General features: G+C 37.9%; 8 protein-coding genes and 2 pseudogenes across 8 annotated transcripts; 6 read left to right on the top strand and 4 right to left on the bottom strand.

Annotated features, from left to right (window-relative positions):
- Nucleotides 1–1625: 1625 nt before the first annotated feature.
- Nucleotides 1626–2273, top strand: LOC143630859 (uncharacterized). The gene has a single exon (XM_077099760.1). The coding sequence runs from the start codon at nucleotides 1626–1628 to the stop codon at nucleotides 2271–2273; it is 648 nt and encodes a 215-aa protein (XP_076955875.1).
- A 28948-nt stretch (nucleotides 2274–31221) lies between these two features.
- LOC143630849 (uncharacterized) lies at nucleotides 31222–32469 on the bottom strand. The gene is made up of 6 exons (XM_077099752.1): nucleotides 32314–32469; nucleotides 32051–32228; nucleotides 31801–31891; nucleotides 31578–31720; nucleotides 31398–31488; nucleotides 31222–31285 (listed from the first exon to the last, which is right to left on the bottom strand). The coding sequence occupies exons 1-6, from the start codon at nucleotides 32467–32469 to the stop codon at nucleotides 31222–31224; spliced, it is 723 nt and encodes a 240-aa protein (XP_076955867.1).
- A 21964-nt stretch (nucleotides 32470–54433) lies between these two features.
- On the top strand, nucleotides 54434–61190 carry LOC143634976 (cyclin-dependent kinase C-2-like). The gene is made up of 11 exons (XM_077102912.1): nucleotides 54434–54658; nucleotides 55414–55495; nucleotides 55575–55695; nucleotides 56278–56387; nucleotides 56472–56544; nucleotides 57553–57673; nucleotides 57771–57888; nucleotides 58589–58728; nucleotides 59352–59409; nucleotides 59779–59849; nucleotides 60589–61190. Exons 1-11 carry the CDS (start codon nucleotides 54549–54551, stop codon nucleotides 61064–61066), a joined length of 1482 nt encoding a protein of 493 aa, XP_076959027.1. The 5' UTR covers nucleotides 54434–54548; the 3' UTR covers nucleotides 61067–61190.
- A 491-nt stretch (nucleotides 61191–61681) lies between these two features.
- LOC143632008 (NDR1/HIN1-like protein 6 pseudogene) lies at nucleotides 61682–62656 on the top strand (annotated as a pseudogene).
- Nucleotides 62657–75091: 12435 nt separating this feature from the next.
- On the bottom strand, nucleotides 75092–97786 carry LOC143634968 (fatty acid amide hydrolase-like). The gene is made up of 20 exons (XM_077102905.1): nucleotides 97686–97786; nucleotides 96415–96521; nucleotides 92968–93028; nucleotides 92676–92854; nucleotides 92383–92458; nucleotides 88217–88297; nucleotides 88042–88119; nucleotides 87438–87585; nucleotides 87246–87358; nucleotides 86585–86660; nucleotides 86439–86510; nucleotides 86165–86273; nucleotides 86001–86081; nucleotides 85798–85901; nucleotides 85359–85451; nucleotides 85041–85109; nucleotides 84838–84902; nucleotides 84711–84772; nucleotides 75343–75438; nucleotides 75092–75271 (listed from the first exon to the last, which is right to left on the bottom strand). The coding sequence occupies exons 1-20, from the start codon at nucleotides 97783–97785 to the stop codon at nucleotides 75209–75211; spliced, it is 1833 nt and encodes a 610-aa protein (XP_076959020.1). The 5' UTR covers nucleotide 97786; the 3' UTR covers nucleotides 75092–75208.
- Nucleotides 97787–100484: 2698 nt separating this feature from the next.
- LOC143630838 (uncharacterized) lies at nucleotides 100485–104351 on the bottom strand. The gene is made up of 10 exons (XM_077099744.1): nucleotides 103956–104351; nucleotides 102998–103095; nucleotides 102843–102888; nucleotides 101878–101960; nucleotides 101701–101765; nucleotides 101445–101506; nucleotides 101236–101295; nucleotides 101092–101124; nucleotides 100740–100805; nucleotides 100485–100652 (listed from the first exon to the last, which is right to left on the bottom strand). Exons 1-10 carry the CDS (start codon nucleotides 104349–104351, stop codon nucleotides 100608–100610), a joined length of 954 nt encoding a protein of 317 aa, XP_076955859.1. The 3' UTR covers nucleotides 100485–100607.
- Nucleotides 104352–106202: 1851 nt separating this feature from the next.
- LOC143630828 (receptor-like protein kinase FERONIA pseudogene) lies at nucleotides 106203–107030 on the top strand (annotated as a pseudogene).
- A 7479-nt stretch (nucleotides 107031–114509) lies between these two features.
- LOC143630817 (protein disulfide-isomerase-like) lies at nucleotides 114510–119146 on the top strand. Its single transcript, XM_077099729.1, has 10 exons — nucleotides 114510–114724; nucleotides 115397–115448; nucleotides 115529–115816; nucleotides 116011–116214; nucleotides 116319–116435; nucleotides 116535–116675; nucleotides 117273–117392; nucleotides 117487–117604; nucleotides 117720–117832; nucleotides 118949–119146. Exons 1-10 carry the CDS (start codon nucleotides 114534–114536, stop codon nucleotides 119144–119146), a joined length of 1542 nt encoding a protein of 513 aa, XP_076955844.1. The 5' UTR covers nucleotides 114510–114533.
- A 5171-nt stretch (nucleotides 119147–124317) lies between these two features.
- LOC143634950 (protein disulfide-isomerase-like) lies at nucleotides 124318–130248 on the top strand. Its single transcript, XM_077102896.1, has 10 exons — nucleotides 124318–124542; nucleotides 125207–125237; nucleotides 125349–125636; nucleotides 126169–126357; nucleotides 126923–127048; nucleotides 127575–127712; nucleotides 127798–127917; nucleotides 128865–128982; nucleotides 129047–129159; nucleotides 129859–130248. The coding sequence occupies exons 1-10, from the start codon at nucleotides 124352–124354 to the stop codon at nucleotides 130084–130086; spliced, it is 1542 nt and encodes a 513-aa protein (XP_076959011.1). The 5' UTR covers nucleotides 124318–124351; the 3' UTR covers nucleotides 130087–130248.
- Nucleotides 130249–142684: 12436 nt separating this feature from the next.
- Nucleotides 142685–143221, bottom strand: LOC143630812 (uncharacterized). Its single transcript, XM_077099722.1, has one exon. It carries the CDS (start codon nucleotides 143219–143221, stop codon nucleotides 142685–142687), a length of 537 nt encoding a protein of 178 aa, XP_076955837.1.
- Between the last annotated feature and the right edge of the window lie 958 nt (nucleotides 143222–144179).

Here is a 144179-nt window from a genome sequence, read left to right as displayed (position 1 = left end):
ATTGTCTAAATACCAAACATGGAAGGGCAAGGAACATGCCCCCTGCACCCTAAGGATGAGCGGATGAAGGACCAACGCAAAAAGAAGAGGGCCAAGGGGGTCCCCTTGCTGCACCCCAGTAAAAGCCCCAATATGAGTATCCCCCACATATAAACGGGCGGGACGTGTATATAAAAACTGGACCCATGGGAAGATGGATGGACATATGCAGCTAACTTCCCTGAGAAGGCTCGTCCGATCCACTTCGTTGAAGGCGTTAGAAAAATCAACAGTGAGCATAGCCAGGGACCCGTCAGAATGAAACGCGCTCAAAAATCTGTTAGCACTATGCAATACAGCTTCTGCCCCATTAGGGATCCCAACCCTGAATTGGAAATCCCCTAGATAAGCAGCCACCTTTTCCCTAATTTACGCATAGCGACTTTCGACACCAATCTTCTCCAAATGGCCCCCACTGCGATGGGTCTAATTCCATTGTCAGGTTTCAACAGGGGGGTCAACGGTGCCGAAGCAATGAACTCCGCTAGAACTTTAGGACAAAGCCCCCCAAGCCACAAGTTGACAACATCAGTGATGGCCTTTAAGAGCCCGGAGGCGGTTGGAGACCCCTGGCCACAGAAAGCGTCTAAAATATGTTGGGCCCGCAAACCATCCCTCCCGCAAGATGTACCTTTCGGGAAGGTTTTAATACATTCCAGCACACAATCCCTCCCGCAAGATGCAATACCGCTTTTGTTTGAAGCTAAAGTTTACCACCATACACCATAGATTGCCACCATAGTTACTAATGCAAAAACCTCACTCGAGGCATGGCAAATTCTCGCCACCACACATGCTTCAACACATGGATTTAGTTGTAACTTTTTTAAGTTATTTATTTATTTATTTTTTGAACGGTGAATGAATCCTCTAAATGAGCTACTGGCTAAATTCATCACATCAGGATATACTCGTCTTTTAATATGGGGAAAGGCCAACGCCCGTGAATGCTCACCTGAAGGCACGACAATTCGATGAGATAAAACACGTGCAGTTAAAGAATCCAACTAGTGAACGTCGCCTACCCGCCTAGTCTCCATCATCACCAGGTGCCACATAAAACATCATGTCCCTCTCCTTTTTATAATCTATATAATTTTGGGTTTTTTTTATTAAACTAGTAGTAATAAACAAAAGCTATAACTAATTAATAAAAAGGATGATTTGCTAATGAAAGGAGGTTTAACTATCCGTCCCATTACATTTTGTTTTTGAGTTGGTTAGTTAAAATTCACTGTTTATTTAACAATGACATGACGTTTTAACTACCATCTCCACGAACACGATTGAATAGTAATATTTGTAAAAATAAATAGATAAAATGATCTATAAGAACAAGAAGCCATTTCAATTTGCTTCGATCAAAAACTATATAAATAGACTTTAATCTGTGAAGTCATCAAAACCTTAACCAAATAAAAGTCTTACGTTTTGTGAAGATATTTTCCGCGTAATAAAGTCGTGGCAAGAACTAAAAAAAACCCTAACCGTTACCCACTTCCATTTAATTCCCACAACTAATTAGTCAACAACCTCTATCCTTATTATTTAATAACGCCTTGAAATTTTACATTACCGAAAAAAAAATGGACGTTGAAAAAAAGGATGAACTCCCACTCACAACCATCCTCGCCGACGACAAATACAACCGGAAACGCAAACGACGAAGATGCATTTGTTTATCCGTAACCGCCGCTATGGTACTTATCATCGTCGCATTAGCCTTAACCATACTCATCCTAGCTCTCACCGTCTTCAAACCCAAGAACCCAATCACCACCATCAACTCCGTCATGGTTAAAGACTTAGACGCCTCGGTTAGCCTCCTTCCGCCTCGTGTCTCGTTAAACGTCTCGCTTGACCTAACCATCACAATTAAAAACCCCAATATGGCCCATGTTAAGTTCCGCAACAGCTCAGCCGCACTCTTGTACAAGGGCCAAGTCGTAGGTGATGTTCCTATACCGTCTGATGAGATCGGGTCAGACGGCACCAAGCAACTCAACCTCACGCTCACTGTTTTTGCTGATCGGTTGTTGACGAATGTTGATGTTTATGGTGATATTATTCGCGGTAACCTGCCGGTTTCTACCTACACGAAGATCTCCGGGAAGGCTCGGGTGCTTAATTTGTTCAACATTCGGATTGTTTCAGTGTCGTCCTGTGATTTGGATATTAGTATTTCCAACCGAAGAGTTTCGAACCAAACTTGTCATTATAGAAACAAAACATAGTGAGGGAGGGAAGATAGATATTATTATGTATCAGTTTATTTAGATCATTTTAGATCTTTCTTGCACTAGCTTGTTGTTTGTTTCATGTTTTGAGCCGTTAATTATACGTGGGCCGGGTTATGTTTATATACAACTGGTATTTTTACTAGGGTCGTCCAAATTGCTCGTCGCTTGTTTGGAAAATATTTGCTTGTTTTTCGCTCGATTATAAACGAGCCACTCTGCTTAGTTCGGTTCAACTAGAATATTTTTAATTTATTTTATATATAATTATATATTAAAAATATATAAATATATAGACAAAACACATAAACATAAGCTCACAATTTTTTAACCCCTTTAAATTTTTCTTTTTCTGGCAATTTTATATTTTTATTTGTTCGCTTCAAGTTTTTAGAATACTAGTAATTTGTTTACATGATCAATTTATCTCACTTCAAAATTACTTTTAATAAAAATTTACAATCTATTACACGTTTGTCTACAAACTACTAATTTATTATAAAATATATAATTTACAACCTACAAATTGTTTCTTATTGAAAATTTTAAAGTGAAAAAGAGATAAATAATGCTCGATTCGGTTTTGGCTCGTGTTGGTTTTCGCTCGGTTTGAATTTCAGCCGTTCGGTTCGGTTGTAACGAACCAAACAACGAGCAAGCATTCGCTCGATTTGGCTTGGCTCGTGAACAACCCTAATTTTGACCCCCAGGGGAGGGGGGGGGGTTGATTTGAATGTGGCGGCAACTTGCAAACTCAACGTACGTCTTATGTATTTGTGCATCGCAATTGAGTTTGTGTTTTACACGGCAAAATTAAAAGATAATATAACCAAAAATTTTGGCCAATCAGTGAAGACCAGAAATGCAAGTTTGTAATCACACCACAAACATATTTTCATCAATTGACATGAAAAAAAGTCAAAAACTACGTATGACCTTCATGACACATGTCGGTTGCCATGTAAAACAAAGACACATGACCACACACAGACAGTTGAAAATCTTCGGATGCATTCATGTCACTATTTCGAATGAAAATCTCATATGAAAATGAAAAGCCAACAAACTATCTATTAGTTATTACTTACTACAAATAAATAACGCCATGCAAAGAGACTCGGAACCAACAACATGACTATCTATTAGCTATTACTTATTACAAATAATAACACCATTCATAGAGACTCGGATTTGTCGTTATAGTTTTTAAATGGTATGACAAACATTGTGACTGATCAAAATTGTAATAAAGCTTTAGAACAAAGGAAAACATAAGGTAAAGCCACATGCATTGGTGGTTATGCAAGTGTTGCCAACTGAACCCTTGCATCGCTACAATATTCAACCATCGCCATCACCATCACAGATTATCCCAAAAAAGGTAATGGTTATGTGACTACATTTGTTGTCAAAATACCTCATTTAACTGCTACTTAGGGAGATCAGCCAAAAATCAACCTTTTAGTAAGCATTCACTTTAACTAAGTTTCACAATGCAGGCCTTAGCCAACCATCACAGCCCACTGCAAATACACCGCATTCTTTACTGCTTCTTAAAAGCTCAGACTAACATCAAAATATTTGAAAACCTCTTATGAAACAACCATTCTCACAAATTTTCATAGTAGAGGGCTCAAGTAGGGGTGAGCAAGATAAGGGTCGGATCCTTGAAACCCGGTTACCCGACTCGCAAAGACCCGGGTATATAATATTGTAAGGCCCCGTTACCGGTAGCCCTACTTTAACGTTGGATTTACTCATAAACGCAGTTCTAAATATCAGAGTTAACAAAAACTTTCGCGGAATAATAAAACTTCAACCATAACATTTTACATAACCATCAATTCATGTCTTACAAAACATTCGTAGTCAATTAAAACAAAACATAGTCTTTAAAACATCACAACATTTCTTCGAGATGCCAGTATCTTCGATTTCCATGCCATGTGTCTCCAGTCACGCGAGCTGCCTCAACCTATTTGCCTGCGTGCATACTAAAAGTCAGCTATGCTGAGTGAGTTCTAGTTAATCACATAACTTACTTTTCATACACATGTACGTGCCCGAAGGTACGCATTACATACATATCAAGATCAGCATTCGTCCATACACATTCATATCCAACCATACATTATAAAAGGCGTGTCACCCTACATACCTCGGATATTATTAGGGTCCGGTACCCTCCATCTTCGGATATTATTAGGGTCCGGTCACCCTTCATCCTCGGATATTATTAGGGTCCGGTCACCCTTCCTCCTCGGATATTATTAGGGTCCGGTCACCCTTCCTCCTCGGACATTATTAGGGTCCGGTACCCCTTTCTTCCATAGCTTCATACTATACCTGTTCTTAAATACTTTTCCTGACAATACGTGCAATCTCCGAAGAGCGTTCACGTACCATTAACATATCGTACGTACATTATGCATACATCATATATATTTATACATGCATCTTATCTTACATCATACATGGCGATCACATCTTTAGCTACCACCTGACGGTACATGCAATATCCGAAGATCGTTCACGCACCGTCAAGCAATCATCATACAAGGCATACACTTACCACTTAGGGTAAGTGTATTAACTATCACATCGAGTATGCACACAGCCCCGAAAACATAACAAGGAAGTGGGGCTAGAAACTCACCTCAATGCGGTTGCGTTCACCGTTTACGGTCATTCCCTTCTTGAGCTGTGCACGACTAACTGTATAATAATTATACGTATCAGTAATGTCAGAACTAGCTAGCGAATCATCTTTAATTCGCCATATTCCTGTAGCGAACTAGGGTTAGGTCAGGAATGTCAGAAAATTCCCTGACATTCCCCCTTATCCTCGTACCACTTTCCGGCGCAGCCTTTCCGGCGCCGCCTTTCCGGCGCCGTCATTGCCGGAAAGCCGCCGGAAAAACGCGATTTCGCCGGAAAAACGGGTTTTAGCTCGTTTTTTTACCGTTTTTCGTCCCGTTCGATCCAGATCTGAGCAAGGGTGACTCCTAAGCTCATCATAGGTTCGGTTTATACCCGAAGCCACCCGGATCTCGTGACTTAAACAGTTTAACGGTGTCAGCTCGTCGTTTCATGATTATATCTAACGGATTTAAGCTCAAACAATAAAAATACTATCATTACCTCGGGTCGATTCTCGGTTTCCTTCTCGATATCGGTTTAGAGAGAGAGAGAGAACTAGAGAGAGAATCTTAAGTGTGTGTTTTGGATGGTGTAAGGGATATGTGTAAATAAATTAAATGAAGGATTAAGGGTATATATATTTTTGATCATGGGCTTAAGCCCATGGTCTTTCCTTCATTCCTCCATAACCCAAGTCCATAACCCATATCCATATACCCAACACAAGTCCATCTCGTATTCTATTCAACTAAACTGATAACGACCCGCTATAAAATAAACGAACTTTATTTTATTAATATAACCGAAAGTAGGATGTTACAAGTCTTCCCTCCTTAAAGAGGTTTCGTCCCCGAAACCTAACTATTACATAAACATATTCGGATAAAACTTGCGCATCTCATCCTCAACTTCCCATGTAGCGTCCAATCCCTTGCGATGCTTCCATATCACTTTCACTAGGGGTATAACCTTGTGACGAAGTTGCTTCTCTTTGCGATCGACAATCCCTATCGGTTGCTCAATGTAGTTCAACTGTTCATCAACCTCAATGTCCATCAATGGCACGTGCGATGTGTCATCAGCTAGACACTTCCTTAGATGAGAAACATGGAAGGTTGAATGAATTCCTTCTAACTCACCGGGTAAATCCAGCTTATAAGCTACTTCCCCCATGCGATCTAAAATCTTAAACGGTCCAATGTACCTCGGACTCAACTTTCCTCTCTTCCTAAAACGAATAATTTCTTTCCAAGGCGATACCTTGAGCATCACATTGTCACCAACATTAAACTCAATTGGCCGTCGCCGCTTATCAGCATACGACTTCTGTCTGTCTTGAGCAGCTTTCATCCTTGCCTTAATCTGATCAAACTTAGAAGAAGTTTCTTGAACAACTTCTAGGCTTCCCATCTCCTTCTGACCAATCTCTCCCCAGCATAATGGAGTTCTACATCGTCTTCCATACAACATCTCGAACGGTGGCATCCCAATACTTGAATAGTAGCTGTTGTTGTAAGAGAACTCTGCCAGATGCAGATGATCGTCCCAACTCCCTCCGAAGTCCAAAACACAAGCACGTAGCATATCCTCAAGGGTTTGGATCGTCCTTTCAGACTGCCCATCTGTTTGAGGATGATACGCCGTACTGATGTTCAATCTTGTTCACATAGCTTCATGGAACTTCTTCCAAAACCTCGAAGTAAAACGAGTATCTCTATCAGACACGATCGATAACGACACTCCATGCTTAGATACAACCTCTTTAATGAACAAGCTTGCCAACGTTTCTGACGAGATAGCCTCTCGTATAGGCAGAAAGTGAGCACTCTTGGTCAAACGGTCCACAATCACCCAGATGGTATCATGATGCTTAGCTGTACGAGGTAGCTTAGTTATGAAATCCATGGTCATGTTAAAAATAACAGGTCAAATACTTATTCATTTTGTTGAGGTAATTACTATTTACATTTCTCTTAACATAGTGTATTACCAGAAAAATTACAGTCATGTAACATTAACAATTCAATTTTAATGTATTTTAGATAATAGGTAATTTTGATAATTAATTTATATTTCATCAATAGGATTCAATATACATATATTACGGATTTAAGTTTAGTATAATTGGTTCTAATATTATATTTCTGAAAATTTATGAAATTCACCTATTGACTCACAAAAATATAAAATTTTACATATATCAACAATTATACTATGCATAATTATTAAGCAAACCTTTAAGAATAAAATAATAAGAACCGTCCACAAATGTCAATTTCGTCATATATACCATTCTGAAAATTTAAATTTAAATTTAAAACCTTTTAAGAACCTAACAAAAGAAAATATTTAATTATGGAATTTCTATATTCTAATTAATTATTAATTATTATTTGATTAACTATTTGACTAAGCATCCATAAGGCTTACTATAAATATGTATGTTGACCGATTGACTTATTCTAAATTTAGCAATTAATGATTTAAATATATGAGGTTGATTTTAAATTTAAATTTTGTCATTGGAGTATTATAAAATGTAATTGATATATACGAGGTTGATATTTGTTTAAATATATATAGTCTAGATTTAAAGATATTAATTTAATTAATTTGTATTTATAATATAATTTAACAACATTGCATTTTAGTAATTCAAAATTTGAAAAATAATTAATCCCCATCCCCTAATTTTTGTCCATACTTCAAGGTAATTAAAATTCCCTAATTTTTGGTTCTTAATTAATTCCGTATATACATTCCTTATTTATTCAAGTCTCCCAAAATTCAAATACTTTACTATTTATGTATCAATACTTCACTTTCACACAAGAATTCTAACACTATCACACCACCACCAAGCAAAAACGATTATCTTTGTTTCTAAGGTTTATATTTTTTCTTGTGTTTATATCGTCCATTTTGTTATTTGGTTTTTTGGGTTAAAAGTGTTATTGTTCTCATATGGTTTTCTAGGAAAGAGGAAAAACGAAGATTATTTCTAAGTCATGCAGGTTGAATTGTATCAAAGCAACAGACAATAAGGTTAGTTATGATAGTTTAAATGGAGGATTTCAACTCTATTTAGGTTATAATAATATGGAATTTTGATGTTTTACTGTCAGATGATATTATTAAAATTAGTTTTAGATTTATGTAAAATATATTATTAAAATTATTATGAATATTTAACATGATATCATTTTGTTATGTAGCCAATCTTTCAAAAGTACCAATGACTCGAGAAGCAGCATCAATGATTTTGTCTTTGGATTTTGTAAGGCCCCGTTACCGGTAGCCCTACTTTGGTGTTGGATTTACTCATAAACGCAATTCTAAATATCAGAGTTAATTAATACTTTACGCGGAATATAAAACTTCAACCATAACGTATTACATAACCTTCAAATCTTGTCTATAAAACATTCATAGTCATTTAAAACAAAACATAATCTTTAAAACATCACAACATTTCTTCGAGATGCCAGTATCTTCGATTCCATGCCATGTGTCCTCAGTCACGCGAGCTACCTCAACCTATTTGCCTGCGTGCATACTAAAAGTCAGCTACGCTGAGTGAGTTCTAGTTAATCACATAACTTACATTTCATACACATATACGTGCCCGAATGTACGCATTACATACATTTCATGTTCAGCATTCGTCCATACACATTCATATCTAACCATACGTTATAAAGGGCGTTTCACCCTACATACCTCGGATATTATTAGGGTCCGGTACCCTCCATCCTCGGATTTTATTAGGGTCCGGTCACCCTTCATCCTCGGATATTATTAGGGTCCGGTACCCTTCATCCTCGGATATTATTAGGGTCCGGTACCCATCATCCTCGGATATTATTAGGGCCCGGTACCCTTTCTTCCATAGCTTCATACTATACCTATTCTTAGATACTTTTCCTGACAATACGTGCAATCTCCGAAGAGCGTTCACGTACCATTAACATATCATACGTACATTATGCATACATCATATATATTCATACATGCATCTTATCTTACATCATACATGGCAATCACATCTTTAGCTACCACCTGAAGGTACATGCAATATCCGAAGATCGTTCACGCACCGTCAAGCAATCATCATACAAGGCATTCACTTACCACTTAAGGTAAGTGTATTAAGTATCACATCGAGTATGCACACAGCCCCGAAAACATAACAATGAAGTGGGGCTAGAAACTCACCTGAAGTCGGTTACGTTCACCGTTAATTGTTATTCACTTCTTCAGTTGGGCACGGCTAACTGTATAATAATTATACGTTTCAGTAAACTATCACTACACATATCGCCTTTCTAGTTTAATTATTACCCTTAACGAACGGGGGTCGGGGGCAGCGCCCCTGGCAGCGGGGTTCTAGGGGCGGCAGCCCCTAGCGGGGTCCTAACACATTTTCTATTAGGATTTTGAATCATTAAATAATTTGCTAACTCAAAGTTCAAGGGCTCACTTGTAATTAAATCATTCTTTTCTAAGTCCAGGGACCATTCTGTCATTCTGTTAAACTTCTAATTCGATACTGGTTCATAGCGAATTGGATTATCCTAGCGAACTGGTTCTTATAACGAATTGAATCCTTAACGAACTGGACTCCTTAACAAATCAGTCCATATAGCGAACCAGTCCAAGAAGCGAATCGGACCTTCTAATACGTTATTTCTTTTAACGAACTAATCATAACGAATCAAGGGTAATTCGTTACCCTTTTCCTTTAACGAATCAGAGACAAATCATAGGCGAACTAGAGCTAGTTCGCTGTGCTGCCTTATGCGAATCAACTAACGAATCACCTTCAATTCGTTAAGTCCCCATCGCGAACTAGGGTTAGATCAGGGAATGTCAGAACATTCCCTGACATTCCTTATCCTCGTAATACTATTCCGGCGCCGCCTTTGCCGGAAAGCCGCCGGAAAACGCGAACACGTCGGAAAAACGAGTTTTAACTCGTTTTTCACCGTTTTTCGTCCCGTTCGATCCAGATCTGAGCTAGGGTGACCCCTAAGCTCATCATAGGTTCGGTTGATACCCGATTCCACCCGGATCTCGTGACTTAAACGGTTTAACGGTGTCGGCTCGTCGTTTCGTGACCATAACTAACGGATTTAAGCTCATACAACAAAATACTACCATACCTTGGGTCGGGATCCGTTTCTTCTTCTATATTTCGGCTAGAGTGAGAGAGAAACTAGATAGAGAGCTTAAGTGTGTGTTTTGGTGGTGTAAGAGATATGTGTAAATGAAGGATTAAATGGGTAATTAATGATTTATATAATTATTGATAATGGGCTTAAGCCCATGGTCTTTCCTTATTTCTTCCATAACCCAAATCCATAACTCATATCCATTTACCCAACACTAGCCCGACTCATAACAACTCATATTTCTTTTATTAACTGAAATCAGAAAACAGGATGTTACATCTAACATTTTTATCTTTATTTTCATTGTTAACTGATTTTGTTAAAATCAGTTTAGGTTTTAAATCAAAAACGGCGATGAAGCTAATATTTCTACGTATTTACGTTATTCCGGTAAGTTTTCCGTGTATGTGTTATACCTATAACAATGAGTGTTTTATATTTATTAGACGTTTAATAATTTTCCTGTTTTTTTGTTATACATGTTTTTCTTCTAGGTTCTAAATATAAATTAGCATCATCCATATTCAGTATCATTATTTCTTTTTTCCGGTAAGACACTTTTAAATTATTCGGGTATAAATTATAATTATAATATTCCATAATATCAGTGTTATAACAAAACTTTATTATTTCATGTAATCTACCCGATTGATTTACGAAAAATTTGATTTTAGTTTCTTAATAAAAAAACGGAGATACCATGGTTATTATCATTATTTATTATTTTCCGGTAAGACATTTAAATTTTTCGGTTATAAATTAAATATCAGATGTTCCATTACATCAACATTAATATTCTACTTTATGATTTCAGGTGAATGTCACGAGTCATACAACCTAATTTCAATTTAAATTCTATGAAAAAAATCTGAGATACCATGGTCATTCTCACAATTTTGTTTTTCCGGTAACACCTTTAAAATTTTCCGGTTATTAATTATATCAATATTAATATTCGATTTTATTATTTCATGTTGTTGTCCCATTCATATTATTTAATTTCATGGATTGATGATGACTTTATAAGATGTATTTTTTTATATTGATGTATATTTATTTTTTGAATAATCATGTATATTCATGTACATATTTAATTATCCCATTAATACAATTTATTTAGTTTGACTTTCCTTATTTGTTTAAATAACCGAATTAACATGAATATTGTAATTTAAATACTTTAATTATCTCAATCACACTTTAATTAACATCCATATTGAATATTGACTTTCCTTATAAATAATGGTTTATAATAATAATAATGATTTGACTACAATATATATTTTACATAGATTTAAATTTTGACTATATTATAAAACATAACTTATATTACCGTATTTTTATAATTTACAAAACTATTTGATTTCTATTTATATTCTAATTTAAAAAATTTATTATCGTTATAAAATTGATCACCATATATTAGTATATGTAATGGATAATTATAAAATTGATCACGCACTCAAATTTGATCTTACATATTTCAGGTCAATGCTTTAAATATGGTAATTCTAAACAATATTGGTATATAATTAACCATTAATTTATAATTAATGGTCCATAATAGTAATAATGATTTGACTAAAATATATTTTTATATACATTTAAATTTTGACTGTATTGTTACATTTAAACAACTTAATTTTAGAATTAATGATCAATAATTTAAATAATAAGTTGACTAAAATTTTCAAAGATAAGTTATATTAACTTATTTTGATAATCTACAAAACTATCTGATTACTATTTATATTCTAATTTCAAAATTTTATTATCGTTTCTATTTATATTATATCTTACATTGTATATGTAATGGATAGTTATAAAATTAATCACGCACTCAAATTTCACCTTACGTATTTAAGGTCAGTGGAGGTTAATGTTTTGAATATGATAATTCTAAACATTTTTGGTATATGATTAACTATTAATTTATAATTAATGGTCCATATTAATAATAATGATTTAACTAACATATATTATTTTATATACATTTAAACTTTGACTATATTGTTACATTTAAACAACTTAATCTAATTGTGTTTATAAGGGGTTAATAACTTAAGGACCATATATACAATATATACAATATACAATATTGTATATATATATAAAATATCTTTGGTAATTGTATACAATATACAATATTGTATATATACAATATACAATATTGTATATATAAAAATTACAAATTCAAATTAACTTTCTGGTAATTGTATGCATCTTTGGTATATAATTTAGACTTTATTTTATAATAATGATAATGAATAATGATTTGACTGTAATTTTCAACCTTTATATGAACTTTACAAAAATAAGTTATATACTTTAATATTAACAAACCGAAATTCAAAATTATCTTCCAATCTATTTCAATTTTAAATCCAATATTATAATCTCTACAACTACTACGAATTATTTCGTACTTTCGTTTTAAATATTACCCGGGTTTGAAATATATTGTTAGTTCAAATACTATCATTTGGAACAATATTGAAATATATCATTTATTTATAAGTACAACATTTTCATTTGATTTAATTTATATGATGTTACATATATATTATGTTTTAAATATGTTCCATCACGTGTAACATGGGCACTATCCTAAATCAATATTAGAATCTATGTTTCTTTTAAGAGATTTGAATTACTTGAATCTTGCTAATGTTAGAAAAGAAAGGACACATTTTGATTTGGAAAATGAAGTTAGCGAGAAGGTAAAATGGTTGTTAGAGTGTGAGAACTATGAGCCAAATTTTGATGATCTTCTAAACTCTTTGGAATATGAAGATTAAATTTAAGGTAACACTTATTCAATAACTTAGTTATGCATGAATTTGTTGTTTAAATTTATTATGTTTGTTGACATGTTTTTTCACCCGTGTGTAACACGGGCTATACCCTAGTATAAACTAAATCTCAAATGAAACTCCTTTCTTTAGTGTTATGTGCAACATTGCCAGTTAGTGTAACTTCCGCAAGTTCCAAACCCAAATTTAGAAAATCATCCTAGCCCCTAATAAGGACACATTATTTTAAAAAGAATTGAATTATAACATACTTAAATGAGTTGCTCTTGATTAAAACACCATCAACACGGGTTAATGGGCATGTTCTAATATCATGTTCAGAAGAAAGCATTGATTTATCTTTTTATATGTAATGTTTCTTCCAGAACGTCAAACCAGTCGATTTACAAAGATTTCACCCAATAACAAAGTTATGGTTTTTTAGGAACCGTAACCAGTTCCGGGTATGTTCAACAAAAGTGAAGAGTCGGGTCGGGGTAGGAACCAGTCCAGAGTATGGTCACGTATTTTACTACTTTTGTTTGATTTGATTAGGTTGAATACGATAAAGTATATAATTGCCCTTAACTGAGTCACACTGGCAGCGACTGTTTGATAACCAGTGCCGTGTGTAAAGCGATTATTGGTGCCTAAGGTTTTGTCTAGTTGATCATTCTGTAGTTAACCGTTAATGATTAATCTGTTAGGTTGCATGAGATTACTGTTAGTTACATACTTGAAGTCCCGGGTGTGATTTGCTTTTATTAATTGATTGAAACTTGTTTACTTTCTTGCTTGCTTAATTCTTAATTCAAACCATTCGCTTGTGTGATCAGCACTAAAATCTGCTACTTCGTAATATTAAATCTTGCTTACACGATTTTCATTGACCACATACTCCTGATGATACGATACATTACTTACTCTATCTATATAGTTTAATTAGGTTTTTGAATGACTCAAACAACGGTCATCAAAACGACGCCGTTGCCGGAGTCATCAACGCCCATTTCACGAGGCAATGGTTTTACCGACACACTCATTATTTGCTCAATGGCATTATTGTTTATCTCACAAAAGACAGTTTTGCATTTTTGTATGATATTTTATCTAAATTTACTAATGTTTTACTCACTCAATCTTGTGTTGACAAATCATGCTAAATTTTATACGCATATGCATGTTTTCGTTTGACTTGATTGCCAAGATGAAAACTTAGTGATGATTTAAGTTAGAAGAAATTTATCAAGACTTAATTTGAATTTGAATTTATTTTATTTTTATTTTTATTTTAAAGATGATGTACTTTGGGTGTTTGAAATATTTGGATTATTTAATTTAAATAAATAGATATTGTCACCTTTAATATTGCATGATAGTACCTTGTGAGATGTGAACAATCAGTTTGCGTCCCAGCATTTCCGCCTTAGATTATGGTGTGACACGTTAAGTTTTAAATAATTTTTAAAAATTATGTTTGTATTAGAAAAAGCTTTCTACATATCTTAAAATTATAGTAGGACAAATATATAATACAACTATGTAGTAGAATATTCAAATGAGTAGTATTATATATCGGGACATAACTTAGATTGTTTTAAAGCTCAAGACACTAATTAAAAAAGATAATAATTATTAATTCATTTCAATAATTTCAAGTACACATAATCTAAAACAAAACCAAACAAATCATCCAAAACAACATATCTTTTATTAAATAACCTAAAAGTCCAATACTAAGTATTCACTTTTTCCAATTATCCAATAAGGGGGAGTGGGTGGTTACATTTCCAACACCCACCACATCCAATGGTGGTGTGCCATCTCATCCCAACCAAATTCATCACATGTGATGGAATTTAGTATGGGTGGTGGTGTGGTGTGATAAGATTTTTGTTTTGTTTTTTTTTTTGTTTTTTTTTTGCAACTTAAAAAATAAAAACAATATTTTACTAAAACATAGTACAACTTAAAAATTAGAATTAAAAAATAAAAGTTACAATAAACGTCTACTCCTCGTCTGAATTCGCAAATTCCAAACCTAAAGAACCTATAAATTCAACTAGATCACATCTCAACCGATGGTGAATATTTTCATCCCGCAAGTCTAATTGCAAATCATCGGGAACGGGAACTTGAGTAGGAAGATCCGGTACCCAATTTGGAGAAATTGCATGTCCATCTTCTTTTATTAACATATTGTGTAATATGATGCATGCATACACGTAGCTAGAGATCGTGGGATTTTTCATTGCACGAACCGGTCGACTAAGTATGCACCATCTACCCTTTAAAACACTGAAAGCTTCGACATCTTTTCTTGCCGATTCTTGCAACTTCTTGAACGCTTTTTCATTGTCCTCGACAAGAAACGAAAAGGCTTTCACAAATATAGACCATTGCGGGCAGATACCATCGACAAGATAGTAGCCACGTCTGTAATATCTCCCATTGACAAAATACGGACAGAAAGGTGCGGTACCGTCTGTTACGCTCTGAAACAACGGTGATGTGTACAGAACAGTGATGTCGTTGTTTGAGCCGGGAACACCAAAATAAGAATGCCAAAACCATAAATCATTTGACGCAACCGCTTCAAGTGAGATGGTCGGTCGTTTGATATCACCCCTAACATACGCCCCTTGAAACTCCCGTGGACAATTCCTCCATTCGATATGTGTACGATCGATGCTACCGAGCATCCCTGGAAAATGCCATCTAGCCTCATGTGCAGCGTAAAGATGTGTAATGTCGTGTCTTGTTGGTTTTCGTATAAAATCTTTGCCATACAATTTAATAATCGCGTTACAAAAGAATTATAGACATTCACGTAAAGTTCTCTCAAACATTTGTAAGTATTCATCGAATTGGTCGGGTGGGTTACCTGTCGCTAATTGACGAATACCGGATGTGCATTTTTTAAGCACCGTAAAACTTCGTTTGCCCCTCGCGTCGTAAGATTCTTGAAACCATTCTTCGTTTGCTTCGATGTCGGCTGCAATCTTTAAAAATAAAGATTTCGGAAAATGAAAGCGTTCCCTAAACGTCTCGTCATTGTATTTCGGCTCCTCCACAAAATAGTCGTTCATTAGCACTTCGTGGGCATGTATACGATCACGATCCACCATTTTTTTCTTTGGACGGCTCGGGCCTTAAAGTTCGTTATATAACAACGGGAACCATTCGAGAATGTCATCGTCCGAAAACGAAGAGCTATCAGTGTCTAACGAAACCAAGTTGTCCGGAAATTCCATATTTTTTTGTTTTGAATGAAGTGGAAGATTGAGAGTGTTTTGAGTTGGATTTGGTTTTGAGTTGGATTGAAATGGTTGTTTATGTTTTTTTTATATTGTTTAATTCTTTTTATTAAATCACCCCCCCCCCCCTAACGGTCAAAACCCAACGGTAACATTTCTTGGTTTCCACTGCGTGATGGCCATCACGCAAAAACCTCCATCATGCTAGATGGCGGCACCGGCGGCGGTGTTTGTGAGGCCATCACGCTAGATGGGATGCCACCACGCTCCCCCCCCCCCCCGGTCCCCTCTAAGCATTCGTGTAACATGCGTAAAATAATATATTTGTCAACAAAAATAATTGGTGAGCAATTCACAAGATTTGATATATAATAATATATAAAAACACAATTCTCATACGGATGTTGTAATTAAAACATTTAAGAAATATATATCAATTAAAATCCGTTCTACTTAACATAAGCCAAGATACTTGGACAAGGCATATGATCATGCTATGAGGAAGAGGCCAAAACAAACGATAAATAAACACATAGTCATATAAAATTAACATGAGGTTTTTGTACGCGTATTACCCCAAAAAAAATAGGAAAAAAGGGTGTGTAAAACTCACTTTAAAAGTAGGTTAGTAGATAAATGATAACTTGAAGTTTAAACAAGTCGATACGACTGTATCAACCAAACAACCCTAAATAATAAAATATGCTAACTTCAATGAGAAATATTACATATAAAACAATATGGTAAAACATGTTGAGAGTTTTTGTTAGGTTTGGGGTTTTAAACTTGTCTTGTAAAAATATATTTTACACTATAATTCAACATTTTTAAGATTTGTCGTTAAACTAATTGATTTTAAATTACTGAAATCTAGGTTTAATAATTTTTATTAATAAATTATACTAAGAAAATTGATTTGGTCAAGAGTTGGCGAATATAACTAGTTAAAGTGATATAAACAAGTTTAGGCGAGTGTTTGGTTCGAGTACAGTCCGAATACATGTATGAGATCGGATTCGGATCGGACATCAACGTGAGATATTATAAATGATAAAATCACGAAAAGTCATTTTATTTAAGCGAGTCGGTTTGTTAATTTGTTAAAACCCCAAATTGAATTTAACATAAACCCTATAACATGTTGATTGAAATTAGAAAATGAAACACCTCAATCAAATGGCATTGAGAGCACCTCAATCAAATGAGTATTACAGAAAATAAAACGCAATTTAACCGGAGAAGAGTAGAAGATGAAGAATAGTTTAAAGTTTGACTTTTGAAAGTCAAAATGGCTAAGAACAACAAATTCGATGATTAGGTTAAACAAACGGGATGGGCAACGATTGAAGGCATGGGAGCTTTGTTTATATAGCCACAAGTGAGCTTCGTGAACAAGAAAACCGTCATAATTAAAATATAACAACAAAATTCCGGATATAACGAAAAGATAACAAAAATAGAGAAAACTTGTTCCCTACTCCAATATTTCATGGAATACGCTTAGGAATGATACCCATGCATATTCTAATGGTTCTAAGATGAAGATACACGAAATCGGGTTGCCAGAATTGATCAAATCAACAATTCAAGAAATTCGATCTGCACATGCATCGCGCAATTGCCAAGGCCATCGCGTGTTACGACCCAAATTATTCAGGCAGAAACGCTGGAACCGTCGTCTATCGCGACACATAGGGACTAAGTCTCTTGCGTAGCGTGACCGGCCAATTTTCACCAAAAGTTTAGTTTTTAACGCTTTTAGTCCCTGAACTTAGATTGGATGCGTTTTTAACATGAAAATAAGCGATTCGAGGGTTGTTAACAAGCGTACATTAACCAAAATGAATATACACCAACAATTACTAGTAAATGTGCATTTTATTAACAATAAACTATCTGAATTACAAACCCGGTTCGGGTAAACAAATACAAATACAAATCCAAAGTTTGTTTGACGAATGTCACAAATATGTCAAGACAACAACGTGTGTTAGCCTCGCCACAAAGGCAAGGTGTTTCCTTTGTAACCACCGTCAAAACTAAGGGTACATGTTCGTTTTTCTATTGAAAAGTATTTTTTTTAAAACTAGTTAAAAAGAATAGAAATGCAAAGAACTAATACTTCTACGATTGAAACATGGAAACTTAGCCACAATATGTATTAACGTTATTGCCACGTGCAATTCAACAGGTCGAAACATGTTTTTTACAAAATAAAAATATTTATATACATAAATAGTTTAATAACACAAAGTCACAAACGGTACCTTATGTAACCAAAAAATAAGGTTGCAACAAGCCAAAAATATCAACACATATTTTACATTGATGGTTAAAATATCTTGTTCTTGTATATAAATGTACTAACTTTACAACCCGTATGATATAGGGATGATCCAAATAATAGAAATACAAATAAATTTAAACAATAAGTACAAATGTACGTGAAAAATATACTAGCTTTAGAACCTCGTTTGTTACACGTGTGTAACGGTTTGTGAACCCCGATTATGAATCCCGAACAACCTTATACGTGCACCTTAACTTGCCACTACTTTTCACCGGGAGTTTTCACTTGTTATGCTGATCGGATTCTAATGAAGCGCGGGCCCCACATTCTCTCCTGCCTATGTTCTCACCATAGACTAATATATTTGCCTCACAACCAGCAAAAGCAGCCTCTGAAGATGTCATCTTCTCTTTTGACTTTCTAAGTCTATTATACGACTGACCGATTTGACCATTGCCTTTATTCTTGGGCAATGTGTACTGGACCTGAGTTCTGGGCTTATTAGGCCTGTTTCCAAAATAACCTGTTTTTCCATCGGACTTAAGTCTGCGTACACTGAAGCTTTGTGGTTGATGACTCCATCAACACTGACGAGAGCACCTTGACCATGTTGGCTTCCGGCACAAGCCACCCCCAACACAGCCTCATGACTACAAACATCAACATCGATTAGAATGATACCACTGTATACGCTGTATTGTGATGACAGAAGGACTAATACATTTTACAAAGAGAGAAGGGTTGAAGTTTAGTATTTTATTATAAAAGACTATACGCGGTATAGTGACGATGGATGTTAATTAATGCCAACAACAAATGTAGTCCGTTGTTTACATTTTTTATAAATTATTTTATACTATACAATAAACAAGAAACCTATCAAACAATGTTAATACACCGTCATTGTACTATCACTTTTACAGCAATTTTAAAATAACAATACACTATTTAACTTGTTTGTCATCGATTTAATTATACCGTTAAACAACTGATCGTGCAAAATTCTAACGATGAACTTTAAGAATTCATATATGACACAAATAATTTTGCGAAGGAACTTGTCGATCATAATTTTTTCAAAAAAGTAGAAAACAATATTGTTTTTGAACTTAAGCCATTTCGGTTACCACTTTCTATGTAGTTCGGATAGCTTAGATTTTACCTTTTTGAGTCGATAACTTGGAAACTCTATGAACGATCAACATGTATTTCCTCTGAATTGAATAACCAAATCTGCATGTAATGTGAGATGAGTGGATAACATCAAATCAACATTTAAAATGTGCAAAACAAGTAAAAATCCTAAGAACCTAAAAAAATTTAAACATTTCAGTTAGGGGACCAACAAATATATGCTACAATTTTGTTTTTGATTCTGTTGCATGATTTTTAATTTGACTCTCAAACCAAATCGAGTTAGTATGCATCTAGATATACTAACACCAAGCAAATATATGACTTTAAGTCCATAAAAATTACTAAAACAAAATAAATCGTAAACGGCGCATTTGAAAACAAGCATATGAAGCAAATCAGATCAGATCAAATATAATAAATGTGCTTACATCGCCAATAATGAAGAGATGCCATCTTTAGGGTTGAGTTGTGGATCAAATACAATAAAAGCACTTACGGAGCCGATTAGGCGATTAGAAGATCTGTTTATATAGAGAATGTGTAGTTACCCTAATCGTGTTTGCAATAAACACCCTATGGATTTTAAAAACTTTCAGTTAGAAGCCAACTGTTATAATGAATAACATTTTGATATCTCATGATAATTATATTCAAAATTATTTATAGTGGTCTTATGTCTAAAAAATGCAACTAGATTATTCTATGTTAATTTCATATTCATCAAACTAAGTTTCATAGTTAAGGATGACAATGGGTCCGGTTTGGGTCATCCTTAGGTATTCCCAAATTCATACTTGATTATTAAATCCCGTCTCAAACTCGTTCCAAACTCGTCTAGTATTTATTGGATAATTACCCGTCGGGTTTCCGGAATATTCATTGGGTTTCGGATTTCCTATCATGTTTCTCAAATAATGTTAAATAATATTATTAGCTTCAAAACTATGATAATGTTATTATATTATACTTGAACTTTCAAAATTCAAATATAGTCAATACGTTGAATGTAAAAAGTATATGTACAAAAAGAATAAAAACAAAAAAGTTGCAACTAAATAAAAAAGAAACTATATGGTATTAACGGTTGGAAATAATAACAAATAGTGGTTTCTACGATATGGTATTAAACACCAAAGAACGATTTAAAATAAATATACAAAAAAAGTTATGTTGTGTATATAATCGGGTAAATGTTATCGGGTAATCGTGTCGGCTAATCTGGTGCTTTTTTTCAAAACTAATCTCAAACCCGGGAAAATTTTCAAAACTAATCTCAAACCCGTCTTAAACCTAATCAAATGGGTATTACATGTCCCAGTTATATCGGGGTTGGGTTTCACGGCCATCACCATTCATTTACCTATCTTTATATCTTTATAACTATTAATATGTGATCCTTAATTTCCTAAACCCAAATTGAGTGTTAAACAATTTTACTATTTTTTCCCCTAAATCAATCACTATTCGTATGGAAGTGTGTAAGCGCCTATGATTTTTCACTATTTATTGTTTAACCAATTATGTCATTTTGTGAGAGATGCTTGGCAGAATGCGTGAGTTAGTCGTTACCCATAAATCAAACCCACCCGACTCATGTGGGTAGATTGTCAAATTGCAATTTATAGTAAACCTTTGCCATTAAGAATATAAGAATGTTGGAAAACATAAATGTATAATTAATTAATTGGGTTAGGTTATTCTACAAAGGATAACAAAAATTAGAAATATGAGAAGCCATAAGAAATTGACATGTGACAAGTAGAAACCAAAAGAAAAATGGTATAAAAGTAATAGTACACATTTTCTCTCTCCACATACAAGTCATATGTTACTTCCCCAATCATTTTTAAACGCCTATAAATTTTTCATGTGATATTTTTTTTTAAAAAAAAGGGTTCACCATAATAACAAGCGTTTTTTTGTTTTTAATATGAGTATGATTTTGTTATATAAAAATAAAAAAAAGATTACGCTATTGTGTCTTTTTGCTTACCATTGTGTCTTTTTTCGTCATTGTGTCGTTCTGTTTGTTATTGTGTTTTTTCACCATTGTGTCTTTCAACTCATCATTGTGTTTTTTTAAATACTAATAAGACCGCTGTGTAATACTAATATGTAAATGTAATGAAAAATACCAACAAATTATCTAACACTAAACACAATGATGAATACATATTGCACGTTAACGTGAAACGCAAAACACAATAATGGATACATATAACACAATAACCTCAAACATAAGACACAATGGTAAAATACATATAACACGAAGACCTTAAACATAAAACACAATGGAAGCTACATATTACACAATGACTTGAACGTAATACACACTGAACATAACACTATTTTTCTCAAATTAAGTGAATGTTGAAGACAATGACTAAAAGACAATGATAAGTAAAAAGACAAATGTTGAGCACAAAGACACAATGACGTAATCGTTGTTTTAAATTTTATCTTTAATATGAGTAACAATTGAAAAACACAATGACCAAAATCTATAACACAATACATATAAAGTCAATTAAAAAACACAATGAACAACCAAATAACATAATATAACAAAAACCCACCATTTTTATAGATAACAATATGATATTCATATTAAAGATAAAAATGCTTGTTATTACGGTAAAAAATTTTCTAAAGAAAATGACGTGTGAAAAAGTTATAGGCGTTTTAAAATTATGGATGGATTAACATGTGTTTTGCATTTGGAGAGAGAAAATCATCATAAGTGGGTTATTACCTAAATGTCATTTTTATCAATTTTTATTCTTAAATCAATCTCCATCATCCAAATTTAAGATCAATGGATTAAAATTCTTCTCACACTTCTTTTTGTTGTATTTTGTATTTTAACTTTACCCTAATTAATTATTAATATTACATATAAATACCATAACTTTTCACCATTTTATTTACTTAAAGCTTCCATCAATTTTATTCACTCAAACTTCCACCATTTTTATTTACTCAAACTCTCAATGACTAATATCTCAAATGATGATATCGGAATCTCAACCACCGAACGATTCTGATAACGACAATTTTTTTCAAACGATAGTACCAATGTACCATACAATTTTTCAAAATCGAGCAAACCGAAGATGAAGACACAACAACATCATCATTGAGCAAGAATGATCATTTTAGTTTTAATTTTTGTATTTAAATTTTTTGGTTTGAATTTTCGTATTTTATTTTTTCGGTTTTTAGTTATGTTATATTTTTAATTTAACGAAATTTGAATTACATTTAATTGTTTTATTTATTTTAGATTATATAAAACAAAAAACAATAAATGTTATACTTGTGGGTAGGTGTTGTCGGTGATTCTGTGGGTACATAAGAGTTGAAATGAGATGACAGTGCGAGATTGATCAGTGTATAGGTAATACTTATGAATGCCCTTCCCCTCTCATAACTTTAAGTGATTTTAATTTTATGGGTATTATCAATTTTTTTCAAGTCAAATTGGATTTTAATAATTTCACATTTTGATAGTTGGCTTATTTTAATCTTAACTCAAACTTTTTTTTTGCCATGAGTCCCACCTTTAACCATTTTCTTTCTCATTTGATCCATGTTTAAATTTCTTAACAAAAACTTAACTCCCTTAAGGTTTTTTTAAGTTAAAACTGATGTTTTAAGGCTTTTGATCGAAATAAAGATTTAAGTAAATTGATATAAAACTTATTTGAAAACGGTTATATAACATATTTGATAAGTGGTGTACTTTTTATTTATTGTATATTATCAAATAAATATGTTTGTGTGGCTTGGCAAAATTCACAGAAAACAACGTACGTACAAATGTGTTTGTGGCTTGGTAATATTAATTTTGGAATATATGTTTTATCATGGAAAATGGTATAGTAGTCATCTATGAATATTGATAACTAGTTTTAGAACCCGTGTAACATACAGATTATCCAAATTATAAAATTACAATGTAAGAAAATAATTACGTAACGTATATGAAAAAATGTATTACATCTATACTTGTATATATACTATGTGTATATGAAATGATTTTATTTATCCCAAAATGATTTTTTTTAAATGAACTTAATAAAAAAAATGCACATGCAAAAATGTACCCGATAGCGCTCCTTTTATTCTAACTTTCATCGTCAATATCATATATGTATAATTGAAAGAATTCAGGAAGAAGATTTCTCATACAATAGTAGTTATGACCACTCAGCCTAAATACTGAAGGAGTGTTACCTTTATTGATATATTTACCAATTTACCACCCATAGAAGGAAATGAGAACATTAAATTATAACAAAATATGTTCTTCAAAAACTATGTTTTTCTGAGCTAAACCATGATTTGTTTTTGATAAGTTTGACAACATAAAAAATAACATGTTAACTCATTCAATTTTGTGAATATTTTGCTTCATTTAAGCATAGTTTTGCATGACATGCTTCCCACACAATATTCTGATCACCATTGAAGGAAAAATTAATGCTGACCCAAATGTTTCAAATTTGATACAAGTTAAAAGCAGTAATATGTCTGGGGGTGGCATGTCGTAAGTGTTCACTATCTATTCTTAAATTTTAATAGTCGATAGAAAATAGTCAATTTACCAAATCCTGAACCTTTTGATTCCAAAAATGTCCTTGAAATAAATTTGAAACCCAAATCATGTTTAAAATTCTAACTTTCATTCGTTTGACATTTTCAAGTCAACACTTTGAACGCGTAACAAATTTGACGATAAATCTATTTGCATTCTCAAACTTTTAAAAGTAATCAAATTTCTCATTTTTACCCGTAACAGATTTTGAAAATTTGTACCAAACAATCTATTTACCAATTTTTTGACTGTAAAAACTAAATTTAAGTTCCACAAAACCGAAACAATCATTGATAAAAAATCCAAGAAATTAAATATGATAAATTTTGTTATACATGAAAGTGATTTGTATATATTTACTAAATTAACCATAAAAATATATAGTTTACTAAATTAATCAAAAAAACAAACTGATAGATTTAAAGCATATAATTATAATTTATAAATTTAAATGAAAAATTACAATAATAACAATAATAATAATAATAGATAAATGGATTGATTTAAAAAAAATGGCTCAACTATTAAGCATAGATTAATGATTTAATAATCAATAAAATTACTTTGTAAAATATAAGCATGTTCGAGTTTTGTTTTTCTTTATAATATTCAACAATATACATAGTAAAATATGTTAATAATAACATTTTAAATTATATATTCTTTACAATCTTTAACAAACATGATTTGTTGCTAATTTTTTATTTCACCAAGTATTTTGGAATATCAAGTAAAATAATATGTTAATATTTTTATAAAAATGTATAAATATAATATAAATAAAATGTAAAAGGAAAGTGAATATGAACATATATTAGGCTATGCGTAGTGGAGGGGCTACAAATGAAGGCGAATTGTGACACGTGGCGCCCAGTCAGCAAGGAGTGGAAATTTGTTTTTGGGGTGTAATGGTGTAGGGGCTACAAACTGGGCGCACAATATATTTTTTTATTATTTTCTTTTTATAATTAAACTAAATAAATAAAAACCAATTTATTTAAATAATTAAATAAAAATGCATTAAAATTAAAAAGAAATACAAAAAAATACATAACTAAAAAAATACATAACTAAAAAAAACACGTAACTAATAACTAAAAAACATAACTAAAAAAAAAGAATTTGGGTTGGTTTATCAGGTTCATCGGGTTCCATTGTAAGTTCACGTTCGGTTGGTTTTGCGAACCATGGAGTTGACCGAAAGCAGAGAATGAGTGGTTCGGTTGCTTCGGGTTGTTTCTAGGATTCATTTTGCTAATTTTTTTTGTAAGAATTTAAGTATGAATTGTGTATAAAATTGATATAAAATGGAGAAGAATGGTGTATGTTTATATATATATATATATATATATATATATATAATTTTAATTAATTAATTTTTTTTACTTTTGGTCTAATTCATATAATATTATTTATTCTTCTTCCAGGCGATAGAAACACCCCGCCCCCCGCCCCTTTTCGCCCACTTATCACCGGGGGGGGGGGGGGTGTTCGCACCCCTTTGCGCCCAAATTTCGCCCAAATCGGCGCCCACTACACATGGTCTTATGGTCAACTAAGATTTGGAGGGAAAAAGTGGTGAGGTTTAACCATAAACTGACATGTGTCACAATTATTTTACTTTATTAGAATATAGGTAGATCAGCTCAAGCTCGGCAAGTGAATCTCGTACTTATTAAACAAACATATTTTAAGTAAGATTTTGTTTAAGCTCGATTCAGTTCAAAATTTTTAAATAAATAGATATCAAGTAACTCGTAATCAATTTGCCTTTTCTTTTATACTATTACTAGTTTTTATCCCCCGTATTACGGGGGCTGTTTTACATTACTTGTTTTTAATATTTATATACTTTTTTAGGTTTAATTTTATTTATTGTAATGCAATTTATAATATACTTAAAGTTTGATGATAAAAAGGTTTCACAAATAACTAAAATGTTATAACATGGTTTAAAAGTTATTTGGGTTTGGTAAGACCCAAGACCCGCTTACTTTTTTACTATAAAATTGTTTCTTAATTATAAATAATATTTTTTTTAAAAAATCATATAATAATTTTTAGTATATTCTACTTTATAGGATTTTCACATCAATAATTTGGTGATAATAACTTTTAATTTAATGAGATGTTATAACCCGTTTAAGGAATATCTGGGTTTGGTAAGACCCATGCCCATGAATTCGGGTCAAATGCATGAGAAGCCTCCATTTATTAATCAAGCAAATCTGATAACTCCAAAAAAAGGGGAAGCGACTACATCGAGACACGTAGGATTTTTATGTTTTCGTTTATATATATTACTAGTTTTTATCCCCCGTAATGGGGGTTGTTTTATATTGTTTGTTATGATATTTATTTATTTTTTGAATTCGTATTTTTTTATTGTATGAAAGTTAATAATATACTTATGGTTTGATGATAAATTGTTTCACAAATAAATGAGATGTTATAACCCGGTTTAAAAGCTATATGGTTTTGATGAGACCCAAGACCCGTTTATTTTTTTTTTTACTATAAAATTGGTTTTTTTAATTATAAATAATATTTATGAAAGTTAATAATATACTTATAGTTTGATGAGACCCAAGAACCGTTTATTTTTTTTACTATAAATGGCTTTTTTAATTTAAATAATATATATCTTTTTTAAAATAAATAAGATATTATTTTTTAGTATATCCTATTTTATAGGATTTTTACATCAATAATTTAATGAGAATAATTTTTTATTTAATGAGATGTTATAACTCATTTAAGGAATATATGGGTTTGGTAAGACCCATACCCGTGAATTCGGGTCAAATGCATGAGAAGCCTCCATTTAAAAATCAAGCAAATCTGGTGATTCCAAAAAAGAAGGAGCGACCACATCGCGACACGTATGATTTTTATGTTTTCGTTTATATATATTACTAGTTTTTATCCCCCGTATTACGGGGGTTATTTTATAAAAATATGTTTTTAATATTTATTTCTTTATCTTGAATTTTTATTTTTTATTGTATGAAATTTAATAATATACTTATGGTTTAATGATAAATTGTCTCACAAATAAATGAGATTTTATAACCCGGTTTAAAAGCTATATGGGTTTGATGAGACCCAAACCCGTTTATTTTTTTTACTATAAAAATGGTTTTTTAATTATAAATAATATATATCTTTTTTTAAATAAACCAGATATTAATTTAGTACATCTCTACTTTATAGGATTTTTATATCAAATATTTGGTGAGATTAGTTTTTAATTTAATCAGATGTTATAACCTGCTAAAGAATTATCTGGGTTTGGTAAGACCCATACCCGTGAATTCGGGTCAAATGCATGAGAAACCTCCATTTAAAAATTAAGCAAATCTGGTGACTCCAAAAAAAGGGGGAGCGACCACATCACGACACGTATGATTTTTATGTTTTCGTTTATATATATTATAGATAGATGTTTAAAAATAATAATTAAAGTACGCAAGTGATTTCAATGATTATATATGATATTTTCAAATTGGGTTTGATATTTGAAATATTCAAAATTTTAATGTGAATGCATAAAATTTCTCCTTTTAACTCTATAAAGTATAAACTAAATCTCAAATGAAACTCTCTTCTTTAGTGTTATGTGTAACATTGCAGTTAGTTTAACTTCCAAATGTTCCAAACCCAATTTATAAAATTATCCTAAACTCTAAACCTTATAAGGACACATTATTTTTGAGAAATTGAAATTATACTAATTTTCAGTCTTTTTAATATACTATTAATAATTAATAAATATAAGTAAAATAAATAAAAGTAAAAACAGTAATACAAATTATTTTTTAATGATAAAATTATATATTATTTTATAAATAATACTAATTAATATTCTTTTTAAAATATAAAATAAAAGTATTATAAAAAAAATGAAACATTAGGAGTCCTGAGGACATTTGCCATTTCAAATGGCAGATATCTGTCAGAAAGACATTTTGGCTAATAGGGGGTAGGTTATTTTGGGTATCGTGAACCGCTAGTCAAATTGGCATATTAGAAGAAGTCACATCTGTTATTTCAAATGGAATATCACACAAAAAAATGTACCACATTTGTCATTTCAATTGGCGGGACTCCAGCTAGTTGTTCAACTCATCCGACGGTCACTGGCAAACCCTCAGAGATCCGCCATTTGAAATGACGAATCTCTTAAATACCATTACAATTCTTCCTCTCTCCTAGAAACTATTTCAACCTTCTAAATTATCCTATTTTGGAAAATAATTCACATAGAGTAGGGCACATCACATGGATTTAGTTGTAACTTTATAAGCTATTTATTTATTTTTTAAACAGCTAGTGAATCCTCTAAATGAGCTACTGGTTAAATCCATCATATGAGGAGATATTCGTTTTAATATAGGGAAAATCCTCACCTAAGACTAACGTCCGTGAACACTCCCTGAAGGCACATCAGTGCGATAAGATAATACACGTTCAGTTAAAGGATCCAACTAGTAAACGTCGCCTACTCGTCTAGTCTCCCATCATCACCCGGTGTCGCATGAAACATCATGTCTCTCCCTTTTATATTTTATATAACTAGGGTATAGACCCGCGTGACACACGGATGGAATAACATGTGACTAATAAAAATCAATTTAAACATACGTTTAAGTTAACATACTACTTGTTCATATTTGTTACAAAAGTATTATAAAATTACATTAATGTCTTAAGATTCAAACTTCAAAATTACAATTACTTAAATTAAACCAAACCACCAAAAGACATTAACAAAAACACTAACCATGTTCTTTGATATCAAAACATCATCAAAGTCTTCAAAAGTTATACCAACATAAAGTCCCATTTCCTAAACACCTGAAAAGTTATAAAAACAACACAATATTCATTTAAATTAAACCGAACATAACAACATGTATAATAATTAATAAAATCTAAGCATTACAAAGTTGTTATGTCCGACCTACATATGTAAAGTTCATAAATATAGTTATTAGTTGGTATAAAAAGATGTTGACAATATACTGATATTTTAAGTGTATAAACAATATCTAAAACATTAATATATTACCTTCTCCTTCATCATCGGACAAAAAACTTTCGGGATAACCATCATAATCACTTTCATAGTTTGCACATTCGGCTAACCATTTAACCTTCAAACTCACCTCCCTTTCCAACTCAAGATGTGCAATTTTTTTTCTATGATTAGATAACTTCAACATATCTAGCTCTCTCAAAATAACCAAATCATCACATGACAGTAGTTGGTGTTACCGAATCTATAGTTTTGATATCATAGAAATCTAAGCGTAAAAAAATATTTAATAAAAGGCCTATTATAGAAAATGTGCAAAAATGATAATATAACTAAGGTGTTACCGAAAAAGAAACCTAAAAAGCACAAAACTATATATTTTTAGATATCACCCAATCTATACTTTTCATATCATAGAAAGCAAATGTTATTGTAAATAAAAATTAATTTGGAATATAAATTAGGTTTGTGGCACATAGAAAATGCATGACAGTCTCATTATTAATAGATTATATATACAACAAAAAAACAACAATAATGAAAAATAAATCTAAACAGAAATATAACCAAACATTCAAATAAGGATAAATGAAACTAAACAACCAAGTTGCAAAGATATTCACTCCAAAAAACACATGTTTAAAAAACCAAACATAAATTATCCAAAAGTAATAATAATACTTAAGAAGTCAAACCAAACCGAATCAATTTCAAACCAAAGTTTAACCGCTCACTTAGCATCCTTCTCCAACTTAGGCGTTAAAATAGTTGCACCATCACATGCTTCATTGGTCTTCCCAATCTCTTCACAAGTCTTTGGCTTAACCTTAGTGGAAGACATGCTAGGTTGATCGTCAACTTCAAAAACCTCAACCAACTTTCTCTTAAGTTTATCGTCAGAAGACGTTGAAATTCCTTTTTGCTCATTTGCCACATCCTCACCATCAACATTTGAATTTGGAGTCTGGTTATCCCCAATATCTGAAATCTGTTATTAAAAAAGTAATCAACATCAAAAATTCATGTCACAAATGTTAACTCTTACCTATATATATAAGTTTGAAGTATCATATTTAAGAAACATATATACCTTAACGGAAACCGAATCGGATGCTTGAAATTCTGACATAGATGCTCCCAATGAAACATAATTAGAATCGGTTTGCTGAAAATTATAAGGGAAACAAAACTTTGTGTTAATGGAAATAACATTAACTATAAAATGAATCATTAATTAAATAATTACCAAACGACTATGCTGCCTTTTCTGTAATTCAGTGAGAATATTAGTGTCATCAGTAAGCTTGTTTATACCATAATCCTCCACACTGTTTCTGAAATTGAACTTTGCCACATCGACTTTAAAAGCAAATTTCTTTTCTAAAAGACAATTCAACTCAGGAGGGAATCCAACATTTTCAACCTCATTTTATAAAAAAATATAAGTGACAAATATTGTTAGTAATTCAAATTGTGAACAATTATATATAATAATAAAAAATTATAGTAATTGAAAATAAACCTGCTTTTGAGAGTCAATCAATTCAGCTGCAGTTTTGTTGATCAGCATCTTAGCATCTCTATCGAAGAGAGTCAACGACACAACACCAGTAGAATCTTGAACCCTTATCTTTATCTTGAATCTATATAATTTGTAAAATAGGTTAATAGCAAGCAAAACATAATATTGAATATTTTGTAAAAAAAAATTGAATTTGTTTTAAGTAAGTACCTAGGTGTAGGAAGAACACCTAACACATTGCATCTATCTGTTTTGCATTCATATTCAGTTACACCTTCACCAATATTTTCCATTAGTTTACGGCTACAAGTATTACAGCCAATGTAATACCACTATGTATCTGGACATATGGCCTTAATTGTACCAAGGATAATTATATTCTTAGGCTGCAAATAAGTAAAAAACATGTTATGCAATATAATCGTTTAAATAGTTAATTTAATAATTAACTTACAAATATAATAGTACAAATATCACAAATGTTAAACAAATCTGTAGCTTTCAAAAACTCATCATCAACAGAATACGAATAGCGACATCATTGGCAATGAGCAAATCAAACAAACTACATATTAAAAAATTAGACATTTAATAAAAAGTAAAAGGGCTAAAATTTAAATAAAATAAACTAATGTAGTAAACAAAATAAAGAAAATAAAGAAAACAAAATAATATACCAGTTTTTGTATTCTTCTATCTCAAACAAATAGTCGTTAATGAACAAACGGCTAACATTAGATCCAAAAGAATTGGACACATAGACTTTCTCTACAAAAATTGAATATTAACGAGTGATTAATTAGATTAACATGATATACTTATCTTTCAATTAACTTGAAAACAGTAAACATAATTACCTTTACCATCAGAACCGGTGTAATACTTAACCCTACCAAACTGGAGAACAATAACGGCATTTGGTTGATCAAAATGATCAACAACATATTTAGAGAGCTCGGATGCATAATGATCCCATAACGTGAGATACACACAATTTCCACTACAAAAAAATAAGTGTTCAGAATGAAGATGAAATCGTTTATTTAATTTTTTATTAAAATATATAAAAAAAAGTGGTACCTTAAATCACATAACTCCATTGTACGTTTGTTTTTGTCTTTGACATTTGAAGCATTCGTCTTGAAGACATGAACCACATGATCAATTATATCTAAAATAAAGAAATTAAATAAATTAAGTAATAAATCAACTGGAAATCTAAAGAAATTAAATAAATCACCAATCGTGGACTTCAAAGAAATTTCGTTCTTGATTACGGATTCAAATGAAATCATCTTAAATCCAAACAGGCGACCTTCAAACTCATTACATGGATTAACATGAGTGTTTGGTCCAAACACTAAATTATGTGGACAATCAATAATTCTGTAGTTTGATCCATTTAAACCAACGCTCGGATTAACTATAGTAAGAGTTGAGCTTTCCTTGAGGAATCTTTTGAATCGGTAGATATCTTGTTTGTAAACTGTGGCTTGGATACGATTCTCCTGTCAATAAAGAAATAAGAAATTATTGAATAATAAAAACTGCAGAAACTATAACATATATACATATTAATAAATACACACTTACCTCTTCATCCATTAAAACCATTTCGATCAAAAAATCCTCATTCACATTTTTGTTATCTTTTATGCTCCAAAGTCTCAGAACTCTAACTTTAAGAGTTGATGTTGATGTTTTGAGAACATCAATCTGATTCAACATGGTAAAGTTCTGAGCTTCCATTGTCATATGCTTAAAATGAAAATATAAAACTGTTAAATAAAGTGGCCGAAAACTAAACAAAATTATCAAAACTGTTAAAGCTTACATGGCAGAAAATAAGAAAAGGGATATGATTATGAAAAATGAATATGTGTTTAGACATTATATAGTAGAATGTAGAGAATTTTAATTTTGTTAAACGTATTATGATTAGAAAGTTTCTTAAAATAAAATGGAATATAATCAATGGGTTTATATAAATATAATATCCAAAAATAACCTATTATTTATGAAAATATACGGGATATTGAAGCAAATTTGATTATAATCATTTTTGAAATTTTATTGTAAATTATAATTTCAAAAAATAACATAGTGTTTCCTAATTTAATCAACTGATTTCTTGTATTTCTTTTAAATTTCAAATTTCAAATTTCATAAAATTAAAATGGAAGCCTCGACAGATTAGAATTTCTTAAAATTATAATTACTTAAAATAAGTTTTACTATAATAAACCGATTTCTAAAAAAACAACCTTACTAATTAAAACATTTCCTTAAATATAGTCATTTTAGTCAAAACTTTCAATATTGTGAATAATAATTTGAATTGAATTTGAATTTACATTAAAGTCAAAATGTAAACTAATCATGGAAACAGTTAGGTAAATTATTTTTTCTAATAAATCATAGAATAAACTATATTTGGAACATGAATGTTATAATTTAATATGAAATAAATAGTAATTTAATAGTAAATTGGCCTGAAAAAAATAAAAACGCGAACGGAAATGGGTCAAGAAAAAATAAATAAATTACAAAATGGCCGGAAAACAATTAACAGGTCAATTATGAAGAAAATATTTAAATTCCATATTAAATTATAATATAGCCCGGAAATTTTAATTTAACAGTTTGGCCGGATAAAAGTCAATGATGAAAAAATTTAAAAAATGGCCGAAGAATATCATTAAACATAAAATTACGTTTATAACAGTTTGGCAGGATAGATGTCAATTATGATAATCTAGATCTATAAATAACATTTATAAAATCCATTCGAATATTCATCGGATCTTATTTCGGTAAGATCAAGTATCTAAAGGTTAAAAAATCGTATGTTAATTACCTTTATTATGTTGACCGGATAATCGATCTGTTATACGAACCATCAATTGCGAGCAAAAAACCTTATCACATCTCGTATGACAAAAGATGATTTGACCGGAATCGAAACGATTGTAGACCTTTCCACAGATGGAATTGAAGTATAACATGGTCAATAATTGAGAAGTCGGAATATGAAGGCCGGAACTTTAGTGGAAGAGTAGCGGCGGATTAGGTTTGGTATGTTCGTATAGAGAGTAGAGAGAAAAATTATTGCTTGAATGGTTTGTGGGTTCTGGAAAATGGACCGGATTTTTTTTTGGCTTTTGTGGTTCACTTGACACATGGCAGTATAATAGAGAGTGTTAGGAATGGAAATGTGGTGACATGGAATCATAGGTGAACAGCCTAGTAGAAGGACACGTGGAACATTGTATTGATTTAATAGATTAGTAAGATTAAAATAAAAAGATAATTTATAATTAAATAAAAAGGATGATTCGCTAATGAAAGGGGGTTTAACTATCCGTTCCATAACATTTGTTTTTTGAATTAGTTAGTTAAAAACTTAAAATTCACTGTTTATTTGATAATAACATAACGTTTTAACTACCATATCCACATAGACAATTGAATATGTGAAAATAAATAGCAAAATGAGTGATAAGAACAAGAAGCAATTTGCTTCGATCAAAAACTATTATGAATAGATTTTAATCCGTGAGGTCATCAAAATCATGTAACTTTGTTTACATCACCTTTCTATTCTACAGGATTAAAAAAAAGAGTGACGTCACCATCATCTTCCCGGCAATGCCGTGGGCCCACCGTCCATCTCCACCGGCCAGCATCCGGTGGCTGTACGACGGACACGTGGCAGAGGCGCTGCGATTCCATGAACAGCAATCCCGTCGTTACACACAATATTGAAGCTCGTAACCCTCACATTATTAATCCGCATCGGCGTCAACGGACCTCCGCCTCCGCCCACCGTCACAACTAGCTTCTCACCGGCTGACATGTAAGGCCCCGTTACCGGTAGCCCTACTTTCGTGTTGGATTTACTCATAAACGCAGTTCTAAATATCAGAGTTAATTAAAACATTCGCGGAATATAAAAGCTTTCATAAAACATTTCATAACAAACACGTCTTGTCTTAAAACATCATTTTGTCTTTCAAAATAAACGAAACATTAAACTTAAACGTCTTGAGTCTTCCGATGCCAGCTTCTTATTCAGTGCCACGTGTCTCCTCAAGCGAGCTGCCTCATCCTACTCACCTGCGTGCATACTAAAAGTCAGCTACGCTGAGGGAGTTCTAGTTAATCATACACTATACAATACACATAAACTTATATTCTTTCATTCATACTTTCTTACTTTCATACTTTCTTTTGTATTAACTTACTTTCATATCTTACGTTATAAAGAGCATTACGCCCTACATTCCTCGAGTATTATTAGGGCTCGGTACCCTCCTTCCTCGAGTATTATTAGGGCTCGGTCCCTCTTTCCTCGAATATTAGTAGGGTTCGGTTCCCTAGTTCTCGAATATTAGTAGGGTTCGATTCCCTCTTCGTTACCATACAACCATCCTTTCCTTCTTTTATTAACTTTATCACATTCATACACATAAGCATACATATCATACTTACCTTATACTTAGCGTTACAACCTGACAGTACGTGCAATATCCGAAGATCGTTCACGTACCATCAAGCAATCATTTATACATATCACATCATTCACATAAGGCATACACTTATCTCTTAGGATAAGCGTATTAACAAACATATCGAGTATGCATACAGCCCCGAAAACATAACACATAATTGGGGCTAGAAACTCACCTGAACACGGTTACGTTCACCGTTAATCGTAATCCCTTTCCTCAGTTGTGCACGGCTGACTGTATAACAAGTATACATATCAATTAACTATCACTACTTATATCATCTTTCTAGTCTTAATTACTACCCACAACGAACGGGGGTCCGGGGGGCAGCGCCCCTGGCAGCGGGGTCGAGGGGCGGCAGTCCCTAGCAGGGTCCAAGGGGCAGAGCCCCTGGCTGGGGTCGAGCTGCCAGGTCAGCTTGGAAAAATTTTATTTACATTAACTGTCTTAGCACATTTTTCATTAGGTTTTTAATTTATTTTCTAATCGAACTTGACTTTAGGCGAAGTTAAACCTTAGGCGAACTTAGCTTTAGGCGAAGTTAATCTTAGGCGAACTTAGCTTTAGGCGAAGTTGTCATCAGGCGAACTTAGCTTTAGGCGAAGTTAACCTTAGGCGAACTTAGCTTTAGGCGAAGTTGTCATCAGGCGAACTTAGCTTTAGGCGAAGTTAACCTTAGGCGAACTTAGCTTTAGGCGAAGTTGTCATCAGGCGAACTTAGCTTTGCAGGCGAAGTTGTCATCAGGCGAACTTAGCTTTGCAGCGAAGTTGTTATCAGGCGAACTTAGCTTTGCAGGCGAAGTTCATCATGCGAACTTAGCTTGCAGGCGAAGTTGTCCAGCTGCGGTACTGTTCGTTCTTAACTCCCTTAATCATCTTCGTTTCTTAACCAAATAACTCGATTTAGGTATCCACGGAATCGTCTTACCAGCGCCTACAAACCCCAACCATCAAATCGACCTAACGTCGATGTTTAAAGGGTGCGATTTAGGCATATAGGTTACGGGTTCTTTTATCAATCGATTAACCCATCAAATCATAACCATTTTCAGTAAGTTTAGCTTTGTTGGATTCGTTTTTACCATACAAACACAGATCTATCATTTCTATACTAATCCAAACCTAAACGAACAAGTTCTCGATATAAACGTACCGTAAATGAGTCGAACTACGAACACGAGCTGGTCTTGCTGCTTTGGTTCGTCACGACGATCTAGCACCAACAAGCTCGGGTCCTCGTCTATGGATCTTGGTTCGGGTCGTGTGTGTTTTGGAGTGTGTTGGAGAATAAGATGGAAATGAATGATGGTTTAGGGTTTAGGGGATATTTATATCCCTTAAAGCCCATGGACCTAAGGCCCATTCTCATTTAACCCATCTCAATTAATCTAAGTCCATGATCCGTTCTTTACTCGATATTAATTAATTAATAACGGGAAATCACAAAACGTAACTTTCTTTATTCAACATTATAAATTTTAGGATGTTACAAGTCTTCCCTCCTTAAAGAGGTTTCGTCCCCGAAACCTAACTATTACATAAACAGACTAGGGTAAAACTTGCGCATCTCATCCTCGGCCTCCCAAGTAGCATCTGATCCCTTGCGGTGTTTCCATATCACTTTTACCAAAGGTATAATCTTGTGACGAAGCTGCTTCTCCTTGCGGTCAACGATCTCTATCGGTTGCTCGATGTAGTTCAATTGTTCATCAACCTCAATGTCCATCAATGGCACGTGAGACGTGTCATCAGCTAGACACTTCCTCAGATGAGAAACATGGAAGGTTGAATGAATTCCTTCTAACTCATCGGGTAAATTCAGTTTATAAGCTACTTCACCCACACGATCTACAATCTTGAACGGTCCAATGTACCTCGGACTCAACTTTCCGCTTTTCCTAAAATGGATAATCCCCTTCCAAGGCGAGACCTTGAGCATCACATAGTCACCAACGTTAAACTCAATTGGTCGTCGCCGCTTATCTGCATAAGACTTTTGTCTGTCTTGAGCGGCTTTCATTCTTGCTTTGATCTGATCGAACTTTGAAGACGTTTCTTGAACCACTTCTAGGCTTCCCATTTCTTTCTGACCAATCTCACCCCAACACACCGGGGTTCTACATCGTCTACCGTAAAGCATCTCAAACGGTGGCATACCAATACTTGAATGGTAACTGTTGTTATAGGAGAACTCTGCCAGATGCAGATGATCATCCCAACTTCCACCAAAATCTAAAACACAAGCACGTAGCATATCCTCAAGGGTTTGGATCGTCCTTTCAGACTGTCCATCGGTTTGAGGATGATACGCCGTACCGATGTTCAACTTCGTCCCCATAGCTTCATGGAATTTCTTCCAGAACCTAGAAGTAAACCGTGTATCTCTATCAGACACGATTGATAACGGTATTCCATGCTTCGTTACAACTTCTTTGATGAACAAGCTTGCTAACGTTTCTGACGAGATGGCCTCTCGTATGGGCAGAAAGTGAGCACTCTTGGTCAAACGGTCCACAATCACCCAGATGGTATCATGTTGCTTAGCTGCACGAGGTATCTTAGTTATGAAATCCATGGTGATGTGTTCCCATTTCCGCTCAGGTATCTCTAGCGGTTGCATCTTCCCATAGGGCTTTTGGTGCTCGGCTTTGACTCGTAAGCAAGTTAAGCACTTGCTAACATAATCCACTACATCATTCTTCATTCCTGGCCACCAGTAATCTCTTTTCAAGTCTTGGTACATCTTTGTAGCTCCAGGATGGATCGAGTACCTTGACTTATGAGCTTCATCTAAGATTCGACTTCTAAGATCACCATGGCGTGGGATCCACATACGGTCGAACCTAGTCTTAACTCCATGAGTGTTTTCCATCAACTCATCTTGCTGGCCATAAATCCTTTCTTTCTTTACTAACCCTTCATCTACTAACACTTCTGACTACACTTTGATGATTTCTTCAAAAAGACTTGGGTTCATGATCAACTTGTATGACTTCACTGTTGCAAGGACTTCCTCATTCTTACGACTTAAAGCATCAGCGACCACGTTAGCTTTACCGGGGTAATACTTAATCTCACAGTCGTAATCCTTAATCAACTCCAACCATCTTCTCTGCCTCATGTTCAATTCTTTCTGCTCGAAGAAGTACCTTAAACTCTTATGATCTGTATAAATAGTACACTTAGTACCGTACAGATAATGCCTCCATATCTTAAGAGCATGCACTACAGCTGCTAACTCCAATTCATGCGTCGGGTAAGTACTCTCATGGACCTTCAATTGTCTAGACGCGTAAGCTATCACCTTCCCTCGTTGCATCAACACGCAACCTAACCCTTGATGCGAGGCATCAGCACAAACAACGAAATCATCGTCACCATCGGGTAGAGCAAGGATTGGAGCTTGCGTGAGTCTCTTCTTTAATTCTTCAAAGGCTTCTTCTTGAAACTTTCCCCAACTGAATACTATCGACTTTCGGGTCATACCGGTCAGCGGTGCGGCTATCTTGGAGAAACCTTCGATGAATCTCCTATAGTAGCCAGCTAACCCTAGGAAGCTTCGTATATCAGTCGGATTCTGCGGAGTCTTCCAATTCGTTATCGCTTCAATCTTAGCTGGGTCGACGGTGATCCCCTCCGGATTAACCACGTGACCTAAAAATTGCACTTCTCTTAACCAGAACGCGCACTTCGAAAACTTGGCATACAACTTCTCCTTCTTCAGAGTCTCCAATACCTCTCTCAGATGCTCAGCATGGTCAGACTCGCTCTTTGAATAAATCAACATATCATCGATGAAGACGATAACCGTGTACTGGCTAATTCGAAGATGAAACATCGCGTCCGTGAGGAGTCCACGCGCGGCTGACGGCGGCGTAGCGGCGGATCGTTGAGGCGGAAAGGAGAGTGACGTCATGCGTTCGACTTGACAGGAGAGAGGTGAGAGGTGCGTGAGGTAGCCTTGGATGCCGTGGATGATGAAGTGGCTGTTGTCGTTGAAGAGGTCAGGGCGCGTGATCTCGACGCCGCTGACGAAGATAGTGGATGTGTTGGAGGTGGTGAGAGTGAGGCAGAGAGTGTTGGTTGGTGTGGAGGCTAGCGTTTGGATTTTGGTACCGAAGGTTAGGGTTTGGAGGAGGTGGTAAGGGTAAAGGCCCGGGACCGAGTGTTCGAGGAGGAGGAGAGGGAGGGAGCAGTATGGGCACGAGGCGAGGGAGGCGTCGGTGGGGGCGAAGATGGTGGTGGGGGTTGTGGTGGCGACGGTGGAGAGGTCGTGGAAGCCGAGAGTGGAGAGGAGGGTTGAAGAGGTAGGTCCCAGCAGAGCCCAGTTGGACCCGCAAGACTCACCTTGAAGAGGGACGTCTGCGCAAGGACCAACTGGTCCCGCAGGACCCACCATGCTCAGAGATGAAGACCTTACGCGCAGTACGCCAGCTGTTCCCACAGGAAAAGCCTCCCAATGGTGAAGTACCCCGCCTGTTCCCGCAGCTGCGGATACAAGCCATCAGGGAAGGCTACCCGCACTAATAGCAAGGCTACACGCACAAGGCACTAACTCAATAATTCAGTGTCACCTGAAGGAATGAGCAAGGCGGGAATACTCCCGCCCAAATGAGCCAGTCCGTACGCTTCTGGAAGGTCTTTTGTACTATACCTGCCAAGGTATGGACAAAATAGACAAGATCTGACCAGAGCAGCCCATGAACCAATCACAGGGTGACAGCTCATCGACAACAGTACGAGGAGCACGCTCTAGTACAAAATGTCACTATCAGCCGCTGCCTACTCACCAACCCTTGTCGTGGCACGTACATAGCCTGTAGTTGGTGGAAAAGGAACAGTACACAGCTGGCGGAAAAGGAATAGTACATAGCCGGCGGAAAAGGAACAGTACACAGCCGGCCTTGTCACTATCAGCCGCTGCCTACCCACCAACCAGCATGGCACGTGCGTAGCCCACAGTTGGTAGAAAAGGAATATTATACAGCTGGCTGTACCTGCTTGGAAACCTACCTTCGGCTATAAATACTCCAACACCTTGGAACGGTATCATCATCTTACCTTCACTGGCTATTTCTCTCAATATACACTTATATTCAGAGCAATCTAGTCTGATTCTCACGCCGGAGGGTGGTCACAAGGAGGAACCCCCCCTTCTCAGTGACGAGCTCACGGTGTCGGTTTTGCAGGTCATCTGAAGAACATCCATCTTTGCCGGACCTAACCCTCGTGGGAAACATTACTTAGCCCCTAGATTATCCGTAATCTGCCCGGGGTCACCTAGTGTTTCTTCATTGGCGCCATCCGTGCATAAAAGCTAGAACTAATTTTCTCAGTTTTTTCAAAAACTCTGAAAAGATGGTTAACGTTACTCCGGTCCCAAGGCCAGTGAGTGACCAAGAAACCCCGGTAACCACAACCCCAGCTATTGGGGGGAACACCGGCGGTTACACAAATTTTACGAACACTACCCCGGTTACCCAAGCCGGGGCAAGTGCATTAAACAATCTTTCACTGGGATTCACCGATGCCCTGTTGGAGAAACAGACAAGGCTCCCTCGCCAAACACTCGATCAAGTTAAGGCGTGGGCCGAAACACGTCAGAAGGAATTCCAAGCTGAGTTGGATGAACGCTTGCGTTCACTCCAACAGGCTAACGAATTCGGAAGCACTCGACAACAGCTCAACATGAGCAGTGAGTGCGAGTACTCGGACGATGATCGGGAGGAATCCGACACCGACGCAAACCCTCGCCATAGGGCGAAAGGGAAGCGTAAGGAAACGGACTTCCAACCAAGAAGGAATTTCGGAGAAAACTTCAAACCAAGGAAGGCGGGGGGAAACCCACGTGACTTCTCCAAAACCTTTAGACCAACTGCTGCAAATGCGGGAACATCCAAGTTTGCAAGGGACATTGCGGAAGCAATCGCCCCGAGAAGTGCCAAACAGATGTCCAACATCGGCACTTATGATGGTATATCCGACCCAGATGATCAATTGAACAGATTCATAGCGGGGGCAACCGTCAGCAACAGGACGGAACCCACGTGGTGTTATATGTTCCAGATGACGCTGGTTGGAGCGGCCAGAGCGTGGTTTGATCGTTTACCGGTCCACCACATCTATGATTGGGCGGACTTTCAACACAAGTTTAGCCAACACTTCAGTCAACAGAGGAAATACACTGAAGAGCAGTGGACGATCCTCAACTGCGTTAGAGAGGAGGATGAATCTTTACTAGACTTCATCACTCGCTTCAACTCCAAAAAGTTGAGTCTGGGCACAATAAGCGAAGATCTTGTTCGCGCCGCTTTCATCCAGGGCGCTGAATACCCAGAGCTTATCCGCACGTTGACGGGTAAGGACGGCATGCCATCCACATGGGATGCCATCATGACGGCGGCCAAGCGCTTTGCCGAAACGGAGAAGCAACTGGGTAGGGATCTTCCCCAGAATACACACCTCTACACGCAGAGGACTAGAGAAAACAACGTCCGGACCGCCCGGCAAAACAAAAAGAGGAAGTTAGGTATTTGGCAGTCAAGGGTAAACTTTGACACCTCATCCAGCTCTCGCCCTCTAGTAGGCGGAAGGGATAACACGCACCCATCAAGCCGAAAACACCGGTGGACGCCACTCACCAAAAGCGTCACGGAGATATTTGCCACTGAAAAACTCCCATGGCCAAAAGCTCCAGTGATCCGGCAGCGACCTAATGCGGATCAGAGCAAATCCTGTGACTTCCACGGGACAAAGGGTCACAACACTGAGGAGTGTACATCCTTGAAGGATATTGTTGAAACATTCGTCAAGGATGGAAGACTTACACACCTCGTGGCATCAATCAAGAATGGAGGGAGGAATGATAACCGATACAAAGGCAACGGACGAAAGCCCGTTGACATCAGCATCCACATGGTTCATAGTAACATCAGAGGAAGAAAAAGAACGACAGAACCATGCGCGTGGAAGGAAGCTGAGGTGCGCTTCCCGCGAGTGCCAGGAGGACCCAGCATGGAAGGCCCTATCATCATCAAAAGCCAGCTGGGGCACTACATCACTTCCCGCACTCTTGCTGACAACGGTGCCTCGTCAACGGTTATGTACAGGCAGTTCTTCGACAAGCTAGACGACGAAGACAAGGAACGCCTGGAAATGGTCTACGCCTCGATGGAAGGGTTCGACGGCAGCACAAACACCCCCCTGGGTATCCTATCTTTCCCCGTCATTCTCACGGACGGAAAATACTCCCGCACAGAAGACGTGGACTTTGTCGTGATGAAGAAGCCACAGCACACATACGACATTCTCTCCGGGAGAGACGGGATGGCAAGATTCAATGCCGTGGTATCTTCAGTCCACGGCATGATGGGATGGCCAACAGCTGAGGGGTGTAGCGATGATCACCGGTATTCCCCAGGTATGCATCGCATCTGTCTCATCTAAACCCAAACCAAAGATGGCTAAACCAACCATCACCGAACCAGAAAAATGGGCCCTCAATGGCAAATACCCTGACCAGGCTGTTACCATTGGCCCAACAATCACTGATCCTACGCGCACCTTACTCAAACGCTTACTACAGAAAAACGCTGACATCTTCGCGTGGACACCAGCTGACATGACTGGTGTACCTCGAAGTAAAGCAGAGCATAGGCTCAAGTGTGACCCGGCTTTTACGCCAGTCATACAAAAGCGCAGAGTAATGGGGGCGGAACAAGCTAACGCGTGTAGAACCCAAGTCAAGGAACTCCTCGACGCGGGCATCGTCCGCGTTAGTAGATATCAAACATGGGTTGCAAATCCCGTTATGGTACCGAAGGCTAACAAACAATGGCGCATGTGCATAGATTTCAAAGATTTAAACAAAGCATGCCCCAAAGATTGTTACCCGTTACCCGAAATTGACCTCAAAGTGGATTCATTAGCACCGTTTCGCCTTAAGTGCTTCCTTGACGCATATAAGGGGTACCATCAAATCCACATGGCCGTAGATGATCAGGACAAAACCGCATTTCGGACGCCCGATGGCACATTTTGTTATCAAATGATGCCATTCGGACTTAAGAATGCAGGGTCCACATACCAACGCCTGATGGACAAAGAGTTTCATGCCCAAATTGGGAGAAACTTGGAAGTCTACATGGATGACTTGGTCATCAAAAGCCCTGAGCCAGAAGCGATGTTGAAAGACATCGAAGAAACTTTCAACACGCTCAGAAAGATAAACATGAAGCTCAACCCGAGCAAGTGTTCCTTTGGGATGGAAGAAGGGAAGTTCTTAGGAGTCATTGTTACTAAAGATGGCTTCAGAGCGAACCCTGAAAAGGTCGAAGCCATTATCAAAATGGAATCACCTACTACCATCAAGCAAGCTCAGACACTGAATGGACGCCTAGTCGCACTTAACCGCTTTTTGTCAAACCATGCGGATAGGTCGTTCCCATTCGTGTCAACATTGAGAAACTGTTTAAAGAAAACGCACTTCCGCTGGACACCAGAAGCGGAAGCAGCTTTTCAGGAAATTCGGTCACGCTTGATCGAACTCCCAACGCTCACAGCACCAGAAGCGGGGGAGGAATTAATCATATACCTTTCCGCCACAGATAGAGCAACCGGGGCAGTCCTGCTAGTAGAGCGAAAAGGTATCCAGATGCCTATTTACTATGTTAGCCGTGTCCTAACAGACGTAGAAACCCGGTACTCTACCCTGGAAAAATTAGTCTTAGCGCTTGTACAGGCTTCACGCAGGCTAAGACGATATTTCCAAGGTCACCCAATCACCCTTCTCACCAACTTCAAACTTGCAAACGTTCTAGGCAAACCCGAGTTATCGGGACGCCTAGCCAAATGGGCAATTGAGCTGGGAGAATACGCGATAAAATACAAGCCGAGACCAGCCATAAAAGGCCAGGTCTTGGCCGACTTTATTGCAGAAGTCCCCGCTTCGCGGGAGAAAGAGTGCCAGGAGGAGGCTCAACCCTCCCCAGCACAGGACATTAATGATGTCTGGCGACTCTACACTGATGGAGCAGCCAGCAACGAGGGTTCAGGCGCAGGGTTGAAACTAACCAACCCAGCAGGCCAAGAATACACTTACGCTATTCGACTGGATTTTCCAAGTACGAATAACGAAGCAGAGTATGAAGCATTCTTGGCCGGGTTGAGAATTGCGCGTAAGATGGGAGTGAAAAACTTGGAAGCCCACGTGGATTCCATGTTAGTAGCTAACCAAATAAACGAAACGTACACGGCCGTGAACGACACAATGGCCCTGTACCTCGCACAAGTAAAAACCCTTATGCGCGATTTTAATGATTGTAAAGTCATACACGTCAAGCGTAGCGAAAACAAATCTGCGGATGCGTTAAGCAAGCTTGCATCATTAGCCTTCACCCACTTGGGAAAGGACATCCGTATTGAACTCCTTGGAGCACCATCAGTCCCGCACAAGGAAATCTGTGTCATCCAAACTGGTACAGAAACGTGGATGACACCAATAATAAATTACCTTGCTGCGGGTATACTACCAGAGTCAAAAACACAGGCTAGAAAAATACGTTGTAAAGCGCTGAACTATCAACTCATCGATGACACCCTTTACAGACGTAACTTTCTTGGCCCACTCCTAAGATGCGTGGACAACCAAGATGCTTGCTACCTCCTAAGGGAAGTACACGAGGGCATCTGTGGAGTACACGCAGGTCCACGCGCTGTTGTAGCTAAGCTAAACAACGCGGGATACTTTTGGCCGGGGATGCATACGGATGCGCTGGCATACATCAGAAAGTGTAAGTCTTGCCAGCTCTACGCACCCAACACGCATCGCCCGAAGAATGAACTTGTTCCAGTCACCTCTTCATGGCCATTCCAGAAGTGGGCCATAGATGTGACAGGCCCATTTACCACTGCAGCAGGAAACGTTCAATTTCTAGTGGTAGCCATCGATTACTTCACCAAGGGGATAGAAGCAAAACCCTTAGCCCAAACAACCGCAAAACATATTATAAAATTTATTTGGGAATTTATTATTTGTCGTTTTGGACTTCCACAGACTTTGGTGAGTGATAACGGCACCAACTTTGCTGACAAGAAGCTACAAAAGTGGCTGGAAGAACTTCAAATCACCCACACCTTTACCTCAGTGTCACACCCGCAAGGTAACGGTGAGGTGGAAAGAGCAAATAAAAGCATCGTCGAAGGCATAAAGAAAAGACTCTTGGAACACAGATCCGGCTGGGTGGACGAAGTACCACACGTCCTTTGGGCAAACAGAATGCTGAAAAAGGCCAGTACGGGAGAAACCCCGTTCAACCTCACTTATGGCACTGAAGCCATGGTCCCGGTCGAAATTGGTTTACCCTCACCAAGGGTCTTGATTCAGCCAGAAGACAATGATGCGGAAAGACGGTTAGACCTTATGCTAACCGAAGAACGCAGAGACTTAGCCGCAGCGCGTGAAGAGAACTACAAGCGACAAATGCAAAAGTACTACAACACGCGGGTAAAACTCTGCAACTTCAATGTAGGAGACTACATATTGCGTAACAACGAGGCTTCAAACCAAGAGCGCCCAGGAAAGCTGGCACCGGTCTGGGAAGGACCGTACATTATCAAAGAAGTTTTGGGAAAGGGCGCATACCGGCTCGAAAGGCTCGATGGCACTCCCATCCCAAGAACATGGAACGGAGCTCAATTACGCAAATGTTACATGTAGATCAATTCCAAACTTGTAAATAAAAGGCCTAGAGCCACTTCTAATGGAAATGATTCTCCTTTATTACATTGTGTTGATAGCCTTACCTTTATACTTATGAACTTCCCACACTGATATGCCGGTATTCACCGCATAAATATGGGAAGAAGTAAGTCGTTGCGTGTGGAAGGCGGCAAAACCCGCATAAACACATAAAACGGTAAAAATTTTTAAGGAAAAGATAAGGAAAACCTTCACGCAGGTCAGTTATAGGTGAAGTTTGGTCATCCCACTAAATGAAAGTGACGGTCCTACCCGTACAATCATGATAGAGGAAACTAAACATTAACCTATTGACAACCGCGCGTCGAAAGGTTAACTTATTCAAAATACTTAGAAAATTTCTAAGGAAAAGATGAGGAAAACCTCCACGCAGGTCAGATATAGGTAAAGTTTAGCCATCCTACTAAGTGAAAGTGACGGTCTTACCCGCACAATCACGAAAGAGGAAGCAAAACTTTAACTTATTATTTCCTACGTTGAAAAGTCAACTTATCCAAGTACTTAAGAAATTGCTAAGTTAAACCAAAATATGCGTGAAATAAACAAGGCAAGGCATTAACAAATAATCTTTATTCCATCAAAATTCAAATATTATAAGAATTGCCGGGCATATACCCGCATACAAGAGTAAATCTGTGCAAAAATAAAAATCTACTCTAATGGTGGAAAGGGATCTAAAGGATCAAGCTTCAGGACCACTCCCACTTGGACCCGCACCATCAGTAGAGTGTGGCGGTTCAAGGAAAGCCTTGAGGATAGCTAGCCCATCATCAGCAGCAGTAATCTCGTTCACCTTCTCCACCACCGGATGCGGGAAGGCAGCATACTGATTCACTGCTTGGTCATAAGCAGCTTCAGTATCCACATCATAAAGAGGGAAGTTGGAAGGCGGGATGCCTTGTTCAACAAACCCTAGACCAAGCAGGAAGCCAGCCTTTTCCCCATCCTCATGAGAAGCGTTGAGGGCTGCGCTCATCGCATCGTCATATGATGTGTTCGTAAAGACCCGATGCATAACCTACAAAACAGAAGTATATCAAAAACTCTTCTAAGTGTAAGGAAAAGCGTAAAGAAATTGTGAAACTGCGCATACCTGCGACAACGCTTCTCGAAGAAGCCATTCATTGGTAACCAGAGCCTCCTGGAGGGCAGCTTGAGCTTCATTACGGGCGCGTTCGGCTTCGTTCTTTGTAAGGTTGGCAAGCAACACATCTTTGGCTGCAGCCTCTTCGACGCCCTTTAGCTTGCGCTCAGTGTGGTCAAGCACCCCCCTCTGGTCCAAGATCTCTTGGAGCTTCTTGGCATATTCCATGGCCAAGGCATCATGAGCCTGCTGGAGCCTCTCTAATTTGGTTTTAAGTTCCTCATTCTCGATGCGTAGAGGCTCAGCAACAGCTTCAGCCTTGGTGGCCCTCTCGGTTGCGTTCCGTGCAGTTTCCTTGGCCAACCGAAGCTGTTCGTTAACAGCTTGGGCAGCCTTGGAACGGGCCTCGAGCCGGGCCTGAACTTCAACCTCGAGGGCCTTGAAGGCCTTCTCCTTTTCCGCAGCAACGGCGGCAAGCTTCGCATTCTCCTCCCGGATAGCCCGCGCCTGAGCCACTTCAAGGCTACGCGCCGTCTTTAACTTGTCGTTTTCACGACAAAGTAGCTAGACGCGCGGCTGCATCTGGGCGAGGAGGATTCGGAGCTCATTGGACAGCCTACCCTCCTGGTAGCTGGCCATGGCTTCCCCTAGCGCACCGCTTGGGGCGGCGTGGCGCGCCCATTCGACGCACTACTCAGCAGTCCGGAGGGTCGTTCCCCGGCGGATATTCCACCGAGGAGCGTATACCTCGTTGGAATCACGGACTGCAATAAAACAAAAAACAGTTAAGAGAGAGAAATGATAAAAGGGAAATAGGCCAAAATAACCCTACGCACCTGTAGGGTCGACAACAGGCCGATAGCCACCAAACCCATCACCTGAACCTAAGGGATATCCATCCAAAAGGTCAGGGAGACGGGAAGGAGGCGAGGATTGGCTAGACGCCCCAACACCAAACATACCTGAAGGACCGGCCGTAGTCGCCGGCGCCGGAGGAGGCATGGTGGAGGCCGGCGCGGTGGAAACCAACGGAGGTGAACTCACCGGAGGTGAACTCACAACCGTGGCCGTGGCGGCGGAAGAACCCGCAAGAGAAACCACCGCCGACTCAGTGAAGGATTCTGTGAAAATGGCACTGACAGCCGGCGGGGGTGATGTTGCAGTTGGAACAGTTGGCTCAACGGGATGAGCAACTGAACCAATACTGCTAACAGACGTAGCCGCCTGGGTCATCGCCTCGGGTAGGTTGACCAAACCTACCTTCATGGGTCCAGAGCTGCTCCCTCCCGCTCCACTCTGGAATGCGGTAGCATCCACGCCTGCACGAAGACAAGATATATAAGTATAATGGCGGAAAGATATGCAGTTAAGATAAAGGAAGTTTATACTTACGAGTCCTCTTGAGCTTGAAGGTGCGAACAGGCGGGGACGAACCCGATGGAGCCGGCCTCTTCACGCCGGTCACCGTCGCTGTACTGGGCTGCCCGGAGGTGACAGCTGTCTCAACCTCCGGAACAGTGGTCTCACCACCACCAGGGTTCCCCGCCGCCTCTTCACTCTCGGTCTCCGACTCAGACCGGTTCCCCTGATCGGCAGTTGAGGCGACCTTCGCCTTGCCCTTCCCGCCAGCAGCCTTCTTCTTCGCGCAAGGAAAGGACCATCTGCGGATTCCTCATAAGAAGATGACAAGATTAGAGGAATTCCAGCAGAGGTTTGAGCATTGAGAGGGCGAGGGTTGAATAATCTTTTCCTGGTCGCGCGACGCTCAGTATCTCGTGGCCTGGCGGGTAGGCCTCCACAAACCGATCCGCCGTCTGTTCAAGGATGGGCAACTCGTTCTCGTCAAGAGCACGAGTACCCAGCCGAGCGGGACCACCAGCCTCCCGCGGATGCAGGAGCGATCGCAAGTCATTCCCCTCTGAAATAAAAAGAAACAGTTAGAAGAAACCTTAAATCAGCAAAGAAGACGGAGCATACCGTAAGGAATAAAGTTCAAACCGTATTCGAGGACGATGGGAATCTGTGGCGCCTCTGCCCCAGCATCCTTCCACACCCGGCTCATCCCGAGCATCACCATACCGGACTCCGCAAAGCGGTAAACCGGAGTCTGGATCCGGGAAATCTTGGAGAACCATTCCGCCTCCTGGTAGTTGGAGGCGTAAAGGCTGGGGAGTGCTCTCCCGTTCTTGAATGTCATCGCTATGGGGACGACACGGGCAGAGATGTAAAAGAACTCCCGCTTCCAAGACCGAAGACTGCGCTCGGTAGTGCAGATCTTCAAACCCTTGATCCGGGTAACCAGGGTGTACCAGCCTTGGATGCACCTCCAGGAGTAGAAGGTCATCAGGCGGTCGACATGGGGCTCCACGCCAAGAATGAGGCACACCCATTCAAAATGGCGGATCTTGGCGATCGCCATTGGGTGTACCTCCGTCAGGTGTACACCGTGTCTCTCCAAAACACGGTATACAAACTTCATCAATGGGAACCTGAGATTCCCATAGACGAAGAAGGCAGCATATACCCCTATTTTACCCTTGAGGGCATCATACACTGTCTGGTGAGGCTCAGGAAACTCAGGCTCGAACGGCTCGAGCATGAACTTCCTGACGATGTACTGATAAAGCTCGGTGGTAAGAGCGCACTGGCATTCGCCAGCAGTGCTCTTATCATCCTTATCAGACGTAGACGTCGGATTCTCGACGTACACGTCAGACTCCTCGGCGGTAGCTTCTGGATCGTGAGTAGAAGACATGTTTTGGAGGTAAAGAAGAACGATTTCAGGAGAATGCTCGACAGAAAGTTAGAATATTCGCCGAAAATCGTTTAGAAGAAGAAGAGAGAAGTGAAAGTGTGGATTAAGATGAACCCTCTCCTCCTTTATATACTCATCGCAATGAATGCGATGAATTTAATGCGGGGAAGAGAGAAAAATGAAGGTGCAATGAAACTATGACACGTGGAAAAAGCAAGCTGGCAACAGCTGTTGACAGGACGCGCGCCGTAAAATCCGCACCCACGCGCCCGAAAAATCGCGCCCACGCGCCTGAAAAAGCGTTTGGAATGACCATATACTGTCACGTCGGCATAACTTCCTGCACGTCCTGAAACTGTCAGAAGAAACCGTCGGACACTAACGTCCCTTCAACAGTTTGGACTATTCTTATCCATTCACCAACTCTTCGAATTTCAAAGAAATTCAAAAAGATTCAAAGATTCAAAAATAAGAGGGAATACACCCCCTTACCTTGGTATCCAAGAAACCGTAAGACAAGTGCGGGTACAGTGTCAAGGCGAAACCCTTCACATACCTAGCACCTGCAGGGAATTGAAGCCAAGAATACCTTGGAAGTAAAGAAACTATAAGACGAGTGCGGGTACAGTGTCAATGCGAAACCCTTCACATACTTAGCACTTGCAGGGAATTGAAACCAAGAAGGATCTTCTGGACCGTGCTTGCGGAAAGAGAAATAGCACCTCCGCATAGCGGGAACGTTGAGAACTACCTTGTTTGAAACTTCAAGGCGGAATTGGTGGTTTAACATAACTGATCACTATGTCCGAAACTACCAAAATCTCATGAAGAATCTATGCAAGTGAAACTCAACGCTCCCGATGTGCGAAGGGGTTAAACACCTACCCGCATCACAACCAAAGATCAGGCAGAAAAGTCGGGAATTTCTGCGAGTGACATTAGGAAAACCGCGGGAAGAATCCCCACGGAAAACCTTAAAACTAAAAACCATTTTCAAAACCCCTTGCTTAAGTCCAAAAGTTCACCTCACTTATTAACAATTCATGAGAAGAACATTGGACTGGGGGGACTTGAAGAGGTAGGTCCCAGCAGAGCCCAGTTGGACCCGCAAGACTCACCTTGAAGAGGGACGTCTGCGCAAGGACCAACTGGTCCCGCAGGACCCACCATGCTCAGAGATGAAGACCTTACGCGCAGTACGCCAGCTGTTCCCGCAGGAAAAGACTCCCAATGGTGAAGTACCCCGCCTGTTCCCGCAGCTGCGGATACAAGCCATCAGGGAAGGCTACCCGCACTAATAGCAAGGCTACACGCACAAGGCACTAACTCAATAATTCAGTGTCACCTGAAGGAATGAGCAAGGCGGGAATACTCCCGCCCAAATGAGCCAGTCCGTACGCTTCTGGAAAGTCTTTTGTACTATACCTGCCAAGGTATGGACAAAATAGATAAGATCTGACCAGAGCAGCCCATGAACCAATCACAGGGTGACAGCTCATCGACAACAGTACGAGGAGCACACTCTAGTACAAAATGTCACTATCAGCCGCTGCCTACTCACCAACCCTTGTCGTGGCACGTACATAGCTTGCAGTTGGTGGAAAAGGAACAGTACACAGCCGGCGGAAAAGGAATAGTACATAGCCGGCGGAAAAGGAACAGTACACAGCCGGCCTTGTCACTATCAGCCGCTGCCTACCCACCAACCAGCATGGCACGTGCGTCGCCCACAGTTGGTAGAAAAGGAATATTATACAGCTGGCTGTACCTGCTTGGAAACCTACCTTCGGCTATAAATACTCCAACACCTTGGAACGGTATCATCATCTTACCTTCACTGGCTATTTCTCTCAATATACACTTATATTCAGAGCAATCTAGTCTGATTCTCACGCCGGAGGGTGGTCACAAGGAGGAACCCCCCCTTCTCAGTGACGAGCTCACGGTGTCGGTTTTGCAGGTCATCTGAAGAACATCCATATTTGCCGGACCTAACCCTCGTGGGAAACATTACTTAGCCCCTAGATTATCCGTAATCTGCCCGGGGTCACCTAGTGTTTCTTCAAGGGTGGAGAGGTTGTATGGTGGTGGTTGTTCGGGTGCGGCGGCGGTGGTGGTAGGATGGATCATGGTGGTGATTATGATTATGATTAAGATGATGGAGGGAAGAAGAGCCATTGGTGTGATTGTTGGATACGGTTGGTTAGTTAGTTAATTGGCGCCTAAAAGCTATAACCAATTTTCAATTTTCTGTTATGACTTTACCACAGTACTAAAATGGACGTACGCTACTCTTTTATAGCATTTTTCAACTTATTTAAGAATAGATTAAATACTAATGGCTGTGATGTTCAAAGGATAGCAAGCTTTGTTAATTTAGTAAGAAAAAGGTAACATTGCTGATGCAAAATCCCGTCAGATGCTTCGGAAAGAATGAAATACGTATTTGTGTTTTGTTTGTGAGAGTGATAATATAGAGGTAGAAATAAGGTAGACATTCTAACTTTTCTTCTCTAGGTTGTCAATGTATTTAACTACTGCTACATCAGTTTCAGAATTCAAAATTACAAAATTAGAGTCTACCACAAAATCCATCTTGCCAGGCAATATGTTGGTTGGATATGGGTTTAAGATGGACTTGGTGGTGGACTCTAATTTTGTAATTTTGAATTCTGAAACTGATGTAGACGCTCGGGTCCATAAGTGTGTGTGTCTAATGGTTGATAAACTGTTGAAGTGTTATACTGATGTGCTTGTCAATCCACCAAATGTTTCATTAAGTTTGGTGGTTACACATATTTGACATCCACTGGTTTGACAGTTTTTTATGAGGTTTTGTAAGGAAGTTTATGTTAGCCTTAAATGCCTAGACAATATTATCTCTCACAGTCTTGTTCTTGACTTCTTCACTTTATTAACACATAAGTTTTGTATATAATCTAAAAGGAGAATATACTCATACTTGAAAATCACAGCAAAGTTCAAGAAGTAATTCTTAAATTTACTATTTCATCTCGATAACATCTGTTGTGAGGCTGTGTATAATGTATTGGACTACTGGCTATGATCATACTAGTAAACACTTGGACCATATCCTTCGACTCAATACGGGTATAAACTTCGACCATATCCCTTCACCCCCCAGTCCAACATTGCCTGCTAAGGCCGACATGGTGGTGGAGTATTGTTTTGAGGTTTTGAATTTTGAAACTGGTGTGGACATTTCGGGCCCGGATACACACGTGTCTAGTTCATTAAATGCAGAGTGACTGATAAGGCGTTGAAGTGATTGTGATACCGATGTGATTATCAAATCACTAAACGTTTCATCATGTTTAGTGGTTACACGTATTGGACGTCCGCTAGTTTGACATTTTGTCGCAAGGTTTTGTAAAGAATTTTATGTAAGTCCCGAATTTGGATCACTACAATTATGATATCAATAGAACGAGTATTGGTGCGGTATACCAACACTCGGTGATTCAAGAACACGAATAAGCACAAGGAACTACATTTACGCGTTAGTTCTTGTTCACTTCATTTACGCGCAAGTTTTGTGTGTAATCTCAAAAGGAGAAAATTCGAAAGTATATTCCTACTTGAAAATCATATAAAAGTTTTAAATTCACTATTTCATTGACACACACGGGTTGTGAGGCTAACGTTTTATGCTAGCAAGCACTACATTTTATTCACACGTTTTTATGTGGTTGATCTTAATCTTAATGAAATGAATGAGCATTTTACTAAGTTAATCCTAGGTTGCTTACGCACATAGTGTGCTTTTTTCATAAATATCGTAACACCTTGAATATTTCCAACCAATTTTAACTTTGGTAGTTGAGGGACCACTTGATCATTAAGCCAAAGTTGAAGTCCAAAATCAAATATGAAAATATGGATTTTCATATTAAACGAACTGTCAGTAAGATTAGACGGGCCATGTTAGGGTTTGTTTGATTATGGTCAAAATTGTCAAATACAGGATTTGATGGCTCGTCTAATGTAACCCTTAATCACAAAAATGTTAGATTTAATAGACTGTCTCATCTGCCTACTTTTTGAGACGACCATGTATAATGGCTAGCTTTGTCGTATAAATTTGATTAGACAGACTCTCTAATATGCCTACAATTTTTAGACAGTCCGTCTAACATGCTGACTAGCCCATAATGTGTAATTTTCTTGTTAACGCTTATCCAACCATGCTAGGCTATAATAAAAAGAGCATCCAAGCATGTCCATTTCCATCATAAACATTTGAAATCAATCCTCCTACATCAATACTAAGGGTGCTCAAAATCGGATATCCAGAGTTTTAGATATCCAAAACTCGATTATCTAGATAAAATTTCGAATAGTGGATTTCAATATTCGAACGTGTATCCGAAATTTTAGATAATCCATATAGATATTGTTGTTGTTATTATCATTGAGGGTAGTTTGGTCATTTTACAAGAACTTAACTGAAAACTTTAACGACGCTACCTTGTAAAGACCCTGTAGTTAAAAAAACCATGTAATACCTGTATGAAAATAGCACGGGCCAACCAAACAATTAACTTTAATTTGGGCTTATAACAACACTTCCGTTACTTTTAGTTGGTCGGCAAAGAAAGAAAGAAAGAAAGAAAGATCTTCAACAACCAAACAGCCTTCACCGTCACGACTTGTTTACTGAAAACAAACCCTAATAATAATATTATTATTATTTTCCCGATGGCAATAGCGGCACCGGGACAGCTGAACACCACCGAATCCCCAACCTGGGGCTCCCGAAGCGTTGACTGCTTCGAGAAATTGGAGCAGATTGGCGAAGGAACTTACGGGTAATTAAGTTGTTGTTAGCATTCCATTTCACTGACATTATCATCAATTGTTATTTGTCATCTTCAGTTTTATTAATTAATACTTCTGCTGACTGACTGACTGACTGACTACATGTTGTTGTTATGTGTTCCTTGTGTTTTTTTTTTACTTTAAACGTATTATTGTAGACTAGTTTCGGCTTAATTAGGTTTTGACATAAAGTTATTTTGTGTGTTATTTATCATCCATACATACACATAACTACATGATGATCTTCTGATTATTTTTTGTTTCGCTAAAGAGGAGAATAGCCTATTTGTCTTCCTTGACATTGGCTACAAATTAAGCCTGGCAAACTGGGCTCCGGTGACGGCTCAAAAAACCCGTTTCTCAAAAAAGTTTTCAGTTTTATTTGGGTCGAAAAGATTGTTAGCAAAATGAGTACAGGTCAAATGCTCCGTTTTAGAAAGGGTACAATTTGGTTCGGGTTGAATGATATGTTTCTGAAACATGTGCCCAAACTTGCTACAATTTTTTGTGGTGGTGGTTCCGGCTAATAGGTAAACGTAAAACTTGTAATCAGAAGGCTCTCTTAAGGATTAAGTGCTAGTGGGCTACATACTAATTCAACAGGCTAAAATTTAGAAACTTGATATTAACAGGCACTTTGGATGATAATCGTAGTTCAGGAAGCTAAGAAAGAAGAAAATAGAATAACTGATTGTCTAATTTATTAGTTTCTTTTATTTGAACTTACAATTTCTGTCGGTTGCAGTCAAGTGTACATGGCTAGGGAAATCCGAACAGGGGAAATTGTTGCTTTGAAGAAGATAAGGATGGACAATGAGAGAGAGGGGGTAACACACTTACACAATAATATTTCCTCCACACATCTTTTGCTAGGTATTAATAATTAAATCCACTTTATACATACAGTTCCCCATAACAGCCATACGCGAGATCAAAATTTTAAAGAAGCTGCATCACGAGAATGTAATAAAGCTTAAAGAGATTGTTACTTCTCAAGGCCCCGAGAAAGACGAGCCAGGGAGGCCAGGTAAGTGCTTTTAATGATACTTGGTAGGCCGTAGGCCTGTAAACAAACCGAACGTTTAGTGAACTGTTCACGGGAAGTTCAGTTATGTTCGTTTATCTAATAAACGAACGAACATGAACAAATTTTTGTTCATTTAAGACAAACGAATATTAGCACATGTTCGTTCGTTCATTTACGTGTGTGAATGTTCGTTTATGTTCTTTCTTTTATGCCCTTTTGTTTATGCACGTTCGTTTATATTCGTTTAAATATTAATTAAAATTTTTAAATATATAAATATTATGTGTGTGTGTATTGATATTTTTGTTTACGTTATGTTCATTTGTGCTTTCTTACGTTCGTGAACTGTTCGTTTTAGATTTTTGTCGAACGAACATGAACTACCAGGAACATGTTCATTTTATTAAAGAACGAACATGAAAAAAAGTATCCGTTTAATGATTTGTTTGTGCTCGGTTAACGTTAAATGAACGAACATGTACATGCTCCTGTGTGTGTTCGTTCTGTTTATTTACAGGCTCTTATATTCACTTATTCAGTTCTCAAATCTGTTTCAAGGATTGATTTAATTATTTTATTCAGATGGGAACAAATATAAGGGGGGAATTTATATGGTTTTTGAGTACATGGACCATGACCTAACGGGGCTTGCTGATCGCCCTGGGATGAGGTTTTCGGTTCCACAAATTAAGGTACCAATGGTTAATAATTAATTATTAAATTGGTGTTTATTATATTTTGAATACAATGATACTCACATTGTCCTGTTTCTTAAGTGTTATATGAGGCAGCTTTTGACCGGGCTTCATTACTGTCATGTAAATCAAGTACTTCATCGCGATATTAAAGGTATTGTCGTAGCAAGTTCTTTAATTTACAGGTCAATTCATAACCGAAACCGAAAAAACTAGCATACTGAACCGCAATAACTGACCCAAACTAATGACCATCAGTTCTGTTTTATTTTTCTTTTTAAATCAAAAGATACGGTTCGGTTATGCTTGGTTCCAAATCTGAACCGCGATTGAAAAACCCGACAAAACTGAACCGGAATAACAGACCCAAACTAATAACCGATGGTTTGGTTTTGTTTATAAAACAAATGTTTTTGAAACCAAAAAACCGAAACCTTGGTTTTGATTCGGTTTGAGTCCAAAACCAACCCATGCACATCCATACAGTTTTTTTTTTTTTTTAAATATTGACTTAATTTTTGTTATGTATTCTACTTTTGAGTTTAATTCTTTGTACAATGCCCTTTATTTTTTATTTAGTTTTAAGTTTTAGTTATGTGCTGACTGCTGAGAATACTTAAGGAGTTCATTTGGGAGTTTACTGAATGATTCCTGATTACTTTGGTCATTAGTATTTTTCTTAGGGAGAATTTCATATATATCCTTACAAACTTATGAAAGATCATATATATATCCAACTCAAACTTAGAGAACATCATATATGCCCTTACAAAAAAATCAAATGTCGTATTTACCCATTTCATTAAAACAATACCAAAAATGACTATTTTACTCTTGTTTTTCTAAAATTCTAAAGTTTCATTATCACTCACCTTTAACTACTAAATTTATATTTACCTATTGTTCAAAATATGATATTACCCATTTCATTTAAAACAAGTCAGTTTATATATACGTATTGTGTAAATATGAAAACATTAAGTTATAGGAAAACAAGAACAGGCAATATCATGAATTTTTTTTAGTGAAATGGGTAAATATGACATTTTATTAAGTTTTTAAGGGTATATATGATATTTCACGAGGTTGTAAGGTTATATATGAAATCCTCACTTCTTTATAACTTGAAAAGAATAAAATAAAAGCTTAATTGTGGTTGCAGGTTCCAATCTTCTAATAGACAATGAAGGAAACTTAAAGCTAGCAGATTTTGGGCTTGCACGTTCGTTTTCAAACGATCACAACGGGAATCTTACAAACCGTGTGATCACTTTATGGTACAGGTATCTACAAACCCGTGTGATTTAAATCTAGCCATGTTGCTGAAGAAAGATTAATATGATATTTCTTTTAATTCTTGATTCACTATAATCTGAATAGACCACCGGAGTTGCTGCTAGGGAGCACAAAATATGGGCCCGCGGTGGATATGTGGTCGGTTGGGTGTATTTTTGCTGAGCTGCTCCATGGGAAACCTATTTTTCCTGGCAAAGATGAGGCAAGTGATATTATCGTTGCGATTAATACATAACTGGCTAATAGTAAATGCTTAATGGGTAGTGACCTGCTTGTGATCCGCTCAATTCAAACCGAGCTTAAACGAGTCTCTGCCTAAAAAATAGGCTTGTTTTCCTAGCTCGAGCTTCATTTATAGAGCTTGAGCTGGCTTGTGAGCCTAAGCGAGCCTATTATTTATGTAGCTTTTATTTAATATGTTAAATATATGTTTTTATAATAATTATTATATATAAAATTATAATTAAAATAACCAACTAATATATATATATATATATATATATATATATATAATGTTATTTATTTGTTTTAAAAAAATATGGTATTGATAGCATTTTGTCTAAACGCATACAGGCACATACACGATATGCACGAATGCACTCTATGATACTTCAAAATAAAATTAAGAGAGATGAGATAAAATCAAATAAAGAGCAAGGAAAAAAAATAAATCATTTTTCAAAATTATCATTTTGTTGAAGCATTAGTCTCTTATACGGTTCTCGCAGTTCTCCACATAATAATTTATTCTGAAAGCCGCTATATGCTTGTGTGTGTGTGTTTGCAAAGGAATAACCAAGAAGATTATCATGGATATATGCTGGTTACACATATACGAACAATATATGCAGTTGATGGGTATAACACATGTAAATTAATGAAGCTTTATTTGATGTTTCTAGCCGGAGCAAATAAATAAAATCTTTGAACTTTGTGGAGCTCCTGATGAGAATAACTGGCCTGGTGTTACTAAGATTCCTTGGTACAACAACTTCAAGCCCACAAGACCTTTAAAGAGGCGCCTTAGAGAAGCCTTCAGACAGTATGTAAAACAATCTTTATATTTCTTGAATATTTTTGAAATTTACCCTATATGAATATAGAAGAAAATTTCACAAATGGTCTGTGTGGTTTGAGCAAATTGCAAGTTTGGTCCTTAGATCTTTAAAACTACAAACTTAGTTCAAACATTTGCGAGAGGGTTTCATGTTTAGTCCCCATAGTTAGTCCCAGTTAGTTATTAACGGAAAAGTGATGTCATGCTTTATTTGAGGGTAATTGTGTCTTTTCAAACTTGGAATCTTAATAAATACTTCTTCAAACTCCATAACTGCAAACGTCGGTTTCATCACCTTCGGTTTTCGATTTTGCACTGATTGGAAGCGATAAGTCGATGTTATGAGTTCTGAAATTTGAAGGAGTATTTTATTAGGGTTCCAAATTGGAAAAGAGTCAAAAGACACAATTACCCTTACATGAATGGCATCATTTTTCCGTTAAAACCTAACTGGGATCAACAGTAGAGACTAAACGTGCAACCCGCTCTCAAATGTTTAGACTAAAGTTGCAATCTATAAAATTTGGGGGGGGGGGCAAAGTTGCAATATGGTCAAACCACAGGGACCATTTGTGCAACTTTCTCTGAATATAATGAATGTATTGTAGCTTTGATCGCCATGCTTTGGAGTTACTTGAGAAAATGCTCACTCTTGATCCTTCTCAGGTAATTTTACGGTTTTGTTTGGTTCTGTCGTTGTGCACTTCTGTTGAGTTCGATATCAAATAAAGGAGTGTGTTGATGTGCGTTTTAAATGTGATTATGTGAGATTGAATTATCAGATTTAAAAAAATCAACGCTTGTAGAACATGAAAATTTTCCTGCATGTTTACACATTTTAAAGTTGATCAAGGTCAGTTGCCGCATACATAATCAACATTATATATAGGAAAACAGAAAGTGTGTTAGCTAGGAAAACAGAAAATGTAACTAACTCAAGGTGAATAAAGTAAACACACTAATACATTTAGTGAATTATGTGCCTAAAAATATCATGTTGACTGATGCGTTTCTTCTGGCTTGTTCGTTATGAAGAGAATATCAGCGAAGGATGCACTTGATGCGGAATATTTCTGGATTGACCCATTACCTTGTGATCCAAAGAGGTAGGACTGATCTTGTTATACTGCCGATGGCAAAATGGGTGGGCTTCTTAACGGGTCAAAATAGGGCTGAAAGCGAACCGAGCCATGGCGGGTTGGGCCTGGAAAACTGAGCCAAGTCGACTCAGCTTGTTTATTTAACGAGCTGAAACGTTAGGCTCAAGCCGGCCTATGGTTTGTTGAGCCGGCTCAATTATTTTTTAAACTTTTAATAATATTTGTAACATACACATAATGCAGAATTTATTAACTAAAAAAGTAATAATTTGTATAGACATATATATGTGTGTGCGTGCGTAAATTTAGGATTCAATTTAAATGCGCCAACGGGCCAGCTAAGAGCCAGCCATGAGCCGAGCCTGGCTTGGGCTTGACTCGGCTCTACACGTTTACAAACAAGCCGATTCTAAGCAAGACGTGAACTTTTTGAACAGCCCTTGTCAATAACCGGTTACCGGTGTGTAGAATATAGTAAAAAATGTAGTGTAGTTTCAATATTAATCTAATTTAATGAATAATATATTTTAGGAGGCTTGTGCATTGAAAATCCAAGTAGTTGACCTTTTTTTGTCATTGGACCCGTTAGAGACAAATATAGCCTGAAAATCCTGAATAGAACCTGTTTGTATGCGGGTCGCACCTGCCATCTGTATTATGTAGTTAAATATATACATTGCAAATTCATATTAAGGAACGTTCTATTTTTATACGTTTGCCTTTCTTTATATCTTCTTCTTTCTAGTTTACCTAAATACGAGGCGTCACATGAATTCCAAACAAAGAAAAAGCGACAGCAACAACGACAACACGATGAAGCCGCAAAGCGTCAGAAAATACAACACCAACAACAACATTCGCGAATCCCACCACCAATGCAACAGTCGGGTCAAACTCATGGTCAAATGAGGCCAGGACCACCAGTGCAGCTGGCTGCAGGTGGTGGCCCTAGCCACCACTATGGGAAGTCTCGTGGGCCTCCAGCAGGGTCAAGCAGATACCCCCAGCCGTCTGGCGGGTACAGTCACCACCCTAATCGGCCTCCTCCACAAGGTTATGGTCGGGGTGGTGGCAGCAACAGTGGTTATGTGGGTGGCCCACAGAATTATTCTCAAGGGGGAGGTGGCGGCGGTGGCTCATATGGTGGGGCCGGTGGTGGACGTGGCAATGTGATGGGAGGAAATCGTGGCCAGCAATATAGTAATAATAATTGGCAACAGTAGAGAGGTAGGAAAGGTTGTTGGGAGAGAATGAGTTTTTGTGAGACTCTTAATGTTATTATATAAATGTTATGTAAACATATATAGATACTTAAAAACAAGTGTATGAATTAAACAATGAAATTGCTTAAAGTTGATTTGGTAGTTGTGAGGTAATTTATTCGGTTTATTTTATTTTTATAATTGTTATCCAAGTTAAATGTTGAGTATATAACTTGGGTCATCTCGTACGGAGTATTTAGACAATTATATGTTTGTTGGTTGTTAAATAAAGTATAACTTCACTTTGGCAATTGTTTGTTCTTGTTTTGATTTGGCAAGTATTTTTTATTTTTATTTTTTTTTTCACATTTTGGATTCTTTAAAAAATTTATTTACAAATGAAATATGCAATTGTCCTCAAGTAAGCAATTAAGTGAAAAGCATATAGTAAGTTAGATGTTGATTTGGATTTGTTTTTCCCATTCTCTTGAAAATTTAATTTTTCTTAATGATCTCATTGTGTAATAATAATAATAATAATAATAATAGAGTTTTAGACAGATGGAACTAAACATATATTCAATATTCAATGTACAACATACAAAAGCCTAAGTCAATGTTGTGTAAGTTGTAGTTCTAGCTGACCTAACACTAACACTCATACTCCATTACAAATACACATTTCTAGTTGCCAAAACCATAGGGATTTCTCACCCAACCATTCTTTATCATATTCTCACTTGTACACAACCAATGGGAGACCACACAATAAACAAAATTCACCCTGTCGCCGTCGACGGGAACATGAACAAGAGCACCGTCGTACCACCACCTCGTGCATCATCAAGTACTCTCCGCCACCACTTAAGACCGTCATCACTGCCACTACCGCCACCACAAACGAAAACCAAGAGAGGTTTCTCATGGTGCAAATGCTTATGTTGGTCACTATGTACCCTCATCACATTGATCATTATCCTTGGAGCCATCATTGGCATACTATACCTTATATTCAAACCAAAAATACCTCATTACTCGGTTGATCGCTTAACCATAACACAACTATCTCTCAATATTGATTTATCACTCTACGCAAGATTTAACGTCCAGATAACCGCCATCAACCCAAACAAGAAAATCGGCATCCACTACCAAAAAGGAAGTCATATAAGTGTATGGTACAAAAAAACAAACCTATGTCAAGGCTCAATCCCTATCTTTTACCAAGGCCATCAAAACAAAACTGTGCTAAATGTCGCTTTAGCGGGGCAAAATCAATATGGTAGGACGTTACTGGCCGCGTTACAAGAACAACAACAAACGGGACGAATTCCGTTGGACTTAAAAGTGGATGTTCCCGTGAAGATTGAACTTGGAACATTAAAGTTGATGAAAGTAAGGATATTGGGAAATTGCATGTTGATAGTTGATAGTCTATCTACAAATAACAAAGTTAGCATCAAGGCAACCAGTTGCAAGTTTAGGCTGAAATTATAAGATAATTGGGATGTATGCATGGTTGTTTTATTGGGTTATTTTTGCATTATTGGCATCAATTTATATTAATTTATTTTGATTGTGTTCTTGTTTGATTTTTTGTAATTCATTTGATATATATAGTAGATAAATGTTATAACATAATATAGATAATTTTATACACCGTCCAATCAAAGAATACAAACTGAAGACCCCTGTGTTGATATAACAAGAAAATGGTCTTTTTCGAAATGACTTTCTTTCTTTATCGTTTATTGGTATGTTTCGTTTGATTTTTGTCCTTACACTAATGATCATCCATTTTTTCTGTTAAGTCTTTTCATGTGCCATGCACATGAGAGCATTTTTCAACTTATAAAAGTTAGTGTTTGAATATCTATCAACTTGATTACATATTCTTGGATTGAGTGATGCCGACTAGCTATCTAGTTGTAATTAGCGTTAGAATTTGACGCATAAAATCATACCGGCCATAGTTATAAAAAAAAAGATACAAATTTACATTTGTGATTAACTCTTTTATTGCTAAACTCAAAGAAATTACAATAAAGTGATAGGTAAGATTAATAAATTATCAACAACCTATCCCAACTTTTTAATAAAAAATTAACTTCTCTTTTCCACATACACAACCCAACCTAACTCAACTTTTTATTTTTATTCACAACCCAATTCAATCCAGTTATTTTAATACATAATACATACTATCTTATTTATGTTTTAATTTATTCTATAAAATTTATTAAAAAATAGATTTGTTTTTTTAAACATTATTATTTTAAATACTAAAAAAATTACGTTCATTAAACATATTTAATTAAAATGATAATTCAAGTTACAAGCATGACATTATTATATACATTAGACAGAATGACAAATGACATCATTTACGTTTGGACGTTTTTTCAATGGTCGTCCTTCAGCAAAAGAAATGACAGAAAACGTATTTCATGTTTCAAATTCCGTTCACGTTAGATTCTTTGACACTAACCCAGTTAAATTTTTTGGTTAAATATGGTCATATGCTTTGCACACTCATAGTGTGGTAAATTCATATATTTATTAATAATTAAAACTAAAAATTAAATTTAAATAATGCACATACTTATCTATTCTTTACACATGAGAACAAACGTCTCTCTCTCTCTTCTGCAATAATCCACCATCACAATCCACTCCATCTTCATCCAAAACCATAATTTAACACCGCCGCCATCACCAGCTAAACAACCATCTCCGGTCACCTGTTGCCGAACAGCGCCACCACGCATCACTGTAGCCGCCGCCACCACCTGGAAAACCAAATCCCAACAACCCTACATGGAACACCACCACTGATCTGTAACACCACCGCCTCACCATCTACAACTTCTCGGTTGGGATTTGGTGTTCCAGGTCCTCACCGCCTCACCGATCTGTAAAACGCCCCCATATTATTAACCCTAGAAACCATTCAAATAAAAAATCTGTGTTCGTTAACAAAGAACTGTGATTAAATCTTTATGGCTCCTGTTCGGAATTCAAATACGAGTAGGATGGTGTGATTAACTTATAGGCTGATTGAAGAGGTAGGTCCCAGCAGAGCCCAGTTGGACCCGCAAGACTCACCTCAAACAGGGACGTCTGCGCAGAAACCAACTGGATCCGCAGGACCAACCATGCTCAGAGACGTGACGTCCTTACGCGCAGTACGCAAGCTGGTCCCGCAGGAAATGCCTCCCAATGGTGAAGGACTCCGCCTGTCCCCGCAGCCTCGGATACAAGCCATTAGGGAAGGCCACCCGCGCAGCAAGGCTACACGCACAAGGCACTTAGCTCTCAATCGTTCAGTGTCACCTGAAGGAATGAGCGAAGCCGGGAACAATCCCGCACAAGGGCGGGAGGGGGAATACTCCCGCCCAAATAAGCCAGTCCGTACGATACAGGAAGATCTTCTGTACTGTACCTGACGAGGTATGGGAAAAAGATCTGACTAAAGATACGACAGCTTATAGACAACAGTATGGCGAGCAGCATGCTCCTACACTGTATGTCACTATTAGCCGCTGCCTACTCACCAACTCTTGTCATACCACGTGCGTAGCTGACAGTTGGTGGAAAAGGAATAGTATACAGCAGGCCTGGTCGCTGTCAGCCGCTACCTACCCACCAACTACCAGCAGGGCACGTGCGTAGGCTACTGTTGGTGGAACAGGAACACTGTTGCAGCCGGCCATACCTCCTTGGAAACCTACCTTCGGCTATAAATACCACAAATGGTATGACCATCTCATCTTATCATATCTTATCACATTATCATCATATTATACCTGATATCTGCTCTAGCAATCTCTTAATATACTCTTATATTTAAAGAGCAATCTAGTCTGATTCTCACGCCGGAGGGTGGTCACAAGGAGGAACCCCCCCCCCCCTTCTCAGTGACGAGCTCACGGTGTCTGTTTTGCAGGTTATCAGAAGAACCATCTTCCAAGGGTCTAACCCCTCGTGGGAAACATCTATCTAACCCCCAGGTTACCAGTAATCTGCCAGGGGTCCGGTTAGTGTTTCTTCATTGGCGCCATCCGTGCATAAAGCTAGAACTTTATTTTTCTCCAGTTTTTTCAAACTTCTACAAAGATGGTTAGAGAAATTCCGGTAACCACAACCCCAGCTACTGGGGTGAATACCGGTAACACAGTTTTTACAAACACTACCCCGGTTACCCAAGCCGGGGCAAGTGAAGTAAATTTTACGAACACTACCCCAGTTACTCAAGCTGGGGCAAGTGCAGTAAATGATCGCCTACTGGGACCCACTGATACCCAGTTTGAGGAACGAAGACTCCCCCGCCAAACTCTCGATGAAGTTAAGGCATGGGCGGAGGCACGACAAAAGGAATTCCAGGCTGAGTTGGACGAACGCTTGCGTTCCATACAACAGGCAGATGAATTCGAATACTGGGAGGATGACTCGGAGGAATCCGACTCCGACGCGAACCCTCGCCATAGGGCAAAAGGGAAGCGTAAGGAAATGGAATCCCAACCGAAAAGGCATTTTGGACAAGCCTTCAAACCAAAAAGCACAGGTGGAAGTCCACGAGACTTCTCCAAAACGTTCAGACCAAACATTGCAAATGCAGGAACGTCCAAGTTTGCAAGGGACATTGCGGAAGCAATCGCCCCAAAGAGTGCCAAACAAATGCCTAACATAGGCACATATGACGGTATATCTGATCCAGACGATCATTTGAACAGGTTCATAGCGGGGGCAACCGTCAGCAATTGGACGGAACCAACCTGGTGCTACATGTTCCAAATGACGCTTGTTGGGGCTGCTAGAGCTTGGTTTGATCGTCTACCGGTCAACCACATCTACGACTGGGCAGACTTCCAGCAGAAGTTTAGCCAACACTTCAGCCAGCAACGGAAGTATACCGAGGAGCAATGGACAATCCTCAAATGCATACGAGAAGAAGATGAATCTCTGCCAAACTTCATCACTCGCTTCAACTCAAAGAAGCTAAGTTTGGGCAATATCAGCGAAGATCTTGTTCGCGCAGCCTTCATCCAGGGCGCGCATGACCCAGAGCTCATCCGCACCCTAACGGGTAAAGATGGTATGCCATCCACATGGGATGCCATCATGACAGCAGCAAAACGCTATGCAGAAACGGAGAAGCAACTGGGTAGAGATCTCCCACAGAGCACAAACATCTACACTCAGAAGACGAGAGAAGACAATGTCCTCACCGCCCGATTAAACAAAAAGCGGAAGCTAGGCATTTGGCAGTCAAGGGTAAACTTTGACACCTCATCCGGCTTGCAACATCGATTGGGCGGAAGGGATAATGTACAGCCGCACCGAAACTCCAGATGGACGCCACTCACCAAAAGCGTCACTGAGATATTCGCCACTGAAGAGCTCCCGTGGCCAAAGCCTCCAATAATCCGACATCGTCACGATGCTGATCGGAGCAAATACTGTGACTTTCACAACACAAAAGGCCACAACACTGAAGAATGCATAGACGTAAAAGACATGGTCGAAGCATTTGTCAGAGATGGGACGCTCGCGCACCTCGTGGCGCAATAAAGGCTGAGCAGGCGGGTGCGTGTAGAACCCCAGCAGGGGAAAACACGAATAAAAATTCCAGCTTCAATATCGAGACTACATGCTGCGTAAAGAACGAGATCCCGAACCAGGTGCGTATCGGCTCGATGGCACTCCCATCCCAACATGGAAGGGAGCTCATTTACACAGTTTACATGTAAATCAATTCCAATTTGTAAAGAAGGCCAAGAGCCACTTCTAATGGAAATTATTCTCTTTAGAACATCGAAGCTGATGATTTTACTTTTCTGCATTAATATGACGATATTCACATTATGCGAAGTCGTTCCGTGGGAAGGCGGTTCTATCCGCACAAACCCAATAATGTGAAAAAACCTTCAAGCAGGTCAGTTGAAGGGGAAAGGTTCAGCACCCAAAAATGAAAGTGCCGGTCTATCCGCACGAATCATAATGAGGAAACTGAACAATAACCTATCAACAACCGCGCGTCGAACGGTTAAACTATGCAACACTGGTGACGGCATTCACATTACGTGAAGTCGTTGCGTGGGAAGGCGGTCCTATCCGCACAAACCCAATAACAGGAAAAAACCTACACGCAGGTCAGATAAGGGTAAAGTTTTGCCATCCTACTAAGTGCAAGTGACGGTTCTACCCGCACAATCACGAAAGAGGAAGCAAAACTTCACACCTATTATCAACCACGTTCAAAGGTTAACTTATCCTCAAAAGATGAGGAAAACCTACACGCAGGTCAGATAAGGGTAAAGTTTTGCCATCCTACTAAGTGCAAGTGACGGTTCTACCCGCACAATCACGAAAGAGGAAGCAAAACTTCACACCTATTATCAACCACGTTCAAAGGTTAACTTATCCTCAAAAGATGAGGAAAACCTACACGCAGGTCAGATAAAGGTAAAGTTTTGCCATCCTACTAAGTGCAAGTGACGGTTCTACCCGCACAATCACGAAAGAGGAAGCAAAACTTCACACCTATTATCAACCACGTTCAAAGGTTAACTTATCCTCAAAAGATGAGGAAAACCTACACGCAGGTCAGATAAGGGTAAAGTTTTGCCATCCTACTAAGTGCAAGTGACGGTTCTACCCGCACAATCACGAAAGAGGAAGCAAAACTTCACACCTATTATCAACCACGTTCAAAGGTTAACTTATCCTCAAAAGATGAGGAAAACCTACACGCAGGTCAGATAAGGGTAAAGTTTTGCCATCCTACTAAGTGCAAGTGACGGTTCTACCCGCACAATCACGAAAGAGGAAGCAAAACTTCACACCTATTATCAACCACGTTCAAAGGTTAACTTATCCTCAAAAGATGAGGAAAACCTACACGCAGGTCAGATAAAGGTAAAGTTTTGCCATCCTACTAAGTGCAAGTGACGGTTCTACCCGCACAATCACGAAAGAGGAAGCAAAACTTCACCTATTATCAACCACGTTCAACAGGTTAACTTATTCTACACTTGGAAAATTGCTAATTTAAACTAAGTATGCAAGTCATATGTTTATAAAGCAAGAAACCCAAAGAAGGAAATAACAATCTTATACACAAAAAGATTTGTATTTCACGAGAATTATTACAAGAATGGCTGGGTAACTACCCGCCTACGAAAAGAAAATAAATACATCTGTACAAAACTATCCTAGCAGCGGGAAGGGATCTTCAGGATCAGGCTTCAGGGCCACTTCCACTTGGACCAGCCCCATCGGTAGAGCGTGGCAGTTCAAGAAAAGCTTTAAGGATAGCTAACCCATCATCAGCAGCAGCTACTTGGTTCACCTTCTCCACCACTGGATGCGGGAAGGCGGCGTATTGATTTACTGCTTGGTCGTATATGGCTTCAGTGTCAACATTGTACAAAGGGAAGTTGGAAGGCGGGAAGCCTTTCTCAACGAACCCTAGACCAAGCAGGAAGCCGGCCCGTTCCCCATCCTCGTGAGAAGCGTTGAGGGCTGCGCTCATAGCATCATCGTAAGTAGTCTCTGAGAAGACCCGATGCACAACCTACAAAGAAAGTATACAAGTGTCAAACTTTTTCTATGTACAAAGGAAAGCGTGAAGACGTAAAGCTAAAATACCTGAGGCAACGCTTCTCGAAGAAGCCATTCCTTGGCAACCAGAGCTTGGGTGCAGGCGCGTTCGGCTTCGTTCTTAGTAAGATTGGCAAGAAGCACTTCCTTTGCAGCAGCCTCTTCAACGCCCTTAAGCTTCCGCTCGGTGTGGTCAAGCACACCCCTCTGGTCCAGGATCTCTTGGAGCTTCTTGGCATCTTCCATTGCCAAGGCATCATGAGCACGTTGGAGAGCCTCTAATTTGGCCTTGAGCTCTTCGTTCTCCATACGTAAAGGCTCAGCAACGGCTTCAGCCTTGGTGGCCCTCTCAGTTGCGTTCCTCGCAGTCTCCTTAGCCAGCCGAAGCTGTTCGTTAACAGCTTGGGCAGCCTTGGAGCGGGCCTCGAGTCGCGCTTGAACTTCAACCTCGAGGGCCTTGAAGGCCTTCTCCTTCTCCGCAGCAGCTGCGGTCAATCGTTGGTTCTCCTCCCGAAGAGCACGCGCCTGAGATACGTCCTTGGCACGAGCTGCTTTCAACTTGTCGTTTTCACGACAAAGCAGCTCGACGCGCGGCTGCATGCGGGCCTGGAGAACCCGAAGCTCATTGGTTAGCCTACCCTCCTGGTAGCTAGCCATGGCTTCCCCCAACGCACCATGAGGAGCAGCGTGGCGAGCCCATTCCACGCACTCCACAGGGGTACGAAGGGTTGTTCCTCGGCGTATGTTCCATCGCGGAACATACACTTCATTGGAATCCGACACTGCAAAAACAAAAAAGCAGTTAGGAAAAGATGATAAAAAATAAAAGTGAAAAAAGGCCAAAGGAACCCTACGCACCTGTAGGGTCTATAACAGGCCGATAGCCGCCGAACCCATCACCTGAACCCAAAGGAAATCCATCCAAAAGATCAGGCAGATGGGAAGGTGGCAAAGATTGGCGAGTACTCCCATGCGTACCTGATGGGCCGGCCATCGGTGCCGGTGGCGGGGGCATGGTGGCAGCCGCAGCAGTCGCTGCCACAGAATCCGCAGCAATCGTAACCGCCGGCTCGGTGAAGGACGCCGTAAAAATCGCACTCACGGCCGGCGGTGGCGTAAACTCGGCTGGAACAGTCGGCTCAGAGTGAGCAACTGAACCAGCGGGACCAGGCGCAGGCGCCTGGGTCGACGCCTCAGGTAGGCTGACCAAGCCTACCGTCATCGGCGGAAAGGTACTACTCGGTACTTCACCCTGGAATGCGTCAACATCCACGCCTGCACAAGAAGATAAGTGTTAATAAATTTATGAAGTATGATAAATCTACAAAAAGAATGTTTGTACTTACGGGTTTTCTTGAGCCTGAACGTACGGAGGGGCGGGGACAAGCCCGATGGGGCCGGTCTCTTGACGCCGGTCACCGTCGTCGTCATTGGTTCTCTGGAGGTAACAGTCGTAGCCTCCGGAGCAGTGGTCTTCTCACCACCGGGGTTCCCCGCCACCTCTTCACTATCTGACTCGGTGTCAGATAGAAGCACCGGATCAGCCGTGGAGGCCACCTTCTCCTTCCCTTTCCCACCGGCAGCCTTCCTCTTCCGCACCAGCGGAGGACCATCTGCGGATTCCTCAGAAGAAGACAGGATGTAAGGAATTCCAGCAGCGGGTACAGCATTGAGGGGTTGAGGATAGAGTATCGCCTTACCTGGCCGCCGTTGGCTCAGGATCTCGTGGCCCAGCGGATAGACCTCCACAAACCGATCCGCCGTCTGCTCCAGGATGGGCAACTCGTTCTCGTCTAGAGCACGAGTGCCCACCCGCACGGGACCGTCAGCTTCCCGCGGGTACAGGAGCGACTACAAATCGTTCCCCTCTGAAAGAAAAGAAACAGTTAGAAGACACACTAATATCAGCAAGAAAGACAAGACATACCATAAGGAATAGAGTTCAAACCGTATTCAAGAAGGATGGGAAACCGGGACGCATCCTTCCATACCCGGCTCATCCCCAGCATCACCATCCCGGACTCCGCAAACCGGTAAACCGGAGATTGGACCCGGGATATCTTCGCGAACCATTCCGCCTCCTGGTAGCTGGAAGCGTGAAGGCTCGGAAGCGCTTGACCCTTCTTGAACTTCACGTCTCTGAGCATGGTTGGTCCTGCGGATCCAGTTGGTTTCTGCGCAGACGTCCCTGTTTGAGGTGAGTCTTGCGGGTCCAACTGGGCTCTGCTGGGACCTACCTCTTCAAGAAGTACGCAAGCTGGTCCCGCAGGAAATGCCTCCCAATGGTGAAGGACTCCGCCTGTCCCCGCAGCCTCGGATACAAGCCATTAGGGAAGGCCACCCGCGCAGCAAGGCTACACGCACAAGGCACTTAGCTCTCAATCGTTCAGTGTCACCTGAAGGAATGAGCGAAGCCGGGAACAATCCCGCACAAGGGCGGGAGGGGGAATACTCCCGCCCAAATAAGCCAGTCCGTACGATACAGGAAGATCTTCTGTACTGTACCTGACGAGGTATGGGAAAAAGATCTGACTAAAGATACGACAGCTTATAGACAACAGTATGGCGAGCAGCATGCTCCTACACTGTATGTCACTATTAGCCGCTGCCTACTCACCAACTCTTGTCATACCACGTGCGTAGCTGACAGTTGGTGGAAAAGGAATAGTATACAGCAGGCCTGGTCGCTGTCAGCCGCTACCTACCCACCAACTACCAGCAGGGCACGTGCGTAGGCTACTGTTGGTGGAACAGGAACACTGTTGCAGCCGGCCATACCTCCTTGGAAACCTACCTTCGGCTATAAATACCACAAATGGTATGACCATCTCATCTTATCATATCTTATCACATTATCATCATATTATACCTGATATCTGCTCTAGCAATCTCTTAATATACTCTTATATTTAAAGAGCAATCTAGTCTGATTCTCACGCCGGAGGGTGGTCACAAGGAGGAACCCCCCCCCCTTCTCAGTGACGAGCTCACGGTGTCTGTTTTGCAGGTTATCAGAAGAACCATCTTCCAAGGGTCTAACCCCTCGTGGGAAACATCTATCTAACCCCCAGGTTACCAGTAATCTGCCAGGGGTCCGGTTAGTGTTTCTTCACTGATGGAGGCGGATTCATATGTGAACGGCGGAGGCGGATCCATGGACGGATTCATGAACGGCGGCATGTTCTCCGGTGATGATGAACGGCGGCGTGTTCTTCGGCGATGATGAACGGCGACATGTTCTCCGGCGATGATGAACGACGACGTGTTCCGGCGGAAAACCGATTTTGGCGGTGATGAAGATGATGAGAGGGGGTGGACGGATGGAGAGAGAGAGAGAGAGGTTATTGAATATTTTTTGTTTAATTGAAAAAATAAAAATCTTTTTTTAAAAGTCCAAAGCTTTACTTAATTACACAAACAGTCCTTAAAGGGTAAAATGACCACACTACCCTCATGTACAAAGGACACGACCATATTTAACCAAAAAATTTTACTGGGTTAGTATGTAACGTGAACGAAATTTGAAACATGAAATGCGTTTTCTGCCATTTCTTTTGCTAAAGGACAACCATTGAAAAAACGTTCAAACGTAAAGGACATCATTTGTCATTTTGTCTATATATTAAATAGGAGATTTAGTTCTCCTCACAAAGTAACTATTCAATTTCCTGTAGCATATTAATGCATTTGTTTTATTATATTTTATTATGGGGGAGGGGAGGGGAGGGGAGGGGTGGTGAATGTGATGAAATTTCTCATCACACACCCCACCCAATCAAATGGTGTCACAACACCAACCCCAAATCCATCACATGTGATGGTTTTTTACTATGGGTTATGGTGTGGTGTGATGGGGTTTTTTTTTTTCAACTTAAAAAAATAAAATAATATTTTACTAGAACTTAAAAAATAAAAACAATAGTTTACTAGAACATAATTCAACTTAAAAATTAGAAATAAAAAATAAAAGTTACAATAAACGTCTACTCCTCGTCTGAATCCGGAAATTCCAAACCTAAAGAACCTATAAGCTCAACTAAATCCCATCTCAACCGATGATGAATATCTTCATCCAGCAAGTCTAATTAGACATCATCGGGAACGAGAACTTGAGCTGGATTTGGTTTATGTTTTGGTTTTTTTTATTTAACCCCCAGCCCAACGGCTACTTCCCCTCAACGGTCACTTTTTACCTTGGAAACCCACCATCACTTGCGTGATGGCCATCACTCAACCATGTCATCACGCGCGTGATACACCACCGGCGGCGTGTTGAGTGATGCCATCACGCGTGATGACCCTTCATCACGTAGTGCCCCGGGTGGCCTTATGCAAGGCTACATCAAATAAATCAAAGATTAATACCTTTTATTGTTTTATTACTTAAGCTTTACTTTTATCAAGTGTTATTCATATATGTTTTTTTTTAATATTATAAAATGGTTATTATTTCATTTATTTTACTTTTCGTTTATTATAATATTTAAAACTATATTTCTGAACCTTCAATTTGAGTGAGTGTCGATATTACATGTTTTATTTGTTTTTATCTGCGTTTTGATGTTTAATACACATTTAAAATATGTTTTTTTGCTTACTAATTTAAGTTTATGAATTGGTGTTAGTGCCGCCGCTGGCAACTAAATTCGCATTGATTTGTAGCTGTAATGTACCATCTTTATTTTGGTTCTACAAATGATAATTTGTTGTATTATATCATTGAAGGATTTTTTTCTGATTCCGTAAGCCGATACAGATTGAATTCACGTCGACCTGCAACGTGTTTGTGGTTTAACGTTTTTTACATATTTTTTATTGTTCGGTTTAACAGTCCCGTTGCGAAGCACGAGCATAAATACTAGTTGAATTTAAAATTGCAAATACATAAGATGGAAACTACATAATTATTCATTAGGGGGAATTTTTGCCATATATGCTCAATCAAATCGTTTTTAGAGCATTATGAGATTCTCTATTGTGAAGTTGTGCTTTGTTGGTCATATAACTTGATAGGTCTGCAATTCATTCGGTAGAGTATTGGAAAGGTTGTTCATCGTCTTCAGTAGATTTCTAGATTACAATTTTTATCCAAAAAAATCTAGCAAACCAACAGAGTGTGGACACTTGGCAAATTAGATAACATCATAATTCTGTAAAAAAAAACCTTGAATTTTTACAAGTATTAACAACACAAAATATACATATAATAATATTAAAAAATTACATATTTTTAAAAATGCTCCGTATTAATAAAATTTATATTGAAATGCTCATAAAAATAAATTAAACAAAACTGTGTTTTTAATTTTTAAAATAAGTTAAATATATATAAATTTAAATTGTATAGAAAAGAAATTGTGTAAAAGAAAAGAAGAAAAAAAGAAATATTTAAATAAATGAGGGTCACGACCTGGGTTGTGAGCACGGCTGGGTTGCTGAATTAATTTGATTTAATTTATTTTTTTAATTCTTAAATAGTGTAACAACCTCTTATGAGGTTGTTGATAAACTTAGTATGTAAAAGATATTCTCACATTAGCAATTTATCAAGATATTTATCAGACAACAAAGAAAAGATATATACTGGATTTGTAAACTTAAAAGTTTGTTACTATAAAGATATATGTTTTAAAGAGAGAAACAAATGATGATGTTGTTATTAGTTAAAGATCCAATAATAAAGTAATTATTAGACTATTCATCTATAACAAACAAAAAAAAACAAGATTGGAAGTAGTGAAATCCTATTCAAGACCAAAATGTCAGACAACATACCATTCGAAATGCAAGTTGAAATCATGGAAAGGCTTCCTGTCAACTCCTTGATTCAATTCAGTTAAGTCTCCAAAACATGAAAGTCTCTTATCGATAGATTCCCATTTCATTACTCGTCATGGCGTTCGTCACGCCGAGCTGCAACGTCTAGTTGTTGGGTATGGTTACTCGGCTGCTATCATGAATAATTGTTGGTTGACACGCTTAAAAGTTCTAGAACAATAGGTAGCTCACACGGCCTGTTTCCCAACGGGAATGTCCGTTATTTGGAATGCTTTGATTTGTAAAGCAGTTGGTGTTGTTATGCCTAAACTACCAGCAATAGGGATGTATTTAATCAATATAAGTTTTGGGGTGTGTCGTGAAACTAACGACCCTAAGATAGTCAAAATTATATACATTGAATGCCCGTGGGATGTCGAAAGAATTGCTTGCATCCCACGACACGTTGAGGTTTTTACATTGATCCATTATTTGTTTAGGTAATTGAGCTTCTTAATAATGCATCATTCTTTTGGCTTTTATTTTAGTTTTAACATTTTATATATTGTCATTGAAATGGATTCACTTGTATTGCGAGTCAATCTTCAATATATAATGGCCGTTTCGACGTTCTTGATATTTTTTGTTTACGACTCCATATATGTATTCTAAATTTGTTCTTGAATAATTCGTACAGAAAAAAGGGCGTTTTATCCTTTACATTATTGTTTGTGAATGAAAAGTAGTATTCTTAAGTTCTTTACAGAAAATACTGTAACCAGGAGATGTATAATGCATGAGCACTTAGTTGCTAGTTAGAAGATCATAGTAAACTTGTGGCTTCCTGTACTCTGCCTTGCACAATGCCTACAAAGAACAAGTCAAGTACGCGTAAAGTTTGGATACAGAAGCATAATATCTACATAACCGAGGCATACCTCCATTGCATAAGCGATATGGATTAACATAGCTTTGGACCAAGGCTTCCCTATAAATTGAATGCCAATGGGCAATCCAAGTTTGTCATACCCGACCTATCGACAACATTTACAATATATGTGAAGAAACACTAACCGAACCCCGGGCAGATTACTGGTAACCTGGGGGTTAGATAGATGTTTCCCACGAGGGGTTAGACCCTTGGAAGATGGTTCTTCTGATAACCTGCAAAACAGACACCGTGAGCTCGTCACTGAGAAGGGGGGGTTCCTCCTTGTGACCACCCTCCGGCGTGAGAATCAGACTAGATTGCTCTTTAAATATAAAAGTATATTAAGAGATTGCTAGAGCAGATATCAGGTATAATATGATGATATAAGATAAGATGTTATGATAATGTGATCAGATATGATGGTCATACCATTTGGGGTATTTATAGCCGAAGGTAGGTTTCCAAGGAGGTATGGCCAGCTGCAACAGTGTTCCTGTTCCACCAACAGTGGCCTACGCACGTGCCCTGCTGGTAGTTGGTGGGTAGGTAGCGGCTGATAGCGACCAGGCCTGCTGTATACTATTCCTTTTCCACCAACTGCCGGCTACGCACGTGGTGTGACAAGAGTTGGTGAGTAGGCAGCGGCTAAGAGTGACATACAGTGTAGGAGCATGCTGCTCGCCATACTGTTGTCCATAAGCTGTCGTATCTTTAGTCAGATCTTTTTCCCATACCTCGTCAGGTACAGTACAGAAGATCTTCCCGTATCGTACGGACTGGCTTATTTGGGCGGGAGTATTCCCCCTCCCGCCATTATGCGGGATTGTTCCCGGCTTTGCTCATTCCCTCAGGTGACACTGAGTGATTTGAGAGCTAAGTGCCTTGTGCGTGTAGCCTTGCTGCGCGGGTGGCCTTCCCTAATGGCTTGTATCCGAGGCTGCGGGGACAGGCGGAGTCCTTCACCATTGGGAGGCATTTCCTGCGGGAACAGCTTGCGTACTGCGCGTAAGGACGTCACGTCTCTGAGCATGGTTGGTCCTGCGGATCCAGTTGGTTTCTGCGCAGACGTCCCTCTTCAAGGTGAGTCTTGCGGGTCCAACTGGGCTCTGCTGGGACCTACCTCTTCAAGTCCCCCCAGTCCAATGTTCTTCTCATGCGTGTTTAATAAAGTGAGGTGAACTTTTGGACTTAAGCAAAGGGTTTTGAAAAGGGTTTTTTAAGGTTTTCCATGGGGATTCTTCCCGCGGAAGTCCTTGTCACTTGCAGAAATTCCCGAGTTTCCTGCTTGGTCTTTGGGTATGATGCGGGTGGGTCTGTAACCTCCTCGCAAGTCAGGAGCGTTGAGTCCCACTTGTGGAATCTCCATGAGGTTTTGGTAGTTTTGAACATAGTGATCAATTATGTTAAAACCACCAATTCCATCCTGGAGCTTCAAACAACGTAGTTCTCGACGTTCCCGCTATGCGGGGATGTTATTTCCGTTTCCGCAAGCATTGCCCAGAAGATCCTTCTTGGTTTCAATTCCCAGCGGAGCGCTAGGTATGTGAAGGGTTTTGCCTTAACACTGTACCAGCGCTCGTCTTACGGTTACTTTACTTCCAAGGTATTCCTGGCGTCAATTCCCTGCGGGTGCTAGGTATGTGAAGGGTTTTGCTTTTACACTGTACCCGCACACGTCTTATAGTTACTTGGTTGCCGAGGAATATTTGGTTTCAATTCCCTTCGGGTGCTAGGTATGTGAAGGGTTTTGCCTTTACACTGTACCCGCATCCGTCTTACGGTTATTTGTTCGCCAAAGCTGGCTTCAATTCCCTGCGGATGCTAGGTATGTGAAGGGTTTTGCCTTTACACTGTACCCGCATCCGTCTTACGGTTACTTGTTTGCCAAGGTTTTGCTTGGCTTCAATTCCCTGCGGGTGCTAGGTGCGTGAAGGGTTTTGCCTTTACACTGTACCCGCATCCGTCTTACGGTTACTTGTTTGCCAAGGTAAGGGGTATTTTCCCGCTTACTTTTTAATATTTTTAAATTTTGAATTTTTGAAATTTGAAAGGTTGGTGGAAAGATAGGAACAGTCCAAACCTCTGAAATGTCGTGAGACGGTTTCTTCTGACTGTGTCAGGACGTGCAGGAAGTTATGGTGACGTGACATTATATGGTCATTCCAGACGCTTTTTCAGGCGCGTGGGCGCGATTTTTCGGGCGCGTGGCCGCGAAATTACTGGCACACGTCCTTTCAACAGCTGTTTCCAGCTTGCTTTTTGCCACGTGTCATAGTTTCATTGCACCTTCGATTTCTCTCTCCTCCGCATTAAATTCACCGCATTAATTGCGATTACTATATAAAGGGGGAGCGGGTTCTTTGTAATCCACACTTTCACCCTTCTCTTCTTCTTCTTAGCGATTTCCATCAAATACTCCCCTTTTCAGGCAAGCATTTTCCCGAAATCGTTTTCTTCTTTCTCTGCAATATGTCTTCCCATGATGCTGAAGCTGTAGCCGACGATAGGAGTACTGCGGGCGAGTGCCAGTGTGCTCTACCTGTCGATCAGTACCAGTATGTCGTCAGGAAATTCATGCTTGAGTCTCTTGAGCCTGAGTTTCCTGAACCCCACCAGACTGTGTACGATGCCCCCAGTGGCAAGATCGGGGTATATGCTGCATTCTTTGTTTATGGGAACCTTAGGTTCCCATTGACAAAGTTTATGTACCGTGTCTTGGAGAGGCACGGTGTGCACCTGACCGAGGTGCATCCGATGGCGATTGCCAAGATCCGGCACTTCGAGTGGGTGTGCCGGATTCTGGGTATTGAGCCCTATGTGGACCGCCTGATGACCTTCTATACTTGGAGGTGCATCCAGGGGTGGTACACCCTGACAACCCGTATTAAGGGTTTGAAGATCTGCGTGACCGAGCGCAGTCTCCGATCGTGGAAGTGGGAGTTCTTCTACATTTCTGCCCGCGCCATCCCCATTGCCATGAAGTTTAAGAAGGGACAAGCGCTTCCGAGCCTTCACGCTTCCAGCTACCAGGAGGCGGAATGGTTCGCGAAGATATCCCGGGTCCAATCTCCGGTTTACCGGTTTGCGGAGTCCGGGATGGTGATGCTGGGGATGAGCCGGGTATGGAAGGATGCGTCTCGGTTTCCCATCCTTCTCGAATACGGTTTGAACTCTATTCCTTATGGTATGTCTTGTCTTTCTTGCTGATATGAGTTTGTCTTCTAACCGTTTCTTTTCTTTCAGAGGGGAACGATTTGGAGTCGCTCCTGTACCCGCGGGAAGCTGACGGTCCCGTGCGGGTGGGCACTCGTGCTCTAGACGAGAACGAGTTGCCCATCCTGGAGCAAACGGCGGATCGGTTTGTGGAGGTCTATCCGCTGGGCCACGAGATCCTGAGCCAACGGCGGCCAGGTAAGGCGATACTCTATCCTCAACCCCTCAATGCTGTACCCGCTGCTGGAATTCCTGACATCCTGTCTTCTTCTGAGGAATCCGCAGATGGTCCTCCGCTGGTGCGGAAGAGGAAGGCTGCCGGTGGGAAAGGGAAGGAGAAGGTGGCCTCCACAGCTGATCCCGTGCTTTTATCTGACACCGAGTCAGATAGTGAAGAGGTGGCGGGGAACCCCGGTGGTGAGAGGACCACTGCTCCGGAGGCTACGACTGTTACCTCCGGAGAACCAACGATGACGACGGTGACCGGTATCAAGAGACCGGCTCCATCGGGCTCGTCCCCGCCCGTCCGTACGTTCAGGCTCAAGAAAACCCGTAAGTACAAACATCCTTATCTTTGTAGATTTATCACTATAAATTTATTGTAACACTTATCTTCTTGTGCAGGCGTGGATGTTGACGCATTCCAGGGTGGAGTGCCGAGTAGTACCTCTCCGCCGATGACGGTAGGCTTGGTCAGCCTACCTGAGGCGTCGACCCAGGCGCCTGCGCCTGCTCCCGCTGGTTCAGTTGCTCACTCTGAGCCGACTGTTCCAGCCGAGTTGACGTCACCGCCGGCCGTGAGTGCGATTTTTACAGCATCCTTCACCGAGCCGGCGGTTACGATTGCTGCGGATTCTGCGGCAGCGACTGCGGCGGCTGCCACCATGCCCCCGCCACCGGCACCGACGGCCGGCCCATCAGGTACGCATGGGAGTACTCGCCAATCTTTGCCACCTTCCCATCTGCCTGACCTTTTGGATGGGTTTCCTTTGGGTTCAGGTGATGGGTTCGGCGGCTATCGGCCTGTTATAGACCCTACAGGTGCGTAGGGTTCCTTTGGCCCTTTTTCACTTTTATTTTTCATCTTTTTCCTAACTGCTTTTTTGTTTTTTGCAGTGTCGGATTCCAATGAAGTGTATGTTCCGCGATGGAACATACGCCGAGGAACAACCCTTCGTACCCCTGTGGAGTGCGTGGAATGGGCTCGCCACGCTGCTCCCCATGGTGCGTTGGGGGAAGCCATGGCTAGCTACCAGGAGGGTAGGCTAACCAATGAGCTTCGGGTTCTCCAGGCCCGGATGCAGCCGCGCGTCGAGCTGCTTTGTCGTGAAAACGACAAGTTAAAAGCAGCTCGCGCCAAGGAAGTATCTCAAGCGCGGGCTCTTCGGGAGGAGAACCAAAAGTTGGCCGCAGCTGCTGCAGAGAAGGAGAAGGCCTTCAAGGCCCTCGAGGTTGAGGTTCAAGCGCGACTCGAGGCCCGCTCCAAGGCTGCCCAAGCTGTTAACGAACAGCTACGGCTGGCTAAGGAGACTGCGAGGAACGCAACCGAGAGGGCCACCAAGGCTGAAGCCGTTGCTGAGCCTTTACGCGTGGAGAACGAGGAGCTCAAGGCCAAATTGGAGGCTCTCCAACGTGCTCATGATGCCTTGGCGATGGAAGATGCCAAGAAGCTCCAAGAGATCCTGGACCAGAGGGGCGTGCTTGACCACACCGAGCGGAAGCTTAAGGGCGTTGAAGAGGCTGCTGCAAAGGAAGTGCTACTTGCCAACCTCAACAAAAGCGAAGCTGAACGCGCCAGCACCCAAGCTCAAGCCGCCCTCCAAGAAGCTCTGGTTGCCAAGGAATGGCTTCTTCGAGAAGCGTTGCCTCAGGTATGTTTAGCTTTACGTTTCACGCTTTCCTTTGTACATAGAAAAGGTGTTTGACACATATTTTCTTTTGCAGGTTGTGCATCGGGTCTTCTCAGAGACATCCTACGACGATGCTATGAGCGCAGCCCTCAACGCTTCTCACGAGGATGGGGAACGGGTCGGTTTCCTGCTTGGTCTAGGGTTCGTTGAGAAAGGCTTCCCGCCTTCCAACTTCCCTTTGTACAATGTTGATACTGAAGCCATATATGACCAAGCGGTAAATCAATACGCCGCCTTCCCGCATCCAGTGGTGGAGAAGGTGAACCAAGTAGCTGCTGCTGATGATGGGTTAGCTATCCTTAAAGCTTTCCTCGAACCGCCCCGTTCTTCTGATTTAGCGGGTCCAAGTGGAAGCGGCCCTGAAGCCTGATCTTGAAGATCCCTTCCCATTGCTAGGATAGTCTTGTACGGATGTATTTATTTTCTTTTCGTAGGCGGGTAGTTACCCGGCCATTCTTGTAATAATTCATTTGTGAACTATAAATCTTTTTGCGTATAAGATTGTTATTTCCTTCTTTGGGTTTCTTGCTTTATAAACTTATGACTTGCATACTTAGTTTAAATTAGCAATTTTCCAAGTGTTTAGAATAAGTTAACCTGTTGAACGTGGTTAATGGGTTTAAGTTTTACTTCCTCTTTCGTGATTGTGCGGGTAGAACCGTCACTTGCACTTAGTAGGATGGCTAAACTTTAACCTTCATCTGACCTGCGTGTAGGTTTTCCTCATCTTTTGAGGATAAGTTAACCTTTGAACGTGGTTGATAATAAGTGCGAAGTTTTGCTTCCTCTTTCGTGATTGTGCGGGTAGAACCGTCACTTGCACTTAGTAGGATGGCAAAACTTTACCCTTATCTTACCTGCGTGTAGGTCCTGCGTGTAGGTTTGTCACGTTATTGGGTTTGTGCGGGTAGGACCGCCTTCCCACGCAACGACTTCACATAATGTGAATGCCGTCACCAGTGTTGCATAGTTTAACCGTTCGACGCGCGGTTGTTGATAGGTTATTGTTCAGTTTCCTCCTTATGATTCGTGCGGATAGACCGGCACTTTCATTTTTGGGTGTTGAACTTTTCCCCTTCAACTGACCTGCGTGAAGGTTTTTCCTGTTATTGGGTTTGTGCGGGTAGGACCGCCTTCCCACGCAACGACTTCACGTAATATGAATGCCGTCACCAGTGTTCAGAAAAGTATTAAATGTAAAATCATCAGATTCGATGTTCTAAAGAGAATCATTTCCATTAGAAGTGGCTCTTGGCCTTTTCTTTACAAATTGGAATTGATTTACATGCAAACTGTGTAAATAAGCTCCCTTCCATATTGTTGGGATGGGAGTGCCATCGAGCCGATACGCACCTGGTTCGGGATCTCGTTCTTTACGCAGCATGTAGTCTCGACATTGAAGCTGGAATTTTTATTCGTGTTTTCCCCAGCTGGGGTTCTACACGCACCCGCCTGTTCAGCCTTTATTGCGCCACGAGGTGCGCGAGCGTCCCATCTCTGACAAATGCTTCGACCATGTCTTTTACGTCTATGCATTCTTCAGTGTTGTGGCCTTTTGTCTTGTGAAAGTCACAGTATTTGCTCCGATCAGCATCGTGACGATGTCGGATTATTGGAGGCTTTGGCCACGGGAGCTCTTCAGTGGCGAATATCTCAGTGACGCTTTTGGTGAGTGGCGTCCATCTGGAGTTTCGGTGCGGCTGTACATTATCCTTTCCGCCCAATCGATGTTGCAAGCCGGATGAGATGTCAAAGTTTACCCTTGACTGCCAAATGCCTAGCTTCCGCTTTTTATTTAGTCGGGCGGTGAGGACGTTGTCTTCTCTCGTCTTCTGAGTGTAGAGGTTTGTGCTCTGTGGGAGATCTCTACCCAGTTGCTTCTCCGTTTCCGCATAGCGTTTTGCTGCTGTCATGATGGCATCCCATGTGGATGGCATGCCATCTTTACCCGTTAGGGTGCGGATGAGCTCTGGGTCATGCGCGCCCTGGATGAAGGCCGCGCGAACAAGATCTTCGCTGATATTGCCCAAACTTAGCTTCTTTGAGTTGAAGCGAGTGATGAAGTTTGGCAGAGATTCATCTTCTTCTCGTATGCATTTGAGGATTGTCCATTGCTCCTCGGTATACTTCCGTTGATGGCTGAAGTGTTGGCTAAACTTCTGCTGGAAGTCTGCCCAGTCGTAGATGTGGTTGACCGGTAGACGATCAAACCAAGCTCTAGCAGCTCCAACAAGCGTCATTTGGAACATGTAACACCACGTGGGTTCCGTCCAATTGCTGACGGTTGCCCCCGCTATGAACCTGTTCAAATGATCGTCTGGATCAGATATACCGTCATATGTGCCTATGTTAGGCATTTGTTTGGCACTCTTTGGGGCGATTGCTTCCGCAATGTCCCTTGCAAATTTGGACGTTCCCGCATTTGCAACGTTTGGTCTGAACGTTTTGGAGAAGTCTCGTGGACTTCCACCTGTGCTTTTTGGTTTGAAGGCTTGTCCAAAATGCCTTTTCGGTTGGGATTTCGTTTCCTTACGCTTCCCTTTTGCCCTATGGCGAGGGTTCGCGTCGGAGTCGGATTCCTCCGATTCATCCTCCCAGTATTCGAATTCGTCGGCCTGTTGTACGGAACGCAAGCGTTCGTCCAACTCAGCCTGGAATTCCTTTTGTCGTGCCTCCGCCCATGCCTTAACTTCATCGAGAGTTTGGCGGGGGAATCTTCGTTTCTCAAACTGGGTATCAGTGGATCCCAGTAGGCGATCATTTACTGCACTTGCCCCAGCATGAGTAACTGGGGTAGTGTTCGTAAAATTTACTTCACTTGCCCCGGCTTGGGTAACCGGGGTAGTGTTTGTAAAAACTGTGTTACCGGTATTACCCCCAGTAGCTGGGGTTGTGGTTACCGGAATTTCTCTAACCATCTTTGTAGAAGTTTGAAAAAACTGGAGAAAAATGTAGTTCTAGCTTTATGCACGGATGGCGCAATTGAAGAAACACTAACCGGACCCCGGGCAGATTACTGGTAACCTGGGGGTTAGATAGATGTTTCCCACGAGGGGTTAGACCCTTGGAAGATGGTTCTTCTGATAACCTGCAAAACAGACACCGTGAGCTCGTCACTGAGAAGGGGGGGTTCCTCCTTGTGACCACCCTCCGGCGTGAGAATCAGACTAGATTGCTCTTTAAATATAAAAGTATATTAAGAGATTGCTAGAGCAGATATCAGGTATAATATGATGATATAAGATAAGATGTTATGATAATGTGATCAGATATGATGGTCATACCATTTGGGGTATTTATAGCCGAACGTAGGTTTCCAAGGAGGTATGGCCAGCTGCAACAGTGTTCCTGTTCCACCAACAGTGGCCTACGCACGTGCCCTGCTGGTAGTTGGTGGGTAGGTAGCGGCTGATAGCGACCAGGCCTGCTGTATACTATTCCTTTTCCACCAACTGCCGGCTACGCACGTGGTGTGACAAGAGTTGGTGAGTAGGCAGCGGCTAATAGTGACATACAGTGTAGGAGCATGCTGCTCGCCATACTGTTGTCCATAAGCTGTCGTATCTTTAGTCAGATCTTTTTCCCATACCTCGTCAGGTACAGTACAGAAGATCTTCCCGTATCGTACGGACTGGCTTATTTGGGCGGGAGTATTCCCCCTCCCGCCATTATGCGGGATTGTTCCCGGCTTTGCTCATTCCCTCAGGTGACACTGAGTGATTTGAGAGCTAAGTGCCTTGTGCGTGTAGCCTTGCTGCGCGGGTGGCCTTCCCTAATGGCTTGTATCCGAGGCTACGGGGACAGGCGGAGTCCTTCACCATTGGGAGGCATTTCCTGCGGGAACAGCTTGCGTACTGCGCGTAAGGACGTCACGTCTCTGAGCATGGTTGGTCCTGCGTATCCAGTTGGTTTCTGCGCAGACGTCCCTCTTCAAGGTGAGTCTTGCGGGTCCAACTGGGCTCTGCTGGGACCTACCTCTTCAATATGTTTGATTCAGGTTATGTTTAACTGGTAAACCGAAAAAAGGGGGTCAAACGAGTCAAAGGTCACAAATTGTATTTTCCAAACAAAAATTCTTTAGAATCGTTTTGGTCGATTAGATATTGTTACTGAAATACTATACTCTTGGTATTCGTATTTGACAAAAATGTGCTTCGACTTGTACAGAAAGTATCTGTTCTTGGCCCGTTGCCCGACCTACTAGTTTTCTTTTACCAATGATAAGAATAAGTATCTAGTTTTAACAGTGTACCGGAACAGTGACAGCTGGCAATCCCAGAAAGTTTCCGGCTATAGAATATCTAATGAGCGCAGCTGAGAGAAAAAGGGGTTGAAATAAGATGCTACGGTCAGCTGTGAAATAAAAATATATTTTATACCTCCATTAATGTAGTCCAATTCTCCGGTCTCATGAACATCATCCTTTATTTCATATGCTGTTACACTATTTTAAACAAGAAACAAGTCATTTTTATGTACAAGTGCATTATAGGGTTATGGGTTATGACAGTTCTTAACATATTATTAGTTCTGAAATGAATGTGCCCCCGGATAAATGAGTTTAAAATTTAAAAGGTAATACCCTACTGTAGGTGTAACAATGACATCAGCCATAGTGAATATCTTTTCATGAATCTTCATTTGGCGGTTCCTGCAAAAAACGTGCCGGGGAATATTTTTATTTGTCCTTTTTATTTCTGAATGGTCATTGAGTTGTGTTTCATCTCAAAAGTGGTCAAATCAGTACATTAATGTTTACAATGCCATAAATCATTTTATTCATATATTTATGTTATTATTGTTCTTATAATGTTTTTGTAATCTTACACAGCACCCCTTTTATTTATAAACATTTTAAGTGAACATTGAACATAGAAGGGTTGTCTGCAAAAAAACGTACCTTATTCGTTGTGCATTCAAGTAGTCTCTACTGTTGAAACCTCCGTATACAGAAAACGCCACTCTTACATCTGAGCCCGATTCTGACTTGTTACTGTTTCAATTTCCGATCAAAGTATCCCATATTATTTTAAAGGCAGAGGTATACACACACCACTAACAAGTCAAACGGACCTTATGACTTTTTGCCAAATCGTATGGGATGTATAAGATGTTCTATGATATGTCTATACGGGCTTGTATTACTTTACTGAAACTGACTTGTTTGTTTATCTGCGTTTGTAAAAGTTTACTTTGTACGGCACGTGTGATGTTACAGATGTGACAAGTCTATGCTTTGCAACCGTATAACCTCATACAAATGTGATAAGCATGCTGGTGTGCCAATAGCATTATCCTATTTTGAATCTACGAATAGTTTATGTGTTTAAGGTACTTACTGCTTTTCCATATGATGAGCAAGGGAAGTTGAACACTCTGAACCTATTGTTACATAATGTGCCAAACGCATCGCCTCTATATCCAGTATAGTCACTTCCACAGTCTTATAACAAAAGGAATTTTTTTAACAAGAACGTTATTTTAGTATTCTCATTTGTTGTACATTGTAGAATGATGGTTTGCTATGAACCGATTTACGTACCTGCCACCCGTAGCATTTATTAAGATAATCCAGAGCACTTAAACAGCATGTTCTGATGTCATCACTGCAATCGTTAAACCACTGGCGTTTAACAAGCCGAAAAGTTTATTAGTTTAATGTTTGGAAAAAGAACAGGGTTCAGTTAAGAGTATGCTGGTTAGTACCTCTTTAGATTTAGCAAGTCTGATATTAGACATCTGAGTACAAGGCTTTAGCATGGGAAGGTATAGTTTAGATTGACATGTTTCGGTTTCTCCGCTCATTGCAGCATAACTGAAAACGGTGTCCATTTGTAAATAGTGTGTTAAATTTGACTTAAAAATCAATGACTTTTGTACAAATCGACTCATCTAAACTTTGCACAGTTGTTTTCATTACTGCTATATATCATGACTGTTATATAGCAGTAATGAAAACAACTGAATAGAGAATACTTACACGATTAGTGAATCCTCAACTGTGCCGGATAAGATCCCAACCATTCCAACTGTCCAGTTCAGAGGTATAACCCTGGGAAAGAAGTATTAAAACAACTAACTAATTAATTTTCATAATAGGTGGTTTGTTCAAAATATAATACCGACCCAGAGTGTGGTATGTGACCAAAGGACGGCTTTAAACCAACGATACCACAAAGAGCAGCAGGCATTCTCACAGATCCTACACAAGGAAACCAGGTCTCTAACTGTGTTATAGGATGGTTCAACATATTATCTCACAAGTGGTGAAATGGGTCGGTTGGGACAGGGTGTAAACAAGCCGAGTTGAGCCGAGCCGAGCCGAGCAGAGTCCGAGCTTGTATAAGCTCGAGCTTGACTCGTTTAAACTTACAAAAGGTCGAGTTTGAGATAAGCTCGTAAGTATTTTTTCAAACTCGGGTTTGGCTCCTTTATTAACTTACTAGTTTTTTAATTTATTTATATGTAATTATAAATATCTATATAAGTTTAAAACTTTTGATATAAATAATATATATTATATAGTTATTTTTATCTTAATTTTAGATATCATAATAATTATTATTATTATTTAAATATATATTTATACTGTATTAAAATAATATATAGATAGTAGGCCTCGTTTCAGGCTCATTTATTAAACAAGCTTATTTTTAAGCTTGGCTATGCTCGAGTTTTCAGCGAGTTGATCTCGAGTAGCTCACAAGCGGCTTGCCTTGTTTACACACCTTGTTATATGACCCTGAACACTTTATAGTAATGCAATGGTACTAGTAAATCCATGTACCTCCCCCTTCAACACCAAGGGCAACCGGGCATAACCCAGCGCACACGACAGCAGCAGATCCACTAGACGAACCACCACATATTCGTTTGGGATCATACGGATTCCGCGGCGTTCTACATGATATTCACAACAAAACAGTCATGTGAGTTTAAGATATGTGTTTTTTGTGAAATCTAAGAAAAGGTGGTATACCCATAATGCGGGTTTATCCCACTAGTGCCCGAACCGAGCTCATGCATATTTGTCTTCCCTACAAGTATGGCACCACATGACCGAAGTCGCTTAACACAACAAGCATCTTCTTTGCAAACTCTCACTTTGTGCAACCACTTAGTACCTCCTGTAATAATAATAATAATATAAATGGTTACTAGAGACTGTAGAGGTGGCAAAATGAGCGGATCGGGCTGGGTCAAAGTGGGTATCTAGTTTTCGAGTAGGTTACGCTTTTCGTCCCGTGGTTTGCATGTTTAACCCTTTCGGTCCAAAAATGAACCTTTTGACGTATCATGCCCTGAGGTTTAAATTCTATAATCCTTTTAGTCCTTGATGCTAACCTCATTCTTTCTTTTTGTTAAACAGAAAGGGCAATTCGGTCATTTTACACTTAGGGACCAAAAGGGTTATAGAATTTAAACCTCGGGGAAATATATGTCAAAAGATTCCTTTTTGAACCGAAAGGGTTAAACATGCCAAAACATAGGGCCCGAAAGCGGAATTTACTCTTCTTTTCATTTGTTTCTTTGGGCCATTCCCTTGATAGTTTATTCGGGTCAAAACTGTCACCTCTACTTACCGGTGGTCGGATATGGTAGGCAGTCTATTTCATCCTTGATGGCAATTGGAACTCCATCTAAAACTGAAATCGGTTCTCCTAAATACATTAACATCGGTGAACATGAATGCGTGGAATTTTTTTTTTTTTTTTTTTGTTATTTTGAGAAAGTATAGAAATGTTGACAGTTAGTTACCTCTTTCATACCGAAGAGTTGACTCGGTTGCTTGCTTTAGAATATCATGAGATTCATAGTTGTCGAAGCACGAAATGGAATCTGACCTGACTCATGACGGAGCTTCCACGGATTTCGAGATGAATGAACCGCATCCTGGTCTGCTGATCCTCTCCTCCGGCTGCTCGCGATCTGCAGTGGCGTTTTGGGGGTGTGGAGGTGACCGCTAAGAGATCTTCAAGATCTCTTGTTCACAGACACAAAAACTGGTGGTGGCACCTACTGAGCATGACCCCATGATAAGGAGGTGAAGACCTCCTTATATAGAGTCTCATGGCCACCATCATGATACCCTAATGGGCCTAGCCCAATTAGGGCTACCTCCACAAACCTCCTCAGCCCAATAACAAATGTATTAGCCCATATAATAAAACAAACCAAATATAATAAATTTAGGATTGTAAACCGGGTTTAATACCATACCCCTACAAGCCCCCCCAAGTCCAGCGTTGCTCCTGGGCGCGCAAGCGCTTAGGTGGAGCGTTGGACTTTATAAGGTGTTAGGGCGGTTTTTTCCCTTTTATTCGGCCTTATCTTTATTGTCTTGAGTCTGGGAGATTTTCTCCATGATGGTGACGCGTTGTGATCCTTACGATAATGGTGGTGTCGAGTTATAAGGATAATAAAGCTTTGCGCGCGAGAGGCGTCTTACGAGCTGAGAAATAAAGCCTGCGCGCGAGAGGCGTCTTACAAGCTGGGTAATAAAGCATGCGCGCGAGAGGCGTCTTACAAGCTGAAAATAATAAAGCCTGCGAGCGAGAGGCGTCTTACGAGCTAAGAGTAATAACTGAGCTGGCGCGTGAGGCGACTTACGAGCTGTAATAATAACTGAGCTGGCGCGTGAGGCGACTTACGAGCTGTAATAATAACTGAGCTGGCGCGTGAGGCGACTTACAAGCTGTAATAATAACAGTAGCCTGCGCGCGAAGCGTCTTACGGGTTGTAATAATAATGTAAACCTGCGCGCGAGGCGTCTTAGAAACCTGCGCGCGGGGCGTCTTACGGGCAATGATAGTAATGATAATAAAAGCCGGCGCGTGGCCGACGGGTTTATGAGGATTCCCAACCTTCAAGTATGGCGGGGAGCCGTATGGGAAATTGAGGATTCCCAACCTTTAAGTATGGCGCGGAGCCGTATGGGAAATTGTGAGGATTCCCAGCCTATGGCGCGGAGCCGTATGGGAAATTGTGAGGATTCCCAGCCTATGGCGCGGAGCCGTATGGGAAATTGTGAGGATTCCCAGCCTTCAAGTTTGAGCTAAGACTCATATTTTTGGGCTAAGGCCCTGACGTTTTAGAGTTAAGACTCGTCAACGCGTTTGAGCTTGGAGCTCACGCATGTATGTTTTACTTCGCTTTCTTTTTAATTTGATGTCAATATAATGTTGTTATATTGCTCAAATTGGTAAAAGGAAGTGCGAAACATGTATGCGAAAACTTGTATGCGGTGGCGCGAATGCAAAACTGCTGCGCGCTGTGGCGCAGAGTAATTGCCTGGGCGCGCGCGCGACCCGCTGTGGCGCAGAGTAATTGCCTGGGCGCGCGCGCGAGACCCGCTGAGGCGCAGAGTAATTGGCTGGGCGCGCGCGCGCGACCCGCTGAGGCGCAGAGTAATTGACTGGGCGAGCGCGCGACCCAAAGGTTTTGAATATCCACATCAGGTAGGTTTTATGTAAAACCAACAGATCTGATAGCGTACTTGATGCTTGAGCATGCTTGATGCTTGAGCATGCTTGCTGCTTGAGCATGCTTATTGCTTGAGCATGCTTGATGCTTGAGCATGCTTGCTGCTTGAGCATGCTTGATGCTTGGGCATGCTTATTGCTTGAGCATGCTTGATGCTTGAGCATGCTTGCTGCTTGAGCATGCTTATTGCTTGGGCATGCTTATTGCTTGAGCATGCTTGATGCTTGAGCATGCTTGCTGCTTGAGCATGCTTATTGCTTGAGCATGCTTGATGCTTGAGCATGCTTGATGCTTGAGCATGCTTGCTGCTTGAGCAGGCTTGCTGCTTTGAGCAGGCTTGCTGCTTGAGCATGCTTGATGCTTGAGCATGCTTGATGCTTGAGCATGCTTATTGCTTGAGCATGCTTGATGCTTGAGCATGCTTGCTGCTTGAGCATGCTTGATGCTTGAGCATGCTTATTGCTTGAGCATGCTTGATGCTTGAGCATGCTTGCTGCTTGAGCATGCTTGATGCTTGAGCATGCTTATTGCTTGAGCATGCTTATTGCTTGAGCATGCTCTGCCTTCATGTATGGGGGCGCGCGCGCGACCCGCTGTGGCGCAGAGTAATCGCCTGGGCGCGCGCGCGCGCGCTGTGGCGCCGAGTAATTGCCTGGGCGCGCGCGCGACCCAAAGGTTTTGAATATCCACATCAGGTAGGTTTTATGTAAAACCAACAGATCTGATAGCGTACTTGATGCTTGAGCATGCTTGATGCTTGAGCATGCTTATTGCTTGAGCATGCTTGATGCTTGAGCATGCTTGCTGCTTGAGCATGCTTGATGCTTGAGCATGCTTATTGCTTGGGCATGCTTATTGCTTGAGCATGCTTGCTGCTTGAGCATGCTTGCTGCTTGAGCATGCTTGATGCTTGAGCATGCTTGCTGCTTGAGCATGCTTATTGCTTGAGCATGCTTGATGCTTAGAGCATGCTTGCTGCTTGAGCATGCTTGCTGCTTGAGCATGCTTGATGCTTGGGCATGCTTGCTGCTTGAGCAGGCTTGCTGCTTTGAGCATGCTTATTGCTTGAGCATGCTTGATGCTTGAGCATGCTTGATGCTTGAGCATGCTTATTGCTTGAGCATGCTTGATGCTTGAGCATGCTTGCTGCTTGAGCATGCTTGATGCTTGAGCATGCTTGCTGCTTGAGCATGCTTGATGCTTGAGCATGCTTGATGCTTGAGCATGCTTATTGCTTGAGCATGCTTATTGCTTGAGCATGCTCTGCCTTCATGTCTGGGGGCGCGCGCGCGACCCGCTGTGGCGCAGAGTAATCGCCTGGGCGCGCGCGCGCGCTGTGGCGCCGAGTAATTGCCTGGGCGCGCGCGCGACCCGCTGTGGCGCGGAGTAATCGCCTGGGGCGCACGCGACCCGCTGTGGCGCGGAGTAATAGCCTGGGGCGCACGCGACCCGCTGTGGCGCGGAGTAATCGCCTGGGGCGCGGAGTAATCGCCTGGGGCGCACGCGACCCGCTGTGGCGCGGAGTAATCGCCTGGGCGCGCGCGCACGACCCGCTGAGGTGCAGAGTAATCGCCTGGGCGCGCGCGCGCGACCCGCTGAGGCGCAGAGTAATCGCCTGGGCGCGCGCGCGACCCAAAGGTTTTGAATATCCACATCAGGTAGGTTTTATGTAAAACCAACAGATCTGATAGGGTTTATAAACCTATGAATATGAGGTGTGGCTGCTGCTCGGACGAACCCAGATCTGAAAACCCAGATCTGAGGGTTTTCCTCAAAAGCTCATTTTCTTCCTGTTTCTTCCAGATCTGGAGGTATTTTCCAGGTCTGAAAACACAGATCTAAGGATTTTCCCCAAAAGCTTGGTGGTTTCCTCCTGCATCTTCCAGATCTGGAAGTATTTTCCAGATCTGAAAACATAGATCTAAGGGTTTTCCCCAAGAGCTCGGTGGTTCTTCCTGAGATTTTGATGAACGGATCGGAGGGCCGAGAAGAGAGGCCAGTGTGGTTCATTGCGGTCCCACGGATGGCGCCAATGTCGAAGCACGAAATGGAATCTGACCTGACTCATGACGTAGCTTCCACGGATTTCGAGATGAATGAACCGCATCCTGGTCTGCTGATCCTCTCCTCCGGCTGCTCGCGATCTGCAGTGGCGTTTTGGGGGTGTGGAGGTGACCGCTAAGAGATCTTCAAGATCTCTTGTTCACAGACACAAAAACTGGTGGTGGCACCTACTGAGCATGACCCCATGATAAGGAGGTGAAGACCTCCTTATATAGAGTCTCATGGCCACCATCATGATACCCTAATGGGCCTAGCCCAATTAGGGCTACCTCCACAAACCTCCTCAGCCCAATAACAAATGTATTAGCCCATATAATAAAACAAACCAAATATAATAAATTTAGGATTGTAAACCGGGTTTAATACCATACCCCTACAATATTTAATGAAGAATGACATACCCGTCCCTGGACCGAAAGATTGTTTGATCGCTGATATTAATCGTTGTGCAACCTAAAACCAAATAAGAATTCAAAAGAAACAGACGCATGTTCAACTTACTCAATAAATAGCTCTGCTACGAGTAAGATTTTAGTAGGTACTTTTGTTTGTTACTAATCACACATTGTTTTTACTTAACGACTTAACAAGTCAACCCAAACACGACCTGTTTAGCTAAATTTAAACCCATGAATTTCAAGTCGTGCCTATAATTCACACGTGAAAATACCATGTGAGGCGTTATCACTCCCGATCCATATGCTCTTGAGTAGTCCATTATCGTCCATCTACGAAAATAGATATCTGAAGTTAAATGTTTAGGTATTGTTTCCAAACAGTCTTTGGCCTCTTGAACTTGTTGTGCTGCTGATAAACCAGAGTCCAAGCATTTAAATTCTTGTTTAGCATCTGCAAGCATAAGTATTTCTTAATTTAAGATTTAAAAAATGTAAGATTTGAAATTATAATGTGATTATATTTTTCTAAAATTGATGTTATGAACATTGAACAATGATAGTGACCTTGATAAGGGTGCAAAGGAACATATAAAGGTGAATCTTCCAAAACTGCAAATGAAACAAGCTGCATAGTGACAGGTCACATGATGTTTTTAAGTTTTTTATCAAGACTGAATTATAATTTGATTTCATACCGTTAAAAAAACCTATATATTAATTTATAACACTTTCATGTGTTGTTGTTACTTGCACAATCATTACATATGTAGAAGCTTTGCGGGTGACATTGTGTTGATTTGAACACTACCTATCTAATTAATTTGGACTTCTTTAAATATGATAAGAAAAAAGAAAATTGCCAAAATGTCCTTTGATTCTTGTTTTGTCCCATCAAAAAGTGACATGTCGTTTAGTCGTCACGACGAGCTTTTCATCCAACAAGAAGGCTACACCAATCATAAAAAACAGGGCGGCCCGACAAAAATTTGAAAAATCTATTCGTCCTGACAAAAAAGTTGTAAAATATATGTCCCAGCCAAAAATATGAAAATCTATGCGTCTTGACCAAATATGTGAAGAAGAAATTAAGCGGTCCGACCAAATATTTGGCAAACATGTTGGGACGACTTCTTTGGTGACAAAATGCCGTCTTCTAGTTGGACAAAAAGCTCGTCATCCCGTCTAAAATACACGTTACCAATGACGAGCTTGAAGGAAACATACTTGCAAGGCTGCAATGTCTTTTTATTGGTGGACATACCTGGAATCTCTCACTTAAAATGAGACATTTTGAGAATTTTTTTAGATATTAACGACGATACTTTAAAAAATTCTGAATCATCCAATTTCAATTATTTTTATAAATTTCACAATTAACATTTTAAAAAATTTTAAGGATGCTAATATACCAAAATTTGATTAATTATTATATGTAAAATGAAAATTTGATTAATTATTATATGTAAAATGAAAAAAATATGTTTGTTTTTCAATTCTTATATATAATTAAGATATTAAATTGCTTCTAATTACTAAAGCGGAATGCGGAGTGATTAAAGCGATTATGTTAGTAACATGTTGGACAATTTTGTTACGAGAAACAGAATAATTTTTAATAATAAGGATTTCTCAATGGCAAAAGTAATAAATGACATAAAGGTTATGTCTTTCATTTAGATGAGTAATCGAAACAAGAGATTGGGACTAAAATGGGAGAAAGCGTTTTAACTTCGTTAACTTTCCTTTATAGTTCATTCAGTACTTGTATAATTTAGTTAGCTGTATTTGTAGTTCTTTTATTTCTTGTATCTTGAGGATCCTTACATCTTGCTAGTAGAGGTGCACAAATCGGTTTTTTTTCATAATAACCGGTTTTAAAAAAACCGGTTTTTCCATTAACCGGTTTGTTAACCGGTTTTGGCTCTAAAACTTGTAACCGAAATACGAACCGGCGGTTTGTAAACCGGTCAAATCGGTTTTTAAAAAACCGGTTTTCGTAAAAACCGGTTTCCGGTTTAAACCGGCAAACCGGTTCCCGGACCGGTTTTTTTGACCATCTCTACTTGCTAGTAGTCTTTTTTTTTTTGGTTTTATAAAATTGGCCTTTCAAAAAAAAAATAATACTAAATGTCAAACCAGTGATTAATGTTAGTTACTAGCACACTCTTTATAGATGTAGAAACTTCTTGGGGGACATTTTGACATTTTGCACACTATCGTTTCAGTTTTGACTTCTTTAAACATAATTATAAAAATAAAAGATTATTTATGGTCGTATTTTTAAGGTTTAATAAAGTTAAAACGTCAATTCATGAAGTATTGACCATTTAAAAAGGTGACTCTATATTTTTATAAATTTTATAAGTGTGTGCTTAATCCTTATGCATAAATCTTATTAAAAATTATGGTCCAAACAAAAGAAAGCAAAATAACATCAATCTATCATTCCTTGTTAAATACCGATGATGGCAATGCATAATGATAGTAACTAAGGCTGTTGAAATGAATAAATTTATGTTACTTTTATTAACTTTATTATGCTGTTGTCATTGGTCTTACCGATATGAAAATGAAATGTTAAGGATATATTGTTTTTATAGATAGTAAAACAAAATGTACTAGCTAATTTAATAAATATCTGTCTTAAGGAAATAATTCAATGTATTTTACATTAATTTACCAGAGTAAAATGAAGAAAGTTAGTAAATTAAGATGTTTCAAATCATTTTCTTTATTTAATATCCCAAAGACTTTCTAAAATAGAATATGAAATAACGAGCCGAGCCGAGCCAACTAGCCAAATTTTCTAAGTTTGTAAATGAGCAGAACCCGAACCAGGGTTGACTTGAGTTGTGGCTTGCTCGATAACTGGCTCCTTGGCTCACTTGTTCATAAATTTTGGATTATGTAAAAAATTGTTTTTAAAAGTTAAAGAAGAAAACAAAAGTAATACATAATTCTCTAAAGTCCCGTATTTATAAATATTGAATTATGTTTATGTTATAATAATATATTTTTTTGTCTTTCATATATATAGCAAATTGTTTCATGTAAAATTATTAACCAATTTAATAGCATTCAAGGAGCAGGTAAAGGGCAACAAGTTACGTCACAACCATTTTTTGAATAATATTTGTAAAAGAAAATATAAGAAATAATTGAGCTGGCTCCGCAAGCGACAAGCTTGCTAGAGTTTTTTAGGAGCTGAGCTCGATCGTAACTTTTCAACTTATTAAAATAGATGAAACAAACCAGCTCTGTTCACGAGCTTGTCTTGACCCGACGCCCCCCTGCATCATATGGCCCAAGTGTATTAAAGCTGAATTGGCAAGGGATAACGAGCGCATACCATTCCCTTCATGAGTTAAGGGCGTTAAATGCAAGATGAGTTAAAATGTTAACGGGCTTTAAAATCCTCTATATACACGCAATAATTTAAGAATCAACTTTACATTAAATAAATAGGGGTAAAGAGGGTAAACAGTTTTATAACGAGGTAGAGTGAAATGAGATAAAGTATATAAAATGGTAACCACATAAAGTTAAGAATCGTAAATATACCCCAATATACAAAAGTTTGATTTATAAATTTGGATATAGTACACAAACTTCTACAATTTTCTTTACGTGAAGTCATTTTATATTTTCCACACCACACTATATTTTTCAAACAATTATTAATGGTAGTCTAGCCTTTGAAACATTTACAGCCAACCCTATTTGGAAAACACATCCATCATCTTGAAAGAAATAATTAATACGAATCAACAGTTAACAATAACTACGTTTGGCAGTATTAAATAGTGTCAAATTACTTTACAAAATGTAGGGAAAGTGGTATTATTATTATTATTATTATTATTATTATTATTATTATTATTGTTTGTACGTAGTATATACTATAAAATAATAATAATAATAATAATAATAATAATACTATATAATAATAAAATGGTAGATTGTTATTATTATATAATAATAATAATAATAATAATAATAATAAAATGGTACCTTGTGAATTCGATTGTTTTTCTTCAGAAAATACAACACTTCACCTATAATTGCCATCTTCAAAAACCAAACGAACATCTTTGCAAACCGTCCGGTCATCCGAGGAGCTATATATAAAATTATTACATGCATACATTTAACCTCATTACAAACTCCATATTATATAACTGTAATTTAGACACATAAATAAATAAATATATATATATATATATATATATGTTGAGAACCATTCATCAATTCTGACTCTTATACTATCTATTGTATAAATTGACTAAAATGCATGTATACACTCCAATCTATTAAAGATTACATTATAAAATACTATAAATTGACTAAAATGCATGTATACACTCCAATCTATTAAAGATTACATTATAAAATACTATATTGGTTGCATTTTGCCTATGCATATATACACTAGATGCATACGTGTACATTATTATATTTTTAAAGAAGTGAGGAGATATAATCAAAGAAATAATACTTTATAATTTTACCTGAAGTACTATCTATAATATATATAAACGAAAACATAAAAATCCTACGTGTCGTGATGTGGTCGCTCCCCTTTTTTTTGGAGTCACCGGATTTGCTTGATTTTTTAATGGAGGCTTCTCATGCATTTGACCCGAATTCATGGGTATGAGTCTTACCAAACCCAGATATTCCTTAAACGGGTTATAACATCTCATTAAATTAAAAATTATTCTCACCAAATTATTTATGTAAAAATCCTATAAAATAGGATATAATAAAAAATAATATCTTTTTTATTTTAAAAAAGATATATATATATATATATATATATATATATATATATTATTTAAATTAAAAAACCAATTTGATGGTAAAAGAAATAAACGGGTCTTGGGTCTCATAAAACCATAAGTATATTATTAACTTTCATAAATATTATTTATAATTAAAAAATCAATTTCATAGTAAAAAAAAATAAACGGATCTTGGGTCTCATCAAAACCATATAGCTTTAAACCGGGTTATAACATCTCATTTATTTGTGAAACAAATTATCATCAAACCATAACTATATTATTAACTTTCATATAATAAAAAAATATAAATTAAAAAAATAAATAAATATTATAACAAACAATATAAAACAACCCCCGTAATACGGGAGATAAAAACTAGTATTGTATATATTTAATAGATTACGCAATTTTTATGACTCTCAACACATAATAAACATTGGTTATGAAATCAACACGGTATATATATAAATGAGATTAGAGAGAGCTATATGAAGGTACCTTTGACGTCAGCATGAAGGTAGACCTCGTTGCTATGAGGTCCAAGATCGACTTGGTTCACTGACTTGTAAATGACACCGTCGTCCTTCAAAATCCCCATTTTCCTCATGTTGAGAGAGAGAACAAGAATTGTTGAGGAAAAATATGAGGTGTTCATGTAAATTTATAGCATAGGTGTGATTTTTGCTTCATTTTCTCACACACGTGGAATCATATTTCTATTTCCAGACAAAGCACAAGACAAAAAAAAACTTTTTTTTGGAAGTTTATAAAGGGAAAGTTGCATAGAAGGATATATATAACATACAATTATTAATGAGAGGTAGGTTCCGGTCCAAACTAATAAAAGCCTACACTGAACCGGTTGTACATACGCTAACAAATGAAAATGGTTTTCTGTAAATCCAGTCCATATGGGATTAAAACCGGCTTAAACTGAATCGATATCTTTCATATGTAGCAATGCTACATGAAAGATATCGATTCAGTTTAGTAGCATGTTGTAACTCTCTATACTTTGTGTTACTTTACACGTGATAAAACAAATAATGTTAGTTAAATACTTATATTGTAACTTCAATATGGATCGATGGAGTGAATGATAGAAACTATAAACAAAAACATAGTTTCATAGAAACTAAAATGAAAGATTCTACAAGCATATACCCAAAGAAAAATACAAAAGATCTAAATAAATTTTAGAAGTAAGAAAGAAAGAAAGAAAAGGGGCTAAGTTAATTTACTCATAAAAATAGTTGAAAATGAGAGTGCACAAAAACCTCTAATCATGTATTAAATGTGTACCCTAAAATTCTTCAAGTCTTTCGTGTATAGTAAAAAGCATGACTTACCAAATTTTCCAATTAGATAAACATAATATGGTTGCAACTGATAGAGACTAATGACGCGATTAGGGACAAATAAACTATTTTGGAGATCAACACAAAGTAACATTCGAAGCCTTTTGTTTTTCCTCTAAAAAATATAGATTTTTTATTACAGTTTCAATACACCGGAATGACAAGATATCATCAAACGGGTGAGAAAGAAAATCGAACACAAAATAACTTATTTTGAAGAGAACCAAGTAAAACTAGGACTTAAAAGTCAAATGAAAGTTGCAATCTAAATGAATGGCTTTTATGTTACATAAAAGCCTAAAATGAACTAACATTAGTTATTTTATCTAGTAGGGGTCCAAAGTTTTTATTGAGGCCCTTGTTTTGGGAGCCATCTATGGTTATATATATAGTAAATAATAGTTTAATTATTTCGATGGTCCCCATATTTTTATCCATCAAACGTCAAGTTCGTGGCTGCCCATTCCGGGTAGGATGTCGTAGCTGGACCGTGTAAACAGATTGTGGGTATACGTAGGAAGCTTGATCATGTGGGGGTTAACCTTTGTAATGGTTTCAAGCGCAATGCTCGAGACTACACGATATTCTGAATGTACCAGGCCTAGTTAGTATCTTGTTAGACTAGGGGTGTTCAACGAATCGAATTTCGAATATTCGAATTTTTTCGAATCGAATTATTCGAATTTTGAAATTTTGAAGCTGGATTCGAATTCGATTCGAATTCGAAATAGATTCAACAAATTCGATTCGATTCGAATTCAGAATAGCCAATTCGAAATTCGATTCGAAAATGAAGTGCGAATCGATTCGAATTCAGTTAAAAAATATATTTCAATTTCAAAACCTCTATAAATTTGAGTTTTTTAACATCAAAAAGACCAAATATATAAAATAAATAAATCATTTAAAGTTATCACATCATAAATATTCAAAATGGTAATGTCCAATTACATTAATTATTAACCAAAATGATAAACTTTCTATTGCTAATCTCTATAACTGAAAAGATTTATGTAGTTTATCTTTACATAAGTATGTATATATATAATAAAAATAAAATGTATAATTTGAATTCGAATTTCGAATCGAATAGGAATTTATAATCATAAATTCGTATTCGATTCGAAATTCGATTACTAAAATCGAGTTCGAACCGAATCGAATTCAAATGACTAAAAATCGAATTCGAACCGTCAAATTCGAATGCGAGTCGAATCAAATTTCGAGTTATTCGAGTCCGATTCGAATACGGAACACCCCTATGTTAGAGCGTTCGGTGGTTATTAATTTAATCTTTTTGTTGGTTGTTCAATAAACACAAATAATTTACATGTATTCTTTCAATAGTTTCTACAACATGACACGGATGTTGCTTAAAATAAACAAGCGTTCGCTTTTCTAGTTAAACTTCGAATGTAAAATGTACCAAACCCGATTAGTATCTTGCTAGACCATTTGGTGGTTATTAATAAAATCTTTTTGTTGGTCGTTCAATAAGCGCGCATAATTACACGTATGCTTTCAACTGTTCTAACATGACACGGATGCTCCTTAAAATAAACAAGCGTTTAGTTTTTCTAGTTAAGTGAATTTAAAAATGACTAAAAATACTCTTAATATTAAAAAGAAAACGAATTAAAAATTAGTTAGCACCCATCTAACATTAAAAAATATATTTTAAAACTACACCTAAATTATGAGACTCGCTAACATTTATGACATTTATTTCGGAACACAGAATATTACACCAACATGAAATGTCGATAAGCCCAATCAACATTTGGTGCTAACATTTGCAAGAATTTAAACCCATAACCTCACATTTATGCGACCAACCTAAAATTTTAGATCATGAAACAAAACACTACAAAAAAAAAAGGAAATTTAAACCTACCTCGATTAAATAAGAAGCCAATAAAACAAATACCATTTAAACTAAGCACTTTCCGGTTGAAGTATATACATAGAATCTTTTACCTTTTTTTTCTTTTCACGAGAATAGTAAAATAAGAAGAAATGTTGAGTAAACTGGCTGGCTATTTTTAAAATATAATGAAATGTGCTACCTCTTGCCCAGTAGTGATTCTAACAGAGCAGCCTCTTCTTCCTGCACATAAATTTTTAAGTATTAATTTTCAAATATACAACACAAGATGTTTATTTAATTCAATCGTGGGAAAAGAATCAAACTTACCACCAACGCGTTGAACTCGGTTTCCTCATCTATTGCACTTACTGTCAACGGATCCTCTAGCACCTCCTGTTTTGAGCAAAGTTTAGCAAATTAAAAATAAAAAAATAGAAGAACGCGCGTGCGCATACACATTATATCATAGAATGCTTAATGATGAAATACAACTTATGTCATCAGTACATGCATATATATGATATATGCATGTGCATGTATGTCAATGATGAAATATTTAGATTAATAATGATAACAAGTCATGATATTATAACAAGAATATACTAGACATTCGATAAAATCACAAAGTCAACTGGATATAATAAAAATTTATGCAATGTAACAAAAAGGGAACGCTTACATCATCAGCAATTCGCAATTGACCATTGCCATCCTGTGAATATTGTAGAAGAGACTGGAATTAATATCTGAATATTGTGATTACAATGAAGGGCTTCTAAAACTAAGAAACTTGCTATATAAAAATTTGCTTTATAAAATTTACCTTGACAGCCACAAACAAAAGTGGATCAGCTGGTGTGTAGATCATGTAATGAGAACCATCCTGCTTGAAAAACAAAAATAACATTACAAGAAGAATGTATGGCATATTTCTTTTCTAACATACAATTAAGTTTTATAATCAAATTCATCATCCGATCCAACACATGATGTTTATATTCCTAAATAAAAGATTGTGATCACAAAAAATACCAGTTGAAAGCATGTTATTTCTACGCCTTCTGTTGGTAATCCATCCAAATCTTGGCCATCATCTGCAAAAATATCATGTGAAATTTATCCAACAAATGCAATCATGAAGATGAATAAAATAAAATCATTAAAGGAAATAAAACAAATAGCACTTTTTTAAAATCTTGTATCTGTAAGCAGCTTCATATAACTCTCTATATAATATACATAATTGTATCTTATCAAAAGTTCATAACGACTAGAGAGAAAAGCATACCTGTGCGACATTCAAATATGTCATCCTCAGTGTAACAAAATCCTCCACGTGCTGTATAGCAAAACCTGATTGGAATAGATATTAAGATTAAGTGATACTAATTAACAAGATACAAATACCAAAAAAAAACATATAGATCATATAAACATTTTGATAAGGTAGTAACGATATACATACCCGCTATATACCAAATGCATATGTATCTTGGCAAGGGCATATGAGGCAGTTGGAAGGATTGTTTCAACCTCATCATCGCTAACCTATATTACAATTTTGCACAAATAAGAGATATTGTTAATAATATAAACACAGGTAGTAATTATGTGAGAAAATATGCAATGAGGTAAAACATAATGATCAACCTCTTTGCACAAATAATTAACAAAAAAATAAGCACTTTATGGTGCAAAGGTACAATTTAGAACTAAAATTATGAAACGTGATTTCTCGCATTCAAAATCATATCTATCAAGGAAGAAAGTGCAACATTATAATGAATCAGCAATTTCCGAATCATGTTGCGCATTTGGGTTTATCAGGGTTTGGGCCAATTTTAGGTCAAAACCGCAAGCCCATTAGCAAAACAAATTTGGATTCGCAGGTTCCCGTTTAACCCATTTATTTTTTTTATTTTGTTTTTTAAAATATGTTTTATGTCACATATAAAAATTCGTTGGGTATTTTATGCCAATATATACAACTCAAAGGAGAAACTGACAAAAGATTTTGAAATTAAATGTAACTCTTTTATATAAATTTGTATCTTTCGTTATAACATGTGATTTTTAATACAATATGCAGAAAAGGAAAGGTTAAATGGGTCGTGTTCGTGGGTGTCGCATTCGGGTTCATATGTCTAATACGATTTTCAAGTTTGTATCGTGTTTGGGTTCATGTCTAATTTTTAGGTTCATGTTCAGACTCGTTTAAAATTTTGGGTTTAACCTGCAAACTGTATAGGTGACAAAATAGATGGGTTTAAATACTTAATTTAATCTAAATCTTTGAGGTTTATTAACGCATTGTTAAATTTGCCACCTTTATATAACAGGCAGCCACAGACAAAGATAATTAACAATTAACATAATAAAAAGTATAGACAATAAAATAAAAAGAAGAGCTAAAAGAATAAAAATACATACAGCTGACCATCCTTCAAAGTTTGCGCTCTTTAATATCTGAACAGGCCTGCATAAGCAACGCATACAAATAACCAAATAAGTAATCATCTAAAACATATTATAACTAAAGCTTTTTAACAGTTTTTTTTATATTTAAGTACATTTTTTTTACTTACGTGTCAATGGGGCATAGTAGCATACATTCATCTCCTTGTGAACTTCTAAAGACTCGTCTGATAACGCACTCTAACGGGAAATTATTTGCAGGATCAACCTGATTGTAAGCTTTTACATTTTAATTAAATTGAAAATAAGAAACTAATGAATACATAGTTTAAAGTTCATAAAAAGGTTTTCAATACACTAAATATCATCTACGATACTACTTTGTTCAACATTTTGAATTACATGTAGTGTTGTAAAAATCGGGATCAATCAGTGATTAATCGCTAACCGGTATTCTACTGATGCGATTTCATGTAATCAGACCCAAAAATCGGTCTAAATCAATCGTTTGGATTTAACCAGTTAACCTGAGTTTTAAGCATCAGCATCGAGCCATTCAAGTTTCAAGCAGTAAGAGATGATCAAACAAGGGTCCGAAAAGCCAAGATTTGTAAAAAAAACAACAGAAAATGATAAAAGGAGGGTTCGATGTCTGTGTGTCTGTGTGTAGATTTAAAAAATCAGATATAAAAACTCCAAACCAATTAATTTACGGTACCCCACCGCCCAACAAAGGCCTAGCGAGTTTTACAACACTGAACTAATATAATATATTGAATATGACTAGAAAAACTATTGTTATGAACTTATGATAGAATATTTAACTTTGAATGTAGCAATTGTGCAAACAAGCCGAGCTCGATCTTTAAGCTTTCTATTGATCCGAGCTTGATCCTAATAAAATAGACTTGAACGAGCCCGAGCACGAGCTTCAGTTATATCAAAATGCCAAGTTCAAGCCGTGTAAAGGGGTCAATTAGAGTGTGTCACTTTAATTATCAGTGTGTTATTATAACCCATAATAATAATAATAATAATAATAATATTCTATCAACGAAAGATGTCAATTACAGCACAAGTAAACATTTTTTCTTTCATATAGATAATTAGTAAAAGAAGCATACATACAATAGTGGCAATTCTTCTATCGGAAACGGCAACAACTCTGCCTTGATCATCAACAAGAAAGCCAGCAGGTGGTTTGGGCAAAGGCAGCGGTTGATACCTCACTTTAGACGACGATGAAGAAGAAGAACTGGTCTCCTCATACTCATCAATATCTTCACCAAACCCCTTCTTTTTACTCGGTTTCTTTACCGGCGGCTTCTTGTTAGGGTTTGAAGACTGGCGTTTCTTCACCGGTCCGCTCTGTTGCTGCTGCTGCTTAGCAGCGAAGCAAATGAAGAGGTTGTTTTTGGTGTGGCTAGGGTTTGAATTAGGTGAAATTGAGAGTGAAGAGAAGAAAGATGATTGGTTGAATTTAGGGTTTAGAAGAGGTGTGTAGGAGATAAAGGATGATGCCATTCCTGGAATTTGGGGGTTTACTTTTGGCTACAGAGAGTGTTTGCGGCTTGGCGCTGTGGATTTGTGTGGTCTTATAAACAGGCAGTTGACCAACTATATATTCGTTAACTGTTTGGTGAAAAGTTTGTTTTGTTTAGATTTAAACAAATGAACATTAATATTCATTTCTTAAATAAACGAACATATAAATATTTGTTCGGTTAAGTGTTCGCGTTCTTTTTAAGTTAAATAAACGAACACAAACATGCTCTTTTCATGTATATTCGATTAGTTTCCTAGACTTTCATAAGTCATATTGATGAATACATCGGTCTCAATCTCTGTATTTTATATGTGTTCGTGAACACATTCAATTCTTTAATGCAAAAACACGAACATATAATCTTGTTTTTTGTAATTTTGAATAACAAAAATTTATAAAATAGTAATAAGTTTGTTCTCACTTTCATTATAGTTTTGCAACATAATAGTTTTGTAATTTTTGGAGTTGTTTTGGTGGGTGGCTTCTCTCCGGGTTGTGGAGGTGGCTTGTTTGTTGGCTTTTCGCTTGTTTATAAAAGTTCACACTTTGAAAATAAATTTATAGTTTTGCAACATATCCATGGATGAGCGAAGTGTGTCATGTCATGGAGTGTAATATTTAACAAGTTGAGTCTTATGTCGATGACATATAACCTTGCGCATGTGGGGTTTTTGCTAGACGGGCACAATTCACCCCCCACCTGGATGAGACATTAGAGTGATGAATCTTAAGCAACTTCGAGTAACTTGCTTCAATGTCCAGGCAAATGGCATATCACATGAAAAATAGATGAGACATCAGGTTAGCCAATGTACTTGTGCTTGTTCATACACTTTCTCCGGTGATATGTCATTTCAAATTGCATGTCTCAAGTATAGGGGTATGTTACTCCCTGGTGGCATACGATGGTTAAACTGGCGTAACATGATTCGGGGTGATATGCTATTACTAATGGTGGATCGTAAACTTTTTACACCATATCCGTCATTAAAAATTACCGAATACCATCAAATATCTAACTCGCCAGAAAAAAAAAAAAAAAACTGGCATGATAAGTTAATTCTTACTAATAGCACCTACAAACACAAAAGTTGATTTCTCTTCATAGAATCCATTTTAAGTTTTTAACCACAAAAAATTTCCTATTTGAACAAGTTTGCAAATTTTACTTTTTTTTTTTAGAAAAAAAGAAAAAGAAAATTGTGCATGTATACCATATCCATATATATTGATTTGAGCGTTGTCCTCGAACCTCGTGAGCAGCGTTCCTTATTCGCAAGAGTAGCTCAAAACATAATAAACAATGTACATGCAAATGTTAAGATACGCGTACGTAATTCGTTGCATTTATCATAACGAAATTAAACACAAACGTAAACTTTTTTTAAGTGAAAACAAAACTTAATAAACTATGTAATTTACATGTCCAAAATCCAAATTAAGGAAAACTGTTATACTAAATTTTTAACTAATAAAAAGAAGTCAGAAGATTAAACCTTGATTTAGTCGCTAAAATAGAGGTAAGCATGACCACAACACTTCACAGGGAAAATAGATTAATATTAATAGTTCAGGTTACATAATTTATAGAAACCGTGTTCCATGTACGTGGCTCACTACAACATTTGTTTTAATAAGTCAACTCATCGTGGCCTGGCCTCTACGTAGAAGAAACATAAATCATCAGTGTGTATATTTGACAATTCAACAAACAATTATATATATATATATATTAATGTGTTCATGCCATGACCTGTATCTTTATAAATATGAGCATATGTTTGGTGATGAAACTATCCTGGCTTTAATCTTAGTTCCTACCTAAAACTATGTCCCTTCCTGTCACTCACATCGCTGAATCCTCCTCATCTTCGTCTTCGCCACAACTGTGCCACCAGTTTACCTTTTTTGAGATTGAACGTGTGACCCAAAACTTCAATGAGTCATTGGTGATCGGACGTGGGGGGTTTGGCAAAGTTTACAGAGCAACCATTGCTTGTGGGAAAACTTTTTTGGATGTTGCGATTAAGCGGCTGGAATCAACTTCTAGTCAACGAGCTGTAGAATTTTGGGCTGAAGTTGAGATGCTTTCAAAATTAAGGCACTCTCATTTGGTTTCTTTAATTGGTTATTGTAATGACAGGCAAGAGATGATTCTTGTATATGAATATTTGCCCAAAGGAACTCTTTTAGATCATCTCCACAAGCGTCGGGCTCCTCTAACTTGGGTCCGAAGACTCAAGATATGCATAGGGGCCGCTCAAGGTTTAGATTACCTTCACAGCGATACGAATATCAAGCCAAGAGTTATTTATTCATCGTGATGTTAAGAGGTCAAATATCTTGTTAGCTTTCAATTGGGAAGCTAAGATATCAGACTTTGGGTTATCCAAAATCAGTCGTCCACGCATGTTAGCACTTTGGTGAGAGGCACATTTGGATATCTAGATCCTGATTACTTTCATACAGGTAGACTGACTCGAAAGTCGGATGTGTATGCCTTTGGGGTGGTACTGTTTGAAGCCTTATGTGGGAAACAAGCAGTCGATAGAAGTATTGATGAGGAGCATTGGGGTTTGGCAGCATGGGCTCAAGATTCCATTAAAGAAGGAAGGTTAAAGCACATCGTTGATTCTAAACTAGAGGGGAGAATATGAATATCCCCTAAATGTTTGAAGGAGTTTGCTCTACTAGCCTGCCAATGTTTGCACAGTCATCCCAAGCACCGTCCTACAATGGCCGAGGTGGCGACAGGTCTTGAGTCTATCCTAGCCTTACAAGAGAAAAATGATAGTCAATTGGTTCCTATGGACATCAAAACTTTCGGAAGAAAAGTATCGACATTTCTCTTGCCGTCTAATCAGAATAACTCAGGTATCTTGTTCTCCTTCAGTTGTCACTTGTCAGTATTTAGTTTACTTTTGGGTTTTTTGTTTTTTTTTTTCAATGCATTTTGCTAGAAATGTTAGTAGAGAATAATGCAACAATGTTCAAACAAATTAACATATAAATATATAATAGCTTGTAGCTGAAAGGAATATTGTTCGTTTGCATACATGAACAATACATTGGGATTAATTTCCATGTCATGCATGATGCATCTAAATATTTGCAATTACGGAACATGGAATTAGAGCGGGCAAGATGTTTCGGTCATGCAGGTTTGTTTGGGTAAATGATTAAAATGGGATTATGTTGAAAGAGGTAACATTGGTATAGGTTAGAAAGGTGTTTTACTAACTTTACACTAGGTCCTTTCTACTAAATACAAATTTACAACAGACACTAAACAATACTTTACATTAGTTACATAACTCACCTAGACTTTGTTTCAAAACAATAAGGCCAACAGTGTTATATTTTAATTAGAAAAACTGAACTCAGAACAATGGCAACTTCTTTGAACTATTTATTTCTAGTTAACAACTAATAATTATTTATTAAACTTGCAGTTGGAGGTGCAAGTTTAAAATCCTTGGATGCATACCTATACACTATTGGAGGTGAAGACCGAATAGTACACCGATTTCATTTTAATACTATCTTTTGCAACTGAAAACTTCTCTGAATCTAACAAGCTTTCATCTGAGTATCTGACAAATATAAGTCCATGTACTATCCATAAACACGTATCTATTTTCTATAAACACCTACTTGGTTTATCTTTTCAAGTTAGGCTACATTTAGATATGACATTTGTGATCCTTATTATTTTTAAGAATCTTTTTGCATGTTTCATAATATGTTTGCCAAAAACTCCTACTTGAGTTATCTTTTCAGGGAAGGCTACAAAATGGACAACATATAAGAGTTTGTGGACCTTCTTCTAATACCGGGTACCAGGAATATATGAATGAAGCATCAATACTTGTAATGATTGAACACGAAAATGTGGTTCAGTTGCTTGGATATTGCATCGATGGAACAAACTTGTACCTCCTCTACGACTTTGCACCTTATGCAACTCTAGATGCCCTACTTTTTGGTAAATCTTACATTTGAAATATAAAGGTCTTAACACACACACACACACACACACACACATATATATATATATATATATTTATGCTTTGACATCAGGTCTTAACACATATACATGGCACCAGAATATACATTGACATCAGGGCCGTGAACCAAGTCAGAAGTTTTTAGTTTCGGTATGTTGGTTTTGGAAACTGCAACCGGGAAAAGAGTACACGACAAGAACAATATGCTTATAGATGATGTACGTATGATTAGACTCATAATTTAAAAAGTAGATGCATTCCAACTTAACTTAACATAATGACTAATTCACATGGATTTTGGATTTTAACATGAAAGTACGTATCTAAGTATATTTCAAGTTACTACATACTTTTTAAGGAGACTTGTCAACTTTTGAGAAAATGTTTAGTTGATGAATGCATTTGTTTTTCTATAATTTTTTTATGTCTAATTAGTAAGCTATATACGTGTTAAACTGAGTTATGCGTAACCGTTGTAGGTCCTGGCAAATTGGTTGGAAGGAACATTGTCAAATATGATTGATCCCAGTATTTATGTCATTTCAATCTCGGTGACAAAATTCGTGGAGATTGGGTTATTGTGCGTCGAATCAAATCAATCGTTTAGGCCAACAATGGATGAAGTTGTTGGCATGTTGCTTGGCACCTCGCCGTCCCTATCTTTCCGTGTGTCGCAAATGCGAGCTAGGATCGTTGGATCATCTAATTATGATTTAACCTAAATATTATGTACATAAAGTGCTTCTTCATCTTGAAGTACCAATAATTTCAGTAGTCTCTTTAGTTTCAACAAAGTTATAGTTGATGCTTAGGCTCATTGTCAATTCATCACTTCATCAGCAGCTACAACAACCTTAACATTAGCCCGCTACTGTCGTCCAATATCACTTTGATATGTTAATAATTATACAACTTAATAATACATGTATAGTGTTCACTATTCTAAGCGTTTTCAGCGAATTTTGTATGAATCGACACTTAATTGCTTTATATTTCGAGACACATACTTTAGAAGACTATTCGAAGATTTATAAAGATGACCGTGTGATGTTTGAAAGCCGAAACACAAAGAAAAAGCCAATGCCAATCACTTCATACGGACCATACAATAATCATACGGGTCGCACGAGTCATATGATATGACACGGCTTGTATGATCTTTATCCAAAACCTTATCCTAATCGAATATTTTTAAAGCTTGCGTTTCAGAGATCTTATACTAGTTGTATGATAATATACGGCCCGTATGACATACCAAGTCACATTTTAACCCTAGGACAATTATAAAAACAATTGTAATTAACCTATGCTTATCTTACTATATAATAAAAGAAGATAGGTTCTGCCAAGTGTCGCTCCCAGATTTGATTTGCTAACGTGGAAGCACACGGTTCAATTTGCTAACGACCTTGTCCACGCTTCCCAATTTCAAAACTTCCTCTGAAAGGTTAAGCAGATTCAAATTTCAAACGAAGACTGATGTATTTCTATTTCCTATCTCTCACGACTGTAAGTCTCATTCCAGGGTTTCCTCAATCGATCTGCTAGGTATGATTCTTCCATCCTCTCCTTCTTCTTTAACAACATATCTTTGATTTTTGAAACCCTACTTTACGATTTTGCTTGCTTCTGCTCCTTCACTCTTCCGTCACATTAACATGTTCTTTATAACTACGATTTCTTCATCTTCGTATCAGTTTCTCTGTATATCTATTTGAACCAAGGATGAAAGCCATTTTATATATGGGGTTTCAGTATATTACCCATGACCCAGTTACTTTTCATTCTTACTTGATACATAAAGTTGTAACATGAGTAAATGATACAAATTATGTTTGTAAATTGATTTTAGGTCATTGGTTTTGGGTACATATAAACCTGAAAATTTGAATTGTCTTCTTTCTGCAGGTTAAAATTGAAGCCTTTTTATCTCACCTAATCACACCACTGTCTTTCAAACATAATTCTCATTTCTTGTATGTGTGTATTAATTTGTTAGTTTCATCATTTAATTTATCATTTTGATTTGTAAAAATACAAGAAGTTCTTTTTTGAAAGATTTTAAAGTTGTATTCACATGCTGTCCTGCTTGCCCATATTCGGTAGCTACATTTATTTAGAGTCATGGATTTTTGTCAATTATTATACGGAAAAGTAAACATTTGTATTTATATGATAATATTACATCAACAGTTATATTATTTTGTATTTTAATAGTATCATGGAGTATCATTTTGGGCTGACCAAATTCTCAGTTCATTTACCTTCCTTTCTTTCGTTCGATTCAAATAAAATGTTTGGACTTTTGAAGTTGGAAAACAATATGGTTCAAAATCTAAACTTTTTATCTGGATCTAGCGGATGTAGTGAATGCTAGATCCAGTGGTTACATATTTTAACCCAAGCTGATCCGTTGGAACCACCCGATAACAAGTTTCCGCCAAAAGTATAACTTTTGATACATGTAGGGTTCATACGAAACACTGTCCAATTTTTTTTAGTAATTCACTTGTCGAATTTGGTTTAAAAAATTGGATGATTTCATCACTAATCTAATTCTTTCAATATGGGGTTTTGTTTGTTTCTTTTAGTTTATCCATGCTTCTAGCTTTTTGTGAATCAAATTAAACGTGAAACTGATGTGATTGGAGATTGTATGTATGAATTGATTTAGGAATCGGTGAGTACATTTTTTAAATGATTTTGAATTTAAGAATTTATGTATAAATTACCCTTGGTTAGCTATGATGTTCATGGGGTTCAACCATCTGTTGGTCTAATTTTAACTTTGGGTTGATGTGTTCAGTTTCCTATAAAGAACAAGAGTGGAGAAAGCTTTGTGGTCACCGGTGCAAATCCGCCTTTTCCCGATGAACATGGTCGATTACAAGGGCTGTGTGCATCCGGCGATTTAAGTTCCTATCAAGTAACACGATTTAACTTAACTTCAATCTTCATCCAATTTGGTTAGAAAAAAGTCACACGTACATAAATTTATAGTTTTGTGTAATTTGTAGCTTTAAAGGTGAGGATGAAAATGAAAACATGAGCTTATGAACACCATATATTTCAAAGCACTTCAATGGGACAACATCGTGGTTCATTTTTGTGGGAAGGCTATTTACTGCAGGTTAGTGTAGTTCTACTTATTGTTTGATATCACAAACTTGTGTTTTAGAGATCGAAACTCCATTTTCAGCATCATTAGAACCAAGTTGGTTTAATGATTATAGTTTATTGATACATTATCTGTATATTGTCCACCTGGAACTTTGAAAGTAGCAAACAAGCTATTGATTCTATATTTTCATAAGAAATTTGGATTATGTTTGCAGGGACTATATATATTTGGTAAAAAAATGATTATTTGGTCCAGTTGTTAATGTGATGCTCTCACTTGAATTTTTTTTAAACCCAAAGGACCAAACTTCTCAGTTTCAAATAACTTTGGTCTTCAATATGATACCTTATGCTTTGTATATTTCAAATTTCAAATTTCAAATTGGTTCTAATGATGCCTTATGCTTTGTATATTTTTAGATTTCAAATTTCAAATTTCATGGTATTATATCATACCTTATGCTTTGTATATAGTGTTTGCATATATAATTTGGAGGATGTGCATCAATTTAATGCTTATCATTGTTGCTATTATTGACTTCACCTTATATGTCGATTCTGTTTTCTTAGTTTCTAACTTTTATGAAAACATAACTTACTTTTATGACCTTGATTATATTTGTGTTAAAAAGAGTAATATTTATTATAATGGGTCGATTTAAGCAATATCTCTTTACTTATACATGGGTTGATATGGGTAGTGTACCTTCCTTTCCTTATAAATGAGTGAATTTGGGTAATGTTAATCTTTTCATATTGAGTGTTAAGTGTTTGACCATTTGTACTTCTAAAATCATCTTTGAAATCTCAATGATTTGTAATGGTTGAATTCAACGCATCTTGCTTGCTAAAGGTGAACTTTCTTTTTATTATTATTATTATTATTATTATTATTATTATTATTATTATTATTATTATTATTATTATTATTTTGTTTTGTCACATACATTATCATATATGTTTAATATCATCCATTATTTGTAGTATTTTATGATAAGTTGCTTCATTTTTAGCATAGTCCAAATTTTGAAAAATTTAAACTAATCACAAACAGAAAAATCAATCGAAGTCGTTTGGTTTCAATATACAATCATGAAATCTTTTCCGTTGGAAGGTGCAACAATATGCTTTTCAATATACAATCTCTTATGCTCATATTCAGTGTACTGTGTACTTTTATATTTTGTTAGTGTGCAAATTGATAGTAGAACTGATGCACTCCGTGGGACTATATAATTCGAATTATGTATTGTAGTTTCTGATTTCACTATCTAATTTGAATATGAACCTTAATGATGTTAAAAACCAGATTTTCAAAGAAGCTTATCTCTAGGTGTTGAGGTTAATTCATATATGAAAATCTTTTTTCATCTGAATGGGATGATGAGGTTAATCCACTGTACTTTATATATGAGAATCTTGTGTTTTAGATGTGATTTATATGTTTGAAACTTTGAGTGATATTCTCGAGGGTATAACTCAATTAGGAAACTATTGTAAAAAACAAATGAGTCAAACCAATATTTGTTGTTGTTGATCTGCCATGTTACTTTTGTGTTTGGACAGTTTTGTCTTTGATTGTATGTTGATTTTAGTGCAGAAAAGTTGTACTGTTATTTTACTACTGTCTTTGGATAGTTTATTCTTGATTATATGCTGAATTTTTGTGTAGAAACATTGCTGTTGATCCTAATATTTTGACTGCAAGCGAAATGGGTTATGTCCTTGGATATAATTGGTTTATTAAAGATCACTGAAGATGGTTTAGTTTAGCAATATGTTTTTTTGAAATCATAATTATGTTATGTTCACGTGACACTTTTAACATGTATGCGACAATTTGTATTCAGGTTTCATTGTGTTCATTGAAGGTTGGAGTGGGGCTAAGCTATGCCATGTATTCAGGAATACTATTTCAGATAAGATCAGATTGTTATGGGCTAACCAAATTAAAGCCAATCAAGAAATTAAAGATCACTGAAGATGGTTTAGTTCAGCACTATGTTTCATAGATTACATTTATTATTATGTTTTAAAAATTATTTTCTTCAACCTGTGTGTCACACGGGCATATAAACTAGTTAACTTATATTTTCAAAAGTTTTGTTGCTTTGTATAAAAGTATAGAAGTATCAAAGGACACCTGGCAGGCCGGCCCAAGGGGAGGGCAGGAGGGCTCAAGCCCCAGGCCCACTCCCCCTTAGGGCCCATAGGATTTTATGACTTATATGGTTATATACTTATATGTATGTGTGTTTTTCTGGACCAGGCCCATCATTCACATCATTTTACAATTAAAATTAATAGTAATAATAAATAATAGTAATAACAGTAAGGCCCCATGTGTATTTATTGTAATGTTTGAGTTTGTAGGTTTCTGTATGTCATATAATTAATTCTATTAGTTAATTAAATTAATTTTATTAATTAGTATACCATCGGTAAATTTATTCGATTTTTTATGTTAAATTATTTTATTTAAGATATTATCCCCCTAAAGCTAAATATTTATTCGTTAGCCAAAAAAAGTAGAAATAGTATAATAGAAGAAGAGTTAAGTAAGCACGGATAGAGAAAATTGTGAAGATACATATGTTTTTAGGGTAGCGGGCGATCAACAATGTTCCAAGAAAGACTTAACAGATTGACGATTATTACTATTTAGAACGATGTTTTAGAGATCATGGATCATTTAAAAAATGCTTGAGGAGCATCGGATTAGTTTAAATGTTTTAGTTAGATCATTTTGCGAAAAATATTTTTGTTTAATTATTATTATTATTATTATTATTATTATTATTATCACATTTGTCTAAAATATATAAGAGTTTTTGAATTTGCATTCTAAGGCCTTTTGTTTTTCATGTCCCGGGCCTTGAGTTTTTTTTTAATTTTGGGGGACGGCCCTGACACCTGGTATTTAAAGTCTAAAATAGTTGTTTTTATATTCTTAATAATTATATTTAATCATTTGACAGATTTGAATACAAAATGGTTAGGGAAATGGACAGATGCAGCAATCCAACCACAACAATGGAGCTGAGAATCTGTCACAAAAGTCAACTCATCTTCAATGCTGTAACGATTTTAAGTTTGTTAATATCATCAGTTTCTTCCAATACTAATGCTGGTGCAATAAACCACGTGTTGACTTTGGATCACCATAACTTCTCCCAAGCTGCTTCGGACAATGACTTCCTCGTCGTTCAGTTTTACGCACCATGGTGAGTTTAACGTCTCAGTTTGAACTGCAAAGTGCAAACCTTAATTTGATTTTGTTTTGTCGTTAGATCTGAAGTCATTTTCAATGCAATGTGAAGTTGACTAAGTCAACATTAAAAGTCAAAGTTTAGCTGTTTGTTATTATACCAAAAGGCATACAATGCTAGGATCAGAGAAATAGGAATGTATAATGTTGATCTGTTTGGTTTTCGGTTTATTCGATTTGAAGATTAATTCGGTCTAAACCGAAAAGGTGAAAATAGAATTCAATTCAGTTTGAAGATTTAACCCGATCGTATTTATTTATTTATTTATTTTATATATTTTTTTTCTATATTGGGTTGGACTAAATAAGAATGGCCTAAAAATGTGGTTGGATTGGACTTAATAAATAACCATTACTGGTTATTCGTTTATTCGGTTTGATCCAAATTCAAAGTTTGGAACCAGAAACCGAAACCCAATTCAGAATTTGTTAAAACCCGAATCGAATAAGTAATTATTATTTATTAGTCTCAGTTTAATTTGTTACTTGATTTAAATCAAATTCAAATTTTAGGAACTGAAAACCAAACTTAATTCAATATTGTTTTAAACGGAACCAAAAACCAAGCACGTAGTTCGATTATGTTTTAAACAGTTTCAGCTTGAAACCGAATGTGTGCTTGTTTCAGTGAGAAGATGCATAGACTCATGTGCGAATACGTTGAGAAACTTGCCCCAGAGGTAATTATCTTACTTTTAACGTATAACAAACATATTTTTATTTTAGTTTTCTAATTACATTAACAAGTTTACAATCATAGTTCGAAAAAGCTGCATCGTTGCTGAGTGATCATGACCCACCAATTGTTCTAGCAAAAATTGACGGTAGTGCTGACGATAATAAAGAACTTGCAGATCAGTTCGATGTAACAGGTTACCCGACTATTGTGGTCTTAAAAAATGGGGTAACCGGGTTCAATTACTATGCCGGTCCTAGAAAGGCTGACGGTATAGTGACAACTCTCAAGCGATTAATACGTCACCCGTCAACAGAAATAAAAAATGTTACACATGCTATGAGTCTCATTGATGGAGACAGGATTTCGGTTGTAAGTGCTCTTAATCTTATTTTAAATCATCATGATTACGTGTTGGCTAGAACCCGACCCAAAACATTTTTTTCGCTTATAACACTTTGTCCTTGTAAGAGAATTATATCGTAAATTCACTCATTTTTGCGAGGCTTAGTATAGTTAAATTTTTTGTGAGAAGGAAATTGATATTTGATTATATTTATTTATAGGTTGGAATGTTTCCTATATTTTCCGGGGAGGCATTCGAGAACTTTACGTTGGTAGCTAACGAACTAATGTTTGAGTTATGGGACTATGATTTTTTTCACACTATGGATGCCGGCAGCCTCCTTCCTCGCGGTGACGAATTATATATAACAATACCATCACTTAGGTTTTTCAAACCGTATGATGAGCTCTTTGATGAGTCCGAGGTACTGTAACACAATTAAGTCCCCATACATTGCTAATAGTTTTTCTATTGGTGTGATTTGTACTGGGTTTGATTAATTGACTGATTCTGTTATTGTACGTACAGAATTTTCAAGTTCGTGACATGAAAGATTTTATTATAGAATCTAGCATTCCTCTTGTTTCCGACAAGAACACACCTGATAAGATTATGTCGTGGCTTTCTCAACTTTCTGCTGAACAGGTTAATCTTGCAATAATTTTGCTAGCTTTTAACAAATATTGTATTTATTTGTTTATTGCTTTCAAATGCATGAAATAATAGTTATTGATTTTTGTTTAGGTGACATTATATGTAGATTTCGAATGTGAGGATTTTAAGAGTTTCAAATTCAATTTGCAAAATGTTGCTGCTCAATATAAAGGCAAAGGACTATGGTTCTATTTGGCTGATCCTAGGATAGATCATGAAGATGTCTTCAAGGTTAGTTATATTTGGCTACCAGTGACGTGTCATATGGTCTGTATGGGCATACGAGCCGTATGAGGATATGGCACGTATGATATTTTTTACTACTTTTGACTGACAAACTAGTGTGTCACCGACAAAAACATAACCGGAGGAAGCATTGTTCATGCTCATATGCTAAGCATTTACTGAACAAATGGACAGTTCACGAACACATAACCGAACATGTTCGTTCTTTAATTTCATAAATGAACACGGACAAAAATAAACAAACACAAAATAACATATATTAGTTTGAAAAATTGAAATTGGCATTCTTAATTAACTCAATGACTAGGCATAATCACCTAAAAGATATACAAAAACTTATTTACCTGAACGAACTAAACATACTTCATGTCAAATAGTTCGTTGAATGTTCGGTTCATTTGTGCACAGGGATGTGTCATACGACTCGTATGACATCATACATACCGTATATGACATTATACGGGCCATATGATATATAGGTCAAAAAAGGTCATACGATGACAGAAAGTTAGGTTGATTCAATGAAACCTAGTATGATAATTTGAAAATTAATCACATGGTTGGTTTCCTTTGGGTGAACAGTATGATGGCCTGAGATTGGATCAACTACCTGTCATTTTCATATACAACAATTATGGTTCAAGGTACATGAAATCAAATCTAAAGCCTGAAGATATTTTACCTTGGATAAATGAATATAAGGTAATTATGTCCTTATAATATGTTTTTTTAAATATTTGTTGTCCGCCTACCTGACTCTTTATTGTAATTGGATCCAAAAATAACTTATGAGTAGGACGGAAAACTAAAGCCATATTTAAGGTCACAACCGATTCCTGAAACCAACAACGAGCCTTTAAAGGTGGTGGTTGCCGATAGCCTTCAAGATATGGTTTTGAACTCACAAAAGAACGGTTTGTGTTTGGTTTTATGTGAAACATTATTAATAAACTGTGTATGATTCATATGTGAAAACCAATATTTTATGTTGTTTTTCCAGGTTTTAAGTTTTTGTTTTTTTTAATGCAGTGTTGCTTGATATTGATGTACCATCTTGTGGACGGTTCAGAGATTTTGCTCCATTCATACCTGAGGTTGCTGTTTTCTTTGTAGATGATGATGATATCATGGTGGCGCGTTTGGTAAGTTTCTGGTCCTTTTTTTCAATTATTATTATTAATTTTGTTTTTATGTTGGATGAGATTAATGTCTAAATCATTGAGTTCTTACTATCATTCAAAACAAGCCGAGCTTAGCCGGAGCTTGGCTTGTTTGTCTTAAGAGAGTTTAAGTTAAAGTTTGGCTCTTTTAAGAGCTTTATTATAAAAGTTTGAGCTTAACTCGTGAGTAATATATCAAGTTCAAGCTTGACTTCACGAGGGTATAATCATTTTACTTGTTAATTATATGATTATCTAAATTTATAATTATATTTGTATATTATTATAATATAAGATTTTTATATAAAATTTCATCATCATCATCGTACTCAGTATATCCCACCAATAGCAAAGCTATGGTAGGGTCTGAGGAGGGTAAGATGTAGGCTGCCTTACCTCTACCCCATAGGGATAGAGAGGCTGCTTCCGGTGAGACCCCCGGCTCGATAGTAGTTTTGCATCAAGCCTTGGACATAAGGTACATAGCACTCAATCATCAGGACACCGGCTGATCGGTGCATGTACCCTTATCTTTCAGCTATCAACGCCACTACATGATGCCTGATTAACTGTCCGTCACTTTTAGCGTTATTTTCACGAGATTAGTAAAATAATGTCAAAATTAGTGCAATTTCACTTTTGCCCACCCGAGGGTTCACACATACATACATCATATGTGCGCACCGCAAGCAAGGCTAGTATAAAATTTAATATATTTTATTTAATTAATTTTATCATAATAATATATAATATTAACCATAATGTGGTATATATGTTTGAATTGATGTATTAAATAAAATTATATAAATAAATAAGCTTAGTTAAGCTCACGAGCCTAATCAAGCTTGCTATGTAAAGTTTGAGCTCATTTATTAAATTAGCTTGAATATAAGCTCGAGCTTGTTTGAACTCGTTCGATTCAAGATTTTATCAATTCGATTTTGAGTAGATCACGAGTGGCGCGGATCGTTTAGTCTCCAAGTATAACCTAAAACCTAAGTTTATATGAACACTTTGGTGGGATTTTTTTTTTAAAAAAAAGCATCATTTTTCTTTTGCGTTCATGTTTTAACTTCTCTCTTTTATAACTCAATATAGGATGGAACAACAAATGACATCCCCAAGGACATATTTGATATTAGTGATTGCGACACGCTCTACTTTAGATCTGCGAATGGCACATTAATATCATACGATGGCAATGCAACAAAGGAGGACATAATCACATTCATTGTTAACAATCGGTTGAAATATTTTTTGCACCAGTTAGCTGAATCAGTCACACTTGATGGATGAAGTATGTTGTTTTCACAATTATATCAAAACTATTCACCAACTTATGTGTGTAATCTATATAACCTTATTTCTTATACAAAGAAAACTAACATGCATATCTCAATACAACAAATATGATAATTTGGGCATTACCTGGGTTTTAAAAATGTATGGCGTGGTAGAAAAGCTCATGATTTGAAGCTCGATTGAAAAAAAAACTTAATAAAAGCTCGATCAAATGTAATTAATCGACTCGGTTATAAACGGGCACAACCATGCTGGATTGGTTTGTAAATGACCTAAGTTCGTGGCTAGCTCGTGTGGATCATTTAGTTTAAACTTAATCTTAATATACATTAGTCACAACTCAATTTATTTATAAACAAATTAATATGATCTCTTATGACTTACCTCCAACTAAAACCATCCAAATATTTATTTTGATATATACTTTACTTCCAAATTACAAAATAAACACTAAATGTGTTTTAAATTTAAACGAGTTAGACTTGTCAAACCATGAACTGGAGTTGAGCTCAAGCTTAAATTTTAGTATTTTAAACGTAAACAAGCTATAGCTCACTCAGGTTGTGAAGCAATCAGTCACACAAAGTATTGAAATAAAAGTTGTTAATAGCTAGAAAGTAAATGATTCATTTTTATCTTTTTAATCATCTATCAATTCTAATAAAAGACTACTTACTTTTACCACTTGTCATTCTGTTAACCATCCTCACTTTTTTTCAACTTATTTCAACATATGGTCCTTATCATTTAAGCAATTGAACATATGTATTCAATATTTTTATTAAATGTAAATAATAACTTATTCATTCATTAACATCAATTATGAAATAAGAAAATATCAAAACTTAAATTGCAAACATGTTAGAATAAAATTTTAAAGTCACACCTAATTGCAAACTAGAGAATATAAAGGTGCATCATTGTCAAAGAATTTGGACTTGTCTGGAAAAATAAAATTTGATTATAAACTGATTCGAGCAATAGTGCAAAATTTTTTATATAAGTTTGGTTTCAAAGTTGTATTAAAAATTTCTCATATGCATTTGAACTCAAGAAAATGCTTATTTTTCTAATTTTCTCCAAACATTTTGAATAATATTGCAAACATGAAAAATACCTATTATATATATCTTGAAAATTATAATTATAATTCATATGTATAACGATTTACTATATGAACTATTTGTCATTTTTATATGACTTTTTGTGTAGTATAAAGAGTTTTAGCAATAAGGTCAATATCAAAATTTTCAATATTTCCTTTCATAACTCAAACAAAAATGGTTCAGAAATATATATTTTATGGGTTGATTTATAATTTTTTATTCATTTAAATATATTTAATTTAATATGCCTTATAAGATAAATTACTTGACTAAAATCATTCAAAACGTTAAACCAAAAAATCTGTTTCAATTTCATTCCACTATTTTCGTTTTTCAATAATCATTTAGGATATTGAAACCTAGAATATTGTTTTCATCAGTTATTTACATAATTTCGATATTATATTAAATTAATAATTTTATTTTTATACAAATACAACACTTGGGTTATGTTAGTTTTACCTGTTGATTAATACAAAATTTAAGTATTTATTATGATTTATATTCAAAATAATAAAGTTATACACAAATTTTTATATAAAAAATACAGTTATAACATTTATTATTAAAATTTATAAAGTTTCATTAAAAGATTTACATCTTAATTATAATGTAGCTTAATAGAAATGTATATTATTTTTTTTTATTTTTTATTATTCATAACTTAATCATGTTACTCATTATATTTCAAGAATATATTCCATTTTCTCATTAATTTTTCTAAAAAACATATAGTTAATCCGGTTTAAAGTCATTTACCATGCTTTCATAAAATCTGAAATCTTTGTTTCTTTTGTTCTATAAGTTGTTAATTGTCACACCCCCATCTTAGGCCTAGGAGTATGATCAATAGTTGGTACCACAAGTGTAAATAAATCAGAGTTACGCTAATTTAGCGGAAGTCTTATAAAACTTGTGGGTTTAATTTGTAAATATTTACATTAACCAAAAGTTGGGATTTTAAAAGATTCCCAAACTTAAATACAAAAGATTACTTGTTTATGTTTTACAAACCACCATATTAAACTTTATACAAAAGAAATCCGAGCCATCGGATATTAGTACTTCGTCATTTCCAAGCTCTAACTTTGTTCACCTGCAAAATGTAAGAAAATACGTCAGCAACGAATGCTGGTGAACACGCTGAAGCAAAAATGTTTCTTTTACTTTATTACCCCTCGAGACTACGCTTGCCTCGGCCCAACGTGGCTTAGGAATAACAAAGTCAAATAACACATTATAAATATGAGCCTCTACGCTAGGTCACCTCAGCAAACACCGCAGCGTTCTACTTAGTTAAGTACCCGTAAATATACACATAAGGTCGTACTCCCTGCAGGAGAGCGTCCTACGACCAAGGGTGGTGCGATCATGCCCATACATCGCATAGTATCACCTATGTAAGGATCCAGACATACGTATACCACAGCCTGAGGGCTAGGTTTATACCCTTTATTTATAACGGTTTTAGGAACACATAGTTCCTTGTAAACAATTTCAAATAACACGTTTGACTCGTTTTAAAATAAGTAAAAGTTTGGGGGCGTATTCACCTTGTATCTTTAGGATCGGCTTCACTCACCGTCCAAGGGTCTTTCCCTTTCTTTATCTCGCACCTATAGTACGAGTATAAATATTTGTTAGTCGGATACACGATCCGGCTTAAGACCTTTAGTCTTATATCTCAATCCTCGATTGAACCTTTAGTTCAATTCGTATTTACTTGAAAACCTTTAAACCTTTAGTTTATATTAAAAACCCGACGTTTCTTCTTCTCCAAGAAACGTAATCTTTTCTTTTATTATTTAAGAATACTCTTTATTCATTAAATAATATTTCATAACAAAAAATATATACATATATACTTACACACATATATATGTTATCACAATATTCATAATCATATTTTCATTCATTTCTTTGTTATGTTTTCTTTTCTTTTCTTTTCTTTTATCGAGGTATCGAGTATATTCTCAACTTAAGGCTTAAGCCTTGAATATAATATTAAATTTATATTGAATTCGATATTACGCCTAACCTTAGTGGCGTATAGAAACTCTAGAGAATTGAGCAGCACTCCGACGCCGCTTTACTTTTCTCGATCAACTTTGATTTGCCAACTTCAACACTCGTCAGCACGTCTTTCGGGACTCTTTGCCATAATAACGCCTTCTTGATGAATGAGGGTGGAGGGTGGTATAAACTTCGAGGAAACGGTGTACACAAACAAAGGATCGTGGCACGCTTATCGAGGCAAATCGTTTATATGATTGTCGGTTTGTAGTGAGATGTTAGAGAGAGAGAGAACAACTGAGTTTGGATGTGTAAAATGAACACCCCATGGCTGCTATTTATAGACGAAAATTTGGCTCCCATCGCGCTACGCGATGGTGCCTCAGCAGACCTATCGCGTATCGCGATATAGGTCTGCTGACTCACAGCGTAGACCTGCCACGCGTCGACACGTGGCAGGCACCGCTCCACGTGGCAACACGTGGCAGCAGTGTTGCCACGTGGTGACACGTGGCAGTACATGATGCCACCGTGTGCCACGTGTCACGTTGTGTCAGGTACCCCATCGCGATACGCGATGGGGCTCTCCTCTGACTCATCGCGTAGCGCGATGGGTCAGGAAATCAGAATTTTCAATTTAAACCCTCAAATTTGGAATTTTGGCAAATTTAGTCCCTAGACTTTGGAAAGTTGATACTTTGAACTCGAAATTTTCATGTTGTTACATTAATATATATATATATATATATATATCAATTAGTTAAATATTCTAACAACTTCCCATAGTATTAACTAATAACACGGGATTAGTATTCAAAATATAAATATTCTTAATCCAATACTTTCAACTATTATAAATAAGAATCACTACATTCAGTATTAACTAATAACACGGGATTAGTATTCAAAATATAAATATTCTTAATCCAATACTTTCAACTATTATAAATAAGAATCACTACATTCACTTTATGCAACTTTAAAATTTTTAATATTTTGCTAACTCAAAATAAATATTATTATTTGAACATGTTTTAAGGTTAGTATGTCTTTGCCATTTTTCTAGCAATTACATTCATATGAAATGAAAGAAATCATTTTGTTATATTTTAATTTTCGGTTTTATATGTTGCTTGATTATACAATTGTTAATTGTAAAATATAAAATCAATTAACAATTTGTCACATATAGAATATTAATGACAACAAATTTATCATGATCAATCAATTTCAAATTCTAAAGATTCTAAGAATGATTATCTCATCAAAGTTCAAGTAATCTGGTTCTTGGGATAATCATGATTTTTGGATAAACATGAGTTGATGATCTTAAATGACATCATATTAACTGATTAAAAATGTATGATATTTTATGTATATGAATATTTTTTGGGTTAGTTTCATGGATACATTATCATTTATTTAGGGTTGTTATATACTTGAAGAACCTTATTTGTCACGCGTAATATGTTGCGTAATCAAGAGTTATAAGCAGACATGTACTAAAGATTTTGGTTTTTGATAAACAATGTATACCGGCCAATACAATCACAAATGTAATGTACAAAGAAAGTTTTACTTATTTGTAACATATTTTTGTAATCTAAGTTATGTATTTTCTGTAATTTTAACGTAAATTGTAATTGTATTAACAACATATGATCATGTTGTTGAATATATTTTACTTAATGATTAAAGTTTAAATTTTTCATCAATTATCCGTGTAATACACGGGTCTCAAACTAGTGTTAAATATTTACATAATGGATTATTAAAGATGTAATTTAATTTTTACTTGATTTTGGATTAAACTTATGGACTAGATCCACCTATATCTAGCACTAGCATATCATTTACTTGTCAAGAACGACTATTCCTATTTTCATTTTATCTACCCATCTAGAATATCTTGATGTCATACAATGACCCAAAACGACGACGTATAGTGCAATTCCACAATTCCCATATGTATTTATATTTATTCCGACTGAATTCATCGCTTTGTCTTGGTCTCCTCCTTCTCACATAACATGCGATAACACTTGTGACTTCTAGAGAGAGAAAGCTAAGCTTCACAACAATGGCGTCTGCTTCTAGGGTTTCAACTCCTCTACTCGTCTTCTTCTTGGTAGTTATCGTATCATCAATTGCTTCGTTCTCGTCAGCTACTGAGGCGGCCGAGAAGGAACACGTGTTGACTCTCGATCACTCCAATTTCACAGAAGTCGTGTCCAAACACAAATTCATCGTCGTTGAGTTCTATGCTCCGTGGTATCAAACTAACTATATCTTCTCCATTTATTGTTATTATTATTCATTTGTGTTGATTTTATTAAGTCATGAGTTAAAAGTCAAGACCTAACTGTTGATTTGATTGATGATGTTAATTGTTGTGTTCATTTGAAGTTTTAATTACTTCGTTTATGTTAATTACTTGCATGTGTGTGTTTTTAGATACAGATCTAGCTTTGTAGTTGATATCTAGAGGTGAATTGGTAAGGAAATTGGGAGAGGTTTTAGATCGAGTTTTGTTAGTGCGATTTACGATTTACGATTTACGCAACGAGAACTGCGATTTAGGAATTTTTTATGAACTGATATTTGATTATATTCTGTTGAATTTAATAAGTGGTTTTTTATTGGACTCATCTGGATCTGGATTTATAATAATATATAGAATTAATTAATTGTTTAAAAGGTGTGCAGTTGAGTAGTTTAAACACTATTCTTTATAAATTGTTTTCAGATTGTATGATTTATGTAAAGTGTTTCATACTTTTTAAAAGAGAATCAGTTTCTCAATTCTTTTGAGCTACTTTTGGATTACATGTATCTGAATTCTATGAGTGTAGAATTCACCCTATTTTCTAAATGTTTATGAAATTATTCCATTGCTAACATAAGCAAATTGTATCCTGCTTTTTTTTTTTGACAGGTGCGGTCACTGTAAGAATCTTGCTCCAGAGGTATCTATCTTGTTCAACTTGGTCAACTCCGTTGACTTAGGAAGATAATGTCTTCTTTGAAATGAGCTATATCTAAAAGGAACATTTTTTCACTTGTATTTTTTTGTGTAGTATGAAAAGGCTGCATCTGTGTTATCAAGCCATGATCCTCCGGTTGCTTTAGCAAAGGTTGATGCCAATGCTGAAGAAAACAAACCACTTGCAGAACAGTTTGAGATTCAAGGTTTCCCCACAATCAAGATCTTGAAGAATGGAGGAGAACTTGTTCAAGACTACAAAGGCCCTCGTGAGGCTGATGGTATTGTTGAATACTTGAAGAAACAAGTGGGTCCTGCATCGTTTGAAATCAAAACTGCAGAAGATGTAGGTAGCCTTATTGATGAGAAGAAAGTCTTTGTGGTAAGCTTTTTAATCTGTCTTTCCCCTGCTAACTTTCTTCCTGTTCGTTCATTTAAGTTTAACCGAACAACGGACAATCAAACAAGCATTTTTTTGTTTGCGTTCATTCATTTAGAAAATGAACGTATTTGCATTCGTTTGTTAATTGTGTAAACGAATGGTTCATGAACGTAAAAGAACGAGAATAACTAAACATAGATAATAAATGAACATAACTAAGCAAGCTAAAAATAAACGTGAACATGGACATGCTGTGCCTAAAAAATTAATGAAACTAGACTAGACTAAACTGTAATCAGTGATAATTTTATTTGTATGAGGCTCTAATTTTTAACGAGTATATAAGCAAACGAATGGGATATGTGTTCGTGTTCATTCGTTTGACTTAAAGAAAAAAACTTTGTTCATGTTCATTCGTTATTGAATAAATGAACTTCCCGTTGAACAATCCACGAACTGTTCAGTGAATGGTCGGTTCATTTACAAGCCTACTTGTTACTCATGACTTAAAGGGTTTGATGTACCATTGCAGGTAGGAATTTTCCCCACATTATCAGGTGAAGAGTTTGAGAATTTCACCATTTTAGCCGACAAGCTGCGTTCGGACTACGACTTTGGTCACACTACAAAAGCCGAACTCCTTCCCCGTGGGGAATCATCAGTGACCACCCCAACCGTTAGAGTACTTAAGCCGTTTGATGAACTGGTTGTCGATTTCCAGGTACCACCACACTTAGTGCTGTAAACGTGCTGAGCCAGGTTGGGCTCGGACTTGAACTCGAACTTAAACGAGCTGGCTCGACTGGGCTCATAAAAGCTCAGGCCAGCTCGTGGCTCTCTACTTTTTTTTATTTTTTTTATTTAAATGTATTATGTACATAAAAAACAAAAAAAAACTATTTTTTCGATAAACTATAGAATTTATAACCTTATATGTATTATAGTTATTTTTTTTGTTCTTTTAAAAATCATCCAGATTCAAAATATTATATGGTTATTTTGTTCTTTTTTCAATAATTTTATTTATTTATTATTATTATTATTATTATATATATCAAAGGTTGGAGTTTAATTTATACAAGCTGATTGAGTGAGCCAACGAGCCAGTTACCTAGCGAGCCACGAGCCGAGTCAACCCTGGCTTGGGCTCGGCTCGACACATTTACAAACAAACTTTTTTACAATCGAACTTCGAGCGGGCCACGAGCTTTTTGAACAATCCTAGCCATACGTATCAATAACATGTTTACTCGTCACTGATTAACGCCCTGGTTGCTAATTTGCAGAAATTTGATGTTGATGCTTTGGAGAAATTCATAGTAGACTCTAGCATTCCTCTCGTGACACTCTTTGACCAAAGTCCAGCAAACCAACCGTTTCTAGTCAAATACTTTGAAAGTCCCAACGCAAAGGTATATATCATGTTTACTTATTTTGATGTAGGCTTGTAAAATGAACACGAACGCAGTTTTTTTTGTTTGTGTTCATTCATTAAGAAAAGGAATGTGTTCGCGTTCGTTTATATCCGTTCGCTAAATGTATAAAGGAATGGTTCACGAACGTTAACAAACGGACATAACTGACCTAAAACCAATTAAAAGTAAATGTGAACAACAATATATTGGGCCTAGAAAGTATCTAAAACTAGACTAACATATAAATGTATAATCCACCTAAAAAGTTTATATACATGGTGACGAATATAAACGAAAGAACTTAAACAAGCGTAAACACGCGAACTTAAATGAACGGATGTAGAGGACATTTACGGACAAGAATGGCATGTGTTTATGCTCTGTCGTTTATCTAAATTAACAAAAGTTATTGTTCATGTCCGTTCGTTTATTAAGTAAACTAACACCAACAAGCTTCCCACTGCATGGGTCACTGAATGTTTGGTTTGTTTATTACATAAACACTTTGTTCTTCTTTTGGTAGGCTATGCTGTTTTTGGATTTTAGCCATGAACTTATTGATGGCTTTAAATCAAAATACACGGAAGTTGCTGGTTTATACAAAGGAGAGGGATTAAACTTCCTTTTGGGTGATCTTAAAGCTAGTCAAGCTGCATTGCAGGTAATATAATTTTTCTTTATTCATTTATTTATTTATTTTTTGACTTTGACTCCATCATGAACTTTTTGTCAAACTGGATGTGCAGTATTTTGGGCTTAAAGAGGACCAGTCACCTGTTCTTGTTGTGCAAAACAATAACGGTCTCAAGTTTATTAACTCGAATGTTGAAATTGATCAACTCGCTCCTTGGTTGAAGGACTACGTGGTATGTTTCAACTTCTTTCGCGGTTTGCATGGGTTAGTTTTGGACTCAAACCGAACCAAAAACCCGAAGTTCGGGTTTTTGAGTTTTTGAAAAATGCCTGTTTTTGGTTTTCGGTTTGGATTTTACCGTTTGGGCTTGAGACTTTTGGGCCGGAAAAAAAAGCTGACCGAAAATAATGGGTTTGGGCTTAAATCTTTTTGTTAATTAATTAATTAATGATTGACTGATTATTATACATTTGGACTAAAACATCAAAAACCGAAATTTTGGTTTTTGAGTTTTTGGAAATCATTTGGTTTTCGGTTTTTTTTTAGATTCGGTTCGGTTTTGGATTTTCTGGTTTTACCATTTCGGTTGAATGGGTTTGGAAATAAAGCTGGCCAAAAAATAATGGTTTTGGGTATATATCTTTTTGTTAGTTAATTAATAATTAATTGATTATCATACATTCAAGCTAAAATATATGGATTACACTATTATAAAGTACCTGACATTCAAAATAGATGAAAAATGAAAAATCATTAATCGGTTCAGTTTTTTTCGGTTTTTAGTTACGTGCAAAACCAAAATCGAACTGAAAGTTAGGTTTTTCCGAAAAATAAAAACCAAAACGTCAGTTTTTGTTTGGGATTGGTTATTTCATATTGTTTTTTTGGTTACAGATCAGATTTTTTGGTTACTTGCACATCCGTACTTGATATCTCATTAATCAAGTTAACAATACTAATTATAAGAATATAAGTACATTCATGTATGTATTACTTGATCTGAAACTATTTTTTATTAGAGGTGTCAAAATGACTGGATTCTATAAACAATTAATCTAGTAGATATTATTTAAAACGCTTCTAATTTATTTTTTAATTAAATGGTTTAGGAGATATTAAGCTTTTAAAGTTTAAATACACTTCAGGCAATGATATAAAACTGAATGGTGACATTTTCAGGATGGAAAAGTAAAGGCGTTTGTAAAGTCAGAGCCAATTCCAGAAACCAACGATGAACCCGTGAAGGTGGTGGTTGCTGACAGCCTTAAAGACATGGTTTTGGATTCCAAGAAGAACAGTAAGATTTTGTGTTTATATATTTTTATTTAGTCTTGTTCTAAGCTTATGGTTTGGAACCACAGTTCTACTGGAGTTCTATGCACCGTGGTGTGGCCACTGCAAGAAACTGGCTCCAATCTTGGATGAAGTGGCTGCCTCCTTTGAAAATGATGCTGGTGTTGTGATTGCAAAATTCGTAAGTTCCCCCTTGTTTCTTACTTAATACTAGCTAAAGTTGTATATATGTGGAGGGTGCATTGCAGAATACTAAATTATTGCGAGAACGAAAAGAATTAATTTTCTATCAATGGTTTGTATTTTTGAAAACTTTTAGTTGTTACATCCAAATGGCTGTGTATACAATAAAAAAACGTTAAATTAATTTGTCTGTATGCCTTTTCTTTTTCACTTTTAAATGTTTACCTACACATGTGTCGTCTCTATAAACAAACGAATTTTGTTTATGTATGCTATTAACATGTTAGAAGAGATGAATACGCAATATTTTAACCATTTTCTTGTATTTCAAAGTTTTAAATTTGTAAAAAGTAAATGATTTATTTTGTTCCTTTCATCCTTTCAAAAACTGTGTTTTACGTAGAACCCTTAGAGAATTCCAATAATATGTTGAGAACTGAATAATGCATTTATTGCTTTGAATATGATACACAAGATAAAACGGTTGGATTATGTAATTGCCTTGATTACCCTTTATTCACCGAGTGCAACTGCAATAGCGCATTATCCTGTTCTCAACATATTATAGGTTTTGGAACAAACGGCCATATACTTGATATATTATAAGTAACTTTTTAATAGGTTGAAAGCATTTGTAGGCAGATTTTGAAAAATTTGATTGGTTTCTTTTATAAACTTTTAAACATTTTTGCATCAGGATGGATCAAACAACGACATTACAAGCGACTTATTTGAAGTTCAAGGTTACCCAACATTATACTTCAAAACTTCAAGTGGTAAGGTGGTTCCATATGAAGGAAACAGGACGAAGGAGGATATCATCGATTTCATTCAAAAGAACCGTGAGGGCGGGGAAGAGACCATCCAAGCAACCACCACCACCACCACCACAGCCACAACCGAACCAGGCAAAGATGAACTATGAAGAGTTTTCATTTGATGTGTACTATGAGACCTTTTTAAGTTAAAATTTTGGATTTTGTTTAGTAGTGTACCATTAGTCACCACCACTAACCACCACCATAAACCAGTCACCGCTACCATTACAAGCTTTTGGGTGGAATGATGATAAATAAATAAGAAATAAAACTAGTTTGTTGGTTTCAGGTATAAAGGTTTCAAAGCTTAATAAGTATTACCGATTAGAAAATAATCAGAGTAATTAACTTTTGGTTTGATTTATTGCTTCATGAGGTCATTTAGTTTCATGTATGAAGAATATGGTTCTAACATAAACTGATACAGTGATACGAATGGGTCACTGCAACACCCTGTGCACACCTGACCTACTAAGAATATCTGCGGACCCTGTGATATGAATTTGAGGAGATCAAGAAGTGTGTTACATGTTAATCTATTAAGCACTTTATAAACATATTATTATTTTATCAAAAAGTCTGTTAGCTATTGGTTAATCAAAAAGTTTGTGGAAATTTTCTCTTCTTGCTCAAGTTCTTTAGAGGTTCGGTTCGTCTCGAATTGAATCGTATCATCAATCATGCACATAATTTTCTTTTTCCAACTTTTATAATTTGAATATTATATTAATTATATTATAGGTATGATTGAAATTACCATGGATGGTAATTTCAATCATACCTATAATATAATTAATATAATATTCAAATTATAAAAGTTGGAAAAAGAAAATTATATGGATGATTTGATTGGCTAAATAAAAGTAAATAATAAAGCCCCCCTAAACACCATGTTTGCAGCGGTGTGGCAGGCGTTATAGTCATGCAAAATCTTTTAGTATTATGTTATAGATGGGACACTGTAGCATAGTTAGAAAGGAACCTCGTCGTAGGCATATAAAAATCCCGTAGTTGGGCATAGGGTGACCTAGCTGTGTACCATGGTTGTGCTCTTAAGCTATAGGCTTACCGGATATTTAAACATATCAATAAAATGATAATGTTTTGTCTAACGATGAATAATATAATTGATTACGCCATTTATTGGTATTCACCAAAAGAAATGCTGACGTATTCTTTTAAAAGTATCGTTCGTGTAATTGTACGGAACGAGAGGATTGTTTAGCAAGGTGAAGAAACACGGATCCAATCCCCTAGTCGGGTCCTGGATTCAATGAGTCTACATGGTAGGATATGATAACAACTAACACAATATGAGTACCACTTCCCAAAGTCCAATGATCAGAACCTGCAAAACAGACACCGTGAGTCTCGTTATGGGAAGGACAAGAGGGGGGGGGGGGGTCTTCCCGTAACCACCATCCGACGTGAGAATCAGTACAGTTCTAAAGAGAGAAAGTACTAAAGTAAACAGAGTAAGTACAACGAGAATATATGTTAGTGAATATGTGAGTGAATGAATACCTCATGTAGTTTGACGAGGTATTTATAGCCGAAAGATGTGGGAAGGTGATTGAGCCAGCTGTCCCTTTCTAGAGGATCTCAATAACCGTCTGGACGCGTGTCCCTTTGTGATAGATTGAGCTATACGTCCCATGTGTATGGGTATAACAACCTGGACACGTGTCACCATTTGATAGGACGGATAAAACCCTGGCCATGTGCACGGTTATAACAACCTGGCCAGATGTCCTTCATTCATTGGCTGACGAGTCACGTATTGCCCAAGAAAGCATCTTGGGAAACCTTTTGGAAGGTATTTAGTAAATGACAGTTGTCCGGAGGTATCGCATCCCGGTCATCTCGTGCAGACGAATACTTATTCCTGCGGATGACTTCTGAGGGTGTCAGGATGCTTCCGCATGTGTCATGTTGTAACATCCCGAAAATTCTAGAGTAATATTTAATGTTATACCTGCGTCGGGTGAATTATCTGAGTTAGTGAGATAATGATAATAATATGATAACAAGGCTTAAGGGGTAGCGGGCTTGGTTAATAGAATTAAAGATGGACTAAAAGGAAAGATGGGCCTTAGGTCCATGGGCTTAAGGGAGTATAAATCCCCCTTAAACCCTAATCCTTTCCATTATTATCCAAATCTACACCATAGTCTACACCATGATAAACACACACAAACACTATCCTAAAACCTAAGCCGAAATCCGAAGGTGAAAACCGGAGCTTGTTGGTGCTAGATCGTCGTGAAGAACCAAGACAACATCAAGGCTTAACCGTGTTCGTTGTTCGACTCGTTTAAGGTACGTTTAGAATCGGAAATTATTTACTTAGGTTCGGATTCATCTAGAAGTCATGGATCTGTGTTGGTAAAAACGAATCCAACGAAGCCAAACTTGCTGAAATTGATTACAGTTTGATAGGTTAATTGTTAGTATGAAAAACCCGTATATATATGCCTAATCGCACCCTTAAACATTGGTGTTTAGCCGATTTGATGGTTAGGGATTGTAGGCGCTGTAATTCCGAATCCATTGATACATAAATCATGATATTTGGTTAAGAAACGAGGGTTTAATTGCAGATCTGATGAATGCTGACTATTTTGTGTTCTTGGCAATTTTGACTTTGACCCTAAGTCAAAGTCTGGATAAGAACAGGGATGATTTGTTAAAAATGGTGCAATTCGTTATGTCCAGGTAGCGAATCAGCTCACCCAGTTCGTTACATCAAAATTATGCTAACGAACTAGGAGCGAACCAGGTAACGAACCAGGTGATTCGTTACTCACCAATTCGCCAAGTTCTAATAACGAATTGGATGGTGTTCAGGTAACGAATTGGAATAGCGAATCAGGTCATGATCAGACAACGAATCTGAATGACGAACCAGGTTAACGAATCAGCTAATCAGACCTTGAATGATAACGAATTAGGCTGTGTTTTGATAACGAATTAGGCTTAAATTGTTATGGAAAACAAGGTGGCGAATTAGATAATAATTTAATTTTCTAAAGGAAAATGTGTTAATACAGCTTAACCCCAGCCAGGGGCTCTGCCCCTTGGACCCCGCTAGGGGTTGCCGCCCCTAGAACCCCGCTGCCAGGGGCGCTGCCCCCGGACCCCCGTTCGTTGTGGGCTATTGTTAGACTAGAAACGTGATATGGGTAGTGATAGTTAATCGTTACGTGTAATTGTTATACAATTAGTCGTACACATCTCACGGAAGGAGTAACCATCAACAGTGAACGTAACCGAGTTCAGGTGAGTTTCTAGCCCCATTCCTTGTTATGTTTTCGGGGCTGTGTGCATACTCGATGTGATAGTTAATACACTTACCCTAAATTGGTAAGTGTATGCCAGTGTGACCCCGGGACTTGCATGAGTTTTGTTAAACACCGCGTTCCGCCTGCAGAAATGGCACACCAGCGTGACCGTGCCCGCCATGATCTTCGCACTGACTTATCTTTTTCCTTGGCTAATGTAGCCAGGAAATCTTACGCGAATGGCGTACAATGGGCGGGAAACTGGGTGAGGCTTCTCGAGCTGTCAAGACTGCAAAGAAAGAGGCTGAAGAGCATCACTTAGCAGCTAGTGCAGCCAAGTGGAAACAAACGGATGCAGAAATCGTCCTTAGGGGTGAACAAGATCGGAATGCTGCTGCTGCCGTCAATGGAAGGAGGCCTGTGAGAGGCAAAATGCCATTCTTAAAGCTGCCCGGGCTGAAACTCAAAAGAAAAAAGATGACTTGGTACGGGCCCAAGAAGCAAACTCGGCTCTAGAAAATCAAGTGACCCTTCAAGGCAACCGGATCCAAGAGCTCGAGGCGGAACTAAAGTTGCAGAGGGAGCAGTCTAAACTTAAAGATAAAAATGTTGCTGAGATGCAGTCTACTTATGACTCCTTGCTGCAATCTCGCGCGGAAGTGGATTATCGCGCCACTGAAGCTTCCGCTGAAAACGAAAGGATGGCCAACGATATGCGGGAGTTACGGAGCAGAACAAAGCATGCCGAGCAAGATCGCCAATGGTTCCTCACGCGAGGACTTGACTCTGTAAGTTTTTCTCACTTGTTGTTCACTATACATCTCATGCTTTGATGCTAAATAAATTATCTTTTTATGTTGTCAGGTCATCCGCCATATTAAAGGAAGTCCAGAGCTAATTGATAGCTTTGCTAACTTGATGACTGCCTCTGTCACACCCCACTTTAGGGCCTAGGAGTGTGACCACAAGTTAGTACCTGTTTTGTAAATTCATCAGAGTTGTGGGTTTTATTTCAGCGGAAGTCTTTAATAGAATATTATTACTTTGAAAACTTATTAAAATCTCGGGGTTAAATACCCGTTCAATGTTTCAAATACATTTCTTTCGAAAACATATTTCTTTTATAATATTTTGAAATAAAATATCTGAGCCATCAGATAGCATCTAATGACTATAACTCCAATCCTCTATTCCTCTTTGCTTGTATAGTCTAACCTTTCTTGTTTCCCTGTAACATGGGGGGAAAATACGTCAGCACAAAGCTGGTGAATAACGCTGACTCTAAAATCTCTTTTTCAATACCTTTGTGAAACCAACAATAATACCTTTGTGACTACTCATTAGGTACCCAACTACATTGGGATCAAATTACCCTAAGTACCATGTACAATTAATTATATACACAATATCATTTCTCTGAACAGTCCCGTAGACCTTCAGAGGCATGTTGATGATATGCATGGCATCGGGGAAATGCCAAGTCAGCATGTATGTTTGGATCCAGACACATGTATACTCTTAATCAGAGTGTCCGTTTCTTATTATTGTACACAAAGTTTTTAAGGATTCGTAAATCCTATGCAAACATTCTGACTCAGTATAAAAGTTTTGGGGCGTATTCACCTTGTCTGTTTATAATCAGTTTTTGATACTGATTCCTGTTTTCTGATTCTTGTCTTCTTGTTTTGTTACCTCAGACCTTAGTACGAGAATAACATTTTGTATAAATAACTAGATCAACGATCTAGCTTTATACCTTTAGTCTATTTCGTATGGCTTTAACCTTGATGAAAACATTTGGACCTTTAGTCCTTTTCTTTATTTATCATTTATATGCTACGTTTCTTCTTCAGGAAGAAACGTCTATACTGAGTTTCTTCTTCAAGAAGAAACATTTATTTCATAATTATAACTTCTTGTATTATATTTCTTAGTCATAAAGAAATACTATTTTTGACTATAACTTTTGCTTAAGAAAAGTTATATTATACTTAATCGTAATCAAGGTTTGGCTATAACTTCGACTATGGTCTTAAACCATTTATAATAATAATAATAACTTAGGCAGAACCCCTTACCTCGCACGGGTATTCGGAGTTAGATTTCCTAAGTTTATACGAGCAGCACTTCTACTCTATATGCACGTCTATCGAGGCGTTCTTGATTCACCTTCCTTGGCACGCAAATCGAGGAGCATTCGGGTGTCGCGGGTCGTGCACGTACTTCAAGACGGAATGTCGGGTTTCTTGAGTGGCACGCTCTTTGAGGAAAACGCCGGGTATTTGGTACGGATTACGAGGTTATGATTGTCGGGTCGGTGGCACGCAAAACGATGTTCTAGAGAGAGAAAGTTGTTTTAGAGAGAGAGTGGCTGTGATGTGTGGGAAATGAGCCAGATCCCTCCCCTTTTATAGCCTATTTTGGATCCCATCGCGGTACGCGGTGGGTCCTCTTCCTGACCTCGTCGCGTAGCGCGACCGACACGTGGTCTGACACATTCTGCCACGTGTCCTGGTATGCTGCCACGTTTCACCCGGACGTGACACGTGTCCGTGAGTCATCACGGCCCATCGCGGCGCGATGGCCGTCTTCTTAGACTCATCGCGTAGCGCGATGGGTCCCTGAATTTTATTTTTCATTTTCGTTGTCCAAAAATACTAAGGCGGCTCTTAAAGCGGCTCGCGACGATGCGAGCGTGAGAAGTGCAAAGTGCGCCACATTGCGCCTTGCGCCCTCATCCTCGTCCTCGTCCTCGCCCGAGTCCGTGCGCGTGCGCGTCGGGTGCTACGCACCCTCCGCTAGGACCACTTGGTGCATGATATTTATAAAAGAATATAACTATGGAAATTCTATCTCTTATAAAGAGCTTCCATTTGTTTACCACTTCCAATGTGTGATGGATTCCATTTTCCTTATTTATACCTTGGTGTAAGGCTTCCACTTTCTTACATCTTTCCATGTGGGATGAAATTTCTTTCATGTAAGTAAACTTAACTTAGGAAATATTTTTATTTCCTTATTTTTCTTATATTTCCTTATTTAATATTTTCTCATTACTTAAATTTTGGGGATGTTACAGCCTCATCCCAGCTTGGTCTAGTGAAAGGCTTCAATGAAGGGATGACCTATGCTCAAACTAACCGTTCCTTCGAAAATCATCCGCTTCATGGCCTTGACGTCAAGCAGGAATATGATATGCGGATTAAGGAACATGATGGCTTGGTGTTTCCTTTGCAGAATATGCTCCCGGAGTTTGCCTCAGCCAATGATGGCGTGCAATAATTGAGGGTTTATTTGAACGATGAGTCTGAGGACGCCTTGTCTGAGGACACGCCACCAACTTCTTCGGAAGATATTGTAGCTCCTAATCCATAGGATAGGATATGCCAGATTTTGTAATCTACTTCCGTATTTTGTAATAATCTTTTTCATTATGAATGAAAGTGAATCTTTTGTGAATATTATATTATTGTAAGAAAATATCTTCTGAGATATTTTGCCTTACCAATAATTTGAATTATTGCAAGTGGGAGGGTTATAGTGATGTGTCGGAAAGAGAAATATAGTGAGATAACTGACAGGACGTGTGCAACGCCTTTTGACAGTCTGTTCTCATTTTTCGTCTTTCCCGCCTGACGTGTCCATCGTTTATTGGTCCACTTTTTCTCTTTCTTCTGGCAATCCATCAGTCGCATTAATTGTGATGCATATAAATAGATCATATCCATCTCCCAATCAACCTTTACCACTTACAAAATTCTCCATTTTTCTTATTGAAAGCAGATCTGAGATTTCTCTGTCTCTATTACTCTGGCTTTCTTATTCAAGTTTTTCTCTAAGATCTTAGTATACCGATCTTATTCAGATGGCGGGAGACAAGAAAAGTGCTCCTGCTATTCATGAGGTCGTTGTGAACCTCAAGAAGAAGGATTATAAAGACGTTGTTAACGTATATGGCCTTGCGTCAGAATGGGAACCAGAGCGTCCAGCGAGTGGTTCTATTGCAACCAGTCGCCCTCGAAGAAGATGGCTGTTTATGTGGATCATTTTACAACGGGGAATTTCCGGATACCGGTGACGAGGTTTGTGCAGTATATCTTGACAACCTACAGAATTCATATATCAAAAATCCATCCTTTTCGGAATGTTAAGAATTCGACACTTTGAATTCTATTGTCAAACTCTTGACTTTGAGCCGTCTGTTGGCATGTTTGCCGTTTTTTACAAAATGACCTACCGCGATGGTTGGTATTGCTTTGCTACCACCGGGTACAGAGTGGATCCGCCACCTTCATGGATGGAAACCAAAATTTTTCTGGATCCGAGAGGATGTTGTTCCTTTCGCGATGACTCATCGCAAGGTGGAGGACGCGATGCCAGTGGTTCCGGCCGCTGCTCATGAGGGTCTTCCATGGTTCATGACACTGACCGTCATGCCAACTCCCATGCGCCCCATACACGAGGGGGCGATGGTGAATGCTAAGATGAGCCGCCTATGGCCGTTCCCTGATTTGAAGCCTTATTACGAGAGGACCAACAAAAGTAAGCTTGATGTTATTTCAATTTTCCCATTGATAAGTGTCTGACTTCTGACTATTATTGTTGCTTGTACAGGTGAGGGTTCCGCCTTCGATACCTTGTTGGATCATGAAGGGGGATTGATGGTGCGCCGTTCAATCGATCCAAGGGACGTGCCCTTTTTGGAACGCACACGTGTCAACTTCCTATTTCCCACCTCGTTTCGTTCGGAACCTGTGGTTTCCGAAGCTATGTATTCTAAAGATGAGGAATATGTTCAAGAGTTCGTTCAAAAAGGTGAGGGCATTTTACAACCCCGAACCGTGACTGCTATTACTTCCTGCGAAGTGATTGTACTCTTTTCGTCTAGCGAGGAGTCGTCACTTTGCGAAGGAAGTTTACCAGTTGATGCTATTAATGCCGTGCACTCAACTGTAGGTTTGACCCGTCAGAAAGCAACTACCAGCCAAGCGGCCGACCATGACGGTGTTGATGCTACTGCCGGGGGCGATCGTCCCATTTCTGGGGATGTTAACGTCGAGGCGGGGCCACAAGCTGTCGACGCAGGAGTTTTTAAGGCGGCTGGCAAGCGTAAAGTTAAGCATACCAAGGTCGCCTCGTCCAAGAAACAAAAGACAGTAAACTTGGAAGCCCGCCTCGAAGAAATTTCTTCTAAGGATATTTCCTTAGGTAATTTTAACATTCTCTGAGTTTTGATAATTATATTATGCCGAACGTATTTCCTTAACGGACGATTATTATCTTACAGTGGCCCTGACTTATTTTTCTGAAGATATTTCAGGTTTGAAGAGCTCGACAACACCACCGTCTCCAACATCTCCGCCATCAAACACCGCCAAAGATCCAATCCTTGTTGCGGATGATTCTCTTTTGAAGAATAAGGAAGTTGGTGATACTGATTGCTTTAATATGTCACATTCCTTCAATGTTCATCGCTTCAGGGATTAGGGAGGTGTTAGTGCATTTGCCTATGGGCGTCAGACCTCTCCTCCTCCTCCTCCTCCTCCTCATGAGGAGGATACTTCACCACATCATCCGCGTTGGTCGTTACGTCGAAATTCGACGCTAAACGACATGGATGTATGTTTCGAATATCTGCAGGAAAGCATTCCTCCTGCAGAAAGGGAGCGACAACGTCGCTGTATTCGCCAAGAGTTATTAAGCTCAAACTCTTATCATTTAGCGAATACTATTTCCACAAACCAGGAAATATGCCGAGATTGGCTAGCGATGAATGAGGAGTGGGATGACTTATAAATTAATTTGGCTGAAGCCAAGAAAGAAGCCCTTGGGGCTATGAATGAGGCGAAGGAGAGTCGTCAAGCTTTAGAAGCTGAAAGGGCCAACCCTCTCGCTGCTGAGGAAGCCAAGAACGCCCTCCAAAAACAATTGGACGAACAAGCGGAGTTGATAAAAACTCTTCAAGCTGAATCAGCAACGAAGGACAAGTGTTTGACTGACCTTGCCACCAAAAGCCTAGATCAGGCCTTGGAGTGTGCCGGTCATAAAATGGAGCTTTTCCGGGCTAAGGCAAACAAGAAGTGGTTGTTGGCGGAAGGGATCCCCGAGGTAATTGTGTTTTTATATTCTTATGATCACTCGTGAAACACTTGCTTACCATTTATTTGCTAGGTTATCACCCAAGTACGGGCGAGTGATGAACTCGGGAACTGTGTCGCCATTCTTTTGAATGCGTCCAAGCAAGCCGGCCGTCAAATGGGCTTCCAGGAAGGCTATAAATTTTCCTCAGAATCTAAGCTTCCTAAAGAACACATTTTACATGGCAAGGATATTGCTGCCGTACTTGTACATAAAACAAAATTTTTTGATACTTTGAAGTTTTCTCTTGCGGAGCAGATATCTGATCTTGCGGATAAGGAGGACGGCGTGGAGCAGTTGAAAGCTCTTCTTGATGTTGAAGGAGAAGATGAGGAATCACAAGATGATGTGGAAGAGGAAAATGCGGGAGACCAAGACGCAGCATCATAGATATAAATTTTTCTTCCTTGTAATTAAGATTTCCTTGTAATCCCTTTTGATAAGTAATAAGAAGTTCTTGTTGTTCGGTACACTTTGTCTTACTCTTCATAATATAAGTGTTTGTAGGATCTTCTTGTTTGTCAATAAAGGATTACATAACAATACACATTATAAGTGACTGAAATAAAATTTCCATAGATCAGGCATAAGCCGAATTACAAAAGATGAAATTACATTTCCCTGCTAATCTAGTTGGGCGCGCATGCCAAAAAAGTAAAAAACGTACTATATGTAACACTTCTTTAATTGGGCCCCATTCCAAGTTCTAGGGATCTCAGTCCCATCCAACTTTTCTAACTTGTAAACACTGTTAGATAACACTTGTTTAACTCTATAAGGTCCTTCCCAAGTCGGGGCCAACTTCCTCGGAGGCCTCATTGTTGCGGAAGACAAAGTCTCCCTCATCAAACTCGCATTTTTGGACCCGCGAGTTATAATATTTTTGCAATGACGTTTATAATTGTGCTCCCGGATCGATGCCAGTTCTCTCCTCTCTTCGAGGAGGTCAAGATTCATCCCGGAGTTTATGATCATTGTTATCGATCAATAAAACTCTTGCGGATGGAATCCCAATCTAGGCTGGAATCATGGCTTCTGTGTCGTAGGTTAAACTAAAGGGGGTCTCAGAATTACTAGAATTCTTTTAGGTGCGGAAGGCCCAAAGTACATGAGGCAACTCGTCAACCCAACCCGTCCGTTTAGTTCCCAACCGTGCTTTGATTCCTTCCTTGATTGTCTGGTTGGTTCTCTCAACCTGACCATTCGCTTGCAGATGGGCTACCGATGTGAAAATTAGAGAGATCTGCTGATGTGCTTGAAGTAGTCAAATAATTATTAATTAAAATTATACTAATCTAGACACTAAGCAATACTCTAGATCCTTAAATTTAACTTAAACTACTAACCGGCAAGTGAACCGGTCGACTCTAGTACAGCTAAGTAAGTCCGGATATCGAACCCATGAGACTCTATAAATTACGAAACTAGCAAATTAGACTCAACTATAAGACGCGAGTATTTATTAATAATATTTGAGGAGGAATTTAATACTAATAATTAAAACTTAATAATAATTAACTAATGATTAAAAACTTGACTAATAATAAAACTAATAATAAAATATTAAAACCTAACCCTAATTGTTATAATAATAATAAAACATAATCATAACCTTAAACATAATTAATTAATTAAACTTAAACCTTAACTCCAATTACTTTAAACTAATAAACAATTTAGAAAACTTTGATTAATTCAGATGATGAAGATAACTACCTAGGTTAGAATCCCCAAAGTTATGGTTATTAATTAAATGGATAACTCACGTTTTGGAACTGAGATCATAAAATAGACCATTGACAGAAAACCCGAACAAGACCCTTGAACTTCAAGACGACGCCTATGGATTTCTAACAAGTTTTAAGACTCACCCGTTTTATATTAAACTTCCTTACGGTTATTTAATCGCTTATGTCTAAGTATCTTTTATGACAAAAACCTACCTTACAGCGCGGAATTCAAAGATAGCCAATCAGACTCAATTAACTTAATAGACTAAGATGACAATCAAACCTAGAAGGACTCCTTTCGAAGAACTAAATCTAGCAATCCCGACAAGCAAAGATCTATTAATAGTCTATCACCTTACAACTTTTTAGACTAGCAGCTCACTTTTATCTGTTTACTTGATTTTATTGTTTCTATGATCTTATTCGAATTCAATCACAAAACCCTATCCTATGAAACAATCAACAAGGGCAATGTGAAACAATAAATTCAAGTAAACAAAACCAAGCAAACATACGCATTAATTAAATCAAACTCAACAGTTTACTTAGAACATAAAATCCATAACGAAACGAAATCCAAATAAAATCAAACCAAACTAAGGTTCATCACGACCTAGGTAGTTTATGGAATTTAGCCTAGCATCTTAAAGTCTAAATCAAACAAAACAATTAAAACTGAAAACATGGTGAAATAACGAGAAACGAAAGATTAAAGGCGATAAAACTCGTAGTCTTCGATCTTGAACGTAAAGCTCTTCACCGACTGTTCTCTTGCCTTCAAAATCACCACAAGACTCGTAAGATAGCTCCAAAAACTCTCCAATTCGGCTGGTGGCTTTCAAGTTATTGTCAGATTTAAGTTAAAGATATTTAAATACCCAAAAAAAAGGCCCAATATGTAGCAAAAACGAAATAAAAAAATCATCCAGCAAACCCTAGGCGCCGCGCAGCGGGCTTTGGCCTCCCCGGTCGCGCGGCGCGGCGTGCTCCAACAAGGGGGCCGGTCAGACCGGCCCGGTCTGACCGGTTCTCTGTTCTGACCCTTCCTGACGCGTTCCGGATCTCCGTTTCGGCTCTTTTTAGCTCATTTTTCGTCCTTTTTAATCACGATCAAATCCCGGAACCTAGGAAACATAAAAATGTTATTAGTATACAAATCTCGACAAAAAACGAACAAAAACTATTAAAATATTAATTAAAATATACACAGAAAACATAAACATTTAGCATTATATCATCTGCAATTCTTTCAACCATTCCTGTAGCCAGTTGTCCGTGAACTAAGTACCGTTATCACTAACGAGTTCCAGTGGAATACCAAACCGGCAGATTATTAATTCCCAAAAGAATTTCTTAACGCTTGCTGCTGTTATGGAAGCAACGGGTTTGACTTCCACCCACTTCGTGAAGTAGTCGATTGCTACTATTAAAATCTTGACGCGTCCCGGGGCTTCAGGGAAAGGTCTCATTATGTCGATAGCCCATTTTTGGAACGGCCAGGCTGAAGTGACTAGAACAAGCCCGTTCTTTGGTCGTAGCATGTTGGGAGCATGGCGTTAACATGAATCACACTTCCTGATTTCATGCACAGCGTCCAGATGCATTCCTGACCAGTAATATCCGGCATTCATCAGCTTCACTACGACCATGCACGGGCCTGCGTGAAGACCACAGATGCCTTCATGAACTTCTCTGATTAAATAGTTAGCGTCCTCAGCATCCACATATCGAAGTAATGGACCGAGGAAGGAACGTCGGTATAGAACACCGTCATGAATCTGATAATTCAAGGCTTTGTGTTTTATCTTCCGGGCCGTGGTTTTTCCTTCAGGGAGGGCTCCTGATGACAGGTATGCTATGATAGGTGTCATCCAAGATTCCACTCCAGTTTTAATTACCAAAACTTGATGTTGCGGGACAGACGGGCGATCCAATATTTCAATGCTGATGTCCTTGGCAAAGTGTTTGAAATTCGTTGAAGCTAGTTTACTAAGGGCATCCGCTGATATTTTCTCGCTTCTCTTTATATGAATTACTTTGCACGAAGAAAACTGAAGCATCAAATATTTCGCTTGTGACACGTATAAAGTCATTACGTCATTCTTTGCTTCGTAAGTACCATTGATCTGTCCCGCAATTAACATGGAATCCACGCGGGCTTCCAAATGTCTCACCCCAAGCTTTTTGGCTATCCGTAAGCCCGTCAAGAAAGCTTCATACTCTGTCTCGTTGTTAGTACTCTTAAAGTCTAACTTTATGGCGTATGTAAATTCGTGGCTTTCGGGATTGACTAGCCTGAGGCCTGCGCCAGATCCCTCACTACTTAAAGCCCCGCCCGTGAACAATGACCAAATCTGTCCTTGCTTAGGAGGTGCTTGGGGCTGTTGCTCAATCAAACATTCTTTCTCTTTGTGTTGCGGAACCTCAGTGACGAAGTCCGCCAACACATGCCCCTTAATTGCTGGCCTAGGTTTATATTCTATCACATGTTCACCTAGCTGGATGGCCCACTTTTCCAATCGCCCAGACAATTCCAGCTTACTGACAACGTTTTTGAGTTTGTATCCGGTTAACACGTTGATGGGGTGCCCCTGAAAGTACCTGCGAAGGCGTCGGGCGGCATAGACCAATGCTAAGACAAGTTTTTCCAGCATTGAATATCTAGTCTTTGGATCTGATAATGTTCTGCTGGTGTAATAAATCGGCGTCTGAACGTTTTTTCTACCCGTCAGGAGTACAGCCCCAATGGAAATGTCTGATGCCGAAAAGTATAACGTCAAAGGTTCCCCCGCATAAGGTGCTGTCAACGTGGGTAGCTCCATCAAACATTTTTTAACTTCCAAGAAAGCCTGTTCCGCTTCCGCGGTCCATTTAAATTGTGTTTTCTTGAGGCAATTTCTTAACGTTGAGACGAACGGATAGGATTTGGCTGCGTGATTTTCCAAGAAGCGATTCAAGGCAACCAACTGACCGTTAAGTGTCTGAACCTCTTTGAGGGAGGAGGGAGAAGGCATGCGGGCTACAGCTTGGACTTTATCTGGATTAGCTTTA

Source organism: Bidens hawaiensis, unplaced genomic scaffold (assembly GCF_021521415.1).
Source record: "Bidens hawaiensis isolate Kalapana, Puna unplaced genomic scaffold, B.hawaiensis_p1.1 tig00000512_1, whole genome shotgun sequence".
Taxonomy (NCBI): Eukaryota; Viridiplantae; Streptophyta; class Magnoliopsida; order Asterales; family Asteraceae; genus Bidens; species Bidens hawaiensis.
The sequence above is the reverse complement of the archived record's forward strand: the minus strand, read 5'-3'. Positions and strand labels throughout refer to the sequence as shown.

Coding starts and splice junctions, on each gene's coding strand:
- LOC143634976 (XM_077102912.1), top strand. CDS start 54,549: ATGGCAATAGCGGCACCGGGACAGCTGAACACCACCGAATCCCCAACC. Junction 54,659..55,413: donor ATTGGCGAAGGAACTTACGG/GTAATTAAGTTG, acceptor TGTCGGTTGCAG/TCAAGTGTACATGGCTAGGG. Junction 55,496..55,574: donor TGGACAATGAGAGAGAGGGG/GTAACACACTTA, acceptor TTATACATACAG/TTCCCCATAACAGCCATACG.
- LOC143630859 (XM_077099760.1), top strand. CDS start 1,626: ATGGACGTTGAAAAAAAGGATGAACTCCCACTCACAACCATCCTCGCC.
- LOC143630817 (XM_077099729.1), top strand. CDS start 114,534: ATGGAGCTGAGAATCTGTCACAAAAGTCAACTCATCTTCAATGCTGTA. Junction 115,817..116,010: donor ATGGAGACAGGATTTCGGTT/GTAAGTGCTCTT, acceptor ATTTATTTATAG/GTTGGAATGTTTCCTATATT. Junction 116,215..116,318: donor AGCTCTTTGATGAGTCCGAG/GTACTGTAACAC, acceptor TTGTACGTACAG/AATTTTCAAGTTCGTGACAT.
- LOC143630838 (XM_077099744.1), bottom strand. CDS start 104,351: ATGGCATCATCCTTTATCTCCTACACACCTCTTCTAAACCCTAAATTC. Junction 102,889..102,997: donor CTACTATGCCCCATTGACAC/GTAAGTAAAAAA, acceptor TTGCTTATGCAG/GCCTGTTCAGATATTAAAGA. Junction 101,766..101,877: donor ATGCATTTGGTATATAGCGG/GTATGTATATCG, acceptor TATTCCAATCAG/GTTTTGCTATACAGCACGTG.
- LOC143634968 (XM_077102905.1), bottom strand. CDS start 97,785: ATGGGGATTTTGAAGGACGACGGTGTCATTTACAAGTCAGTGAACCAA. Junction 92,459..92,675: donor GAGTGATAACGCCTCACATG/GTATTTTCACGT, acceptor ATTTGGTTTTAG/GTTGCACAACGATTAATATC. Junction 86,274..86,438: donor GTTGAGGATTCACTAATCGT/GTAAGTATTCTC, acceptor CACCGTTTTCAG/TTATGCTGCAATGAGCGGAG.
- LOC143630849 (XM_077099752.1), bottom strand. CDS start 32,469: ATGGAAGCTCAGAACTTTACCATGTTGAATCAGATTGATGTTCTCAAA. Junction 32,229..32,313: donor TGGTTTTAATGGATGAAGAG/GTAAGTGTGTAT, acceptor CTTTATTGACAG/GAGAATCGTATCCAAGCCAC. Junction 31,286..31,397: donor ATAGAAGAATACAAAAACTG/GTATATTATTTT, acceptor TTTAATATGTAG/TTTGTTTGATTTGCTCATTG.
- LOC143630812 (XM_077099722.1), bottom strand. CDS start 143,221: ATGACTTTATACGTGTCACAAGCGAAATATTTGATGCTTCAGTTTTCT.
- LOC143634950 (XM_077102896.1), top strand. CDS start 124,352: ATGGCGTCTGCTTCTAGGGTTTCAACTCCTCTACTCGTCTTCTTCTTG. Junction 127,049..127,574: donor TTGAAAGTCCCAACGCAAAG/GTATATATCATG, acceptor TTCTTTTGGTAG/GCTATGCTGTTTTTGGATTT. Junction 127,918..128,864: donor CTTGGTTGAAGGACTACGTG/GTATGTTTCAAC, acceptor TGACATTTTCAG/GATGGAAAAGTAAAGGCGTT.